The sequence below is a fragment of the Globicephala melas genome, chromosome 1 (assembly GCF_963455315.2).
Source record: "Globicephala melas chromosome 1, mGloMel1.2, whole genome shotgun sequence".
NCBI classification, from domain to species: domain Eukaryota; kingdom Metazoa; phylum Chordata; class Mammalia; order Artiodactyla; family Delphinidae; genus Globicephala; species Globicephala melas.
In genome coordinates, this window is record NC_083314.1 from 47,585,351 (window position 1) to 47,727,833 (window position 142,483).

The 142,483-nt window shown below is 46.1% G+C and overlaps 3 protein-coding genes and 1 long non-coding RNA gene across 19 annotated transcripts; 3 read left to right on the forward strand and 1 right to left on the reverse strand.

Annotated features, from left to right (window-relative positions):
- Positions 1 to 7,928: 7,928 nt before the first annotated feature.
- On the forward strand, positions 7,929 to 51,499 carry RGS8 (regulator of G protein signaling 8). Of its 13 annotated transcripts, none has more exons than XM_060295610.1 (8): positions 20,787 to 20,827; positions 21,963 to 22,035; positions 23,392 to 23,539; positions 23,956 to 24,084; positions 26,518 to 26,619; positions 27,637 to 27,701; positions 45,056 to 45,222; positions 46,391 to 51,499. In XM_060295610.1, the coding sequence occupies exons 4-8, from the start codon at positions 24,059 to 24,061 to the stop codon at positions 46,571 to 46,573; spliced, it is 543 nt and encodes a 180-aa protein (XP_060151593.1). In that variant the 5' UTR covers positions 20,787 to 20,827; positions 21,963 to 22,035; positions 23,392 to 23,539; positions 23,956 to 24,058; the 3' UTR covers positions 46,574 to 51,499. The 13 variants fall into 13 exon arrangements, with proteins under 13 accessions (XP_060151575.1, XP_060151609.1, XP_060151593.1 ...); XM_060295601.1 differs by lacking the exon at positions 20,787 to 20,827 and adding an exon at positions 21,370 to 21,817; XM_060295606.1 differs by lacking the exon at positions 20,787 to 20,827 and adding an exon at positions 21,370 to 21,781.
- Positions 51,500 to 94,434: 42,935 nt separating this feature from the next.
- Positions 94,435 to 100,131, forward strand: RGS16 (regulator of G protein signaling 16). Of its 2 annotated transcripts, none has more exons than XM_030849174.2 (5): positions 94,435 to 94,576; positions 95,464 to 95,574; positions 96,361 to 96,425; positions 96,714 to 96,880; positions 98,300 to 100,131. In XM_030849174.2, the coding sequence occupies exons 1-5, from the start codon at positions 94,533 to 94,535 to the stop codon at positions 98,525 to 98,527; spliced, it is 615 nt and encodes a 204-aa protein (XP_030705034.1). In that variant the 5' UTR covers positions 94,435 to 94,532; the 3' UTR covers positions 98,528 to 100,131. The 2 variants fall into 2 exon arrangements, with proteins under 2 accessions (XP_030705034.1, XP_030705035.1); XM_030849175.2 differs by having other exon boundaries at positions 96,364 to 96,425.
- Positions 100,132 to 106,466: 6,335 nt separating this feature from the next.
- On the forward strand, positions 106,467 to 124,427 carry RNASEL (ribonuclease L). Of its 3 annotated transcripts, XM_030849196.2 has the most exons (8): positions 106,467 to 106,595; positions 109,028 to 110,693; positions 114,935 to 115,020; positions 116,267 to 116,472; positions 117,277 to 117,409; positions 121,373 to 121,503; positions 121,587 to 121,683; positions 122,157 to 124,427. In XM_030849196.2, exons 2-8 carry the CDS (start codon positions 109,217 to 109,219, stop codon positions 122,229 to 122,231), a joined length of 2,205 nt encoding a protein of 734 aa, XP_030705056.1. In that variant the 5' UTR covers positions 106,467 to 106,595; positions 109,028 to 109,216; the 3' UTR covers positions 122,232 to 124,427. The 3 variants fall into 3 exon arrangements, with proteins under 3 accessions (XP_030705056.1, XP_030705057.1, XP_060151623.1); XM_030849197.2 differs by lacking the exon at positions 121,587 to 121,683; XM_060295640.1 differs by lacking the exons at positions 117,277 to 117,409; positions 121,587 to 121,683; positions 122,157 to 124,427.
- Positions 124,428 to 126,324: 1,897 nt separating this feature from the next.
- Positions 126,325 to 128,707, reverse strand: LOC132597060 (uncharacterized). Its single transcript, XR_009563339.1, has 3 exons — positions 128,637 to 128,707; positions 127,233 to 127,362; positions 126,325 to 126,657 (listed from the first exon to the last, which is right to left on the reverse strand). It is a non-coding gene; the product is annotated as an uncharacterized lncRNA (long non-coding RNA).
- Positions 128,708 to 142,483: the final 13,776 nt, after the last annotated feature.

Sequence of the window (142,483 nt, forward strand, 5' to 3'; positions counted from 1 at the left end):
TGTATTGTGAAGTGATCACAACAATAATAGTTTAAATCCATTACCACAAATAGTTACAGTTTTTTTTTCTTGTGAGGAGAGAACTTTTAAGACTTCCCCTCTTAGCAACTTTCAAATATACAATATAGTATCATTAACTATAGTCACCATGCTGTACATTACATCACGCGACTCATTTATTTTACAACTAGAAGTTTGTGCCTTTTGACCCCCTTCACCCATTTCACTCAACCCCTACCTCCCACCTCTGGTAACCACCAATCTGTTCTCTGTATCTATGAGACTTTGTTTGTTTAGATTCCACATACAAGTAAGATCATATGGTATTTATCTTTCTCTGTCTGATTTATTCCACGTAGCATAATGCCCTCAAGGTCCATCCATGTTGTTGCAAATGGCAAGGTTTCATTCTTTTTAATGGCTGAATAGTATTCCATTGTGTGTGTGTATACACATTTCCATTCTATTATGTGTATATATGTATATATATACCACATTTTCTTTGTCCCTCATCCATTGATGAACATTTGTTTCCATATCTTGGCTACTGGTTTTTTTTTTAAGTTTTTATTTTTTAAAAATTTTATTGAAGTATAGTTGATTTACAATGTTGTGTTAATTTCTGCTGTACAGCAAAGTGACTCAGTTATAGATATATATTCTTTTTAATATTCTTTCTATTATGGTTTATCACAGGATATTTAATATAATTCCCTGTGCTATACAGTAGGACCTTGTTGTTTATCCAACCTGTATATACTAGTTTGCATCTGCTAATCCCAAACTCCCAGTCCTTCCCTCCCCCATCCCCCATCCCCCTTGGCAACCACAAGTCTGTTCTCTATGTCTGTGCACATCTTAGCTATTATAAATAGTGCTGCAGTGAACATGGACGTTCAGATATCTTTTCAAGTTATTGTTTTATTTCTTTCAGATAAATATCCAGAAGTTGAATTGCTGGATCTCATGGTAGTTCTATTTTGAATTTTTTGACGAACCTCCATAAATGTTTCCCATAGCAGCTGCACCAATTTACATTCCTACCAACAATGCAAAGGTTCCCTTTTCTCCTCATCCTCACCAACACTTGGTATTTCTTGTCTTTTTGATAATAGCCATTCTAACAAGCATGAGGTGATATCTCACTATGGTTTTGATTTGCATTTCCCTGATGATTAGTGATGTTGAGCACTTTCATGTACCTGTTGGGCATCTGTACATCTTCTTTGGAAAAATGTCTATTCAGATCCTCTGCCCATTTTCAAATTGGACTGTTTGGTTTTCTGATACTGAGTTATATGAGTCTTTGTATAGTTTGGATATTAACCCCTTATATGATTTGCAACTATTTTCTCCCATTTGGTAGGTTGCCTTTTCACTCTGTTGATGGTTTCCTTTGCTGTCAAAAACTGTTTTCTGTGTTTGCCATGATGTGAAAATCTGGGCAGTAATACTCTAAGCCAGTAGTTGTCAGGTGTGGTCCTAGACATGCAACATCAGCATTGCTGGGAATTTGTTAGAAATGCAAATTCTCAGGACCCACCCTAGACTTACTGAATGGGAAAATCTGGGGGTGGAGCCCGTAGTTTATTTTTTCAAACCATTTTCTCAATGGTCACCAATTCAGCCTGAAATTCAAAGTCTGCCACCATCTTCATTTCAGTTATCACTCACGTTGACTTCCCCAAGGTACTTGACACCTGCTTCTCAAAAGCTCATCTTTCCTGTCTTCTATTACATTTCATTCCTCTGGTTTCCTTATCACTCACTCTGATAATATCTGATTGACTCCTCTTTCTCTCCTCCTCTTTTAAATATAGTCACTTCTCAAGGTTCTGCCCTCAGCCCCTCTCTTGAGTGATTTCATCTACTCCCATCTCTTATCTTCAAGGAGAGAGCTCCCAGCTTTCCACGCTTTTGCTAAGATCCAGCACTATATTTCCATCTCCTCTTCGTCTTCTTCCCTGGAATAGTAACAGGGCTCAAACAATCCCAAACCAAACACATTAGTTTTCCTGTTACCAGCCTACATCTGCTCTTTCTCTTGGGTCCCCTAGCTTTCAAAGCCTGTTTTCAAATGTAAGATTATAGATCCCATCTCCCTCCCATCCTTCCCCATTCTGAACTCTTCCATCCCTCACTTCAAATCAAGACCTGCTGATTCAGCCTTCACAGATCTCTGTACTTTGTTCATCCTCTCTCACCCAGGGATTTACAATAACTTTGATTGGCTTCATTTTCCTCCAATCTCTCTCTACTCAGTATCTCCTTAAAACTCAAATCTGGAGATTGGTTCAAGATGATGGAGTAGAAGGACGTGCACCCATCCCTCTTGCAACAGCACTGGAATCACAGCTAACTGCTGAACAATCGTTGACAGGAAGACACTGGAACTCACCAAAAAAGATACCCCATGTCCAAAGACAAAGGAGAAGCCGCAATGAGACGGTAGGAGGGGTGCAATCACAATAAAATCAAATCCCATAGCCGCTGGGTGGATAACTCACAAACTGCGGTAAACACTTATACCACAGAGGTCTGTCCACTGGAGTGAAGGTTCTGAGCCCCACATCAGGCTTCCCAACCTGGGAGTCCGGCAACGGGAGGAGGAATTCCCAGAGAGTCAGACTTTGAAGGCTAGTGGGATTTGATTGCAGACCTTCGACAGGACTGGAGGAAACAGAGACTCCACTCTTGAAGGACACACACATGGTAGTGTGTGCATTGGGACCCAGGGGGAAGGAGCAGTGACCATATAGGAGAATAAGCCAGGCCTGCCTGCTGGTGTTGGAGGGTCTCCTGCAGAGGCGGGGGGTGGGGGGGGCAGCTGTGGCTCACTGCGGGGACAAGGACACTGGCAGCAGAAGTTCTGGGAAGTACTCCTTGGTGTGAGCCCTCCCGGAGTCCACGATTACCCCCACCAAAGAGCCTGCAGGCTCTAGTGCTGGGTCGCCTCAGGCCAAACAACCAACAGGGAGGAAACTCAGCCCCACCCATCAGCAGACAAGTGGATTAAAGTTTTACTGAGCTCTGCCCACCAGAGCAACACCCACCTTTACCCACCACCAGTCCCTCCCATCAGGAAGCTTGCACAAGCCTCTTAGATAGTCTCATCCACCAGAAGGCAGACAGTAGAAGCAAGAAGAACTAAAGTCCTGCAGCCTGTGGAATGAAAACCACATTTCACAGATAGATAAAATGAAAAGGCAGAGGACTATGTACCAGATGAAGGAACAAGATAAAACCCCAGAAAAACAACTAAATGAAGTGGAGATAGGCAACCTTCCAAAAAAAGAATTCAGAATAATGATAGTGAAGATGATCCAGAACCTCAGAAAAAGAGTAAGACAAAGATTGAGAAGATGCAAGAAATATTTAACAAAGACCTAGAAGAATTAAAGAACAAACACCTAGAAAAATTAAAGAACAGAGGTGAACAATACAATAACTGAAATTAAAAATACACTAAAAGGAATCAATAGCAGAATAACTGAGGCAGAAGAATGGATAAGAGATCTGGAAGACAGAATGGTGTAATTCATTGCTGCAGAACAGAATAAAGAATAAAAAGAAATGAAGACAGCCTAAGAGACCTCTGGGACAACATTAAACACACCAACATTTTCATTACAGGGATCCCAGAAGGAGAAGAGAAAAAGGACCTGAGAAAATATTTGAAGAGATTATAGTTGAAAACTTCCCTAACACGGGAAAGGAAATAGCCACCCAAGTCCAGGAAGCACAGAGAGTCCCAGGCAGGATAAACCCAAGGAGGAACATGCTGAGACACATAGTAATCAAATGGATAAAAATTAAAGACAAAGAAAACTTATTAAAAGCAACAAGGGAAAAATGACAAATAACATACAAGGGAACTCCCATAAAGTTAAAAGCTGATTTCTCAGCAGAAACTCTACAGGCCAGAAGGGAGTGGCACAATATATTTAAAGTGATGAAAAGGAAGAACCTACAACCAAGATTACTCTACCTGGCAATGATCTCATTCAGATTTGACGGAGAAATCAAAAGTTTACAGACAAGCAAAACCTAAGAGAATTCAGCACCACCAAACCAGCTCTAAAACAAATGCTAAAGGAACTTCTCTAAGTGGGAAACACAAGAGAAGATAAAGACCTACAAAAACAAACCCAAGACAATTAAGAAAATGGTAATAGGAACATACATATTGATAATTACCTTAAATGTGAATGGATTAAATGCTCCAACCAAAAGACACAGGCTTGCTGAATGGATACAAAAACAAGACCCATCTATATGCTGTCTACAAGAGACCCACTTCAGACCTACAGACTGAACGTGAGGGGATGGAAAAAGATATTCCATGCAACTGGAAATCAAAAGAAAGCTGGAGTAGCAATACTCATATCAGATAAAATAGACTTTAAAATAAAGAATGTTACAAGAGACAAGGAAGGACACTACATAATGATAAAGAGATCAATCCAAGAAGAAGATATAACAATTATAAATATATATGCACACAACACAGGAGCACCTCAATACATAAGGCAAATGCTAACAGTTATAAAAAAAGGAAATCAAAAGTAACACAATAATAGTGGGGAACTTTAGTCAGACTCCCTGACTTTAGACTATACTACAAAGCTACAGTAATCAAGACAATATGGTACTGGCACAAAAACAGAAATATAGATCAAAGGAACAGGATAGAAAGCCCAGAGATAAACCCATGCACCTATGGTCAACTAATTTATGACAAAGGAGGCAAGGATATACAGTGGAGAAAAGACAACCTCTTCAATAAGTGGTGCTGGGAAAACTGGACAGCTACATGTAAAAGAATGAAATTAGAACACTCCCTAACACCATACACAAAAATAAACTCAAAATGGATTAAAGACAAATGTAAGACCAGACGCTATAAAAATCTTAGAGGAAAACATAGGAAGAACACTTTTTGACATAAATCACAGCAAGATCTTTTTTGACCCACCTCCTAGAGAAAGGGAAATAAAAACAAAAATAAACAAATGGGACCTAATGAAACTTAAAAGCTTTTTTTTGCACAGCAAAGGAAACTACAAACAAGACAAAAAGACAGCCCTCAGAATGGGAGAAAATATTTGCAAACGAATCAACAGACAAAGGATTAATCTCCAAAATGTATAAACAGCTCATGCAGCTCAATATTAAAAAAACAAACAACCCAATCCAAAAATGGGCAGAAGACCTAAATAGACATTTCTCTAAAGAAGACATACAGATGGCCAAGAGGAACATGAATAGCTGCTCAACATCACTAATTATTAGAGAAGTGAAAATCAAAACTACAATGAGGTATCACCTCACACCTGTTAGAATGGGCATCATCAGAAAATCTACAAACTACAAATGCTGGAGCAGGTGTGGAGAAAAGGGAACCCTCTTGCACTGTTGGTGGGAATGTAAATTGATACAGCCACTGTGGAGAACAGTATAGAGGTTGCTTAAAAAACTAAAAATAAAATTACCATATGACCCAGCAATCCTACTGCTGGGCATATACCCATAGAAAACCACAATTCAAAAAGACACATGCACCCTAATGTTTATTACAGCACTATTTACAATAGCCAGGTCATGGAAGCAACCTAAATGCCCATCGACAGACGAATGGATAAAGAAGATGTGGTACATATATACAATGGAATATTACTCAGCCATAAAAGGGAACGAAATTGGGTCATTTGTAGAGATGTGGATGGACCTAGATAGAGACTGTCATACAGAGTGACGTAAGTTAGAAAGAGAAAAACAAATATCGTATATTAACGCATATATGTGGACACTAGAAAAATGGTACAGATGAACCCATTTGCAAGGCGGAAGTAGAGACACAGATGCAGAGAACAAAAGTATGGACACCAAGGGGGGAAAGCGGGGTGGGGGGGTGGGATGAACTGGGAGATTGGGATTGACATATATATACTAATATGTATAAAATAGATAACTAATAAGAACCTGCTGTATAAAAGATAAATAAAATAAAATTCAAAAAACCCCCAAAACTCAGATCTGATAATGCAAATGATTTGACCAACACTCCTTTATTTAAATTTTTTTTTTTTTTTACCATCTGGTTGCAATGTACCCATTAATGTACATCCTCCACTGCGGCCTCCTATCACACTTTACTTTCTTCTCCAGCCTCCCTAGGAAGAGCACTCACTGTTCCCCAAACACCTGGGGCACCTCTAGACTCTGTGCCTTTGCCCAGGCTGTTCCTCAGCCTTGAATTCTCCTCTCACTAAACTCCGCTCGTCAAAATCCACAGGTAACCTTCACCGTGCGGGTCAGATGAGGCTTCCTGTGAGAGGACAGCTCTGCTTTCTCACGTGGACCTGGTCTCTCCTCCCCCCAGTGTTTCTATGTCACTCTTTGTGTCCTTAGTTCACTTATCTATACACTAGCATCACTTATTTAAATCTCTCTCTCCTTGGATCACCCGAGCCATGACAAGGATGTCTCAGTCATCTTTGCAACCCCACAGCACACAGTAGGCTCCAACGATTGTTTGAATTGCCCTGATTTTGTTGAATTGGGACAGTGTTTGATGCTGCAGTGAAATGGTGATCGTTACCCTTTTCAGAGGCACTGTCCTAACTGGAGCAACCATCCCCTGAGGGTCATCCGGGGCAGCGCTCATCAGGGCATCTGAAGGCAGACCTAAAGGAAAAGAACTAGCTTGTAGCGGGGAGGACGATTCTCTGGAAGTCTGTCGCAGTTCTTGGCCCCTGCATCCCGCCCCTCCCTCCGGAGAAGGCCCTCATTTGTGAGCTGTTTCCCTTCATTAGCTGTGCTTGTTGAGTCTCCGCAGCTGCACTTCCTTTGGTCTTCTCTGGCTTCACTGTTTGCTTGTTTCCCAGTCAGCCTCTTTCTCTGGCTGTGGTTGTAAATAGAGCCGATGACTGTCAGTTCAGGGACCTGTGCGGTGAACCAGCCGCATGTGGGCGGCAGGTAGAGTAGACTGGAGAATCCAATGCGAAGGGTTGTCCCTGACGCTCAGAAGCTGCTGCAGGTGCTGGCCCGAGCTGTCCAAAAGGTTTCGCTCTTCACCATCCAAATGGAACTTTACAGACAGAAGCATCCCGTGACATGCTCTCTCCATCCCCTCCTGGGCCTCCCTCTCGTTCCTGTTTTTGCCACCTCACACCCGTCACAGGTTGGGCCATGGTAAGAGGGGACACTCAGGCTTGCCTGTGGCGTGGAGTGAAAAATAACACGAAACTTGTCATGCACTGTACTCTTCTAGGCCTGATTTTTGTCTCCTCGTTGAGAAGTTTGGAATTGTGCTTGGTCTACGTTGCCCAGCCATTCTGAATTCCTAAGCCAGAGTGGCCTGGCTTGTTGGCCGTGGCAGGAGAGGGACCACCTTGAAGCCAGAGCAGGAGCAGGGCCTTTGTCTCTCGTGTCCAACCTGGTCTGTTCTTGAGCCAAAGCAGGTTCTTCTCTCTCCCTGATGCCAGTTACCCTGCTTCACCCCCTTCCTCGGTGTGCGACCCAGGGGATCTCCTCCCTCCCCAACCTCCACCCTCAGACCCCTCTGGGCTCTGCCTCTCTCTGAATTCTGCAGAGTGTCGGCCCCTCGGAGGCAGCTGCCAGTGAACAAACTGTCAGCAGGAGAGCCACAGAGGCAGTGCCACCCTGCTCGAGTCTGCGGTCCTCCCCCGACTCTGCGTGGCAGTGCGCATCATCTGTCAGAGTGCCCCCTCCCCTCCCGCCTCTTCCCCACCCCCTTCCCCTGGCGCTAGCTGCATTCCGGTTCATGAGCTGCAAAGCCAGGCAGGAGAGGAGCTGAGCTAGTGGGAGCAGCGTGTTGCAGCCGCTCTGCTAGGGGCCGAGGTGTGGTGAGCTGCCCCTCAGCCACCCTCTCCCATGTACCAGGAGGTGGCCGACTCTGTCACCCAGGGCTTCACCGAGCCATGCCCAGCTGGGGCTCACGCCAGTCACACCTTCCCAGCTGCACTGCCCACCGCCAGACAGGTAAGAGAGAGCGGCTCTTCCAGCAGGGCCTGAGTGGGGCCCTGAACACGTCGTCCTGAGCCACGAGTCTTGCTGGGAAGTGCAGAACAACCCAAGGCAGAAAAGGCGCTGTCCGCCAGTCATAATCCTCCTTCTTTCTCTAACAGAGCTCCTCAGAATGGGTTAAGTCAGTCACCCTTGCCAGGAACAAGGGTGCAGGAATATGCCCATTCTTCCCAGGTAGTGGGCGCTAAGCTGTAAATGTCCTTTTTTTGTTCTTCCTCCTCCTCGATCCCAACTCCCCAGGTCCCCTGAAACCTGCCTTCTGATCCAAAGGGATGCAGTATCTTCCCTCAGATCCCTTCGGGAACTCTGCGAATATGGTAGGTTGCTGTCTGGACCATGACGCTGTCTCTGTTAGTTTCATTCATGTTTTTTTCTGCTGTTGTTTTAAGCGGATCACCTGCACAGTAGTCTGGCTGCCCACAGGATCTCTTCTGTTTCCAGACAGCATGCAGGTCTCCCGTGTTGCTGGTGACTAACACGGGTGACACATTCCAACGCAGGAGGACTCACAATCACAATGAGTTTGAGGGAGATCAAAATATACTGGAGGTCACCAATTTCTTTTTTTTTCAGCTTTATTGAGATGTAATAACAAATAAAATTATAATAGGTTTAAAGTGCACAATGGGATGATTTGATGCATGTATACATGGTGAAAGAATTCCCACCGTCGAGTTAATTAACACATCCACTGGCAGGTCACCAATTTCTAGTTTAAAAATATTATTCCACCTTTTTATTATTATACATAATGCTGAAATAACATCATAGTTAAAATTTTGTTCACATTCTGGATTGTTTTCTTAGACATATTCTTAGAATGAGACTTGCTTGGACGATGTTTTTTTAAAATTGATACAAGTGACATATAACATTATTTTGGTTTTCAGGTATACAACATAACGATTTGATATATGTATATATTGTGAAAAGATCACCACAATTAAGTCCAGTTAACATCCATCACCACACATAGCTGCAGTTTTTTTTTTTGGCAGGTCACCAATTTCTAAGCAGTGAGTCGAGGACACAGTTACCACCTACAGGAGGTGATGAATCTTTGGCATCAGCTAACTGGGTCCTTCTCAGAGCTGTCTAGGGGGGCCATGGAGGAGGAAGGTGGCTTTTCTCTGTGTTAGAGTCACTCGGTATCCGTCTATTGTTTCACTCCATACTCAAAACCTGCTTTTCAGGTCCTCATAGTCATTATCTTGGAAAGCATTCAATCTAATGAAATAGGAAGGAAAGCCTACCCCATCCTGCAACTTGGGTCATTTTTTTTTTTTTTTTTTTTTTTGCGGTGCGCGGGCCTCTTACTGCTGTGGCCTCTCCCGTTGCGGAGCACAGGCTCCGGACGCGCAGGCTCAGCGGCCATGGCTCACGGGCCCAGCAGCTCCGCGGCATGCAGGATCTTCCCAGACCGGGGCACGAACCCGTGTCCCCTGCATCGGCAGGCGGACTCTCAACCACTGCACAACCAGGGAAGCCCCACTTGGGTCATTTTTGAATTATTTGTTCCTACAGTTTTGGAAAACTCCAGGGTTGTCTTGGAAGATGCAAGAGGTGCTGGAATGTGGGGGAGTGAGGTAACTGTTATCATGAGCACATCTAAGTGCTTGGGGAAAGTTCAAAGCTCTAAACATGCAATGTGGTATTATGCTGATGACAGCTATTATTTTTAGTTTGGGCACAATAGCTCTATGAACACTCAATCAATCTGGCAAACTAGTTTTTATTAGCCATTTGCTCTCTGCTCAATCCTTAGAGTCGGTGTCCTAGAGGAAAGTTGATGTGAGTGGGGTGAGTGGGGATTGGAGTGTGTTGGGTGACTCCTAGCCCACCATGACCGGGCAGAGATAAGCTGCTCCTGGGGACCAGGTCCTTCTGGCATTTTTTTTTTTTTTTTTTTTTTTTGCGGTACGCGGGTCTCTCAGTGCCGTGGCCTCTCCCGCCGCGGAGCACAGGCTCCGGACGCGCAGGCTCAGCGGCCATGGCTCACGGGCCCAGCCGCTCCGCGGCACGCGGGATCTTCCCAGACCGGGGCACGAACCCACGTCCCCTGCATCGGCAGGCGGACTCTCAACCACTGCGCCACCAGGGAAGCCCTGGCATTTTTAAAAAATTTTCACACAGTGCCTTACACACGAAGGAATCTGAAAACTTCCTCATATTCTTTGTCCAGTTGAATTAGACCCGCTAACGAAGCCAAGGTGTTTCCCCTATGGGTCAGTGAGCTCTGGCCTGAAGAGCATGGTTCTTCAGCCACAAAAGCCATTTCACAAATGCCAGGGACTCCCGGGGGATTGAACAAGAGTGTGGATGGACGGCACAAATCCATCGTATTTCCATTTAAAAAACCGTCCAAATGTGGGTCTCAGGGAGAGGTCAGCAGCAGCAGCATTGAAAATGATGTGACATTGTATAGAGTGGAAGAAGCCCTGGCTGTCCTGGGTTCGAGTCTCCCTAGGGTCATTAATTGAATTACCCTGTGCCCTTCACTCAGGGCTCCTGAATAGTTTTCATTTTGTAATTTGTAAAATGGGCACAAAAACAAGTGCCCAACTTACCTCGAAAGGTTTTTGTGAGGATCAACTGAAAAAAATAATGATAGCTCCCAATTATCAAGATTGCCGGGAAACTTTGCTAGGTACTTTCCTTACATGCTGCTGTTTAATCCTCCCGAATTCCCCAAACTGAGTCTCAAGGAGCTTAAGAAACCTGATCAGCTAAAGAAGTGAAAGCAGTCTGTAGGCTGTGACAGTGCCATACAACTGTAAGTTTTGTTGTGTATCATGATTTCATGGCTTAGAATACTTGTCCTGTTAATCCTATCCCAGGCTGTCTGTTTTGTGCTTTCTCATTTCCCCTTTGTCCAAATACCTACAGCTCCAGAGTCCCTAGAATTGCTCCTTGTGTCTCCTCTGTGCCTGGAGGATTAGAATATTTTTTGCTGTCCAAGAAGCATCAGCATTCTCATCAGAACATTTATCAGTGTTCTCTGCATGGAATTTCCACAAAGCTTTTGAATTCTTCAATAAAAGGTCCTAGACAGAAGAGGGTCTCAGAGAAGCTGCATGGCTTAAGGTAGATTCCCACCAGGGCCTTGTCTCTCAAGGAGAAGTGTCAGAATTCGCTCAGCATCTTTGTGCATCAGAACACACCCACACAACCCTGGTCCCTCCTCCCGCCCCCAGTGCAGGCATTAATGTGCACCCAGCACAGGCTCGAAAGCAAGGCATCTCATTTCCCAGAGAGCTCCGTGAAGGTAGTAGCAGATCCCAGCGGGAGAACTGTCCCCAGTCTCCACACCACTATTTCCTGCCGCTGTTGCGACCAGCCCCCGTCCCTAGGTCTGATGGCTCGTGGAGTTTCCTTTTTGCACGACTCTAGGTGGCTGGCTGGAATGTAGCTGGCAGGGAGGACATAAAAGCCATTGGCTGAAGTCATTAAAAATGGAGGATTAGAAAGAGCTTATTTTATATTCAGAGGAGGGGGAGAGTGCTGAAGCTGCTTTCTGTAGACCCTGATGGCAAATGGTAAAGCATTTGTTACTGCCTACGAAGGTGAAGAGATTGGTAACCAGCACCCTGGCACTGCGAGAAAGGAGGAGAGTCACATTTCACTTGTAGCAGTGCCTCGTGCGCTGACATCTCAGCCCCAGGGCTTTGAAAGCTAGGTCCTGTTGCCCTTTCCTCCGCAGCCTCCCCTCCACCCCTATTTGGTGCTGGGCCTCTGTCTTCTATGACTCGGATGCTCTCCATGTTTTCATAAGGCTGAAGAATTTACAATCCATGTTTGCTTATATATCTATTGAATTTTTGCAGTAACACAGGAAGTTGGCGTTGCCTTAGTATTCTGATTTCAGAGATGGGAAAGCAAGGTCTTAAGCCAAGATGACCCAGCCATGAAGGGGTGGAGTTGCAGTTTGAGCCCTTGTTACCGGACGCGGGAGCCCATGCTGTTTCTGTGACTCCATGCTGCCTCTTCCAGCCAGCATCATGCTCCTAACATAGTTTCGCTCACCCACCTGACGGCTGGTTCAGTGAAGTTCAACGAACATTTACCGAGCATCTTCTTGGGGCCAAGCTCTGGGCTACGTGTTGGTGATGTAGAGATGAAAAAACATTTTTTACCTGTGTAGTGTACATAGGTCATGTGATGGACCTATGCTGCCCGGTACATTGCGTGACCCACAGGAGATACCTAAATGTCAGTTGAATAAATGAATGAAAGAACGAATGAGAGGATATACTTTCCTATCCTTGGTGAACTTGAGAGAGTCTGGTTAGGAGAAGAGAGTTGCAGGCACTTCATCGTGCCAGGTGCTGAGGTTAGGGAAGTATGTCTGGGAGCACAGAGTAGGGCACTTGCGGAACCTGGCTGTACAGGGGAAGCTGCCTGGAGGAAGTGGTCCTGAAGTGCAGCTTGAAGGGTGAGTAGGCAGAGCGAATGGTAGAAACGAGGCCTAGAAACTTGGGGCCGTGGTGTGTGCTCAAGACTGTGAACAGCGTGGAGTCACCGGAGCATGAAGCAAAAGCCACGGGGGTGGTGGGTGACTCTCCAGGTAGGCAGGACCCAGCTCTCGGGGAGTTTATGTGTCAGAATCTTTTTTTTTCTTTTCTTTTTTTTTGGCTGCGTTGGGTCTTCGTTGCTGTGCGCAGGCTTTCTCTAGTTGCAGCGAGTGGGGGCTACTCTTAGTGGCGGTGCGCGGGCTTCTCCTTGCAGTAGCTTCTCTTGTTGTGGAGCACAGGCTCTAGGCACGCAGGCTTCAGTAGTTGTGGCTCGTGGGCTTCAGTAGTTGTGGCGTGCGGGCTCTAGAGCGCAGGCTCAGTAGTTGTGGCACGCGGGCTTAGTTGCTCCGTGGCATGTGGGATCTTCCCGGACCAGGGCTCGAACCCGTGTCGCCTGCATTGGCAGGCGGATTCTTAACCACTGCGCCACCAGGGAAGTCTTATGTGTCAGAATCTTTATTCAAGCTCAAACTTTATCCTTAGGCTAGCGGGGCTTATAGGTTGTAAGGGGAAGGGAACATAATCACATTTGTGATTTAAACAGGAGATTATGGCTGCAGAATGGAGTTGAATTTAAGGAGGAATCCTGGATCCCAGATCACGAGGACAAGAACTAGGGACCACGAGCCAGGACGTGAACCAGAGCAGTGGTAGTAAGGATGGAGTGGAGGCAGGTGTAAAAACTATGAAGGAGATTTAATCAGTATGATTTGGTAACTGGTTGACTATGAGAGATGACAGAAAAGGTGTCATCTCTAATTACTTCCCTATTTTTGGCTTGAGTTACTCAGTGGATGGTGGTGCCAGAAACTGAAACCAGGGCTTCCAGAGGAAGCCAAGATTTGTGTGTGTGGCAGGTAGGGTGGGGCATAAAATGGGTCAGGAAAAGAAAGGGATATGGTGTGCTCGATTTTTAGATACATTTGCATTTGTCGTACCTGGGGAATATCTGAGGGGTATGTTCAGCAACCCATGGGCTATAAGAATGTTTACACCTGGCAGGGGGCCCAGAATTAGAAGAAAGTATTTAGAGATGGTCAGTATAGCCGTGTAGTTAGGACTGTGGACAAGAATGAGATTGCTGAAGAATCATTTAAGGAGAGAAGGGCAGGGAGCCAAGGTTAGAGGGCAGGAGAGTATCAACATTTATGGGGGAGGAGGAGGCAGCAAAGGAGACCAAGGGACAGGGCAGTTAGGAGAGTGTAAGGTCGGGGAGGTGAAGAGAGTAGAGATGCTAGAAGTGAACGGTCACCACCGTGGTGAATGCAGTGAAGAGGTCCTTAAGGACAAGGGTCATTTGACCTCACAGGATGGGAGTCGCTCTTTCAAGGGAGTGGTAGGGATGGATGCCAATTGTGAAGGATTGAGGACGGGATAGGAAGCAGGGAAACGGGAGATTCTCTCAGACAGCTTTGCTGGCAAAGAGAGGAATACCCAAGAGAGAATGTTTTTTAAATGAAAGAGTATTTTTATTTGTAAGTATAATGGGAGAGAGAGAGAGAGAATAAAGATAGAGGCAAGAGTTGATAAAGCAAGGTAAGTGGGGAAGGAGGGGCTCGAAGCTAAGGAGGAAGAATTTGCCCTGAATAGACACATCTGAGAGGGGTGGATGTGTGTAAATGTGGACAGACTTGTAGGGGAGGAGATGGGGAAAGAGGCTGAGGTATTTTGTTCCTGAGGCCTGGATTATCTTGATGAAACAGGAGATGAGGCTGTGGGCGTGTGAAGGATTGTGTTACATGAGCCCTCTCTGTACTGTGGCTTCCTGCCCTTCAGCTGCCTTTACAGAAGTCAGCTGGCCACTGGGAAGCTGATTTGTAAAAACTGAGTTCGCTGTTTAAGGCTGAGGTCATAATAAGGACAGAGAAGTGTTGGGGAGGTAAGCGAACAGATCATCCTTTGCATCCTCAGCTGAGATTGACTTACTGCCCTCCTGGATTCTGGGTGTGTAGGTGAGCAGGTCAGCAGCAGGAAGAAAGGAGGTAGCTGGATTCTGCCCCAGCAGCTCTGGGCTTGAGTCCTGGCTATGACTCTAAGAAACGTGACTTTGGGCAAAGTCTTTAAAGTTTAGTTTCTGTAGGTGATAGCTAAGAGTTATACCCACTCTAACCTCGATGAATTTTGGCACCTACTTCCTAGGAGTCAAATAATAGTTTTTTTGGAAAATTGATTTATTTATGGGGAAGAAAATTTGCAATGGAAAATATACAGGAAGTCAATTCCCATTTAAATTGCACTTTTCTTCCGTATTTTGATTTCCTTGCACTAATAGTTTACACATGGTATGCTCATTTTACTACAGCACATATTGTTACTGGTCACACTACTTAAAACATTTTTTATGCATAATATCAAATATACACGAGTCAAGAAAATAGGACAATGATCCCCTCTGCACCTACCACTCAGCTTCGACCCCCTTGCAGTCCCCACCCTAGATGATTTTGAAGCAGTTCCCAGACAGCATATCATTTCAATGCTAAATATTTCCAAGTGTATTTCTAAAGAAGAAGGTTGCTTAAGGAAAAAAAGTCTCAATATCAATATCACACTAATGACAATATCTAATCAGGGCTCACATTTCCATACTTGTCTCATTATATTTTTATGGTTTTAATACGAATCAGGATGCAAATTAAATTCCATATACTACATTAGGTTGATGTGCTTCTTAAGATTTTTTTTTTTTTTTTTTACCACCGATGACCATTGTCTGAGAGATAGCCCTGTTATCCTACAATATCTCCTGATTTCATGTAATTTCCCCCAGTGTCGGTCTGCCATTTAATTTTAGATCCAAGGCACAATTGCAGTTTAGACACCAAAGCCTCCAAAGTTTCATTGTAAAGTTCCTCTAGACACACTTAGAAGGAGAAGTATAAAAATAATCAATAAAGAAAAGAGGCTAGAAAGAAGAAAAGGTGCAGGGAGCGGTAAGGAGACACATGAAGGCGCAAGAGGAACAAAAGAAAAGGAAAAAAGTAATAGAGACTTATGTAACCCACGATCCACCAAGGTTGAGAATCCTTACAGTTGTGTTTCATACACTTTTTGCTGTCACCTAGATTAGCGGGTGGCAAACGTTAATCTTTAAATAATAACATCTATTTATTTGGTGTGTTTTCCCAAACAGCTTATCAAATAGCTGAGCAGGTATCGTCGAAGTAATCCTCTTTGTAAAGTAGGGAAGCAGTAGGAATTCTAATTCCCATTTTACAGATGATGAGACAGTTGGTACGGCTAATAATAGTGGCTCACAGTCATTTGCCATTTGTCAAACATTGTGCTAAACTCGATGACATTATCTAATTTAATCCTTATAACAAGCTGATGACATTGGTATAAGGATCATTATAAGCCTTATAACAAGCCGATGACATTGGTATAAGGATCGTTACAATCCTTATAACAAGCCGATGACATGATGAAAATAACATTCAAGAGAGGGAGAGTAACTTGCCCACAGTTACAGATCTGGAAAATCAAGGAGTGGGGATGGAAACTCCGGGCTGTCAAACCCACTGTTCTTTCTTTCCAGGTCAGTCTACTAAGTCATCAATCTTGTTTTGCATACACTTGCTCACTGGCAAAATTCCATTTAAAGAGAAGCTCAGAACATCACTAAATATAATAACAGGGTACAGTGTGCTGGAATTTGCAGAGCATTTTCCTTCCCACAGACTGTCTCTTTTCTTTCTTTTAACCATCTTGAAAAATAGGGCAGGTGTGTTAATTTGTGTTTTACAGATGAGGAAATGGAAATAAATGCAAAGCTTTTGATTATGTTAGTAATCAGGCAGCTAGTAAGGGCAGTTAGTATCACGGAGCTAGTTAATGGCAGAGTTAGGACCAGAGGCCCTTTCTTCTGACTCCACAACCCGTGCTTCTCGGGTCCTCTTTGCAAATCTCATGGGCCCACACCTTTGGCTGCTACTTTTTTCCACGTCCCCTCTGATGTTCCTTGTGCGAAGTCAAGCAGGCTTATTACAAATTAAATATCTGGATGCTTGAACTGATGAACAGGAAATGAGGCTGCTAATGCTCAGAGGAATGGAATCGAGATGCATTTTTTTAGCAGAATTTTGGGCCAAGTGGCCTCTTTCTGTCCTTCCTTTCCCTGTGTCCTTCCAGTCTCCATGGAAACCCCAAATCAATGTGGCATATGTTGATTCATGTTTCTACTGTTACTAGGAAGCTACAAACTGGAAATTGCTTTTAAAAGATTTGTGGAAAAGCTTTAGCATGCTCACCAGAATTCAAATCTAATATCAAAATGACTTTTTAAAAAAGCTTTTAATGTGGTCCTATCCTAGGTGGTATGTTGATTAAATAAGCACACAGGGAGCATTTGGCAATAAACCTCCTCTTCCACTGTCGTGGCTTTTAAAAATATTATACTGCAGGCTATAATTCCCTTTATCTTCAATGTAATTACATTTCTGTGGCCTGTGTGACAATGGCAGGTGTCCTTTTGCTCTTGATTAATTCCACTCTGCCCTGACCAGGCTGTTGGGAACAATAGTTTGCAGATGCTGTAGGTACCTGTGCTGCTGCCCCTGGGTGTCATTAGCATTAGACTGACTTCCTTCTTGACCTGGAGACTGCAGAAGTCTGGTGTGTTTCTGCCATAAGGAATCCTTGGTGATTTTCCACATTTTCTCATGCACTCAAAATCAAATACAGCTGACATTTATTAAACACCTGCTCCATACAAGGCAATGAGAATTTATAGCAAGGGGAGTAAGTCAGAGAGCCTGTCTGTGCGGAGCACACAGTCATTTGGGAGCATCTGAAAACATAAATCACAAGGATAAACTACAGGCTGTGATGCAGGCTGTCAGAGAATCACACAGCACAGCGGTGGTGTTGGGATGGGGGGATTCCTCCTGATTGAGGAAGTTCTGGAAAAGCTTTGGAAAGGAGAAATTTTAGCTTGGAGGTATTGGGTTTTGAGAAGGAGCTAGGAGTTAAGAAGCAGGCCCAGGGTGGGGACATTCGGGGCAGAGAGACCAGCAGAGGAATCAGGTGTGTGCTTGCGTGCATGCGTATGTTCTCTGTGTGTGTGTGTGTGTGTGTGCACGCACACGTGTGTGTATACAATGGGATATGAGACTGGATAGGTAAATGAGACCAAATTATTGGACCATCAGGCCGGACAGAGAGCTACAACGGAGCCCATCAAAGACTATTATACTGATGACCTGCTTTATGGTATCTATTCAGTGGGCAACTCTCATGGAAGTGGAGTGTACCAGGACGTTTGTGGGGAATGGGGGTGATGAAACGGGGGCAGGAAGATCAGCTCGTGAGGAGTGGGTGGAAGGGCATGCATTGTACTGGGTGCTGATAACCTCTGACATGGCAGTGTCAATGGATGGGAGAGGATGAAACTGAGAAATATATCAGAAATACAATGACAAGGTTTAAAAACCAATTCAGGGCTTCCCTGGTGGCGCAGTGGTTGAGAGTCCGCCTGCTGATGCAGGGGACGCGGGTTCGTGCCCCAGTCTGGGAAGATCCCACATGCCGTGGAGCGGCTGGGCCCGTGAGCCATGGCCGCTGAGCCTGCGCGTCCGGAGCCTGTGCTCCGCAGCGGGAGAGGCCACAACAGTGAGAGGCCCGTGTACCGCAAAAAAAAAAAAATTCAGCAAGGGGAATGGAGGAAAAGAAACCCAAAATACCTGCACTTGTTACCCTGAGGGGCTGGAACAGAGTGACGTCATGAACACTTGGAGGGGAAGGTGGTTGTTTTGGGGGCAGTCGAGTCTGTGGGGTCTGAGAGGGGTGGGGCTGTCTAGAAGACCTCTGGAAATGCAGCATGCAGCTCAAGAGAGGCAGGACCAAAGCACTGATTCTGGAGAGAAGCCGTGGCCGGTGCCTGAGAGGACTGGGTGTCCCAGAGTAAAAGCAGAGGGGGATAAGCAACAAGGTACAGGGCAGCCCGTGATGCCAGAGCAGGGCTTATCATGACTGTTTTCCTGGGAAAAACCATGTGTCTCGAACAGCGGCAATGTTCTGCGCCCAGTCTTCAGCCAGCAACTCAGGAGCAGTAACCAGAGAAGGATCCAGAGCTCTGCATCCCTGGACCAGAGTCCAAATAGCGAGTGCCTTTCTCATTAGCCCTCCAACCTGCTTGCCTTTTCCTGCCTCTCTCCTTCAGGAAAGAAGACCATGCCAGGATGGCATGCCAGAAGACCATGCCAGGACCCCTTTGGTCCGGCTTAATTCCACGCCCCTCCCCGACCCCAGGTGTTCTTTATGTACCTGCCTCTATAGGAAGGAAGATTAAGTTAGAGTCCTCCCTTGAGAGGGGCCTGTACTAGGTCTGTACTGCTCAAACTGGGTGCTGTGTGCTTACACCTTGGTGTTTAGGAGAGTTTGGGTAAAAAAAAAAAAGTTTGGAATGCTTTTAATTTTCTTTTTACTCATGCTAGAGGCATGTCCACACACACTCTCAACCCTCTGCTCTTTATATTCCTGTTCTTTCTTTTTTTTTTTTTTTTTTTGGCGGTACGCGGGCCTCTCACTGTTGTGGCCTGTCCCATTGCGGAGCACAGGCTCCAGACGCGCAGGCTCAGCGGCCATGGCTCATGGGCCCAGCCGCTCCGCGGCATGTGGGATCTTCCCGGACCGGGGCACGAATCCAGGTCCCCTGCATTGGCAGGCGGACTCTCAACCACTGCGCCACCAGGGAAGCCCTGTTCTTTCTTTTAAAGCTTTATTCATGATGATATCTTTCCTTAAACATTTGGGTTGGCTTATGGACTTCCTGGTTAATATTAAGCAGCTTCCGCTTGAGACTTGGGCCCATCTGCAGCCCTGCTCTGTCTCCTTGGTGCCTTTAAAATCCTGGATACAGGACTGGGCAGCTTAAGACTTGGAAGAGTCCCTCATCCTATCATTTCAGTGCCGGTAGAGGTCCCACGATGATGCTGCCTTTGTGTTAAGGCGAGAGGTGGAACAGAGGCTGGAGGTATGGAGTTTGGTATCGGACACCAGCTCTACCACTTATAAATGACTTGTCTCTTTTCCCATCTGTAAAGTAGGGATGATAAAGATGCTGGCCTTGTAGGTTTGTTGTGCGAGTTAAATAAGATAATGAAGTGCGATGTTTAGCACAGTGTCTGGCACGTACTAAGTGCTCATTAAACATTGGCCCTGGGCAGGGAATCCAGGGGGGACCCACCTTATAATATAAGCTTATCTTGGATTAGCGAAGTGGTTACCAGTGGGCTTTTATTCTCCAGTTTATCTGTGTACCTCTTCCTTATGGTGCAGTACACCAGGAAAATGCCCAGAAGTGAAGGAGTCTCTTTATGCTTTAATTCTAAACCCCAGCTAACCTCAGCGTTCAAGACAGGAATTCTGAGGAATGGAAAACATTTCTTTCGCATCTCCTTTTATAACGCTAAGCTCCTTTTGCCTAACAGAGGGGCACCGTGGACATTTTCAGAGAGAGACAATGAGTGACTGTAGAGGCAGCATCAGAATTTTTATTTCCTCCTGTCTTCAGGCAATGTGTACTTGCAGCAGAATCAGCGCACTGTGAGAGTACAGGCTATGCACCAATAGGTCTGCCAGGAAAGACTGGGTCCAGGTGTGACATAGTAGGAAAAGCTCTGCTCTAAGAGTCATAAGAAAACAAATTCTGGTCCTTGAGCTGCCTCTGACGTGTTGTGTCACTTTGAAAAAGGCAGGTCACCTTTTCTACCCTCAGTTCTCTGATCTGTGACACAGGGATAATAATACTCTCTCTGACTATGGCATGGGGCTGTCCAGTGACAATACATGACAATGCTTTCTACATTGTAAAAGGTTCAACAAATGGAATCTAGTATCTTTATTAGAAAAGCATCACTTTCCATAGAGATGTCTGCTGCCTTTAGCAAATGCTGCCTTCTGGGTTTCAGAAATGATTTGCCGCAAAGTCTAGGTACATTTGGAGCTAGGTCCTGGGCGGGAGCAAGAGGCTGTGTCTTAGAGACCTACAGCGGAATGGGGAGAAGGTAGGTAAGCTTTATCGCAGGGCAGCGGTTTGTAAACTTTAGCATGCATCGGGATCACCCGGAAGGCTGAACCCATCCCCAGAGTTTCCAATTCTGTAGGTCTGGGGGTGGGGCCTGAGACTTTACATTTCTAACACATTCCCGGGTGAGGCTGACGCTGCCGGTCCAGGGACCACACTTGGAGAACCACTGTACTAGGGCAAGCAGGAAGAGAGAGTCCTCCTTCTGGAACTGAACCGGGCAGTGTGAAGATCCATGTGGGTAAGGTGATTTGGAAGAAAAAACTACAGAAGACAGAAAAATAGAGATAACGTGCAGATTGGGCAGAACAAAGGGAAAAGTCTCATTCCGTAACAAATGCAGGTAGGGGGAAGTTGCTAGGTGATGGATGAGGGAGAGAGGTGCATTTCCATTGTAGGGAAACCCAGGTGAGAGGCAGGAGCATCGATGTGGAAATACATGTGTCTGGGGAGGTGGAGATTTCTCATTAAGAAGTGAGGAGTGGTGTGGTGGGTGCTGGGGAGCAGGCCGGGCTGGGAGAGGAGTGCCACTGCAGAGTGAGAGGGACAGCTGAGATGTGGCAGAGCGGGGTAATTTCAGGGCTGTGTGGTCTGGCTCGGTAGCGCAGCACAATAGACATGGGGAGGAAGGGGGTGGAATCTGTATGTGTGACCTGCCCCGTGGCTTTCTTGCTGTCTGCATTTATCACATCACGTCACACCCAACAAGACAGCCCCCTCCTCCTGGTTCATTAGGAGATCTGATTCGGCTTGGCTTCTGCTGTCAGCAGCTGTCTGAGGCAAGATCTTTATCCTCCCTGCTCCCTGAGCAGCAGCCAGCCTTCAGCCGGCAGCAGAGCTTATGAGAAGAGGCCCCCTGGACCCTTGATGTTCAGCGTACTGGTGGCGGGAAAGAGTTAATACCTCTGGCTTCGTTGCCCCCTGGGCAGCCTCTGGGTGCAGAGGAGGGCAGCTCTGGGCTGTGGGGACTTCCCCCTGAGCTGCTGAGCTACGGCCAGAGGAGCAGGGAAGCACTTAGTGAGGCTGAAGACGAAAGTGCGGGAGGAGTGCCAGGCGAGCTCTGCTCAGGGGCACCTCCTGTATCCTGCCAATGAGGATGGGCGTGCAGACTGTGCCTGGGAGCTGAGCCGCCGCCCGCTGGGTGTAGGCTGCTTCAGTATTTACCGAATGTGACAAGCAGAGAGAAGAGCTTTCGGTGGGGCCGCTTGCTGCCCGGCTCAAGTGGTGGGAGGTGTGCTGTGCACGTATGCAATGTGAATATGTGTGTTTGTGTGCGTGTGTGTGTGCGTGTGCAAGTGTGCCTCTGTGTTCATGCACACATGCCCTTCACCCGCCAAGGATTTGATTGCTAAGAGAAAGATCTACTCTTTCCCCAGAGCTCCTTACCCGCAACCTTTCTGACTATCCCGTTGGCAAAGACCCGCAGGCCATGAGGACTGGTCAAAGACGGTGAGTGTTGCTTTGGCTTCTCTCTTTCCTCTCCGGGTGCCCGTGTGGGCTGATTGCATTATCCATATTTAATTAACCTGTCTCTCCATGCATATTGATTGCTTTCTTCCCGCTGAGGCTCTTAGTTTCTCTTCCCCTCTTTATCAATCTTTGCTCTTTGCTTTTAACCATTTTTTTCCCTTGTGTATCCTCGCTTTCCAATATGTCCCATCCTGTCTGCCCCAGAGTCACCTGTAACTTGATGCCCACTTATTAGGGCACAGGTAGCATGGTGCCAGCATGCCCTCTGCCTTCCTGGGCTCTGAGTAACCCCGAACTCTGTCCCCTAGAAGTCGAGGGCCAAATGGGATAAGAGCCCCTAGGTGCTGGGATGAATGAGAAAGGTGGGGTCAGAGTATCTTGCAGATTCTTACTTAATCGACTCTAAGTTAATATAAGGGGTGGTGGAAGGGCTGAGGGGCATTGATGGCCAGTGCTGGGTTTGGAAGAGAGAGAGGCAGACATCTCAGCAGCTCTGGGAAGCCAGCGCGGACTAGCAGTGGGATGGGAAAAGCGACAAGGCAGTGACAGGAGACCAGGTGATAACTGCCCCAGGTGACCTTGCCTGCTGTGAATGTGGGTGGTAGCCCCTGGTTCTGCTGAGCCCCAAGGTAATAGAGGAGGCTTCCCCCTCCTCTGGGGCTATATCCCACAGGTCAGAGAAAACGAGGCTAAGGTACCCCAAACAATGATTTCTAGAGACCCTTACAGCTGTAAAGGGCTTTGATTTCCCGACTTCTGGGCAAGCAGGTGTGTGCACGGTTAGGACGAAGATTGAGGAAATGTCCTCGCTGTCAGGGAACACAGCCCTGGCTCGGTCTCCCAGAGATGAGCCTTTACACGAAGTCTAACTAAATTTTTTTTCCCAGTTTTAACAAAGCAATCTTTTAATTTGATTGATTATAGTATTATTAGAGGAGGTTTTCTTCAAAAGTATTTGTGAAATGTTCTAGGTAATATCAAAATAATGTCACCTGCATAGATCATGTGGGAACCTGATCTATCTAAATTAAGTTTCTTTTAAAATAGATTCTATGTTTGGTGTCACGGTTCCCCAGGGGAACCCTTTATTGATGGGCTGCTCTCCTCATGTGTTTCTTCCTATCAGTTTCTTCTGTGGGAACAAAGGGTTTGATGCTCTGAGAATGGGACCCTCAGGAGAGACAGATTATTAGTCTATCAGGCCTCCACCTCAAGACCCCCTTTCCCCGATGCCCTTCCTGCTTCGGGTCGGGAACAGGCCAGTCTGCAGAATGTGGAAGGTCAGGCAGCCTCCATATGGGCAGGAAAGAGTGACTTGCATATTCATTTCTTCAGCCTGTGCCTGTGATCCCCGCAAAGGAGCAAACCTGAGTGGTGACAGTGCGTGACAAGCCTCCCTTGGAGTTCTTCCAACCTTCCTCCCGCTCACGCCCTCCCCAGGCACCGGCACTCCCACCTCTGGGACACGTTCCCTTGGAGGGAGGTGAGAAGCAGCCAATCAAAGGATTCTGGAGCAAGTGCTGACCACTCCGCCCCCACCCAGGGCTGGCTGGTCACTTGGGTCCCACTCGAGTAAGACACAGAGAACTGTAATTTTTGGCTTGCCACGCCTGTGCTTTCCTCCCCGGGGGCTCGTGTCCCACTTTACGCTGATGGCCAGTGGCTGGGGAAGCAGGACCTCCTGACCAACAGGCAGCAGTGTGAAGCCACCCAACAACTGGTCCTTGTTCACCCCCGGTTGGTCACCCTTGCTCAGGACCAGCAGACATTCGTGGGGAACGGGTGTGTGTGTGTGTGGGCGGGGGAGGTATTCCGTTGGCAGAAAGTCACCTGCGAGGACTTGTAGTGCAGTCAGATAAGAGAGGGGGCCCGCTCTTACAGCAGATTCTTTGATTTTAGGTGAGAGGACGTGAAAGGGTAAATCCCTGTGCCCCGCAGTCTTATCTCCCGCCCTGACGTCCCTGCACACCAGCCAGAGGGTTAACCGTAAGCGGGTGCCTGTATGGCCGCTTTACTGATGCCACGCAGGTAACTGATGCTAACCTCTCTTCTCGTCTCTGCCACTTTCCTCTTCCTCCGCCTTCCCACCTCCCCTGCTGTCTGAGCCTGCTCCAAGCCTCCTAATGCCGTGGGTGGGCCACTGGCGTCCGTCCCCCAGGCCTCCTGTGTGGACGGCGCTGTCCTTCCCCGGGTGCTCCTTGCAAAGTTGGGGCCTTGCAAGCAGCATCTGCAAGGCCCTCCCGTACTCTGCCGGGACTTATGGGGTGGGACTGTGCATGAGTGTGCATTGAGCCATTTAGGGGTCTCTGAGTTTCCGGGGTAGAGAAGAAAGATGAGGGCAAGTCTAGTCTTTTTCTTAAGTGACCTTAACCTTCGACTCTTGCTTCTGCTCCTATTATTTCAGGCCTATCTAAAAGGTTAAGTCTCAGACAAGATGGAAAATAGAACGATTTTGCCCCAAAGAATATTTTGTGGAAGATTTTTGCAAACTATTTGGGAGACTTACTGCTGTCTTGGTAACAAGTAGCACACTTTACCCGGATCCCTGCTAAACCTTGTTAAATGGCTTGCATGGATGTGCCGTGTTTTGAAATCCTCTTAGTTGATCTTTAGGGGCATCGACCTGACTCTTCAATGATTGATGTTTCTGAGGCACCAAGGGATGAACCGACTCACTCTAAGTCGGTTCTGGCCTGTGGTGCAGCCTGGGCAGGACCTGCACTTGAATTCATGGAATGTGATGACTCAAGGGCCCTTAATCAGTTGCTACAATAGCCTAGTGCTGGGGCCCCCCGTGATTTGTAACAGTGAGTGGACATGAGATGCTCACTGTCAAGGAAGGGAGAATGGCTGTAGCCAATATTTTGAAATGCCAGGAAGTCGATGGCTTCACAAAGCACCTGGCTGAGATGAGCGGTAGGGGCACAGATTGTGCAGAAGAGGAGATATTTCTGCAAACTTGAATGTTCTGGCCTTAAAAGACTCCTCAGAGATGGACTGTGGAGTCCAAGTGTCGTCCATCCCCGCCAAATGTAATACCATCCCCGTAGACATTTGTTGGATAAGATTTCTGTGAACAATTCCCAGGGTCAGGGATGAAAACCCATTTGAAGTAAAAGAAAGAGCTTGAATTGGATCTAACATCTCTGCTCAGGTCCAGGATTTGAGAAAATGAGGAAGGGAAAGCCAGGCTGGAAGAACTTCCTTTCAACAAAGAGAATGACATCTTCTAGGATAATTTCCATGGCAAACTGTTACCAGTGTGCATGTGGCAGGCCCCTGTTATCAGTCACTCTTAAGTCCTGACCATCCCAGACCCCTCCCTCTTAGCTTTACCCTCCATCCGAGGAGTTGCCATGGTTAAAGGCCAGGGGTCAGTAAACTTATTCTGTCAAGAGCCAGGGAGTAAATATTTTTGACTTCATGGGCCGTACAGTGTGTGTTGCAACCACCCAACTCTGCCCTTGTGTTCAAAAACAGCTTTAGACAATATATAAACAAATGGGGTGTTGCATTCCAATAAAACTTTATTTACACAAACATGTATCTTGCAGGGCTGTAGTTTGCCAATCTCGGTGAAAGGTAAAAGTGGCCTAATATTGAGAGTCAGAAAGAGACATTAGCATAATTTCTCATTGGATCTGCCACAACAAATAACTACTAAGTGTCTGGTCCTTAGGAAAATAAAAAATATGAGAAATTTAAGCATGCATGTTACAATTTTAAATATGTTGATCGAGATCAACCAAAATATAAGTAGGTGTATGAGAGCTTAGTTAGGTGAAGGTGCTGACAAGGGGCACCCTGGTTCTTAAGTGCTGATTGTACCCACAGCTTCTCCCCACCCGTAGGCATCAGTCCTCGCTGGTCTGTAGCCATTCCTGTATATCCTCAGGTTTGTGGGATCGGTGGGAAGGACCTGAGGTAGAACTGACCTGCCCTGAAGCCCCATACTTTGTCTGTGCTCTGAGATTCTATGACATGCATCCCTGTATCATGCAATCATCCCTCTGCTCTCCATATGGGTACCACTGGGGCTCTGTAATCAGGATTTACTGCTGCTGCTACTGCTACTTTGCCCTCCTAGTGGGAGAGCAAAATGTGGATTGTTATTATGTCATCGCTGTATTTCCTTTCCCCACAGAGAATCCTAATTTAGAAATTCTTCCAAGCTAACGACCTTCATTGACTTACCATCAACTTGCATGTCAGCTTTAAAAAGCATTAAGCCTCCAGGGGTAGGGGACCTATTACTATTCCGGTAGTCAAGATGGGGAGTGAGTACTGCCCTTGATCCTCTAGGTGTTTCTCCTCTTGTTTATGAGATCTTCAGGGGCCACCTGGGGAAGGAGGGGAGGGGGCACTGCTGGCTCCTGCCACAGCAACCCCAGGGGCGCTTTATGGGGCTGACAGTTATTATTATGACAGTTCTCCATCCTTCTGCCCCTGTGCTTGTTGCAGGAACAAAGGGATGAGGACTCGACTGGGATGCCTGTCTCACAAGTCCGACTCGTGTAGTGATTTCACAGCTATTCTTCCCGACAAACCTAACCGTGCTCTAAAGTGAGTAATACGGCCACACAGCATTCCCGGGGTGCCGACCATGGGTTGCCCACTGTGGGACTGTACAGCCTCATCTTCTCTGGTAGATGGCTGAACAGATGAGCCGAGTGACAAGAATTTCCTGCCTCTCGGCAGCTCCTTTTATATCTCTGAACATGAATGAAAAAATGTTATATTCCTTTTCGAAGGGTATGGCTTAACGATCTCAGAATAGGGACCCTCCTTTTTCTCCTAAGAAAACCATACCATGCAGCTCCCTTATAAAGCTGCAGTGTAGGATACTTCTTGGTTCTATTGAGTTGTCATTCTGAGTTTCTCAGTTTGGAAACAAATTACTCAAATCTACTCTAACATTCTGCTTAGGTTCAGAGAATCTGGATTCAGTGCCTATACTGTGTTAAATGATGTCACAGATGGTACCTCATTTAACCCTCCCGGGGCTCTGTGATGGGTGCTGTTATTCCCATTACAGATGTGAGGAAACTAAGGTGACAGTAAGAGATGGAGTCAGGAGCTCAGCCTAACTTTTTCTAAGTCCAGTTTCTTTCCATTGTTACTGTGACATGTTAATTAATTCATTAATTAACTAGAAGTATAGTTGGTTTACAGCGACATCTTTATTTTTATTTTTTTAGATTTTTATTTTTTTGGCTTGTGGGATCTTAGATCCCCGACCAGGAATTGAACCTGGGCCCTCAGCAGTGAAAGCGCAGAGTCTCAGCCACCGGATTGCCAGGGAATTCCCCATACAGTGACATCTTTAAGTGATGCACTTTCTTAGTTTTGCTTTTTAGACTGAAAGCCAACATATTAAACTTACAGAATTCCAATCCTGAGATTTTTCCATCAGCTCCTTAAGAACATATACATTTATAGCGACAGAATTGTAGGAATCCAGCTATGATCTTCATTTGCCCTCCATTGTTTTGATTTATTCTCCTGAGCAAATCTTAGTGGTGGCTGAAGGAGAGGAGGTCGTTCCAGAAATATTCAAGACAGACGTTTCTTCTTTCCTAGGAGACTATCCACGGAAGAAGCTACGAGGTGGGCAGATTCCTTTGATGTGCTTCTCTCCCATAAGTGTAAGTAGGATTCAGGTTTCATCATGTCTCGGCAAATCATTCATTTTGTAAAAGAGGCACCAAACACCTGCCATGATCCAGGTACTGTGCCTGGTGTCCAAGACAGCTCCAGTCTCTGACCTCACAGAGCCTCCTGGCTAGAGGGCCCGTAGACAAGAAAACATAATTTAAATGCAGTGGGAAGAGGGCCCTTATTTTGTTTTCTGAGCTGAAAGGATGGTCCCAAGGAGCCTTTACGTTCTCAGCAACTTTAACAAGAAAGAATCTGGCTTAGGGGGTTGCAGTGATGTGCTCGATGGGAATGACAGTCTAGATTCCATCCAAAGCTTGTTTTATAAACCGAGATGGCCTCCCCCCAAGTCGCTGGAGAGCCTCAGGTTACTCAGCAGTCAAATGAATATTCTGTGCGTTTTGTTATTGACTTGAGTTGGCAGAGTTTTGAGTTTTCTTGTCCCTCCTTATTTGGGGGGTTTACTACCCCAGCTGTACTATACCCCTCAACTTCCGACCGGGTACGAGTTTTATTGTACACACGTCGGCTATCCCTCCTCTTCCGTGTTCCCCTTTCCTCACCTTGTATGCCTTCTGTTTCCCACAAAGGCAAAAAGAGTTGTGCCTTTTGCAGCGTGGGAAGGGCATCTTGATGGCGGCCAGACTCTTCAGCTCTTGCTTTTTTCTTATCATAAGCAAGTCCGAGTTCATTGGGCTTTACATCCTAGTGGCATGAAAAACATGGGAGTGGGAGAATAGGAGTAAGGAAGTGCGTTTTGAAGAGAAAAGAAGGTTTTACACAGACATTCAGTGTTCCCCATAAATTCGTCTTGCTAATATTAGAAGTCCTGATTGATCTGGGAGCAGAAGGCCTTCTTTTAGTTTAGAGCATTGTTTCCACTTACTTGGGGGACATCGTTTTTTTTGTTTTTTTTTTTTTTGTGTGTGTATTTTTTTTTGCGGTACGCGGGCCTCTCACTGTTGTGGCCTCTCCCGTCGCGGAGCAACAGGCTCCGGACGCGCAGGCTCAGCGGCCATGGCCCACGGGCCCAGCCGCTCCGCGGCATGCGGGATCTTCCCTGACCGGGGCACGAACCCGTGTCCCCTGCATCGGCAGGCGGACTCTCAACCACTGCGCCACCAGGGAAGCCCGGGGGACATCGTTTTGATACAACAAAGTGAAGGGCATTGGCTGGTACTCACGCTTGTGTTCTCGATTTTGACCCAGCTCGGCTACCAGATAGTTGATGGCCTTGATGGAGTCCCTCAGTCTTCAGAAAATGTCTTCAGAAGTGATTTTGCTTTCATCTGGATGAGCAGTCCCCTCTTACTATGCCCCTCATCCTAGTACTAATTAACGAATGCTTTTGACTAGATTTTAAAACGAAATGCAAAATTTAAGAATAAGCACATATTGTAGCAAGTGATTTTGTGAGACAAATAGTCATTTTCGTGTTCTATGGATTACACTTAGGAAAGAAAATAAAGCAGAAGAGATACAGCACATATGACATATGGCTATACCCCCAAACAGCAAACTTCTGTGGCGAATCTGTCGAGGTAATGGAATATGTACGATAGTACTTAGGATTTGATAGTTGTTTTTTATGGGGCGATTCTGACTTATTTTCTGGAATCACATTAGGCTAAATAAGTGTCACTATCAAGTTACACCTTCTTTTCTGGCTGGATTTGATTCAAGGTCATCTTGAAGTTTGATTTCTACTTCAGCCTCATGATTGACTCAGTTTAAGTCACTGAGGCCGTTTTCTCATTCTTAAATGGGGATGGAAATACCTGTGTGCTACCTGTCACCTGGGTGTGAGAATCTTCATGAGAGGACAACTTTAGATGATTTTGGGTTCTCTATGCAAAGGTGTTTTGTAAGAATATGGTGGAATTTTTCAAAAATGTTGCTTGTATTTCTCAAATGAAAAATAACTGTGGCTTGAGAATAAAATTGCAAGTTTTGCTGCCAACGATTAACGTGAAGCCTCTATAGACAGAGTTTATGATGGTAAAATTAGTGGATGGAAGCTTACGGTATGTTTGGATTGCTGCAGTGGCAAGACCGGTGATTTAGAGGTTTAACTGTATTTGTTTGACTCAATGACTTTTAGAGCTAAAGACACTTGGTTCTGCTTCTATCAGGGGTGCTTTGGGTTTCCAGGAATGCAATCACAATTTTCTGAGCTGGGGATTCCACTAAGGGGTGTTACAAGCCAACACCAGATTGCTTTGCTTCTTTGTAAAAAAAAAAAACAGTACAGAAATAAGCTTTTTGAACTTTGAAGTTCTGTGCTCCTTCTTGGAGTCTGATGTTCGTTTTTATTTCTGTTTAGTACGGAAATAAAAAGCCAACGGAGTGAATGTCTTTGAGAAGCAAGGGGCTTTTATTCAGGGGCCTCTGGCAGTATTGCAAAGTTCCCGAGAAGCTGTGGAGGGCCAGAGCCCAGCCTACCTCCAAGAGTGTTGACAACTTTCTGCAAGTCTAATTAGTTTGGGTTAGTACTGTGACTCAGTTGGGGCTGATTGAGCTTTTCCAAAGGGATTACACGTGTGCTGGTCTCTTACGAGGGACAGCAGTATCAGAGGTGTGCAGGGCTTTCAATTAAAACAACAAAGTGTCCTAAAAGAAAGGAGAATGACTGAACGACTGGGCTATGGAAAAACGTGTTAGTCTAGAGCCCACTCGCTGGTAATTCTCCAGGCAGCTGTCCTCCCTGAGTTTTCTATTTTGGAAAATTCAGATAATTGTTCTTGTTCCCATTCTCAGTTTACAGAGCATCTCTGCCATCCTGCTCTGCCTGGATGTTTAGGGCACTTATTTACTCTAAAAAAGGTGTCCCGAGTCTTCATTACGGACAAAATCTATGCTAAGCAGCTGATGGGAGAGGGGCCCCAAGATGAACCAGACAGTCCTTCCCTGGTGGAGAATGCAGGTTTCTGAGAAAACAGACATAGATACAGATAACACAAGAAATAAGGCCACGTGCTAAGACTAGGGGGCCTCAAGATTTCAAATAGAATCCTGACATTCAGTGTTCCTCTTAAATGCCACCTTGTCGACGTTAGAAGTCCTCACCGATCCTGAGCAGAAGGGCTGCTTTTGGTTTAGAGCATTGTTCCATTTAATCAGGGAGTGTACTTCTGCAGAATTAGGAATGCTGACTGGTAGTCAGACCTCTCGATTTTGACCCAGCTCTGCTGCTAAATAGCTGGGCAGCCCTGATGGAATCCTTCAGTGTCTTGGAAAATCTGTTTCCTCATCTCTACAGTGAAGGATCTGGATCCAGGGGGCTGGATTGAGCTCTGCCCTATTGTTCTAGGATGCTATCTGTAGCAACCACCAGGATTGGCAGTCACTAGTCACCTACGGCAGGTGGTTTGAGTCCATGCTGCTTGCAGGGTTATGTAAAACTGCTTGAGAGCTGAAATGGCTTGAGCAACCAGATGAGAGGCGAAGGTACCTGTGTTATGAAGCTTTCTCCTCTCCTTGGCAGGATCCCACTGGGAAGGGATGCACCTCGCGGGTTCAAATCTCAGGGAAAAAAGAAAGCAACTTTTACTATTTTTTAGAATAAAAAAATCTGGAACGTAAATATTTGGGGAGGAATTTTATTTCCAGTTACACTTGCTTACAAGTGCAGTGCAGAGCTAAAGACGCCCCGTGGAGGTCTGGGAGATAACCACTTGCTAAGTGCTCTTTTTTTTTTTTTTAACCAACAAATGAAATTGAAAGTGCTGATGGCTTCATTAGATAGGGAGGGATTTCTAATGTGTGTTAATTTGGCATCTTTCTCCTGTTCATCCAGTGACAATTATAGACTTGCTGTCTGTGTTTGTGCACCTAGTCTGTCCCCAAGGGCATGTGTGCGTGCGCCCACCTCTGCAGTTCATACTCGGGAGAATGAAGGCTCTCAGCTTGTGGGAAATCTTTTCTGACAGGTTGCTGGAGAGCACAGAATTTTGTGTCTTCTGCTTTTATTCCTCATGAGGTTCAGGCATGTGCTTGTTATTTGTCCAGCTTTTAGTAGGACGTTCAGTCCTTAACTCTGAATCAATTCTCCCTCCTTCCCTCTGCCCCTCCTTCCTTTTTTTTTTTTTTTTGACGTAAAAGTTGAAATTCATTCCAGTTCTCAGGTGAAGGTGTAGACAGGGTCTCTTCCCTCTTTCTTTCAGCTGATCCCCCACCGGGATGACAGAGCCCTTCACCCTGGGCCCCCATGTGGTCCTTAGCTTTGTTGCATTGTTTGCAGCGCGTGGAGGGTCCAGGCTGACCTGTCCCCGCCGGGCCAAGGGAAGGCTAGGTTCATGGAATAGTGTACTTGAAAGCTGTTTTACATTTGCAGAGTTAGTATTCATCTCTGAGCAAAAGAGAGCAGTAAAGAAGCTTTTAGTTTTAAAAAAATTAGCCCCTTTGGGAAAATGATTGAGCTATAGAAAAATAGAATGAAGTGACCTGGGCACATAGCAACCAAGCAGAAAACCCCACACAAGCCAACACTAAAATTATCAGCTCATGAAATTCCTCACTTGTTCATGCAAATGGTCTTCAGCTCTAGAATGTACCGTTTAATAAACAGATTTCCACCTGTCACACAGCTCTCCTCACATCCCTCTGCAAGCCGAAAGGTTCTAGAACAGTGTTACTCAAAGTGGGATCCAAGGAAGGCAGCACCAGGAGCTGAGCAGCCGATGGGAGCCTGTGAGAAATGGAAGTTCTTGGGTCCCATCTCGTACCTACTGAATCAGAATCTCTGGGAGTGGGGACCAGCAGTCAGTTTTTGCTCAAGCCCCCCAGTAATGTTGACATGCACTGAAGCTTGAGAAACACTGCTCTAAAACACAAGTATGGGAAACTATGAACCTGGAGCCTCCTGGCGGGGCAGGTGGTCTGTGCTTTCGAAGAAACACACTCAAGACTGTACTGCCATTCTCCAAAGTTCTCAGGCAACGCATCCCTTTAATGGGACATCGTCCATATATTGCAGAGTCCACACATGTAGCAGGCGTGGTGGAGAGTGTTCACAGTAATTAAACAAATATGGCAGGTGTGCTTTCTGGATAAAGTGAGGATAAAAGTTAGAAAGAGATACTCAAATTAGAGATGGATAGAAAAGAAACTTCTCCTCCTTGCCACCCTCTCTATATTGCTGTAATTTTTATTTGCACCCAGGAACATGGATGCATTTAGCCTTTATAGAAGGAGTGACAAGAATATGTAAGGCAGCTATTAAAAGCTTGTTGAAGGGCTTCCCTGGTGGCACAGTGGTTGAGAGTCCGCCTGCCGATGCAGGGGACACGGGTTCGTGCCCCGGTTCGGGAAGATCCCACATGCCGCAGAGCGGCTGGGCCCGTGAGCCATGGACGCTGAGCCTGCATGTCCGGAGCCTGTGCTCCGCAACGGGAGAGGCCACAACAGTGAGAGGCCCGCGTACCGCAAAAAAAAAAAAAAAAAAAATGCTTGTTGAAGAAGGTTTGAATGAAAGCATTTGGACACGCATTCTCTTGCTTACCAGCTGTGACCTTTAGTAAATTATGTAAACTCTATAAACCTCACATTCCTCATCTGTAAAAAGGAATGCTTAGACTTACCTTGTAGATTTGTTGTGACGATTAAATGTGACTACGGTTGTGAAATGCTAGGCATGGTGACTGGTACATGGTGTGGGGCTCCATGAAGGATAAATATTCTTATTATTTTTATTATAACCCAACATTAAATTCATTGAGAACACATGCATTTCATGACTCCTATATACTAGAGATGGTGTCAGCTTCTTGATCCCATAGGCAGCTTGAGGTTCAACTCTGGGGGTAGGGTGGGGTTCACGTTAGCATCACCAGTGGGCTTATTCCAATTTCATAATACCTCACCCCCTTTGCCACGTGAGGTTTTGGCATCCCTTCTTCATACTGTCCCAACTTCCCCTCAATGTATGTGAGAGCATCCATCTGCGATGTAGTTTTTTGTTTTTTTTTTTTTTTTTTTTTTTTTTGCGATGTAGTTTTTAAAAGCCCAGTAGGTGAATCTGATATGTTTCCTCTTTGAGAGTCCCTGCAGTGTTGTTATATCAAACCAACCAGAAAAACATTCCTAAACACTTAATTTTTGAAATCTTTTAGGCTCTGGACTGGTGTACATGGGATTTGATAATACTTCTCTTGTTTTAAAGGAGTCATTTGTGAATGCTAAACTTTCACCCTATTTGGGGCACATCTCCTTTGTCATCCCTTTAATAAAAAATCCCTTGCCAATTTCTTATAATAGTTGCAGATACAGGCTCGACCACGTTTTTTCTGTTACTTGACTCAGTTTCTGCTTGATAAAATAAGAAGGAACATTGGACTAGGAGTTGTAAGACCCAGGCTCTCCTTCCTCTTCTGTGACCACGTCCTAGGAAGAACAAGCCATGCCACCCCAGGGCCTCACCATTTCCTTGTGTTCCATGTAGGCCTGGATCATAGGATGTCCCATGTGTTTTCTGACTCAAAGAGTCTAGCAACCAAGTCCTACTACTATCATAATCTATCATCTTGCGATATATATACTAACAAAGTAGAGATCATTGAAGAAAATTACGCGAATCACAAGACTGAAGTACAATTAGCATACTAATTGCTTGCCAGTAAATGTCAGTAACTGGAAATAGTTTGTTCTCTAAATAATCTTCCTACCTAAATCTTCTTAGCCCCAGTTATTTGCTTAAAAACCTTCATTTTATAGATAACATAAAAGAAAGCCTTTGATCCTGGTGCTATTCTCATCACAAATTTCAAATTAGTGAGCTTAGTTTCGAATCAAAGAGGTTTTGACTTCGTCATTAGTATATGTATCCTAGATTTCATGAACGTGTTTTCCTCTCCTCTCCTTCGTCTGACCTTGGATCCATTAACCAGCTTATTTTTTCCCAATTGATCAGGGACGCAACAAGAGGACTGTGGTCTTTGGGACTACACTTTCGCAAACAGAAAGCTAAAAAAATATATATATGTATATATCATTCTTGTGATCTTTTCTTTTTTTCCAAGCCTGGGAACTGAACTAGGCTCAAGCCCACCCCCAGTGCCAGCTAAATCAGGGCTCCTGGACCTTGAACTGTTACCTAAGCCACCCTCCCTGCTGCACCAGCTGCACGGCTCATTCATAGTGACCCAGTTCCTTTTCTTATGTAAGCACCCTGCATCAAAGCACTAGAGGGAGGATGCCGGCAGCAGGCAGCGTGTGCGGCCACGGGAGTGCTCTTGCAGATGCAGTGCATGCTCGGGAGGTTGCCAAAGTTCTGTCCAGTGTTCCAGGAATTCTGGACACCATCCTTTCCTTTCCTGCGACTCAATAGACACTAATCTCAAAAATGTCTGATGTCCTTAGTGTCTTGACTTAGAAGGTCACGCAGAGAAAGCCAAAGTGAAATAAAAATGAAATGAAATGAAAAAAAAAAAAGGCAGATCCTCCTGTTTCTCTCTCATTCTCCTGAACGGTTTCTCACCCATCATCTTTAAGTTACCAGGGTCGTGTTTTGGTATTAGGCAGGTTATGTTCTGTCCAATGATTCCTTAAGCCAGCAAAGTACAGGAGTAATGATCACAAACACATGTGGAGCAATCCCTGTCTTAGTGTCAGGCTCTGCATGCTGTTTACGTGTATTAACTCACCTCATCCCCACGGCCCCATGGGGGAAGTACTGTTAGCATCTGCATTTCACAGAGGAGAGAACTGAGGCACAGAGAGCTTAAGCATCTTGCTCAAGGTCACACAGAGCCAGGACACAGTCCCAGGCAGAATGGCTTCAGGGGTCAGAGAGAAATCACTCTCCAGCAGCCTGGAATCTGTGGGGGTGGTGGAGGGGGGTCTCTACTTCTCTGAGTAGTGGGGAGGGATCTGAGTCTGGGATACCCCAGGGGGGTGAGTGGGTAAGGGAGGGGTGGATGGTGCCTGGCAGGTGTGGGCAAAGGAAGCACAGCTAACAAAGCAGCTGACTCTGAGAGATGCCAGTAAATGCTCATGAGCCTTTCAGAGATGAACCGGCATCCTGCATTGTAACCAACTGCAGTTTATGGACAAGCAGAAGGGAAGGAGAGGGTCCTGGTGGACAGAAGGGGAAAAATGGAAGGAGGAGTGAAAAGGGACAGAGGACAGAAGAAAAGGGAGAAGGGGGGGGGGGGAAGATGCTGAGGAGATTAGGGAGAGGACCAGACAAAAGGCTTGCTGGGAGGAGGTGGGAGGTGATAGAAGGGGGCGGAAAAGATGTAGATGGGAAGAAGGAATCCTGCTGGAGCCTCATACAATTCCTTTGCTAGGTCACATGAGCAGGAAAGTTGGGCCAGGTTGGGGACAAGTGGTCTGTACACAGAGGCCCGCCGCGGCCATCTGCTCTGGGGCAGGGGAGGGGCTCCTGCAGCCATGGGGCGGTGGAGGGGGACTCCCACCCCATCTCACTTCCATTGTTCCGGGATGAAGTTTCTCTTTGCACAGTGACCCTCCACCCTGCGTTGCTTGCTCAGAGCCGGCCCTGGAAATATGAAAGGATGGGGGAGGGGCTGAGAGGGGAGGGCAAGCAGAGGAGGAGGGCTGTGATCCCCATGGTCTGCGCAGGCCTCCATGAGGTTTTCAGTGTGTCTTTGCTGCGATGCTGCTTCTTGGGTCCAGACCCTCCTAGGCCTTTCTCCCCTCCTTCCTCATCTCTCCTCAAGCTCTTCCCTTGAAATCCTGGTAAATTTCAAGTGCTACATTTTGCTTTGTTTGCCCTCCCACTCCCTCTGAAACCCGCCCTGGAAATGCAGGCAAACACAGTTTGGATCAAGACTGCCGGTGACCGGAGGCACCTTTACAAGGTCACTCAGCTGTGCTCTGTTAGAGTGTCCCCGGGCCAGGGTGGGGGAGTATGCCTGTCTGCTCTCTGAGGTGCCCCCTGCATCCTGGGAGGGACACGTAGGGTGGGTATCAGAGCTGCGGAAAAGAAGAGAGTTCAGACAGATTCCAGGTTGAGTGGTACCTAACGGCCTCCATTGTCGCCACAGAGGAGGTGATGGCAGGTGTCGTCCTGCCGGAGAATCTCCAGCTCTGTGAGCCCAATGGTGTGTTTGCCCTGCTGTGGCGTACTTTCAGCATACTGTCTGATTTGGGGTTATTGCCCACCCCTCCTTTAGAGGAAGCGATAACGTGGGGTCTGCCAATGGTCACCAGAGGAGAGACAGGCGGAGTGGGCTCTGAAGTCGCGTAGATGTGTGTGTAAGTCCACCTCCCACCCCTTACTGTCTAAGGGACCACAGACGTTTCACTTAAACTCTCCAAGGTGAGAAAGCCTCGGGCTTTGAGATGTTAAGGTGTTTTCCCCAGGTCACACAGGATTCAAACGCAGGCTGTCTGACTCCAGAGCCTCTGCCTTGATAATAGGGTTGGTGTAAGGGTTACGTGAGTTGATATGTAGATTGGATACCATAGAACTTGGCCTGGGGTAAGTCCTTGATGTATAATGTGAGAAAGAGGATGGAAAACCATCGTCTGAGAGCTGTGTGTGATGCAGACACATCAAGGTTGTGATGGGGGCACAGAGCAGAGCGCTGACCCTACCTGGGAGAGTTCATGAGAGCCACCACCCTCACTTTCCAGATGACGATGCTGAGACTCAGTGAGGTTGAATGTGCTAATTATGGGCAGCCTGCCTGTGATCAGAACTGGTGCTTCTGGGTGAGACAGTGGTGCTCCCATCCCAGGCGGGATGGGCAGGGTCAGTAGGCTGCCTCAACGGAGCTGCCAGACAATTGCAATCTGAGTATGAGCTCACCACACATTTTACTCCAAATCTCCATCCCCACTGAGTCAGTCTGAGCTGCTCTAATTCAGTTGGGTGCTACTGCCCATGCCCATTCTTCTCTCTATGTTGTTCTACTCTCCGATACTCCTCTGCCTCCCTCGGTGACTTTTTTCATTTCCTCCCCAACTCATCTGTCGCCCTCATTCCTGGAAATGTCGTCACTATTGTGTTGTTGCTTGAGGCCTCCTTGTCTTGTGCTGTGCAATGGCTCTCCCTCCCCTGCTCTCCAGTCATCACCGGCGCAGGCGTCCCTCAGGCCCCACCGTTGTGCAGAGCTGGAGAGTGGACCACTGTCTCACATAAGAATGCTGGCTCTAATCCCACTACTGGGCATATACCCTGAGAAAACCATAATTCAAACAGTCATGTACCAAAATGTTCATTGCAGCTCTATTTACAATAGCCTGGAGATGGAAACAACCTAAGTGTCCATCAACAGATAAATGGATAAAGAAGATGTGGCACATATATACAATGGAATATTACTCAGCCATAAAAAGAAATGAAATTGAGCTATTTGTAGTGAGGTGGATAAGACCTAGAGTCTGTCATACAGAGTGAAGTAAGTCAGAAAGAGAAAGACAAATACCGTATGCTAACACATATATATGGAATTTAAGAAAAAAAAAATGTCCTGAAGAACCTAGGGGTAAGACAGGAATAAAGACACAGACCTACTAGAGAATGGACTTGAGGATATGGGGAGGGGGAAGGGTAAGCTGTGACAAAGCGAGAGAGAGGCATGGACATATATACACTACCAAACGTAAAATAGATAGCTAGTGGGAAGCAGCCGCATAGCACAGGGAGATCAGCTCGGTGCTTTGTGACCACCTAAAAGGGTGGGATAAGGAGGGTGGGAGGGAGGAAGACGCAAGAGGGAAGAGATATGGGAATATATGTATATGTATAACTGATTCACTTTGTTATAAAGCAGAAACGAACACACCATTGTAAAGCAATTATACTCCAATAAAGATGTAAAAAAAAAAAAAGAATGCTGGCTCTGCAGCTTGGCATCCTTGCTACTTGCTAACTGTGTGACCATTGGCAAGCTATTTAACTTCTCTAAGTTTCATTTTTCTCTACTGCGAAATGGTGAAACTATCAGGACCTATGCTGTAGATTTGCCACGAGGTTCACAATGCATTTGGTGCTGCACCTGGCCCCAAGTGAGTGCTCAATACCTATTTGCAGTGGTTATTTTAAAAATGCCTTCTCTAACTTCAACTTTTCTTTACCTCCAGCTTGGCCTCTTCCTTTTTTAGTGTCCCAACTGCTGGTGCCTTCCTGCTCTCCAGGTTCCATTTGCCAGCCTGGAGCTGATGCTCCTGTCTTTTTTTTTTTTTTTTTTAATTTATTTATTTTTGGCTGTATTGGGTCTCCATTGCTGCGCATGGGCTTTCTCTAGTTGCGGTGAGCGGGGGCTACTCTTCATTGCACTGCGTGGGCTTCTCATTGCAGTGGCTTCTCTTGTTTTGGAACACAGCCTCTAGGTGCGCGGGCTTCAGTAGTTGTGGCACGCGGGCTCAGTAGTTGTGGCTCGCGGGCTCTAGAGTGCAGGCTCAATAGTTGTGGCACATGGGCTTAGTTGCTCCGCGGCATGTGGGATCTTCCTGGACCGGGGATTGAACCCGTGTCACCTGCACTGGCAGGCAGATTCTTAACCACTGTGCCAGCAGGGAAGTCCCTATGCTCCTGTCTTTGAATGACGGGCACACCCCAAAGCTAAAAGGTCTTGCTCCTTTCCTGGTGCATCGTAACACTCTCCAGGAACTGAAATCTAGGTCTTCATAATGGTTTGCCTACTTCCTACCAGGGTCCTATTCTTTTTTCCAGAGTAGCTGTTCCCAGACTCTTTTCACTCTCATAGGTGTCCCCACCACAGTACATACTACATTTGTAATTATTCAATTAATTATTTTAAATGATTGCTTAATGTCTGTTACACTAGACTAGCTTGCAAGTTCTGTGAGGTGGTGACTTTATATGATTTGATTCTACCGTATCTCCAACATCTGGCACGTGGAGGCAGACCACCTGCAGGGCCTTCATCCCAAATTAATAAAGAAGATCAAAGCTGTTCAACCATGACACATCTCAAATATGTCCCTTCCTGGACCATTTCTCTCTATTGCCATCCGCCCCCCTCTCTTTCTCTACTTTTTTTTTTTTTGGCGGTACGCGGGCCTCTCACTGCTGTGGCCTCTCCTGTTGTGGAGCACAGGCTCCGGACACGCAGGCTCAGTGGCCATGGCTCACGGGCCCAGCCGCTCCGCGGCATGTGGGATCCTCCTGGACCGGGGCACGAACCCGTGTCCCCTGCATCGGCAGGCGGACTGTCAACCACTGCACCACCGGGGAAGCCCTCTTTCTCTACTTTTGACTTTCAGGAAGTCAAGTTCATCCACTTCTTCTTGGACCCTTTCCTTCTTTAGAATCTGCCTTTAACAGATACTGTTCTTTTGCCCCTTTAATTACTCTCTTCCCTTGCTCTTTCCCTTCTGCTTGCAAACACACCTGGAAAGATCTTGCTTCAGAGTCATATGGACAGTAGGGAAACTTGGCTGTTCTTGCCAGCTGTGGACTGGAAAATTTATCTAACTTCGTAAGTTTTAGTTTCTTCCTGTGGAAAATGAGAGTGGATCATTTGTGCTATCTATGGATCAGAGTTGCTGTGAAAATAAATTGAGCTGCTGTTTGTAAAATCTCCAGCAAAAATCATGGCATATAGTAAATAAATAAAACTCCCTGCCCCAGATGCTAAAGAAAGAAATAAAAACTGTATCATTTCCCTTTCCTACCACTTTCTCCAGCTAATATCAGATGGGAACTCCTTCAACATCCTGCACCCACAGGAGAAACTTTCCTGCATCCACACGCAGCCTTTCCTCTTTTTCTCCATCACAATGCTGTTCTCAGGCCTATTTCTCCTACCTTCCTGGAGGCAACATATTATCAATGAAACTTTCTTTTCGTTAACTTCAACTCCTCCAGCTCAACAAGTCTTTTCTGGCCAGATCAACGTTTAATCATACCCAAGGCTATCTTACAAAAACCCCACGACACACACACACACACACACACACACACACACACACACCCACCCACCCACCCCAGACCATTTTCCTGACTTCTTGTTTCCCTCCAGCTGTGCTGTCTGATCTCTCTACTCTCCTTCTTGCAAGAGGCATCTGAATTCATTGTTTCAACATCTTCCCCCCTCATTCCCCACTATACTTACCACAATATGACTAGGGCTCTCATCACACCACGAAGACTGTTCTTGCCAGTGGTTGCGGAACCTTGTCGCCAAGTCTAAAGACCATCGCTTCTCAGACCGTATCTATCTTGTGACCTCTGGGTAGCGCTGGACACAGTGGCCACTTCCTACCTGAAATGTTCCCTTCCCTGGCCTTTTGGAATGCTGTGTTATCCCTCTGTCTCTGGCTCTTTCACAGGCCTCTTGGTGTATGTCTATCCTACAGGTAGGCTCAATAATTTTAGCATTATTATTATTATTATTAAACACTAGTCTTACTAAACTATTTCTGGTTACTCAAATAAACCTTTCTTAATTGTAGGCCTCCGTGCCTGTGGTTCCAGCTTTCTGCAAGTCTCTTCTTCCTCTTTCCCTTCCTTTTTCACTTAGCTTCCTTCTCCTCAGCTTCACATCTCAGCCTAGAAGCTTCTTCCTCCTATAAGACTTCCCTCTCCTCCTCAGCTCTGGCTCAGGCGCCCCACCCCGGGTACTTTCACAGCCACCTACGCTTTCCCTAGCATATCACTTATCATCTATACCATAATTACCGTAATTATGTTATCTTGGCTCAAATTGCTCTTTTACTGAAAGTTCTGTGAGCACTTAGTTGTGCCTGTCCCTTCTGCCCAGGCTCCTAGCAGAATGCCTGGGTCACATAATGGGTGAATGAATGAATGAGTGGAGATGGCCTTACTGCTGTGTTGGATTGGTAGTTAGGCTATCTTTTGGTTTTTTTTGTTTGTTTGTTTTTTGCGGTACGCGGGCCTCTCACTGCTGTGGCCTCTCCCGTTGCGGAGCACAGGCTCCGGACGCGCAGGCTCAGCGGCCATGGCTCACGGGCCCAGGCGCTCTGCGGCATGTGGGATCTTCCCGGACCAGGGCACGAACCCGTGTCCCCTGCATCGGCAGGCGGACTCTCAACCACTGCGCCACCAGGGAAGCCCTATCTTACGTTTTTAAATGCTGCATGTTATTACTTGCGTGAACTCAGCCAATCCACTTCTCTAAGCATGTTTTCCTCATCTATAAAGTGGGAAGAAGTAAAGCAACGTTCCTGAGGATACTCTGCAGGTGTTATCTCCTTTAATCCACACAAAGACCCAGCAAAGCTGAGATCTGATGCAAGGCGATAATGTCTGTACCTTGGGTAGGGTAAGGCCACACAGTTTCCCTAGCAGGGCGACCCTCAGTAATAGCATCGAGGAAGGCAGAGAGGTAATTTTCTCCATTTCAGCTTGCTCACAAGCACCCATTTTTGCCTGATGGAAAGCACAACAAAATCTAACACAAACAGCAAACGAAGTTTTCAATTCAAAGAATTTAGGCTCATCTGGTTGAAAAACAACAGACTCTTCAGAGTCCCTCTTCTGAGTCACTTTACATTTGCCCCTTTAGATAAACGCATAGTGTTTTAGGGTTCCCCCAGCCCCGCACCTTTTCCTTCCCACACCCTGACAGCAGCGGGAAGGCAGCAGGGGAGGGCCTCTGGCCCGTGTCCTCCCTGTGTCATGGATCGTGTCCCTGGCTCTTGTCACCTGTGGATTGGTCATTGCTCCGAGGCCACCTTGCGGAAGCAGCCCCGCCCATGCCCCTTGGCTCTCCCGGGCAGAGTCTCCTCAGAGGCTTCCGCAGCTGCAGGTGGTTTTCTCTCCCACCTCTGCCTGTAGCCTCTGACGGGCATGCTAGCTCTCAAACCCCTGTTCTTTTAGAGCCTGAGGAAACTTCTAGAGCTCCTCTATGAGAACTTGGAGGAGACAAGACATGGCAAAAAGAGCACCCACGAGGGATTTTATGGACAGGGATTTTATGGACAGCGATTTTATGATTTGTTTTCTGATGTATCCCAAGATTTTGAACAGTACTTTGTTCATGAGTAGTATTTTTTTAAAAAAATTGTTGAATTGAATGAATGCTTTTCAGAACATCTCTCTGCCTAATTAGTGCCACGCCACTGCTTCACACTCACTTTGATTCTTAATTTATCTTGGACTTCTGTGCCCTCCTCTCAGTGTTTTGAACCCAGTGCAGGAAGGAGGGGCAGTGGGGCACTGAGCAGACCTTTCGTATGAGTCTAAACTGTATTACTCTCCTCCTGCCTGGCACAGGGACAATTTTATTTCCAACCTGCCTGATGGGAAACAACCTTATATCATATTCTGCTTTCTCCAGACTCCTTGTCTTACTGTTAAGGTGACCATGTGTCCTGATTTTTGCCTATGGTGGTCATGGTTTATGTCTGTTGTCCCTGTGTAATTAACAGAAGTGGCCCCCTTGACTCCCAGAAATGTCCTGGCTGGGGTGATAGATTTCATGGCCACCCCTACTTTTGTTAAACACTTTAAGCTCAGGCCTCCAAACTTAGATTTCTTTGTGATTTAACGTTTAGCTTTGGGATTTTCATCAACACCCTTTTCTCTCCCAAGTTCCTGGCTCTTACAATTAAAAGTCTTGACTTTTATAACTATGGTTCTAGTGTGGGCATTACGATGTCTATTTGGACAGATAAACAATGACTTTTTAATTAGGAGAAATAAAAATGTTTCAGAAAAGTAAAAACAAACAGTTAAATATGTCAACCACATGGCACCATCAATCCATGGAATGATGGTGGACAGTGCCCGGGCCTAGCACCTATGGATGGACCTTCGATGCTCAGGGGAGTCCATCACCCAGAATTAAGAACTGTTAACATATTGTCCTTCTAGTAAATTTTAGAAAAGAAATAAAACATTATAACCAGAGTCTTTTTTTTTAATTAATTGATTTTATTTATTTATTATTTTTGGCTGCATTGGGTCTTCGTTGCCGCGCATGGGCTTCTCATTGTCGTGGCTTCTCTTGTTGCGGAGCACGGGCTCTAGGTGCGCGGGCTTCAGTAGTTGTGGCACGTGGGCTCAGTAGTTGTGGCTCGTGGGCTCTAGAGCGCAGGCTGAGTAGTTATGGTGCACCAGCTTAGTTGCTCCGCGGGTTGTGGGATCTTCCCGGACCAGGGCTCGAACCCGTATCCCCTGCATTGGCAGGTGGATTTTAAACTACTGCACCACCAGGGAAGCCCCCAGCCAGAGTCATTTTTAACCAATGCAGTCACTCCTTTATTTTAGGCTGTATCTGTCCTTCCTCTGAGGACAGTGGGTAGAAAGCTAGAGCTCTTATTTGATTTGAGGAGCATGCGTTAAAGGTTAAGATAATTTATCAAAACTATTTTAAAATAAAAACATCAGCTGAACACATAGGCTATCAATGAATGTTGTTTCCCTTTCCAAATCTATGTGATAACACTGCTCATCTTATTCCGATTGGAAGCTCTGTTTGGCAGTATGCGTGACATTGATTAAGAAAAATGCAAGGCTATGTTAATCATTAACTCATTTAGTAGAAAAATTATAATTCATCTTAATTAAAATGTATAATTTGATAGGCAAGATCTTTTAAAATAAAGCATCCACGGAATTAATCATTAAACTATGGGGCCTCAAAAGTTTTTTAAAAGAGGCTGAGAACCCCTTCCATATAACCGAATGGTTTTACAGACTGCATTTCAGTGGGTGTTTACTTTCAGACATTTTTCTGATAATAGTGAAAGATTTGCCCTGAGGCATTCACTCCCCCCCACCCCCCATCAGTTTGTCTTGTGACAGATTGTTTTTTCAGGTTGGTTGACTTGCATTGGTGCAGGGAATGGATTACGTATATTACTTTGGCCTCATTAGAAACACAGGCTCACCAGTAGACCCAGGGGACAGCCAACTCTGCATTAGGGGACAGGCAGTCACCACCGAGGGCTGATTAGAAGCGACCAGGCCTTCCCATAGTCATTATTCCTATGGCTTCCTAAACATTTCTCCAGAATATCACTATGATCCTTGAATGAGAAGCATGGCTTGCCTCTGACGGTACCTGTGTGTTTAAGAGAATGGAGTCTTCAAGAGGATGTGGAGGAGAGCAGTGAGGGCTGGACAATCAGGGACACTCCTTTGTTTTTTTTTGCGGTACGCCGGCCTCTCACTGCTGTGGCCTCTCCCGTTGCGGAGCACAGGCTCCGGACGCGCAGGCTCAGCGGCCATGGCTCACGGGCCCAGCCGCTCCGCGGCAATGTGGGGTCCTCCCAGACCGGGGCACGAACCCGTGTCCGCTGCATCGGCAGGCGGACTCTCAACCACTGCGCCACCAGGGAAGCCCAGGGCCACTCTTGTGTTATGACTACCTTTCTTTCTTCTACAGTTCTTGGACTTAAGCCTCTTCCTATTTCCCTTCCTTTCCACTTCCCTCCACGTCCACAGATGGGGTGGCTGCGTTCCGCGCCTTCCTGAAGACGGAGTTCAGTGAAGAGAACCTGGAGTTCTGGTTGGCCTGTGAGGAGTTCAAGAAGACCAGGTCAACTGCAAAACTTGTCTCCAAGGCCCATAGGATCTTTGAAGAGTTTGTGGATGTGCAGGCTCCGCGGGAGGTGTGTTGGCGGTGGGGTCTTGTCAGACCTCCATCCATTGCTCTCTCTCCTTGCTGGGGTTTGAGCCAGGTTTGATGGGGACTTTCTTCTGAAATGAACCTCACTGCTCTGATGGCTCTGGATACAAAAGGGATCCCTTTTAAGGTGCAGAGCCCAAGGATTCTATAAAAAGGAGCTCTATTGGGAGTATTTTAGCTGTCTGTCAGTTAAACATGTGTCAGCAGGAACTGTGTTTCTATAGGGATTCTGCAAGATAGACGCCAGTAAGCCCATGTTAGTTTTCCTAGTGGAACGCAGCATGACTCGATGGAGTGAGCATGTACTTTGGAATCTTGTTCCAATATCAGTTCCACTACTTACTCGTTGTGTGATCTTGGTCAAGTTACCTGGTCTTTCTGAATCACATTTTCCCCAATGTAAAAGGCTATAATATCACCTTTCAAGACCACTCTGAGTATTAGGAGTCAAACACCTATTCAATATTTGTCACTGCTTATTAATGAGTAATTATATCATTTATATTATTTTATGATCATTTATTATAATTACTTATAATAATAATATGAATTTCTATGTACTGCTATTCTGAGTTATAAAACAGAGTTTTACCTGGGAGAGTTTTATAGGAGACAAATATTTGTTGTCTATGAGTTTAGGCGCATTCTATACCTAAAACTCTTCAGTTATGCTTCGACTTGGGATGCAGGAGGTCTTTGGCCAGTGGTCAGAAAGCTGCAGGCTCCTTATACATGCGGTTGGAACAGAGATGTACATTCTGAACATAGCCTTTCTCCCTGGGGTATTTGTTTCCTTAGCAGCTGAGAAAGGACAAAAGAGCAAGCCTACTTTAGGGAACCCACATTCATGCTTGTCTCTGGTTTAACTCTGCCTGACATTGCAAAGACCCATGGATTAAGAGTTGAGTAATTTGGGGGTTTGCCTTGGCTGTTACTAACTTTCCAGAGTAAATTAGACCAGCTTTTTAGTATCCCTTTTCTTCAGTATCTTTATCTATAAATTGGGATGAAGACTATCTGGTCTTCAGACCTCACAGGGTTCTTCCTGGGATCAAAAGGGATGACCTTCAGGAAAGCAGTTTATTAATAATTATTAATATAACAACTGGCCCTTGAGGACCTGTGACCGTGCTCTCTGTTTGTGTCTCCAGGTAAACATAGACTTCCAGACCCGAGAAGCCACAAGGAAGAACATGCAGGAACCGTCCCTGACTTGCTTTGACCAAGCCCAGGGAAAAGTACACAGTCTCATGGAGAAAGACTCTTACCCCCGGTTCCTGAGGTCCAAAATGTACTTAGATTTGCTGTCCCAGAGCCAGAGGCGGCTCAGTTAGACCTCAGATGGGGACTCTTGGAGATCACCGGCTTTCCCCTCCCCTTGCTGCCAAGACCATATTCTAATGTGAAATGTCATAGGTGTTCAAAAGCAGTGGCCTTTAGGTTGGGAGCCCGGGAGTGAGGAAGGGATGAAGGGCCATTCCAAAGTATGATCCAGCCACCAGAGCTCGGACTCTATTCCATTAACCCATATTTGTGTTTTGGTTAGTGGTAGCACCTTGTCGCTGTCACCCTTCTCTGGGTCGGCAACTTGCCCTCCATAATGCCTTGGGTCATCTCCACTGAGAAGGCAGATATGCCATGCTGGGCTAATCTGTAAATAATGCAAATGCAATTTCCACCACTTCCACACCCTCCTCAGTTAGGACTCTCGACTCTCTTAACTTGTCCTATACTCTTATGAGGAAGAGCTAGAAGACTCTGGCTTACGTCTGTGATTTGCCATCACAATGTAATAGCCGGTCCCGCGTGCTGGGACCTCACGGTTTAGGAGAGAGGTCTCAGTGGAATCCCAGGTTTCTACCACTGTCACTGATAGGTGGCCTCTGAGAGAAGGGGCACACTCCATGGAGTTGGCTGTTTCTTCCATTTGCATAAGACCAGTGTCACTGTCCATCTCAGCCTAGGAGATTCACAAGACTCCCATACCCTTGCCATTCCAGAAAGGGTCTTGGGAGATGTCCTTCACCACTTCCGATGTGGAACTGCTATTGAGAAAGAGACAGCTTGCAAGTCTTCCTCAGTTCTACCAAGAAGTTTTCCCGAAGTTGAATGAGCAGGGAATGTAGCACCAGTAGATTTTTGTGCAGTGGGCCACCATATAACCTCTCTGTTGCTTAACGTATTCTCTGCCCTCACCTCCCTGTGGTATCACACATCACTGATCTCTTAGAACGATGGATGGCTTGGTAAAGGGAGGTGAATTCCCTTAGCATGGACAGCTCTCACAGTGCCTAATACTTCTCCTGTCTCTCCCTCTTCCCCCCTTCATGCAGGTCATGTAATTCCGATGGGGGAGAATGGGAACTTAGGCTGTAATTCTCTTTCCAGCTTGCTTCCTGGGAGCATGCTTTTTTAGAAAGGTTCCTCTCGTGAGGGCCATCTTGGCTGACCAACAGCTTCCTTCTTGACTTTTTGGGATTGAACGTGGAACAGGAGGTGAGGCTAAGAAGATCACTGTGAACATCTGGTTGTAGAGAACCTTCCTAAGACGTCTTCATGGTATCCCGGTGCTGCTTTTGGAAATACATCAGGAAACTTTTCCCTGGAAGATGAGCAAGACACAGGAAACTTACTCCAGCTGCCCGGGAAAAAGCTGACTTTGGCCCAAGACTGCAGTGCCGAGGAGATGAATCCTCAGCAGAGAGACCAGAATGTGGAAGAGGAGCCTGGGGGAGGCTGGTCCCTGGGTGGACTGAATCACAGAGAACGTGCTGGAGGTACTATTGGGGTAACTCACAGCCGATGGATTTGGATTCACTGCAGATCTCCAAAACTTTCAGCTTGACTAAATGAAACAGCACATGATTAGGTGTAAGCTCTGGAATGCAGGTGATTGACAATTGGGCTGAAGCAGGCTCCTCGTGCAGCGGGGATGAGCCGTTTTAGATGTGCGGGTGTTCCAGTGCTTGCATTTCTGTCCAGTAACTTTATGAATCTCTTCCTTCCTTGGCTGCAGCTAGACAAAGCCAAGAAGGCTCTTGAGTCCCGCGGGCTGTTAGGGTCCGCTGCCCCGCCGTGTATCTGTGAGTATCTGTTAGTGAGAGCTGACATGTCTGTACGAACCATCGAGGAGAGAGAGAACACAGGCCTCCTGAAGAGACCTGTGGAATTTCACGTTCAAGAACTCTGCAGCCTCGTGTGGGTGTTCCTAGTTAGATCAGATAGTATTCCCCCGCCCCCACTGGTGAAAAACCATCCTTAGTTTAAGCTGCTAGAATTATTTTAATGATCAAATTCCGGAACAGGGTATTTTCAATGTTGTTTACATATGAAATGTACGTCTGCTGCCAACTCTACTGTCCACTAGGAGGTGCCTATAAATGGGAACAGCACAGAGTTATGGAGGCCTGAAACGTCCTAAGAGGGGCCTTTTTACCACTTCCACTGTCCCCAGGAGAAAAGTCTGAACAAGAGTGTTTTGCGGTCGCCTTCTCTGGGGCCTAGAGTTCTTGCCAACTATTGGTGGAACGAAGGATGCAGATGGTGGTGTCATGGCACCTGGTGACTTCCTCCCACGATGGGGAGGTGTGAAGGATCCAGCTTGGGTATCCTGAGATTTGCCGCTAAGTGAGCGTCTGTGGGCGTATGTTCGTGTGTAGAGGAACGTGATAGTTATGTTTATGGTACTCCCGTGGAGTGTGTGTGTGTGTGTGTGTGTGTGTGTGAGACAGAAAGAATTATGAGCACTAGACTAGTACACCACAGAGATGGTCTTCCCACTGGGGGAGCTTTTCTCACACCCTTTATGTCCTGCTTCCACCAGGAGGCACAGAGCTCTCTGCTCTGATGATACTTTCAGGCACTTTGGTCATGCCAACCGAGATTTTGGTCTGTGACGAAACAAACAGATATGTTTACAACATCTAGAGCAATATCTAAGCATACCTCATCCCTGACCTTCCACATCGCCCTGCCCCGCCCTCTCCCTCAGCCTCTCCACAAGCCGTACTCCGCCTCGTTTGGTGGGCACCCACAGTGGCCGCTTCTCCACGTCTTCCTGGGTTCCTCACGCCGGGCTTGTGCTCTGGACTGCCTTCAGGGCACAAGGCTTGCTCTGTGCTTGGGACCTTTAAAGGCTCAAGGCAAGCCATGCAGTAGGCCGGGCAGAGCTGTGACTTTTAGGATTGCTCTCCATCCCTGAGTGGCCTTTCAGCCCCACATGAGTATTAACCCGTTTGGGGGCTGGTGTGAGATTTCCTGTTGCCCTTGGCAAGCCAAATAGAACACGATCAGTAAGGACCCTTCATAGCCCTGGGCACTTCTGGGGTGAGGAATGTTCCCTGAGCAGCGTTTATTATGAAAGTTGAGGATGTGCAGGGATCACCCGGAAAGCCTGTTATAAGTGCTAATTTCCAGGTTCCACACCCAGAGACGCTGATCTAATAGATCTGGGGTGGGATGCAGAAGTCTGCATTTTAAATAAGCTCCCAGGTGTGTAGTGGCCTGTGGACCAGACTTTGAAAAAAAGATGGTCTAAGACAGTGGTCTAAGACAGAGGCTCTCACCCTTGGTTGTTCAATGGAATCACCTGGGGAGTTAAAGAAACCCGAATGTCTGGGTCCCGCCCCAGAGCATCTTGGGGTTGGAACTCAAGGCATCAGTTTTTTAACTACTCCACAGGTGGGTCCAATGTATAGGTGAGGTTGGGATGCTGGGCCTGAGGAGTGAGGAACACAGCTAAGGGTAAAACACAGCTGTGTGAGCTGAGAGGGCTGGAGCACACCCAGACACAAACAAGCACAATAACCAGGAACCTGCCAGCCCTGAATTTGACTCTTAGGGTGGTTGCCTCTATGCCCTCTCTGACTTTTGAGATAAAAATGTTTCTGCCCCAGCTGAATGCGTTGTCAGGCAGTGGGTCCGCCAACAGTGGGGGCTGAAGGGGTCCTTGGGGCTTTCCTCGCCTGCCGGGTCTTGTTCACAGGGCTTCCTCCAATCTCTCCTCCTAGGCTGCTTCGCTGTTTGTTTTCATGTGCTCTCGTGCTTGGTCATTCCGTGTTAGGCCGTGCCTCTGTACCCAAGGCCACGCGACATGGTAGCTGGACTCAGGTAGTGGGTGAGGGGTGTGTAGTAGTAATAATAGCGGTAGCACAACAACTTCAAATTTCTCAAGGGACGGTGTTTTACCCTCAGAATAGCAAGCTCTTTGAGGCTTTCTTCTCCAGGGCCACCACGGGGTTTTGGGTGCTGCCCTAAGCCCTCACCATTCCCTTTGGTGTTAGGCTGGATGGGCAGCTAGAAGGTTCGAGTTGATTTTACGCTCTGGTGCTCTCCGCAGAACTGGCTGCTCTGGATTAACCAAAGCTGTGAAATGGCTCTCTGCTCAGGCTGCAGGCCCAGCCTCTGGGTGCAGGCCCTGGGCGCCTGTCCTCAGCAGGGCCGGGTGTCTGGGCGCTCCAGGCCCTGGGCTGTGAGGGAAAGGCATGAACTCACTGTGCGGAGAGCCGGGCTGGGAATGGGGAAGACTGAAGAGGAAGGAGCAGGGGGGAAAGACACGCAGCTCCCGTGGCATCTGCTTCTCCATAAACCAGAAGGGAGAGGTGATGAGTGGTGAGTTCAGAGGCAGGATCGTCTCCCATCAACAAGAGCACCCAGAGCTCTCCTGACCCTGTCAGTGCCCACTTCCAAGCAAGGCAGACGAATTACAATTTTCCATCCGAGGCTGTCCTTCAGTCTGCCAAGTGTCAGCCCTCTTCAAATCGGCATCCTCCGTTTTAGAAGCAAAGGAGGTGGCAAAGTCCCCCCTGGCGTGGGGAGCCTGTGCCACTTGGCATGAGACTGTGAAGGAAGAAGCCAAGAGCAGAGATGTCTTCCTGTCCCTGTGACCTCTTGGGATTCACAAGATGCTGTGGACCAAGATGAGAGATGGCAGGATGGGGCCACTGGCCTTCCCTGGTGTGGGGTCCTGGTCTTCTCAATAAACAGTTCTCTTCTTGATTCTTCCTCCCTTCCGCCCCTCTGCTCCCTCCCCTCTGCCAGGTACAGAGAAGGCGGCTGGGCTGATGTGCCCTCCAGGCGTGGTAGCACTCACCGAGTCACACGTGGCGGCACAGATCTGTAGCAGCTCATCTGCTGTAGAAACGCTTGGCTGATGGAGTCCTCATTGAGTTGTTTCATTACCATGCAAAGTGGAATAATGTCACTCACCTCTACTATAAACAAGGCTGTGAGGACATAATAAACAGAACCTGAACACGCTGCCCTTTGCTCTCTGCCCACATTTCTGGCCGGCTGACTCTTTATGAGGAAACACTTCCCATAACACATGGACTCCCCGGGAGGGGGCACGCGGCCTCTCCCTTGCAGAGAATGGCACGGGGCTGGCCATCAGGAAAAGCAGCAGTGTGGGTGGAAACGGGATGGGAATGACTTGGGGTGAGTTTGGGGGTGGAGGGTGACTTTGGGATGTGAGAGTGGCTTTGAAACTGTAAAGTGCTATACGAACACGAGGTGGTATTTTTATTGGTGCCCCCTACTGCGTGAAAACGCAGGGAGAGAAAAGGCTGAGGGATGGTTTATATATTTGTTCAGCTGGAGCAATCTGAAGATGGAGTGGGTTGACCTTGCTTATGCCCCTACCTCCCTTTGTACAATCAGCGTGCCCCTGAAAGGACTGCGTGAGTCATCGAATCTTCCAGAGTCTCTGGTGATGGGCCCCATGGAGGGGACCACAGGAGAATGAGCTGGAGGGCCTGCTCACAAAAGCTCAGTTTTCAGTTGTGGTGATGAGACAGAGATATACAAAATATCATTCCTCCAAAACAATTAAAATGTACCAGAGAAGGTCTCTCTTTAAAGGAAAGCTGATGTTTCTTCAAAGGTGAATGCTTTGGGTTAAATGAAGAAGGCTTTGCCATGCAAATGAACCCCCCTCCCCAATCCCGGTTTTGGGCACTGGTCATGGGAGTCGGCAGCAGGCGGCTGCAGACAGGAGGCCCGCCCCTGGGGAGGGGATGGCACTGGCTCCTCTCTTCCCAGCTTTGCCCTTCTACTCCTTCCTACCCCGATTGCCACCTGGACTTTCTGACCCCGCCCCCAGGCCTGAGAAGAGCAGGGGAGGAGGTGAGGTGAGGGCGCAAGGGGCTCAGACCTGGGGCTCATGCCTCCTGCGATAGGCCTCTGGCTCTCTGAACCTGGGAGGACTCTGGTGGGTCGTTTCCGGGCTCATGGGAGACCCTGTCTCTGGGGGATTCCTCCAGCTCTCTCAACCAGGGTGAATGCTTTCCACCTCTGGCTGGTGGCTTGCTTCTTCCTGGGAGGTGCCCCGGCGTCTCTCTGCTGCAGTCTTGTTTGTCCCTCCAGGACGCCCTCTTGGACAGCTGCTTGGATGACCCTTTGCTAGTCTCTTTCTCTCAGAGACCCATGACTGGCCCATCCATTGGAAGCACTGGGGCCTCATTTGGCCCTAGAATTACCAGGCAGCAGCTGCTCTGCCTTTTCTCTGCAGCCAGAGCCTCCAGCCAGCCCACTGCTCATCTTTTCAGTTTTCCAGGCTGGAGTCAGACCCCCAGGCATCAGGAGGCACATGTCAGGCTCTCCAAGGGACCCACCGCCCCTGCTGTCCCTGGGGGCGAGGTGAGAGGCAGGCATTCAGCCCCACTTGCGTGGGGTGGGACTCACACTCCTCTAATATCTCTCTCCAAAAACTTTCACAAATTCTCTAGGCCTGACCTTTTTCCCTTGGAGACAGGCTTTGAGTGCCGTCCCTGGTTCTCCACTCCCTCCCTGCAGTGTTTGCTTCATCTGGAACCCTTCAGATCTCCTATCCATCTCCTAGGCCTTGACGGAAGCCTCTTACACAGACTTAACACTATGAGGGGCGTCTCATTAACATGCAGTAAATGTGGAAGAAAACAAGCAAAGTCCCTTCTGGACCTATTGTTTACATCAACAAAGTGAGATCCACAGCCTGAGGGAGACAAAGCAGGGGACATTGAGATAACGACCTCCCGTGGATACACTTCTTGGTTGGCGCCGTCTGTCTTGGTCCCCTGCCCAGGAGCTGTGGGACAAAGCCCTCCTGAAGGCAGGAGGGAAAGAGTGGGGCTCCATCATGGGAGTGCTTCCCCCTGTTCAGGCCTCATTCTACAGCATAGAGGGGAGTCCAGGTCCACCAGCCCCTGGCACAGCGGCTCGTGCCCAGCCAAGGAAACAGAGTCCCAAGCTTGGGAGAACTGTCTTTGATCAGGGTTTCATCACACACTCCTCCTCATATCTGGGGCTCTGATGCAGATTCTGAGTTTGAATCCCAGCTTTCACTCTTATAAGTTGTGTGAGCCTAGGAAAGTTACTTCGCTGTGCCTCAGTTTTCTCATCTGCAAGACTAAAATAACAGAGCCAACTGCTTGGGGCTGTTGTGAACATTATATAAGTTGACATAGAAGAGTGTTTATTATGATGCCTGGCACGTAGGCGCACAGTGCGTGCTAATTGACATCTTCTCTCACACTGGGATCACCAGGACTCAAGCCAGCACCCCCTTCTTGATTGAAAAAGGAAACCACTCAAAGCAAATGATATGACAGGTTCAATGTCTCTTCCTTCCCTGCTAAACCATAAACTCCCTGAGGGCAGAGACTGTTTGCTTTGTTCCCTGCTCTAGTCCCTGAATATTTATTGAAAGAATATTGTACCTACAAATGTTTCTTGAGCACCTCTCATAAGTGAGGCACTGGGATTGTTTGGAAGTGAAGGCAAGAAATCCACAACCTGGGCCCTCAAAGAGCTTACTTCACTGTTACAGGAGCTTAACCCTTCCCAAGGCCTGGGAGACAGATCTCAGATACCAAAGAACTTAACAAATGGGTGGTAAAGGAAGTTAAGTGGCTGCATAGTCATGGTGGCAATACTTAGAGAAAACACCTCGGGGGAGCCTAGAACTTTGCAGAGCAATTTAGATGCCTCGTCTAGTTGAATCTGCACAACAATTCTATGAGGTAGTGTATTGGTTTGCTAGGGCTGCCATAACAAGGTACCACAGGCTGGGTGGTTTATAACAACAGAAATTTATTTCTCATGATTCTGGAGGCTGGAAGTCCAAGATCAAGGTGTAGTCAGGATTAATGTCTTCCAGGGCTTCTTTCCTTGGCTCTTACACCATTGGTGTCCCTTTCTCTTCTTATAAGGACACTAGTCAGCTTGGATTAGGTCCCACCCTAACAGCCTCATTTTGAGTTAATCACCCCTCTAACCACCTATCTCAAAATATAGTCACATTCCAAGGTACTAGGGGGTAAGGCTTTAACAGATGAATATTTGAGGGAGGGTATAATTCATCCCATAACAGGTAGACACTGTTACCTGTTATTATCCCCATTTACAGATGAGGAAAGAGAGCTTAAGTGACACACCAAAAGTCACACAACCTGCGGGTGGCAGAACAGGGATTTAGAGTCCTGTAAATTCAGAACCGATGCTCTTAACCTCTGCTATGCCAGCGGGCCAGAAGGGAATGTGGGGTTGGGGGCATGGGGTGGAGTGGGGACCTGAGGAGGTATGGGGGAGGGGAGGGAAGGCTGGAACGAAATGCTCATGGGCTGGGAAGGATGCATAGGCACACCAATGCAGGTGAGGTAGGGGTGAGGGTATGGGTGGAAATCTGGGCTCCTGGAGAAGCTGGAGGCCTGGTGGAAAATGATGGTGTCTGAAAGACACACCGCAGAGCCTGCTGGAAATTGGATTAGTCAATTATCTGCCTGAGCTGTCCCCTGGCCGTGGTTTGTTTTGTTGCTGCCCTGACCTTTGTACTTTCTCTCCATTCATACGGTAAGTCCGCTGCTGTCTCACAGCACCACTCGGCCATCACCCCTGAGCCCACCACTCTTCTGGGGGAGGCTGAGTCACGGCCCCGCCCACTGCCTGCAGAAAACCTTTGGCTCCGTCTCCTGCATCTGCCATGGGGTGAGCACATTTCTCCCAAGGAGGGAGAAATAGCCCCATCTTCTCAGGCACTGAGACCTACCTTGCAGGCACCGAAAGGGACAGGGGGCTCTTCCCCCAGCCACAGGGTGGGAAAGAATAAGAGATGTGGATGAACTAGCCCGAGACTGAATCCTGACACTGTTGCTTATTCTGTGTGTGTGACTCTGGGGAACTTAGCCTCTCCTAGCCTCTGTTTTCTTATTAGCAAAAGTGGGGGTAATAATGCCTACATTTCCAGGCAGGGTGGCTGTGAGGATTAGAGGTGATACGTGCAAAGCACCTGAGGCAGGAGCTGGTACAGATAGGGACTCAAACAATGGCAGCTCTAAGTATTAGAGATCCAGGCCCAAGGTTGCGGACATCCTGGTGCTAGGTCTCTAACTTTTTCTGGGGGCCAGAACTTGTCATGGAGCCGTTGGCCGTGGAAAGTCTATCGGGTCGAATATAAGTTGTACTTGCAGGAAAACAGGTTATCTGTCAGCTAGAAACAAAACAAGGTAGCTTTCGTTCAAGAGGGCGCTCTGCCCTGGCCAAGAGATTAGGACCGATCCACGGGTGCCCTGCGAGCTAAATGTAATAGGCCTCACTCGTCACACAGGCTTTTCAAAGGGCTCTCAAAAGGCAACAAACTAATTGGACTTTGAACTGGCAGAGTTAAAAAAGAACAACCCTGTGTCTTTCAAAACCAATTTAACTGATCAGGCGCCTCCAGTACACCGTTTTCTAATTAACCCCGGGACCAGAATTATACTCTTGACTTGTAGCTTTTGCAGAAACTCAGGAAAGGAAACTGATGTGGATAATCTCATTCAAGGTGCAGAGTATGTAAGTGGCTCTGGAGTAGATTAAAATGGAGCCTACCTCGACTACAGAATAGCTGTGTGGAGGTTTGCTAGGATATTAAGGGAAATCATTTCAATCATGTGCTTTAAAAGTGAAATCGTCAGGGTTTTCCAGTAAGTGCTTTATCAGGTCAGTTGTAACCAATAGCAAGGATGATGTCAATCTACAAGCCGGCAAGGCCTAGATTGGCAGCAAGTCCCAGGAAATGGCAAGGAAGGGGTGAGGAGCTAGGAAGGGGGCTTCTAGAACCTAAGACATCACAGTCACATTCAAATCACAGAAACCCTGGGTTTTCAGTAGCACGCTGGGTCGAGGCCAACTTCCTCTCCCTGCATCACGGGGAGAAAGGGAGTTGACTCCTGGGGAGATGAATAGGGGGCAATTACCCAAAAGTAATATCAGTCCTCATTGTGGCCTGGCCTTGGGGAAGACTGAACCCAGGCCAGAGGGCAAACAGATTTCCTTTCCTGACTCGGGGCGGACAAGGCAGTTGCTAAGATACGGGGACTTTGCAAGAGAAGAGGGGAGCTAGTGCTTGTGGGCAGCCAGGGGAGTCCTGGGACCCTGGCCCCTTTCACTGGCCAATGGCTCTTGGCAGGCAGCTCTGCGGAGGACTTGTCTCGGCCAGGAGGAAACATTCTCATGCAGAGGGGTGGCATCTGGGCCTGCTCTGCAGCCACAGAGACAGTCTTGCTCTGTGGAAGGAGCAGCTGTCGGCCACCTGCTCAGCAGCCTGAGTTAAGTCCTCTTTTGAGCAGGAGCGAAGGAGGCTGGCCTCTAGAATGAAGGGCGCGTTCAGTGCTGCCTGCCCCGGCCATTGGCTTCGGGAGGTGAGCCGTGAGTGGGGCACGTGGCCTATGGTTCCACCTAAGGCCCCACACAGGGCTCCCTCTGGACGCTGGCAGCTGTCCCATCTGCGGGCCTTTTTGTCTCAGTGCCACGTGCCCCTGCCCCTCTGTCCCTGTCCCAGAGGAGGTGTCTGTCCCAGAGCCAGACAGGCTGGCAGCCGGCTGGGCAGAGAGATTCGGGGGTGCCAGCCCTTCCACTAGAATAAGTGCGGCCCCAGAGCAGGGCCAACCAACCACCTATGGGGTGTCTAAGCTTATGTAGATAGGAGGTTTTAGAGGGTAGAGGAGCAGGGACATGTTCTATAAACTGTAGAAGAAAATGCCATGTGTACATATTCACCACCAATCAAGAAAGAAAGAAACAGACCCAGAGGTGAGGAAGGAACACATCCTGTAACCCTAGAGTTTGAGCAGAGAACTAGATGTAGAAATCGTCGCTCTTCACGAAGCACTTACTATATGCCTTACAAACACGGTTTAATCCTCCCGGCAGCCCTAGGAAGCAAGCATCCTCCTCCTGTTTTTTTTTTTGTTTTTTTTGTTTTGTTTTTTGCGGTACGCGGGCCTCTCACTGTTGTGGCCTCTCCCGTTGCGGAGCACAGGCTCCGGACACGCAGGCTCAGCGGCCGTGGCTCACGGGCCCAGCCGCTCCGCGGCATGTGGGATCTTCCCGGACCGGGGCACGAACCCGTGTCCCCTGCATCGGCAGGCGGACTCTCAACCACCGCGCCACCAGGGAAGCCCCATCCTCCTGTTTTATAGAGAGGGGCATGAGGCTCCGAAGGGCTGGCAGGAGGGCACTGCAGACTCTGGCCCTGTGCTCTTAGTCCTGGCCTTTCGCAACCTCCTGCGTCTGTGCTCTGCCTTCCGAGAGGCAAAACCTCTCTAGACACCTCTCCTAGGAGAGACCTAAGCCATTTATTTAACTTTTCATCTGTTGTTCATTTTCTCTCTTTTTATCCAGAATATAAGCTTTCCAAGGGCAAGAGCCAAATCTGATACTTCTTGGCAGGCAACTCCTCTGCCCAGGGCACTTGGATGCTGCACACTGAGCGCCCAGATGCTCTCTGATGATCCAAGATCACACTGGCTGTCCTTCCCGCGTGAGATGATCGCCCTGACCCTCTCTCTGTAGGGCTTCAGTGTGAGATAGTTTTCCCAGTTGGGTCCCACACTCGTTCTCCTAATCACCTTCAGCAAATTCCATTGTAAGGTGAAGGTCTGAGTGAGGACAGGTCTGCAGCCTTGGGAAAGAATGAGGCCTCGGTCCAGAGAAACAGGATCTGTGCCTGGGGGCCCTGTGAGGAGGGTTTTTTTTTTTTTTTTACATCTTTATTGGAGTATAATTGCTTTACAATGGTGTGTTAGTTTCTGCTTTACAACAAAGTGAATCAGTTATACATATACATATGTTCCCATATCTCTTCCCTCTTACGTCTCCCTCCCTCCCACCCTCCCTATCCCATCCCTCTAGGTGGTCACAAAGCACCAAGCTGATCTCCCTGTGCTATGCAGCTGCTTCCCGCTAGCTATCTATTTTACGTTTGGTAGTGTATATATGTCCATGCCACTCTCTCGCTTTGTCACAGCTTACCCTTCCCCCTCCCCATATCCTCAAGTCCATTCTCTAGAAAACCATAATTCAAAAAGAGTCACGTACCACAATGTTCATTGCAGCTCTGTTTACAATAGCCAGGAGATGGAAGCAGCCTAAGTGTCCATCACCGGATGAATGGATAAAGAAGATGTGGCACATATATACAATGGAGTATTACTCAGCCATAAAAAGAAACGAAATTGAGCTATTTGTAGTGAGGTGGATGGACCTAGAGTCTGTCATACAGAGTGAAGTAAGTCAGAAAGAGAAAGACAAATACCGTATGCTAACACATATATATGGAATTTAAGAAAAAAAAATGTCATGAAGAACCTAGGGGTAAGACAGGAATAAAGACACAGACCTACTAGAGAATGAAGAGGGGTTTTATGGGCCCTGCCATTACTTAAACATACACAGATCTGTGAATCCTGTAAGCCTGGAGCCAGCGAACAGCTGGCCTGCCGAGGGCATATTTGCCTGGTAATTCTAATTTTTATTTGAATGCCCATCTGCCCAATCGCTGACATCACAGGGCAGCTGCAGGTCTTGTTTTCCCTTCCTGTTGTCTGCGCCTGTGATGTGGCCTTGATCTGGGGATGATTAAATGGCTCTGTGGGTGGCCTCACCCCATAGTGTGTGAGCATGGGGTAGGGGTGGGAGAATACTCCTCATAACTCCTTTCCCCTACTTTTTCCTCACCTTCTGCTCTTCATAACAGTCCTGGATTCAAATCCTGGACCTGGTTATTTGCTAGTTGTGTGATCTTGAACAGTTTCCTTAAGCTCGCTAAGCCTCAGATTCCTTATCTGTAAAGTGGGCCCAGCATTTCCACCCCTAGGCATATAAATCTCAGAGACAGTCTTATCCGAGGACACCAGTGGACACAAGAGTGTTCTTAGCAGCACTGTTTGCAATAGCCAAAGGCTGGATACCACACACCAGGCCTTAGAAAGAAGAATGAATAAATTGTGGAACGGTCACACAGTGGAATACCATCTAGCTGTGACAGTGAACAGACGGCAGTGGTATTGCAGTAACCGTATGGATGAATTTAGCAAAACAACGTTGAGCTAAAAAAGAAGGTCCTTTTATTAAAATTTAAATATAACCAAAATAAACAGTGTATTCTGAGATTTCCATATATATGTAATAAAACTAAAAACGAGCAAGGGAATGATAGGCGAGGTGGTTGACTTAGGTAAGGGGAGGTCGGAGAGGAACGGGAAGGAGCACATGAGTAAATGTAATTTAGCATCAGTGTCTTAATTCTCGGCTTGGATGTGAGTTCAAGGGTGCTCATCATATCACTAAAATTAGTGATTGAAAGAATTAGAAAATAAATAAGTAGGGAACAAGCATGGATCAATAAGGATAGTATGAAATGAATCCAAAAATTGTAAAGATTAATTCAATTTTGCACACTGATTCCATTAAAAAATATGATTGCAGGATTCCATGAAATGAGATAATATTCATAACAACCACTGTCTGGCATCCAGTAGGTACTCAAGAAATTAAGTTAATCCCTCAATTCTCCCAGCCACCCAGGGATCTTATCTTGCTCCCCGTAAGTAAGGATTCTTAGTGCTTTGATCCTCTATGGCTGAATCCTACATCACTCACTAATTTTCTTCTACTTCCTTCCTCCCTCCCCCTACTCTCCTCTCCCTCCCCAGAGCAAATAAAGCTTATTTATCCTATGTCACAGGGTTATGGGGATACTATATAAGAGAAGGCTTTGAGATTGTTAAGTGTCCCCAGTAAACTGTCACTTTCCTATGTGCCCTGCATTCTATCAGTGAGAGAAAACAACAAGACAGAACTCTTGAGCTGGGCAGCTTCTGTAAGTGAAATGGACCCGTGGCCATGCAGTTGATGTTTGGGGAGGAGAGAGACTGATGTGATCTCTAATATTCTAGGGGGATGCTGCAGGAGGTGGCCAGGCGTTGTCCCTGTAATGGCATCTGTGATTGAATGGAAAGAACCCTGGACTTGGACTTGGAGCTATAAAACCTAGGTTAGAATCCTGACCTTCCCACTCATTGGCTGTAGGTAGGCGAGTTACTCAGTATCACTGAGTCCTGCTTCCCTTAGCTGTACAATGCACGTTGAATGTAAATTAAACAGACACACACACAGAATCAGTACAATGCTTGCCTGACACATAGCAGACATTCAAAAACTACTTGCTGAATCTGAATCCTATATCGTCTCCAGAGCCCAAGTTTCTTGCTGGGGCACTGGGATACTCACTTCAGCCAGAGTGAAAATGGCTTAATCCAGATCTGACAAGAAAGCATCATTTTGAGATTCAGTGCTGATGAATTGGTGGGATAGATAGGTGACATTTATCAAGGGGTTGGAAGCAGTTCCTTGATCCCCTTCCTTACTTCCTGAGCCCTAACCATTGGTGCAGGATGACTGGAAAAGATAAAACAAATCACATGTACTGGTGGCTCTTTTCTCAACTTTTCTGTCAGATGGAACCAAGGGAAGGAGACAACCAGAGGGAAAATAAGTTGCTGGATATCGATTCTGGAGAACCCTAATAGAGGTGGAAGCCGGGAGGAAGATTTAAGGGTACAGGTAATTTACATCCTATAGGCCTTTTAAAAATTGTTAAGCTTGGCCTGAGAAAGCTATCTCCTTTTTCCTCAAAAAAATGACTTAGCCCAGCCCAGCCCATGATTAGTTCTAGGTCTGTGAAATAGACCGGAAGCCTGGGGTAAACTCTGAAACTTACTTTCAAAACAGAGGTTATTGAATACCTATTATGTGCTAGCACTGTGCAAAGCTTTTTATGTACTTCAAAAAGCAATCTTTACGGTATCTAGCCAATATGTCTCTAAATCTTCATTTTCTAGACTTGAGATGACTTCTTAGATTAGATGGGGTTACCCAGAGATAAGTAGTGAAAATGTGAGGGCAGAAACCAGGCGTCAGGGTGGAGGTGGCTGCCACAGACAGGAAGAGAGGTCATCCTGTATCTTAGGTCACAGCTGCCCGTCTACCTCAGAGACAGGGGTGATGTCTGCGGATTCGGACCAGAGCACAGTTGTGAGACTTGGGAGGGAGACCCTGGGGGCCCCTAGCTTTCCAGCTGGAACTATCTCCTGGCAATACTGACCTTTCCACACAGCCCATCTTGCCACACCATGTGGAGAAAGGAGATGAGTAACATCGGCCTGTCACCCCAGCAGAATCTGCATTTAACTGGGATGAAAGACTTAGCCTGAAGGGATAGAGCTTGGTGAGATTCTGAGCATCAGTAGGAATTTGGGGGGAGGGAGGGTTTTAAAAGGACCCCTTGGGTGCCCTTCCCTTTACTCCAAAGTGCAGAATTTTGTCCTATTTGGAAATGTGGCCAGTCTCCTCACTCCCCCCACCCTCCCATAGACTTGAAACTCTAGGGTATTTGCTTGTCTTTGTGAGTAGGGGCAGGCTTTTACATTTAGGAACATTTTTGTGGGGAGATAAGGTATATGAAAGGGTTTTATAAATAGTAAAAGGTTACATAAGCGTAAGGTGATGCTTTTCCTACTGCTTCCTGTGGAGACTGATGCAAGCAGAGGTCTCTGATCTCACTCCCACTGGGAGCCTTTCTCCCTTCCTTGGAGCCCGACCCAGATTTGAAGCCCAGGAATACATCTTATGTAAGACTTGGCTAAAGTGATAGAGCCCCTCTTCCCAGTTCAAATTTCGTTAGATTTTTATCAATTAAAGTTTTTAAATTAAGCGTTTACAGTGTGCCCAGGCACTCTGCATAGCTGAAAACATTAAGAATAATATATGCATGATTCCTGTATTCAAGGAACTTATAGTTCAGGACTGGCTAAATAAAGGGGAGGGGGCATGGAATCTTATTGTTAAATGAAATTTTAATTAAAAACCTCAATACGTAACGTGAAGAGGGGCTGGGCTGCTTTGATTGAGGTGGAGATAGAGGAAGGAAGGGGTGAAAGAGGTAGAAGGTCAGAGGTCATGTTGGCCGGACCTCACCATGTCCCCTTGAGGCCCTTCTAGGGTTTTTCAGAGGCCAGTTCAAAAGGCAATAATTTCCATAAGGCTTCTAGAAGAAAACAGAACACTTTCCTGGCTTGAAGATAGACCCAAAAGCCCTAAGTATAAAAGGAAAAAATGATAAATTAGAGAATATCGAAGTTTAAAACTTCAGCTCATGAAATGACAATCGCTAAAATAAATAGGGAAACCAGAGTGGGAGACCATATTTGCAATACTTATATCGGACAGTAAATCTGTATCCAGAAAATGTGAAGAACTCCCACAACTCAATAAAAAACAAACAAAAAACAATATAAAACATTGGTCAAAAGACTTACACATACACTTCACAAATGAATAGTACATTACTGGCGGGTAAACCAAATTAAAAAACGAGTCAATCATTCGGGGAGTATAAATTGGCAGCTTGACAACAGTTTTCTTTTAAATAGCAGTGCCACCATTTGAAATGGCTTTGTGTGTGTCCTTAGCAGTTCCACGGATTCCCAAGTGCTTTTTCTTATTTCAGTTATAAAACTTTTTCTCATATCCCTTCTCTGCCTCCAAATTATTTTTATCCATAGCACTAAAGTCATGAAGATACAGCTAGATGACCCATAGATGTCAACGGTTTTGTAATCCTTCATTAATGGCCTCCGAGGCCTCTTTTCTAAGTTCAGAAATGACATATTAATATTTCTGTTTGCCAGGGAGCGATCTCCCAGTGGGCTGCAGTCACCATCCTCTGTAAACATGCAAACTCGCGTTACTACTAGTATAGCACCTTAACGATTTTCTCTTGCCCGTAAACAGCTACACTTGTGAAGTACAAGTGACACCCAAAAAGAGTGCTAAGAGACTCCTGTCCAGGGCTCTAACATGCTCTTCCAGGGACTAGGGAACACTTGGAAAAATTATGGCAAAACCCACAGTGATATACGCCCACCAGACATGTAAAATGAAAATCTTGGTCACACAAGGGTTCGCAAGGATGTGGAATAACTGGAATTCTTATAAAGTGCTGGTGTGAATGCAAAATGGTACAAGGCGCTTCAGAAAGCAGTTTGTCAGTTTCTTATAAAGCTAACATATGTAACATATATATAAGTAACTTATAACTTTCTTATAAAGCTAACCCTATGGCCCAGCTACCTTACTCAAGGAGTTTTCATATCTGAAAACATATGTCCACAAAAAGACGTGCACACATATGTACATAGCAGCTGTATTCACAATAGGCAAAAATTCGAAACAACCCAAATAAGCAGGACAATGCAGGATAAGCAAACCGTGGTGTAGTCATACATGGAAAATACTACTCAACAGTTAAAAGGAATGTACTATTGATACATGTAACAACACGGATGACTCAAAAACATACTGAGCTAAGGAAGGCAGACACACAGTACTCTATCCTGTGTGATTCTGTTTATGTGAAATTCTACAACGGGCAAACTCATCTATGGTTTTTAAAAAATCAAAAAAAATAAGAGCCCGGTTGGGGATGGATGGAGTGGGATGGTAGCAGGAAACTGGGAAGGGCCACAAGGGAACTATCTGGGGTGACGGGAATGTTCTAGATCTTAATAGCGATGTGGGTAACATAGGTGAGTGTATTTGTCAATACTCCTTGAACTAAAACAGTTAAGATCTGTGTATTGGGTTGGCCAAGAAATTTGTTCGTCCTTTTCCGTACCATCTTATGGAAAACCCAAACAAACTTTTTGGTCATCCCAAAATTTTGCTGTATGTAAATTACATCTCAATAAAAATGCGAGGCAAAGAAATCACTACTTTCCAATTTCGATAAGGCAGAGTAAAGACCTTTTTGTACCCCTCTTCTCTCAAAAACAACTCACAGCTAGGAAAACAGCAAACAGCAAAATAAACTGAGGCTCAGTGAAACTAGGTAGCATCTGGAACCCACAATAATACACAGAGAGCAGAGGGGGGAATGACAAGTGATTTAGCAGAGAGGATAGAAGCCAGATCTGAGCCCTGAGGGGTAGGGGTGAAGAGCAGGATGTTGGTTGATGGACAAGCGTCAAGTTCAGTGGCCTGCAGAAATCCAGAAAGGCTCTGGTGCTAGAGGAATCAGGAGGGGTGTGTGGAATGGGGACGCTGGAGCAGGACTGTTTGAGAGACTGGTGAGAAGTGTTTGCTACAGCCTCCCCACTACTGCCCTAGGACACCGTCGCTATGAACCCACAAACTCCTCCTTTTACTTTTCTGCAATCCTGAATCCTTCTCAAGGTTTAGGGTCTGGGAAATCCAAAGCCAGGAAGATCAACGGTCTATTTCTATTTTCTTTCTCTGTACAACCCTCCTCTGACAAAAGAAGGTACAAAGTAGCTTATTTGCTTGAAGAGAGGAAGCGAGAGAGGAAATTTTTATTTTTTTGTTTTTTGATAGGTAAGAAGTGGATTTATTTAGAGAGAAACACACTCCACAGAGTATGGGCCATCTCAGAAGGTGACAAAGGCCTTGGGAGAAACACGCTCCTCAGACAGAATGTGGGCCATCTCAGAAGGTGACAAAGGCCGAAAGAGGAAATTTTAGGTAGGGGAAGAAAACCCCAGATTAATATGGCCAAGTATCCTTTAGCTACTTATACATGCACTTGCACTCTCTGTTTTCGAGTACTATAACTTATATTGTATTTCCTCTATAAGAGAATCTGTGAGGTAGTGAAGACACTAGTATTCCCCATCTAACTGATAAGGGAAACTGAGGCACAGAAGAATTATATGAGCCATCCAAGGTCACATGACCTGTTACTGTCTACTCAGAACAACGGCCCTGGTCCCTTGGCTCCAAAATGATTATTCTCTCACTATTCAATGATGACTGTGTGCTGCTCTTCAAAAATACAGGCAAACAGGCAAAAGAAGAGAATATACTGTGATTCCCTTTATATACAATTCTAGAAAATATAAACTAATCCATACAGCCCTCAGAGAGCAGCTCAGTGGTTACCTGGGGAATGAGAGGGCAGCACAAAGTGAGAAGCAGAGATTCCAAGGAGATGAGAGAGACTTTGGGGGGCAATGGATGTGCTCACTGTTTGACTGTGATGATTGCACTGGGTTTACATATGTCAAAACATCAGATTTTACTAAATATGTACACTTTATTCTATGTTGATTACTCCTTAATAGAGCTGTTTACAAAAATATGGGCAGAAATGAATCAGTTGCTGGGAGGCCCTGCAATTACCATTTCTACTTTTCAAACCTCTATAAAACACCCACAAATATGCTAGACATATGGAATAATATACACCCTGACTTCATGGGGATAATTCTTAAAAGAAGAGGACTTCCAAAAAGGGAGTCCAGTGAATAAAGATTTACTGAGTGTCTGTTATGAACTGCGTGTTCAAGTCTCCCCCAAACTGATATGTTGAAACTCTAACCCCCAATGGGACAGTATTAGGAGGTGGGACCGTTGGGAGGTGATTAGGTAAAGATGAGGCCATGAGGGTGGAGTCCCCATGATGGGATTAGTTTCCTTAATCCCATTAAGGGATTAAGAGGGAAAGAGGCTAGAGATGGCTGCTCTCTGGGCCATGTGGGGACTTAGTGAGAAGGCGGCTGTCTACTGGGTCTGCCGGTGCCTTAAACTTGGACTTCCCAGCCTCCAGAACTGTGAGAAATACACATCTCTTGTTTAAGTCACCTAGTGTATGATATCTTTGTTATAGCAGCCCAAACTGACTAAGACAAAATCTAACATGTGATCTGTAAAAGTTTTCACTAAACCCTATGTGTTGGCTATTACCATCATATCCATCTTACTGGTGAGAAGTTCTCAACGCAGCAACAGTTGGGGTTTGGGGGACACCCCCTTTTCCCACTCGCTTTCTGAGTTCTGAACCCTTTGTCTGACTCAGGAGTCAGACACACAATGACGAAAATATCAACTTCATTACGGATAAAAGCTGGTTTGGAAGGCTTGCCTGAGAAGTGCTGCTAAATGGTTCTGTTAATAGGTTCTTCTGACCTGACCCGAACTCTCAAATTTCAGGCTTTCCCTCAGGCCCCACTCAACTTAGCAAAGAGTAGGGATTTCAGGCTTCCTGGGGACAGGCCACTTCAGAAGCTGCTGCTTCCATGGGTAGGACTGAATCAGGTTGGGGAGAGAGGCCACAAGTATAACTTTGAGGGAGTCCCTTAACATGAAAACACAAGGAATCAGAAATAAGTATTCCCCCCAACAGTCAGGTGGAATTCAGACACAGGTCCACATGCCAAAGCATTTACTACATCAGTGGGCTTCATTCTAAGAGTTGTGTGCAGAAATCATTTCTGTGCACTGAGTCCTGTGTTAAAAGGACTAAGGGAACTTCGATTTAAAGAAACCCAGGGGTAAACTTTTCATTAATTGGATAACTTTCTATATTCTTTCACTCACTTAAATACTTTCTGTGCACTTAGTCTGTAGGCCTTTGAGCCCATGACTAGGCAGGCTAAGCTAAATGTCATGGTCCCTGTCCTCAGGGAGCTCAAAGATTGACCAGCCATTCCTAAGTTATAGCTCCTGCCTCAACTTTCCTTTTCAGTATATCTCCCATTGATCGATTTTGCGCCTCCTGTTAAAAACAAACAGGATTTCTCCTTGGGGCTCCTATAGATGCACCCCATACCCTTCCCCATCTCTTGCCTTTACTTATGTTATTCCTTTGGCCTGGAATCCAATTCAATTAAGCATAAAAATTGAGCATCTGCTCTTTTAGGACTGTGGGAGCTGGAGCTACAAAGAGAGGAACACTATCTGGCTACTGGACATTGTAAAGCTTGGCCTTTAAATGTCTAAATCCTATCCACCCTTTAAGGTCCACTTCTTCTGTGAAGCCTTCCCAGGTTTCCCAACGAGCCGTGCTCTCTGATCTTTGCCTCCCTGGAAGTTTTTCAATTGTAGCTTTGAATGGTGCGTCTACCTGCCGATTGGTGACCCTTCAGCCACACTTACCTAGGGGAACACAATGGAAACACCCCATAATTGCGTGATCATCTCCATAGCAGAGTCCCCGAAAAGCTGGTATTTCATTCTCTTGTCCCCAAATGTTGCTGCCTAGCATACAATGGGCAGGAAAGGACATAGTCAGTGATGGCAAAGGCTACTACTGGTTGGCCTACCCCTGCATCTAGCGTGACCCACCTTTGCTTTGTGGCTACTGCCCCTCCTTCTTCACCTGGCTGTTGCCACGGCTGTCGGGTGTCCCTGCCTTCCCCTCACATCCTCCCACTGAAGCCTCTGCACTTCAAGTTTGAATAAACTCAGCCGCAGATGCCCTCACCTTCCTCCAGAGCCCAGGACTTCAGCCTTTTCTGTCCATCCTGAAGTCCAAGTCCTTCCCAGGAAGCCAGAGCTGCTCTGTCTTGGGCCCAGAGCCAGATTACATCTCAATGCAACCCTAGGGACTCCTTTGGGTTTTTCCAAGTTTAGACTCACCCAGTGTCTCACCAGACCAGGGAATATGATCAGATCTTCCTTTTTTTCCTGCTGTGTATACAAGAGCAAGGAAGACAGGAGGGCCGCCTCTATTACAAAAGAAATTTTGGTTGGCGACATAAATTCAACTCAAACCAGCGTGAATAAAAGGGGGACTTGGCCAGAGTATGGGGCATCCCATGGAATCTAGACGGGGATGCAGCCCAGCTGGCATCAGAAACAGTGAGCAGAGCTGTAGGGAGCCCGGAAGCCCTGTTTCTCCTCCCCTCTGTTTCTCTCTGTGCACCTGCCGCATCCTTTTCTCTTCTTGCAGACTGTTTTCCTCTGTTTCCCAGTTCACATGGCAAAAAATGGCTGGTAGCTGCCATGTTTACGTATCAGTCCTAACACCAAGACATGGAGAGGAGCCCATTCTGTCTCTCAGTCTCAGGTCAAAAAACCCCCAGACTGACTGGCCCAAATTGATTTGGATGTGCTCCCCTGGGCCAAGGAGGCAAGCTCGCTTTATCAGAACACAGCTTCTGCTGCAACTGTGTGGAAGCAGGAGGGGAAAGGGAAACTTTTAGAGAAGGGGGTACTGGGGCCACAATCCAGAAGGTGTCCCCCAGACCGTCTCATGGAGCACGTACTGACAGGTTCTCCCTCTAGGAAACTAGTCCCCTCCAATTCCGCATCCAGCCACCTGGACACTGGTGCTGGTAATATGCTTATTTATGGGTGCATCTTCTGGCCCACTCCCTACCCCCTCCTTAAGCTCCTGGAGGGCAGGGACAGGGTTAGTGGCAGCCCCCCCGCCCCACTGCCTATCCAGTGCCTGCACTTGGCAGATGTCCCTAGTGGTTGCTGAGAAAATATAATACTTACATGTACCAAGAATTGCCCTGAGCCCTGTACACATTAACTTATTTAATCCTTGAAATAACCCTACGAGGTAGGAACATTTGAGGAGACCGAGGGGGTAAGTTGCCTGTCCCAAATGACATAGTTAGTCGGTGGCTGAGTCAGGATTCAAACCCAGTTAGAGTGACGCTCAGGTTCGGGATCCTAACCAGCAGATCCTACCAACCTCTTCATGAGTGTTTGGTGAGTTTCTGCTTTGCTTCTCAGGTTTCTCAAGTGAGCCACATCTGAATACACACACTGGCAGCAGTGACCCCGGGTAAGGGGGGCAGGGGGGTAGAAGTCAGGAATTTCTTGGCCCTCCCTTCTTAGGTAGAATTGGCTACTCTCTTTTATGCCCATGTCTTACCTGTACACACGTAGCACCTGTAACTCTTTCCTGTACTGATCTGTTTATGTGTCTGTTTCACATATATGACCAGTGGGGCACATTTTTAATATTCACTTAACATACTTTTATTTTAAATAAAAATATTGCTGGGAAATGAGTTGTAAGTTATAGATGTAGAAAAAACACAATAGGGAATTCCCTGGCGGTCCAGGGGTTAGGACTCCGTGCTCTCACTGTCAAGGGCCTGGGTTCAATCCCTGGTCAGGGAACTATAGGATCCCACAAGCCATGTGACATGGCCAAAAATAAATAAATAAATACACAAATAAATAAGTAAATAGGCAAACATCATTATAAAAAAAAAAAAGAAAAAACACAATAAAAACTGTCTCTTATTCCCCTCCCCTCTGCCCCAGCCCCCTTTCCACAGAGAAAACCACTGTCAATGCAGCGTTAAGTTCTTTATCTGGTGATTTCCTGTATACTTCTAACTCACGGCACTCCCTCCTGATTCATCAATTTTAGACGTCAGTTCTAGACTTCTCATTACGGTAGTGAGGATTCTAAACTCATGTACTTTCCCCTCTTGTCTTCTTCTAGGTCTCCCCAGTTTCTGGTTAACAATGCTTTTGTTATCATGATTGTATAGATATTGTTTACTGTTAAGACAATTAATATATTTTAATTACATATCCATTACTGCACAGTTCTTCCCCCGGGGATTAATAATTGCCTCAATTTTCATCTGTTTAGTGTTCTATCAACACCTGGTTGCATCTTCCCACGTGCTCCCACAGCTGTAAAACACTGCCCAATGACACCTCCACATTGTCCAGTCTGTCAGACAATCCCCACACCCCACTTCACCACCCTAACTGTCTCTCCTGGAGTCCTCTGACCCCCTTATTAGGGATCGGTTGCTGCCTCAGTCTGCCATTTAGATGTTGTGGCCCTTTCCTTTGCTGACTTCCTGGGAATTCCTTTCACCTCTCTCGTCTCCTAATTCCCGTCTCCCAGCCCATCCTCTCTCTTCTTATTTTCTTATTTTTGTTTCAACAGATCACACTTTCCGGTAGTAGCTTTCTAAGAAAGGGTGCATGGGAGATAATTTTTGGAAACATTTTTTACTAAAAATCTCATCTCTGCTCACCTTTGATTTGAGTGGTACAGAATTCCAGGTTGAAAATTGTTTCCACTTAGAACTTTGGAGGCAGTACTCTTGTTTTCTGTTTTCAATGTTGCCGTTAAGAAGGATTATTTTGATTCCCGTGTATCATTTGTGGTCTCCTTCACCCTGGTTTCTCAACTTATAGGATCTTTTCTGTTTGTTTCAGCGTTCTGAATTTACAATGATGTGGGGCTTTTTCCATTCATGTGAGCACGCAGTAGGCCTTGACAATTTGGAGAAGACTCATGCTTCACTTTGGGGATGGTTTGCTTATGTTATTTCTTTGATGATTTCTTCCCCATTGTTTTCTCTGTTTTTTTTTCTGGCACTCCTATTAGTTAGAAATGACACTCCTTGGCTTTATCCCCTAATGGTCTTATTCACTTCTTTTTATTGTCCTTTGCTTTATCTTTTTTTCTAATTTCTGGGAGATTTCCTCAACATTGCCTTTGGACACTTCTGTTGGTTGTTTTTGTTTGTTTGTTTTGCTATTGTAGTTTTGATTGCCAAGAGCTTGTGTTTTTTTCTCTGATTAGTCCTCAGAAAGCAAAATTCTGTTCTTATTTCCTGATGCAATATTTTCTCCTACTTGTCTGAGGATATTAATGATGAGTTTTGTTTTGTTTACTTTTCTTTCCATTCCCTGCATTGTTTCTGTTTCTCCCAGGATCCATGTTCTTATTTGTTTTAGTCTCTCTCTTTCATGTTTGAGACTTTGCTCTAAGGTCTGGTGATCCTTGGTTTTTCCCTCACATTTAAGAGTGAAGCACTAAGAATGTGACTAAAAGTTCTGTGTGCGTAAGTGGGGCTTTTTCTGTGGGAAACCCCAAATGTCAGCGTCTGTAAGTCTCCTCTCTGGAGCAGTTTGACCTCTCCATTGGAAAGTGATTCCCCTGGGGCCGGGCCAGGAAGGAATAAATGGCTGCTGGGTCATCAAAGCAGAGGAGGCCTGGGACCTGTTCTCCAGGGGTGTCCCCAGGGAGGCAGCAAGACCCTGAGAGTCATGGCCGGGAGGGCAAGGGGTCCATAGACAGTACTTCCAAAGGTTGCTGTTCAGAAAGAGAAGTTACGAAGCAGCAGCTGCTGCTGGACCTGACTGTGGATGGGGATTGTGGCTGTCTGAGCAAAAACCTGAGCGGACAGAGGACCAAGGACAAGAGGGCCACTCACTCCCACTACCTGATGCCTCAGTGTTGTATGAAGGCTTATCCCCCGGTAACATTTCAGGGAGAGGTACCTCAGTAGGTCTGATTCCTTGTTTTGTTTTTGCTTCTCTAGCAGTTTGCAGAACAGGTGCTTAAACTGAGAAATTAGGTTAACCTATAGGAAATAAAGAAAATAGTAAAAAAGAAAGAAAGAAAAAGAAAATAGTAGGTTGAGGACTGGAATTCACAGCAGGTATGTGTACATTTGCAGATAAATCAACACCAAGTGTACCACATAGTGATGACATAAAATAAATTCCTAGACCCCAAATGCAGGAGTTCTGGATAGGCTTCTGTTGGCTCCCTGGCATCCCTCAGCCTCTCATTGTAAGTCTAACCTGAATCCATCATTGGAGGAAGCTAAAGAATGATTCTACCCTGTACCATCCCACTCATGTATCATCAGGGAATCACCAACCCTCCAATGGGAAAGTCAGATCAATGCAGCTGAAACTGCTGACATATTTGGAGAGAATTTCAGTCCTGTAGCTTAGGAATCACACATGTGTGTGCACACATGTACACATGCATACACATATGGACTGGGTTCCTAACTCAAGGGATCGGGGGAGAGATGAGGGAACCATGGGGCTCATTTCCAGTCCAATTCCTGCCCAGAACTCTCCAGACAGAGCCTCAGTGCCTCTGGAGATGTAATCGCAGTCCCAAACAGGTGTCAGGTGCAGCTGGGGGCCAGCCCGACTTCTTAGAACCCAAGAACTTCTTGGGTTCTTAGAGTCTGACAGTTCCAGAAAGACAGGGTGGAGAAGAGAGACGGTGGCAGGGCATGGAGGCACACAAGAGGGCGGTGGTGGGGAATGGACTGGTGAGAAACAACCCTCCCTCCCTCCCCTCCCCCACTTCCCTGAGAGCCCCAGGGCTGAGGCAACGTGTCACCATATTTTTAGTTATTCTGCTAAGTTGTGTCTCGGGGAAGTGAAAGACAAATCTCCAGAGGTTTGCGTGTTTGATTCACACCTAACACGCCGCTGTCTACTGCCAGGGGAAGTACTGCTGTGCAGATTTCTAGCAGCAGACTGAGACTGAGTCTTCAACTTTATAGCTGTTTTGCCTGTCTTATTGTGGGGCCTTGCGGAAGAGTGTTGATGATGCAATGCCAGCCCTCCTTGCTAGGGATGACTCAGCACTTTGGGAAAATAGAAACCCAGGGGAGAGCACTTAGCTAAGAGTGGCAGCAACCTGTTCATCATACCCAGAGGTGAGATGCTGCTCTCTTAGATGTATGCAGTTGCATTCGAATAATACTTCGTGAGATGCTGCTCTCTTAGATGTATGCAGTTGCATTCGAATAATACTTCGTGAGATGCTGCTCTCTTAGATGTATGCAGTTGCATTCGAATAATACTTCGTGCTCATCTCAAAGGGCCTTAACCAGAGAGCTTCATTAAAATCTCATGAGAGCCTCATGAAATATACAAAAACTCCGTGCTCTGTATTTCAAAGAGAGAAACTGAGTCCTGAATGGCCAGCTGGGTGGCCCATGAGTAACCAGCAACAAAAAGAGCAAGAAATTCATTTCATTCTCATTGCTCTCTCTTTCTCTCTCCAGATTAATTAATTTAACCAAATCACCCATTTTAAAAGTACTGATTTATTACTACACCTCTAAGTATATACATGCAATCTGATGAATAAAAACCAAGAAGAAAAAATCCAGTTCACAATACGAATGTCTTCGGGGATGATCTTTCTTATTAAAAAGCATTTTTTTTTCACTTAATAAGATGATTTCCCTTGGGAGTCCATTCATGGTGAGCTTCGCTGGTACACTTATTTCTTTATTTTTATTATTAATATTTTTTAACATCTTTATTGGACTATAATTGCTTCACAATGTTGTGTCAGTTTCTGCTGTATAACAAAGTGAATCAGCTATACATACACATATATCCCCATATCCCCTTCCTCTTGCGTCTCCCTCCCACCCTTGATATCCCACCCCTCTAGGTGTCACAAAGCACTGAGCTGATCTCCCTGGGCTATATGGCTGCTTCCCACTAGCTATTTTACACTTGGTAGTGTATATATGTCCATGCCACTCTCTCACTTCGTCCCAGCATACCATTCCCCCTCCCCGTGTCCTCAAGTCTATTCTATACGTCTGCGTCTTTATTCCTGTCCTGCCCCTAGTTTCTTCAGAACTCTTTTTTTTTTTTTTTAGGTTCCATATATATGTGTTAGCATACAGTATTTGTTTTTCTCTTTCTGAATTACTTCACTCTGTAGGACAGACTCTAGGTCCATCCACCTCACTACAAATAACTCAATTTCGTTTCTTTTTATGGCTGAGTAATATTCCATTGTATATATGTGCCACATCTTCTTTATCCGTTCATCTGTCGATGGACACTTAGGTTGCTTCCATGTTCTGGCTATTGTAAATAGAGCTGCAATGAACACTGTGGTACATGATTCTTTTTTTTTTTTTTTTTTTTTTGCGTTATGTGGGCCTCTCACTGTCGTGGCCTCTCTCGTTGCGGAGCACAGGCTCCGGACATGCTGGCTCAGCGGCCATGGCTTATGGGCCTAGCCGCTTTGCGGCATGTGGGATCTTCCTGGACCAGGGCACGAACCCGTGTCCCCTGCATCGGCAGGTGGACTCTCAACCACTGCGCCACCAGGGAAGCCCCATGATTCTTTTTGAATTACGGTTTTCTCAGGGTATATGCCCAGTAGTGGGATTGCTGGATCATATGGTAGTTCTATTTTTAGTTCTTAAGGAACCTCCATACTGTTCTCCAAGGTGGCTGTACCAATACATTCCCACCAACAGTGCAAGAGGGTACCCTTTTCTCCACACCCTCTCCAGCATTTATTGTTTGTAGACTTTTTGATGATGGCCGTTCTGACTGGTGTGAAGTGATACCTCATTGTAGGTTTTTTTGTGTGTGTGTGTGGTACATGGTCCTCTCACTGCCGTGGCCTCTCCCATCGCGGAGCACAGGCTCCGGACGCGCAGGCCCAGTGGCCATGGCTCACGGGCCCAGCCACTCTACGGCACGTGGGATCCTCCTGGACCGGGGCACGAACCCATGTCCCCTGCATCGGCAGGCAGACTCTCAACCACTGCACCACCAGGGAAGCCCCCTCATTGTAGTTTTGATTTGCATTTCTCTAATGATTGGTGTTGTTGAGCACCCCCTCATATGTTTGTTGCCAATCTGTACATATTCTTTAGAGAAATGTCTATTTAGGTCTTCTGCCCATTTTTGGATTGGGTTGTTTGTTTTTTTGGATATTGAGCTGCATGAGCTGCTTGTAAATTTTGGAGATTAATCCTTTGTCAGTTGCTTCATTTGCAAATATTTTCTCCCATTCTGAGGGTTGTCTTTTGGTCTTGTTTATGGTTTCCTTTGCTGTACAAAAGCTTTTAAGTTTCATTAGGTCCCATTTGCTTATTTTTGTTTTTATTTCCATTTTTCTAGGAGGTGGGTCAAAAAGGATCTTGCTGTGATTTATGTCATAGAGTGTTCTGCCTATATTTTTCTCTAAGAGTTTGATAGTGTCTGGCCTTACATTTAGGTCTTTAATCCATTTTGAGTTTATTTTTGTGTATGGTGTTAGGGAATGTTCTAATTTCATTCTTTTACATGTAGCTGTCCAGTTTTCCCAGCACCACTTATTGAAGAGGCTGTCTTTTCTCCATTGTATATTCTTGCCTCCTTTATCAAAGATAAGGTGACCGTATGTGCATGGGTTTACCTCTGGGCTTTCTATCCTGTTCCATTGATCTATATTTCTGTTTTTGTTCCAGTACCATATTGTCTTGATTACAGTAGCTTTGTAGTATAGTCTGAAGTCAGGGACCCTGATTCCTCCAACTCTGTTTTTCTTTTTTAAGATGCTTTGGCTCTTTAGGATCTTTTGTGTTTCCATACAAATTGTGAAATTTTTTGTTCTAGTTCTGTGAAAAATTCCAGTGGTAATTTGATAGGGATTGCATTGAATCTGTAGATTGTTTTGGGTAGTATAGTCATTTTCACAATGTTGATTCTTCCAATCCAAGAACATGGTATTTCTCTCCATCTGTTTGTATCATCTTTAATTTCTTTTGTCAGTGTCTTATAGTTTTCTGCATATGGGTCTTTTGTCTCCTTAAGTATGTTTGTTCCTCGGTATTTTATTCTTTTTGTTGCAGTGGTAAATGGGAGTGTTTCTTTAATATCTTTTTCAGATTTTTCATCATTAGTGTATAGGAATGCACGGGATTTCTGTGCATTAATTTTGTATCCTGATACTTTACCAGATTCATCGATTAACTCTAGTAGTTTTCTGGTAGCAAATTTAGGATTCTCTATGTATAGTATCATGTCATCTGCAAGTAGTGACAGTTTTACTTCTTCTTTTCCAATTTGGATTCCTTTTATTTCTTTTTCTCTGATTGCTGTGGCTAAAACTTTCAAAACTGTGTTGAATAATAGTAGTGAGAGTGGACATCCTTGTCTTTTTCCTGATCTCAGTGGAACTGGTTGCAGTTTTTCACCATTGAGAATGATGTTGGCTGTGGGTTTGTCATATATGGCCTTTATTATGTTGAGGAAAGTTCCGTGTATGCCTACTTTCTGGAGAGTTTTTATCATAAATAGGTGTTGAATTTTGTCAAAAGCTTTTTCTGCATCTATTGAGATTATCATATGGTTTTTCTCCTTCAATTTGTTAATATGGTTTATCACACTGATTGATTTGCATATATTGAAGAATCCTTGCATTCCTGGGATAAACCCCACTTGATCATGGTGTATGATTCTTTTAATGTGCTGTTGGATTCTGTTTGCTAGTATTTTCTTGAGGATTTTTGCACCTATGTTCATCAGTGATATTGGCCTGTAGATTTCTTCTTTTGTGACATCTTTGCCTGGTTTTGGTATCAGGGTGATGGTGGCCTCATAGAATGAGTTCGGGAGTGTTCTTCCCTCTGCTATATTTTGGAAGAGTTTGAGAAGGATAGGTGTTAGCTCTTCTCTAAATGTTTGATAGAATTTGCCTGTGCAGCCATCTGGTCCTGGGCGTTTGTTTGAAGATTTTTAATCACAGTTTCAACTTCAGTGCTTGTGACTGGTCTGTTTATATTTTCTATTTCTTCCTGGTTCAGTCTTGGAAGTTTGTGCTTTTCTAACAATTTGTCCCATTTCTTCCAGGTTGTCCATTTTATTGGCATATAGTTTGTAGTAATATAGCTTGTAGTAATCTCTCATGAGCGTTTGTATTTCTGCAGTGTCAGTTGTTACTTCACCTTTTTCATTTCTAATTCTGTTGATTTGAGTCTTCTCCCTTTTTTTTTCTTGATGAATCTGGGTAATGGTTTATCAATTTTGTTTATTTTCTCAAAGAACCAGCTTTTAGTTTTATTGATCTTTGTTATTGTTTCCTTCATTTCTTTTTCATTTATTTCTGATCTGATTTTTATGATTTCTTTCCTTCTACTAACTTTGGGGTTTTTTCGTTCTTCTCTCTCTAATTGCTTTAGATGTAAGGTTAGGTTATTTGAGATTTTTCTTTTTTCTTGAAGTAGGATTGTATTGCTATAAACTTTCCTCTTAGAACTGCTTTTTCTGCATCCCTTAGGTTTTGGGTCATAGTGTTTTCATTGTCATTTGTTTCTAGGTAATTTTTATTTCCCCTTTGATTTATTCAGTGATCTCTTGGTTATTTAGTAGTGTACTGTTTAACCTCCATGTGTTTGTATCTTTTACAGTTTTTTTCCTGTAATTGATACCTAGTCTCATAACGTTGTGGTCGGAAAAGATACTTGATACGATTCCAAATTTCTTAAATTTACCAAGGCTTGATTTGTGACCCAAGATATGATCTATCCTGGAAAATGTTCCATGAGCACTTGAGAAGAAAGTGTATTCTGTTATTTTTGGATGGAATGTCTTATAAATATCAATTAAGCCCATCTTGTTTAATGTGTCATTTAAAGCTTGTGTTTCCTTATTTATTTTCATTTTGGATGATCTGTCCATTGGTAAAAGTGGGGTGTTAAAGTCCCCTATGTTTATTGTGTTACTGAGGATTTCCCCTTTTATGGCTGTTAGCATTCACCTTATGTATTGAGGTGCTCCTATGTTGGGTGCATAAATATTTACAATTGTTATATCTTCTTCTTGGATTGATCCCTTGATCATTATGTAGTGTCCTTCTTTGTCTTTTGTAATAGTCTTTATTTTAAAGTCTACTTTTTCTGATATGTGTATTGCTACTCCAGCTTTCTTTTGATTTCCATTTGCATGGAATATCTTTTTCCATCCCCTCACTTTCAGTCTGTATGTGTCCCTAGGTCTGAAGTGGGTCTCTTGTAGACTGCATATATATGGGTCTCGTTTTTATATCCATTCATCCAGTCTATGTCTTTTGGTTGGAGCATTTAATCCATTTACATTTAAGGTCATTATCGATATGTTTGTTCCTATTACCATTTTCTTAATTGTTTTGGATTTGTTATTGTAGGTCTTTTCCTTGTCTTGTGTTTCCTGCCTAGAGAAGTTCCTTTAGCATTTGTTGTAAAGCTGGTTTGGTGGTGCTGAATTCTCTTAGCTTTTGCTTGTTGTAAAGCTTTTAATTTCTCCATCGAATCTGAATGAGATCCTTGCTGGGTAGAGTAATCTTGGTTGTAGATTTTTCTCTTTCAAGACTTTAAATATGTCCTGCCACTCCCTTCTGGCTTGCAGAGTTTCTGCTGAAAGATCAGCTGTTAACCTTATGGGGATTCCCTTATATGTTATATGTTGCTTTTCCCTTGCTGCTTTTAATATTTTTTCTTTGTATTTAATTTTGATAGTTCGATTAATATGTGTCTTGGCGTGTTTCTCCTTGGATTTATCCTGTATGGGACTCTCTACGCTTCCTGGACTTGATTGACTATTTCCTTTCCCATTTTAAGGAAGTTTTCAACTATAATCTCTTCAAATATTTTCTCAGTCCCTTTCTTTTTCTCTTCTTCTTCTGGGACCCCTATAGTTTGAATGTTGGTGCGTTTAATGTTGTCCCAGAGGTCTCTGAGACTGTCCTCAATTCTTTTCATTCTCTTTTCTTTATTTTGCTCTGCGGTAGTTATTTCCACTATTGTATCTTCCAGGTCACTTATCGGTTCTTTTGCCTCAGTTATTCTGCTATTGATTCCTTCTAGAGAATTTTAAATTTCATTTATTTTGTTGTTCATCGTTGTTTGTTTGCTCTTTAGTTCTTCTAGGTCCTTGTGAAACATTTCTTGTGAAACGTATTTTCTCCATTCTATTTCCAAAATTTTGGATCATCTTACTATCATTACTCTGAATTCTTTTTCAGGTAGACTGCCTATTTCCTCTTCATTTGTTTGGTCTGGTGGATTTTTACTTTGCTCCTTCATCTGCTGCGTATTTCTCTGTCTTCTCATTTTGCTAAACTTACTGTGTTTGGGGTCTCCTTTTCTCCTGCTGCATGTTTGTAGTTCCCACTGTTTTTGGTGTCTGCCCCCAGTGGGTAAGGTTAGTTCAGTAGGTTTTGTAGGCTTCCTGGTGGAGGGGACTGGTGCCTGTGGTCTGAGGTTGGATCTTGCCTTTCTGGTGGGCAGGACCATGTCCAGTGGTCTGTTTTGGGGTGTCTGTGAACTTATTATGATTTTAGGCAGCCTCTCTGCTAATGGATGGGGTTGTGTTCCTGTCTTGCTAGTTGTTTGGCATGGGGTGTCCAGCACTGGAGCTTGCTGGTCATTGAGTGGATCTGGGTCTTAGCGTTGAGATGGAGATCTCTGGGAGAGCTCTCACTGACTGATATCAGGACATTGGACCAAGAGAGACCTCCTGGGGTCAGGAGGTCCTTCTTGGTCCAATGTCCTGAACTCGGCTCTCCCACCTCAGAGGCTCAGGCCTGACACCAGGCTGGAGCACCAAGACCCTGTCAGCCACATGGCTTCTAGTGTTGGAGGGTGTACTGCAGAGGCAGGGGGTGGCTTTGGCTCACTGTGTGTATGAGGACCCCGGCAGCAGAGGTTCTGGGAAGTACTCCCCTGGTATATTTAAATGTTGGCTCATAGATCTTTGCTTGCCAAGAAAAGTATGAAGGCAGGGGGGCAATGAAACTTTAAGCTGAAATACCCAGTTGTCAGTGCGTGCTGAAGAGCAGTTGGCAATTAACAATGATTTCTGAAATGATGGTGTAAGCCAATGAGTATATAGAATCAATTCACAAAAATGCAACTCACGTGCAGCTTTGGGGTCATATGTGTTTTACGAAAGTAAGCCCTGCCCATAGCAGTGTAAACCCAGAGGTATAGAACCCCAGAGAAGATTTATGGAGGCCTGGTGGGCTAAGGCTCAGTGGGATGGGGACGTCTGCCTTGACAAAGAAGAAACCATAGATCCCTGCCAAATGGCCTCACAGAGCTTGGCTACGTGGGAGGCTGGGACAGCTGCAGTTCTGGGGTATCAAGAGGAGAGATCGGTGGTTAGCAGGTAAAAAGCCGGAGCGCCTCGGTCCTAAATCCAGATGGAGTTTACTGTCCCCTCCCTCCATGGATCATGGCTGAGATTCAGCAGCAGGGATCTCTCTTGTGCCAAAATTTTGCCTGAATTTCAACCCCCCTAGGAGACAGTGTGTGTTCCTGTTTGTATAACGGGTCTGTGTTCAAATCTGCGCTCAGCCATGTTCCAGACAAGATTCCTAATCTCTCTAAGCCTTAGATTCTGCATCCAAAAATGGAGAGAGTGAGTAGCTACCTTGCAAAGAGGTAGTAAGCCTGAGAGATGATGTCTGTAAAGGATTTGCATATAATAGGTGCTCCAAATTAGTAGCTATTATTTTTATTGGAAGAGAGGCTGAAATCCCATCAAGGGGAAAGAGAAAGGCTGCCATCAGCCAAAGTGTGTTTGGAGGGGGGCGGACTTCCATAAAGAGTGGATGGAGAGTCAGCCCTAAGCTCCGGTCTGCATACTCAACAGCAATAGGACCGGTGCCAGAAGCTGCCTGTATCTGCCCAGCACAGCTTGGAAATTTGCATCAGAAGCAGCAGGGTGCCAGTTAGGTACCCTCATCTGGGACTCTTGAGTCAGGAGCTGGTGATGCAAAGAAATGGGGTGGGGGAGACTCCACTTTGAGGTTAGTGGTGGCCGTGGCCTCTGTTTTCCAGGGGCAGCGGAGCCAGCGGGGGGGTTCTGGGGAGTTCCAGCGCTGGCTGTGGAGCAGGCTGAGACATCTAGCCTTCAGCCGTGGCCCCTTGCTGGTGCTCATCAGAGTGGTTCTGTGGAGGGATTTTTGGCCACCGAGCCTCCCTTTGTTCTTGTCTGTGTTCGGAGACTCCCCGAAAATTCTGTAGGCTACCCCAAACTCCCTTCAATAATTTTTTTCTCTTTAAGTCAGAGACAGTCCATTTCCATCCTTAGCAACAGAAACTTGACCAGGACATCTTTCCGACCACCTTACTTAAAGTACGCCCCCCTTTGCTCTCTGCTTCCTTTGTTGCTTTCGTCACTGTTCATCATTATTTTACCAACTTGATGCTTGTTCCTTATTTCTCTTCCCCTTCCGGATGGAAGCTGCCTGAGGGCTTCATCTGCCGTCCTCTGGGGTCCATCCACAGCCAGGCTCCTGGAAGCTGCTTGACATAGCATCCTGGCTATGCCCACAGACGCCGGGGCCAGCCTGCCTGGATCTGAACCGTGGCACTGCCACTGTGAGATTTCAGACCTCCATGTGTCTTGGCTTCCCTAACAGTAAAGCAGGGATAACAACAGTTCCTGTGTACAGTTGTTGTGAGGATTAAATGAGGACACATATGAGAAGAGTGCCCGGCACAGTGTTCATGGATGAACTTAGGAGAAATCCAGATAAGAAGGCAGCTGCTTTTCAGGATTTAATGATCTTCGTCCCATTGCTCTAACCTTCACTCTCAGTGGAGAACCCCTTTCCTAGGGTTAGGCTGAGTTTATCAGGTTGAAACTTGGGGTCCAGAACCAAGGGCCCAGTCTTCGACATGCTCTCATCTTTTGAGTATTTCATGCTGCCCCTGTTTTGTTACCTAAGCATCCCAAACCTGGGTGCTCAGAGCCTGGGAAGCCAAGCTTCTCTGAACCACTGAGTCATGGCCTGCCGTCTCCTTCCTCAGAGGCCTCTCACTGTCTTTCCCCAGCCTGCTGGGGCTAGTGGGACAGCCACTGCTTCTAGGAAGAGCTGCTCCTTCTGGGATCCCCAGGCCTTGGATGATACCAGAACATCAGGGCAGAGCCTTTCACCCAGACAGGCTGTGGCAGGGCAGCCAACTAAAACATCACATTCCTGGATGACTGCTTTTCTCCAGAACCAGTGCGTTACTTTTTTTTTTTTTTTCCGTGTGTTACTTTTTCCATGGTCTTGGCTCTTCCGGCACAGAGGGCTGGATGCCACGTGAGCCGTCCATTGCTCCGCGTCCCCTGCCAAAGTCCACCGATGGTGCAACCGAGCCCGGGGCTACGAGCCCAGATGTTTGCTGCTCTATTTTAAGATTCTTAGTTCTGTCTGTTTCCCAGAAGTTGTCAATTGGTCAGAGGAAAGGGAAAGCGGGGGTGGGAGAAGATGAGGGCCAAGCCACAGTGGCTCATTCCTTCCAGCTGGGTGGAAATTCCCATCCTTCAATGAACCGAAGCACCGCCCTCCAGCCCCAGACAGAGTGACTCAGAATTCTTCACTGGTCCTGGCCACGACGAAAAAGTCTTGTTCATTTTAATAATAGAAATGAGGAGAGTACCGCATTATTTGTGTAAATCTTAGACTTCTCAGAGCACAGTCACACACTTTCCCAAACAGAGGCACAGAGAGGTTGGTCATTGCCCACGGTCACACAGCTGGTTAGTCACGGAACTGGTCACAGACGCTGGATCTCCTGAGTTTTAAACTGTTTTCTGCCATTCAGTAAACAGCCATTTATTATCTTTCCCCATGCCAAGGCGCCTTCCCGGGCTTGTCAGCGTCCGTGTGACGGAGAACGTAGCCTGGGGGCTGGTCTATGGTAATTCCCAAGACTTCCTGTTCCCATGGCTTATTGCTTCTCAACGTCACAGGAGAGGACATTCATTCATGCAAATGAACAGTTATTGTGTGCCTGCTGTGTGCAACTACCGTGCTTTTGCAGGTTCACAATTTGCAGAAGAGAAAGTTGCTAAATGCAAAATTACAATAAAATGTAGTAAAGTGCTGTGTTGTTGGCAAACACAGAATGTTTAGGGAACACAATGAAAGAGGTAATTCACTTTGTTGGGGGGAATTCCCTGGCACCCCAGTGGCTAGGACTCCACGCTTTCACTGCTGAGGGCGAGGGTTTAATCCCTGTTCAGGGAACTAAGATCCCAGAAGCCGTGCAGCCAATAAACAAAAAAAACAAGCAAACACTTTGTTGGGGGCAATGAGGACAAATCATAGATGAGGTGGTTTTTCCCCCAACTTAAAAAAATTTTTTTATTGAAGTATAGTTGATTTACAATGTTGTGTTAGTTTCAGGTGTACAGCAAAGTGATTCAGTTATATATACATAAAGAATATATATACATTCTTTTCCAGATTTTTTACCATGATAGGTTATTACAAGATATTGACTATAGTTGCCTGTGCTATATAGTAGGCCCTTGTCTCCCAACTTTTAATTGTGAAAATTGTCAAGCATATAGAAGAGCTGAAAGATGATTATAACCACCACCTAGGTTCAACCATTGCTATCATTTGCCATATTATCTTTCTCTCTCTTGATATATAGACAGGTGGATATAGATACCTAGATACGCAGATATATACACACTTATGTAGGCATATAGCTGAATCATCTCGAAGTCAGTGAGGGATGTCATGACACTCGCTCCTAAACATCTCAGCAAGCGTCTTTGAAGAATAAGGACATTTGGAGAGGTGCATTTTGAGTTGGGTCTTGTCAGATGAATAGGAGTTTATCAGACAAAAGGGGAAGGTCATTTCAGGTAATGGCAATGACGACGTACGTGAAAGCAAGTGAACGGTGTGGAGCGTTTGGGGGAAAGGTTATGGAGCGTGACCAGAGCTGAAGGGGTTGGGGGGCAGGTAGAAGAGGAGTCTGCAGCAACGGGTTGGCACCAGACTGTGGAGGAACGGGAATGTCCTGCTGAGGGTTTCAGTGTGGCCCTGGGGGAGGTGGGAGACACTGGAGGCTTGAAGAGGGTAAGGACACGCTCCAATTTTTCTTTATCTGGCACCACAGTGGGTAGGATGGGTAGGATGTGAGAAGATGGCTTAGGATGCAAGAAGGTGGACAGTGGTTGTGAGGATGGAGAAGGGAGAGTCCAGAGATTGGATGAGAGTAGACAGGACTTAAAGGCTGATTGGAAACACGAGGGATGAAAGTGAGGGATCATCGATGGTGAGTGAGATTCCTCTCAAGAGCAACTGAATGGATGCTCTACCGCCATTCATCAAGGCCATTCATCGAGTCACATGATGGTATGTACACCATATTGAATGAGTTTTGGACAAGTTAAGTATGAAGACACCTAATAAGCAGGTGGAAATATGGGTCTTGAACGCTAGAAGGGGTCAGAGAGATGGGTTCGGGAAGGCAGCAGTGTATAGAGAGTGGTTGAAGCAAATACAGCTTACTCTGCTAGAGGCTGAAGTACCAGGAGAGAGGCTGGCCAGGGCACAACCTTGGACGGCACCTATATGGAAGGACAGATAGAAGACAAGAGGGGCAGCCTCGGAGGTGGGAGACCAGCTAGAGGGAGGCCCGCCCACCCGCCAGGTTCCCAGTGGGCATTAAATGAGCTCATATGAGTGAGATTCCAAACTCCAGGCTAGGACTGGGTAGGTGTTGGATAAGTGAAAATACCATTCTTTTTTTTTTTTTATGGACCATTTTTAAAGTCTTTATTGAATTTGTTACACTACTGCTTCTGTTTTATGTTTTGGTTTTTTGGCTGCAAGGCATGTGGGATCTTAGCTCTCCCACCAGGGATTGAACCCGCACCCCCTGCATTGGAAGGCAAAGTCTTGACCACTGGACGGCCAGGGAAGTCCCGAAAGTACCGTTCTTAGAGTGGATGGATGTTCTAGGTGATGAGCGCGGCTCCAGGGTCAAAAGCTGCCGGGATTGAAGGGCTGGCTCCTCCTGAACTGAGCCTTGGAAGCTGAAAGCCCTGTTCCTGTTCCCAAGAAAGGAAGCCCAGACTGAATTAAAAGAGAAGGAAGGTAAACCTTCATCTCTCGAATCCTCTTAGAGCTGCGGATGTGAGTGTTTGGAACCCAGGGCAGGAAAGAGCTTTCTGCAACTCTGGAGGGGGCGAGGAGGGGGCTGTCTACACAGTGAGTGGCTCACTGCGTGGGTGCTGGCGTCAGACGACCCGGTATCAAACCAGGGCTCTGGCCTCTTGTCCCTTCTTCAATTAGCCTCTCTATGCCTCGGTTTCCCCATCTGTAAAACCACAATAGTAGGCATACCTTCCGCAGAGGTTAGCGTGAGGATGAGATGAGATGAGAAGAACCATAAATTTGGAGCACAGAGAATGCTCGCTTCACGTAGCAATTGTCCTCCCCATTGCTGCCGCCCGGGGGTTCGGGAAGCCTGGGGATTTGGATCCAACAGGTTCTCCTGTAGCCCACACCGGAGCAGCACAGCCACGTGGAGAGGGAGTGGCTCGCCGGGGCTCAGCCACACAGCCCAGCGCGTGTCTCCCCTGCGCAGATGTCCGGGGCCCATTAGGCAGAGCTCATTTCTTTCTCGGCCAAACATCACGCAGCCTCCCGCTGCGCTCTTCCCCCTGTCCACCTGGGCCTGTTTCTAGGACATCTGCTATGTCAGGAGCTGATGGCCGGGGAGCTTGTGAAAGGATCACCTGTTCCCATGGCTCCCCCCCGCCCCCTTCCCTCCCACCCCACCTCTGCCGGCCCCAGCCTCCCGTGGCTCAGACAGCTGGCCACGTTCCTCCCTTCGCTCGGGGAGCTGCGGGCACAGTGTAAGGAGGCACGTTTCCTCCCAACTTGTTACGGAGGGACAGCTAGCGTTGATGCTTTGTCAAGCCTCCTGCTTTCCTACAAGATTGCTTTTCCTCTGTGCCCCTCCTTCAACCCTCCCCACCGGCCCCTATTCTCTCCCTATTGAAATGGGGGTTCATGCACTGTGACTCAAAAGAGGGCAGGTCCCAAACTCCCAGGAGATGGCAAACCACTCCTGTAGCTCCGGCCTGACATCTCTGCACGTGTGTGAGACATTCACATGCCGGGGCTTGCTGTGTGAGCAGTCCTCGTGTGTCATCTGTGGCCTGTGTAAGCACCTACATATCCCTCTCTAGGGCAGCGTGGAGAAATGGCCTGAAGTAGCAGCCAGGGGCCAGGGGGGATGCTGCTCAGAGGCAAGAGGACGGGGCAATGGGTAGCCCTGCGTCCGGATCTGCTGGACAGAACTGGGTTTCAATCCTGGCACCTCTGTTCACTGGGTGGGTCACTGTGGGTAGATTACTTACCCACGCTGTTGGTTTCTCCATCTGGAAGGCACTGAGCTCAGTGTTGGCTCATGGGGGCCCTGCAAATGGCATGTCCCTTCCTCCAAGACAAGGTCTAGAACAGGGCCAGGTGTTAGCCAGCTGCAAGCAGCTGAAATCTGTTCTTACTACCAAACACAGCATCTCCCTAGCACCTGCCTCTCTGGAATACCTAGGAGAGAGGGAAAGGTGGCGAGGTGTGCCAGGAGCTCTCCTCACTGAAGACCTTCAGAGAGACGGGACGAAGTGGTACAGCTCCATGTGTGTCTGGTGCCCTGTTTCCAACTCGAGCTGGGCTCTGGAAGGACGGATGCGTGTCAGACTTTCCCTGGCTTTGTGCCGGTTTGCCTGCATTGGGGGACTCCACCAGCCCCAGTGGGGGCCATGTGAGGGAAGTGCATGATAATAAATTTCATTGCGTAAGGCAGACTGTCTGCGACCCAATTCCAGAAAGTCATCAGCTTGGAGTTCAGCCAGGAGTGTCTGCGACCCCAAGGAGCCTGGAGAGGCCGAGCTGACGATGGCTCTCCAATGACATCCACCGTGTCCAGTGGGACGCACTCCTTCCTTCCTCAGCCAATATCTCATGACTGAGCTGACAATGGCTCTCCAATGACACCCACCGTGTCCAGCAGGACGCGCTCCTTCCTTCCTCAGCCAATATCTCATGACTATCTATACTATGCCCGACACTGAGCTGGGTACAGATTCCAGGTTCCAGGCCACCCTGAGGCCATTTCAGACCCGCCCAGGTGAGCACCTACATCTCAAAGGCAGCTTTCCAGCCGAGGAGAGCACACCAAGTGTCTCTAGGACCAGGGATGGACTGGTGTGCTGAGCTCCCCTAAGGAATGAAGGGGGGTGGGCTGGGACTTAAACTGCTGCTTGCAGAGGTTTCCATCTCTGAGGGTCTTTCAGTCCCCCGTCCGCCACCCCCCCTCCCCCCCATGTGGTTTGAGAGTAAAACAATGTTTCAGGTAGGCCATTTGCTTCCCAGAGAGCAGGGGGCCTTCTCCTTGCCCAGAGCATCGCCTATCAGTGTTGGTGGCTGCCCCGGCCGGTGAATATGGTAGAGGGAGTGAGTCGGTCAGAAGCCCCCTCTCCTCCCCAACCGGGGGTGGCATCTGTTAGATTCCCCCGGTGCTTGTTTCCTGCCTGGAGTGAGACACAAGCCGGCAGGCGATACCTGCCTCACGTCCCAGGTCTGGAATCCCAAAGTCCTCACTCCTCAGTCCAGGAAAGAACAGGGAATTGGACATGTAAATTTCACCTTGCAGTCATTTGCAAATCCCAGGCCTCACTTTTTTGCCCCCTCTAATCTGTCATTCTACGTGGCTTCCCAGGGCCTTGGAAGATTTTGAAATGAGAACAATCTAGATTTTTATAAACTTTGTTTCCAAGACTCAGTGAGTAGAAATGAGATGCTCTCAGAAAAATGACATTCGTGACAAAAGTGAAAAAGGAGATGGGGAGGGAGGGTGAAAAGGAGGAAGACAGAAACCCAGGGCGCTTAGGTGACCCTCCTCTTTTGGAATTGGCAGTATTAGGGTGAGGGGGGGCCTCATTTATTGCCACTGATTTCGTTGATACTCTAGGGAATGAATCAATATGCGAGCACACGCATGTGAAAGCTGAGGCAGCGCGCTGCAGGGGGACCCCAGACGCCGGGAGAATTCACGATTCAAGGCAGGCAGACAGTCTGGTTGGGCTGTGGGGTAAAGCAGACCATCACAGCCAGACAGGCGAGCCCACCTGCATGGGGGAGACCACAAAACACCAAGCACGGGGCCTGTGAAGGGCCACGGCCCGCATGCAGCGGAGAAAGCATTAACCCCAGAGGCTCCATCTACCAGAAGAGGATGAACAAAGGTTTCCAGGGCCCACACATCCCAAAGGCTTTGGGAACTGGAGCTCTGCCTCCCTTGAAAGCTGCCCCTGGGCTCTTTCCAAGGTGGGAGCCAGGATCCTCTATGAGCAAAGAGGGCTTGGGAAGCACAGCTGGGAAAGGAGGCGTGGCAAAGCAGCTGAATTGAGTTTTCCTGAAAAGATAATAAAAGCCCAGATGTTAACCAAGGGATTTTAGCAGAGGAAGGAGCTCTCGGCAGCCACGTGTGGGAATTGCATACGCAAGAGACAAAAGAAGCAGACAGGTCCAGAGCCAGTGATGACACACAGCTGAAGGCAAAGACAGAAAGTGGGAAACATGAATGGCTGCAGAGGGATGGGGTGAGCAAAGAAGAGGGGTCGGGGTCGGGGGGATACAGGAAAGAAAACTACAGAAAACAGAGGATGAGGTGTAACGTCCTTCCCAAGCTTATGCTTCGTTCTTCTCATAGTGAGCAAACTCTGAGTTCTAGAAAACACCATACAGCAGACTGGCATGGTGTATGTTAGCAACACAGGCTCTGGAATTGGACTGAGATCAAAACCCAGCTTGACCACCCACTAGCTGTGTGATCACAGGCAAGTTACTTAACCAGCCTCTGCCAGAGTTCACTCAAATGTAAAATGAAGACAAGATAGAACCCGGCTTATGGGGTGATTGTGAGAACCGAAATATAATTCAGCAGAAGCAGCATACAGAACAGAGCCTGGCACACAGTTAGAGTTCATAGCTATTAAGATTTGTGTTGAAACAAAAGCCAGCCTGCCAGCCAACATTTACAGAATACACACCAAACTGGGCACGGTGCTAGGGGCTGAAGATAAAAAGAGGACCAAGGTTTGGGCTTCCCTGGTGGCGCAGCGGTTGAGAGTCCGCCTGCCGATGCAGGGGACACGGGTTCGTGCCCCGGTCCGGGAAGATCCCACATGCCGCGGAGCGGCTGGGCCCGTGAGCCATGGCCGCTGAGCCTGCGCATCCGGAGCCTGTGCTCTGCAACGGGAGAGGCCACAACAGTGAGAGGCCCACGTACCGCAAAAAAAAAAAAAAAAAAAAAAGAGGACCAAGGCAATGGTTCCCTGCCCTGCAGGAGCTCACAGAGCAAACAGATTGGGAATCAATTCTGAGTTCAGGGTAACATAGGCAGGAACAAGTTCCAGGGATGAGAGAGCACTTGCGCCAGGCCTCAAAAATATGTAGAAAACAAACTCAGGATTCAATGTGAGTCCTATGGTTCTAGGACTCAGACTAGTGGTTGCCTCTGATGGGGGTGGTGGGGGAGGCTGGCTGGAAGGAGCATGAAGTTTTCTAGGGTGAGAGAAGTATTCCGTAGCTTGATTGGCTCTTGATTAAAATGCCACCCAGCAAGCTGGCACGGTGTATGCCATGGTTACGTGGATGTCTACATTTGTCAAAACTCATCGAGCTGTATACTTAAGATCTGTGCATTCATTATATGTAAACTATATCTCAATATATATAGTTTATTGAAAATATCTTTTAAAATGAGTAGCACTGGGATTGGAGGGTCCTTCAGGCCTAGAGAACCTCATGCTCAGGGCTTGTTGGTACAGGCAGCACGGTGCCTGGGGTAACCTGCAGCTGCTGAGGCTGGCTGGGTGTTAGGGTGTGAGGTGAAGGATGCGAGATCAGTTGATTAGAGCCTTAGGTGCCATGTAGAGGAGACTAGACGTGATCCTACTAGCCATAGGTGCTGCTGAAGAGTTTCAGCCTCTCCCAAGTGGCTGGGACTGCCCTCCTTGCAGGCTAGGGGTCCATTGGTCCAGTTGGGTAGAGAGAAGCAGGCCTCCCATCCCCTCAAAACTCTGCTCAGAGGGAAGGAGGGGAGGGAAGAGGAGAAATCAGAGCTGAGTAGTACAGCCATCAAAGTGAGCTACACCCAATGCCCTAAAGGATGATCAGGGGAAAGCAGTCATTTCTTGCACCCAGGCTGAACTCTGTCAACTTCCCCTGCCCAGGAAGGGAGAATACCCACAGTTCTTGTCATGATGCAGCAGGGACCTGACCCCCAGAGACTATTTCACGTCTGCTGGAGGTGATCTCTCCCTTCTCATGCAGACGTCTTAGGATATGTGCTGCCCCTGCTGTTTTTGTGCTTCTAAACCTAAAAGTGGCATCCAAGTGTGCACACTGCCAGCTTAAGCTCCTCTGCCTGTATGTAAGGAATTCCTAGATCTTTGTGCATCTTTGCTGTACCCCCAAACTACAACAGGCATTTCCTAGTTGTTTGTCCCACCGAGGCATGCTTCCTCCCACATGCCCTGCATATTCTGACCTTCCATGGTGCTCAAACCTCTCTCACTCCTGTTTTTTTTTTTAAACACTGCCAACGCTCTCTGATCTCTCCCTTTCCTGGACACTTGTTGCAACACCAGGCAATCATTTCCTATCACCTCTCCCTCTCCCCTCTGGTAGTTCTGTTTCCTCAGCTGGAAGGAAATATAAGGCCATTACAGTCAGAGAGGAGCCTTAAAAGCTGTTGTTTCCCCATCAACTTGGGAACATAGTACATTCTTTTTTTCTTTTTTAATTCTCTTTTTTGGGGTCATGTTTCTTTTATTTATTTATTTATTTATGTTTGCGTTGCTGCACGTGGGCTTTCTCTAGTTGCGACGAGAGGGGGGCTACTCTTGGTTGTGGTGCGCGGGCTTCTTAGTGCGGTAGTTTCTCTTGTTGCGGAGCACGGGCTCTAGGCGTGCAGGCTTCAGTAGTTGTGGCACGCGGGCTTCAGTAGTTGTGGCCCGCGGGCTCCAGAGCGCAGGCTCAGTAGCTGTGGCGTATGGGCTTACTTGCTCCGTGGCATGTGGGATCTTCCCGGGCCAGAGATCGAACCTGTGTCCCCTGCATTGGCAGGTGGATTCTTAACCACTGCACCACCAGGGAAGCCCCATAGTAAATTCTTAATAAATATTCATTAGTAGATTGATGACTGACTTTGGAAGGTCCAGACCGCTGTGGGGATCGTCTGTGCCAAAGTCGAGTAAGTATTTTCATTTCCTCTAACTGTTTTCAGCAGACAAAGGTCCGTCTAGACCTCAGTCTCTGTGGAAAGAGTGGTCCTGGGGGGTCAGAGGGGCGGAAGGAGATGGTAGGCAATGCGGCTGGGATATTGTGGGATGTTGAATCCTGACCCCAGATGACCCAGGCTGCAGAGCTGTGTCCCCATACTCTCCACTAAAGAGAGCACAGCTGCACTGGGAGCGCTGGGCAAAAATGAGGTCAGGTTCTGTCAAAGCCAGTATGATTCACAGGCGAGCTCAGCTTGCTGGATTGACAGCAACTGTTGAGTCATTACTGCAATTGTAGACATGAACCGCTTTACCTGCTGGGAAGAGAATTTAGGATAAACCGTGAACTTCAAAAAGTTTCTGCCTGGAAACTGAAGAGGTAACCATGGCAACCGGGAGGCAGGCTGAACTTGGAGAGGGCTCTTCGTCTTGAGCAGGGAGCTTTGTGCTCTTGGCTTTGCCCATCTGTGCACCATGCATCAATTCCTTTGTCTCTTTCGCTTTCTTTGTCGAATGAAAAAGTACTAGCTCGGGAATCTGGAGATTCGGCCCAGGGTTCAGCTGTTTTCAGCTCCATTGCATTTAACTAAGGGCCTTTAGCACTGCCGTTTTGTTGGCTGCAGAATGGAAATTTAAAAGCTCCTCTGGTCTATTCACAGGGAATGCAGAAAGGACAGGAAGGTTTGAGGAGGTTTTCTGCCTAATCACTATTATTGTTGTCATGTGGCCACGTCCAGGCTGATTCCAACGTGGTACTACCGAGGGTAAGACCGGGGGTTCGATCCGTCCATAAACTTGCTCTTATTGCTTGGAGAAAAGCTGTCTCAGACACCACCCACGTCCCCATTCGGCAGCTGCATAATAAAAGCATATGCACTGGGGCAGAAGCAGCAGCAGGTGACAAAACAGCCCTCATCCCAGCTGACGAACTCCTCCAGGAGAAGGGCCTGCTAATGCTGCCGGCTAGGCTGCGTCATCGTGTGGACCAAGGGCTGTGCGGAGAAGCAAACGTTCAAAAAGGCATCCTTCCGTTGCCCCCCTCCCAACTCTTGCCCATCGCCCTGCCCCACACCAATCCAGCCCTGGACTTGTGAGAAAAGTAGAACAAGAGCCCAGGCGGGCCAGACGGGGTGCAGGTGGGAAGCGGCATCTAAGATGGTGCTACCAATGCATGAGCTGCTGCCTCGCCTGTCCCTGTGTTCCACTAACCACCGGGAGGCTGGGGAGGGTTCAGCTCTGGCTTCAGAGAGCATTAGGTTTTGACTAACTGGATCATCTTCCGCAGGCCCTGGCTTAACAAGGGAATCTGCTCTGACAAAAGACCCTCCATATTGTTCTGATTGGGGCCTCTTTTCCTATAGCGGTGCCTCAGTGGCTCTCTCACAGGCCTTCCTCCCCTCTTCCCCTCTGTGGTTTTCCCCTTTCCTTCCCTGACCAGCTTTTCTGGGACTTCTCACTGAGCTCTGTCAGGTGGAACCTCTTCACCTCTGGTTTCCGACCCTTACTTCCAGCCGCCGCTGAGGAATAGCAACTCTTAAACGCCCCTCATGAAATAAACACCTAAACTCCGAGAGTCACAAAAAGACTTGCTACTTTTTCTTGTTGTCTAGCAACCCCTGTAACCCTACTAAGTAAACCTGAGAGCCAAGGTTGACTGAGCGCTGACTACGAGCTGAGCTCTGTCCCAAGCACCTTCCAGGTGTGGCTACAGGTGCTGTGGTGTGTCTCCCAGATCTGCGTTTGGGACCAGGCCCTTATTCCCCAGGGTGCTGGCTGCTGTAGGCTCACAGCCGTCTCTCCCCTAACAGAGGGAATTGCCTCGTTTAAAATTAGGCCGTCCAATGAACTGTTGATAAGGGATACAAAGGCCCGGCCCCTTGCTTCACTGCGGGTCTGCTCAGAAGAGTCATCCCACTCCAGAGCACCCCCTGGGACCAGCTTCCGGCATTCGGCATTCGTTTCCTCCCTCTGCCCAAGCCTGCTTCCCTCACACCCTCTTAGTTCCCAGAACTCTCCCCAGCAAGTCTCTGCCTCCGAGCAACTAAGTTTCCCGTCTCCTGGGGAATTCAAACTAAGAATTAAATTTCTTTAGTCCTCACGACAACTTTATGAAATAAGCGCATCATGTTTTCTGTTTTAGAGACAAGGAAACGGAGGCGTGGAAAGGTTGAGAAACTCGCCTAAAGTCTCCCATCAGTAAATGGTGGAGCCCAGATTTGAAACTGAGAAATCTATCCCTAGATGGTACACTCTTAACTTCAAGTGCAGCCTCTTAACAGCAATCCCAAAGGGAAGTGAGGGGCAATGGGGAGGCTGTGATGCCTTTATGGGAAAGTGAGGAGAGAGGCAGAGCATTTATTACCTTTATCTCAGAGATGAGGACGCCGAACTAGCTGGCAACTGCTTAAAGGCAGGATCATTCACTAGTTCCGGAGGTGGTGGGATTCTAATCTGCGGAGGGGCAGTGAAAAAGCATGGTAAATTCATATTTGACTTCTGGCAAAACACTTACTGTGTGACTTTGAGCAAGTTATTTAACCCGAGTCTTAGTAAAAAAAGTACACAGTAGGGCTTCCCTGGTGGCGCAGTGGTTGAGAGTCCACCTGCCGATGCAGGGGACACGGGTTCGTGCCCCGGTCCGGGAAGATCCCACATGCCGCGGAGCGGCTGGGCCCGTGAGCCATAGCCGCTGAGCCTGCGCGTCCGGAGCCTGTGCTCCGCAACGGGAGAGGCCACAACAGTGAGAGGCCCACGTACTGCAAAAAAAAAAAAAAAAAAGTACATAGTAGATGCTCAATAAAGCCAGCCACCAACCCCAACCCTTGTCTGCTATTTCTAACTCTGATCTTGGGCAAGTCTCTCTAACGTTCTGACTCAGTTTCTTCATCTATAAAATGGAGGTGAGGATGACAAAGGGCTTACTTAGTTGACCCGTGGCCATTTGGGTAGGAGCACAGTAAATGGAAGTTATCAGTATAACCATGATGCTCTCTTGCCTGGCTTGCTTCCTGTGCTCCGGTCCTGCAGGACCCAACAGACTCAGGCTCAGGCTGTGCTCGACACCGTGCGTGCCTCCCCGAGGAGGCACCTCAACACCAATCCTCCTGGCACCGCTGAGTTGGTTTCCTGCTTTTACTAGCGGCAGAAGGTGGTTTTTTTTTTTTTTTCCCCTCTACTAAACTGGGTGTGCGCTTCTCTTCTCCGTGTGAGTTCTCTGCCGCTTCTCCCTCCCCACGCTGGTGTCCGCCAAGAGGAGGGGATTAGCCCCGTGAGCACCCCCGCGGTGTGAAGGTTGCACGAGGGTAGCGGCGCATCCCGGGCAGCGAGCCCCACCCCGTCGAGCTGCAGGCCCCTCCTGCGCCTTCGCCCGCGCTCAGTACCGCTCTCCAATTGGTCGGCGGCGCGCACCCCGCCCCGCCCCCTCCAAGGCAATAAAAACCGCTGGCTCGGCGCAAGCAGTTGAATAAACCCAATCTGCGCAGAGAGGCGCTGCCCGCTGCTGCTCTGCCTCCTCGCGCCCTGCGTTGCCCGCTGGAGCCCGTCACCATCCTCCACACGACGTGCTGCCCTGCACCCGCAGCCATGTGCCGGACCTTGGCCGCCTTCCCCACCAACTGCCTGGAGAGGTAAGAGCAGCTTGTCCAGCTGCCTGGAGGAAGAAGAACAAGTCCCACCAACCTTAGGGAGTGCAGTGGCAGCAGGCTTGCAGACCTGGGTGGGCTGGAGAATGGGACGCAAGTGACGAGAGGCGGAGGTCAACTTGGTTCCACGTTCTCAGATGCCTCCTTAGAGTCTTAGAGAAGGATGGGCGACGAGAACGGAGAAGGCAAAGCAAAGGGAAGCAGAGGGACCACTGCTTACTGCCATTCCCCACCCTCTGACAAGTGGCGCTTCTGCTCAGGTGACCCAGCTTCAGGAAAACCACGGTGGCATCACCAGGCAGAACCGAGTCTTCCCCGGTTTCTTAAGCACTTGGTTTTCATTCTAAGTCATAGGTCTAGGGGCCCTCTGGCCCTGGAAAGGCAGGCAGGTGTTTTTCAGCAGCTGCCCCTGTGAGGGATGTGCCCGCTTCCCAGGGAGCTACTCACCCACTCCAATCCTTGCTGGAGCTGGGAAGGAAAAAGTAAAGAGGAAGGCAGAAATCAGCTTCCACACAGCTCCAGAGATACTTGTGACAAGTCTAAGAGACTGCTGAACTGCCTTCTGCTAATCAACAGGCACAGAGATGGATCAGTGGGACTTAAGTGGGCAAAAGCCCACGTGTGCTGTACTGTAGACCCAGAAAGTATAAGACCTACCGAGGCACAGCCTAAATACTGCTTTCATTGTTTCTGGGTTCATGATACCGCTGAGAGAGGCAACGTTTAGGCCCTGGGAACAGTTAACGGGTTCCCAGGAGCCCCAAGGCTGGAATTTGGGTGACACTAACCTGAGCTCTTCTGGGACCTCGTAAATCTCTCTGCCCTGGCTGAGCGAGTGGAGAATCCTCACAAGCTCGTGCTTTGTCTTCCAGAGCCAAAGAGTTCAAGACACGGCTGGGGGTCTTTCTTCACAAGTCAGAACTGGGCTCCGGTACTGGGAGTGTTGGCAAGTTCGAGTGGGACAGTAAACACAGCAAAGAGGGGTAAGTCCTGCTGAAAGCCTAGGGCCCCTGGAGGGAGGGAGCCAGATTCAGGAAAGGAGTCCTGAGAAGGAAAATACCGGGAGAAATTAGGACATGCCAGCGTGGATGTTGGTGACCTTTTCCTAGAGATTGTAATGGAGCTGGTCATAGCCGGTCTGCTATGGATGCCTGGCTCATGGGTGACTGCGTGGATGGCTCCAGGCTTCTAATGCCACCAACAAATGAAGATACCCAGGGCCTGAATGTCTAGTTACCAGACTCTCGCACCTGGAGATGTCATTGCACATGCAACCAGGGCAAGGGCAGGGTCCAAGGCCACTGGAGGGTTTTAAATTAGTGACTACTTCCACTGACATGCACTTTACCTGGAAGCCCTTTTATACTGACCAGCAACTGTGCCAGGTGCTGCGTTAGGCTCTGGGGTTATGGGTAGACATAATCTCTATTCATAAGACCCTTATTTCCTTAAGAAAGTATACAAAACAAGCTCTGAGAGTCAGGGGGATAGAAAGAATTTTGGACAGTGAAGAAGACAGTCTTAGATACTTAATGAGGGCCAGAAGTTCCCTGCTTTGGTTTCTGGTTACTGAGCTGTCCTCTAGAAAACACAACTATTTCCCTGAACCCCAACTAAGAGTTTGAGGCATCAGCTCCAATAATTATCCAATTATACAATTGTGTGAATTATACAACTTCCATCAGCGTTCTGGCTAGGATTTGTGCTGTGCAGTAGTTTGTTGATTTTTTTTTTTTTTTAATTAAAATCCTGCCTTTTTTTTTTTTTAGCAGAAACTTCTCAGAAGACGTGTTGGGGTGGAGAGAGTCATTTGACTTGCTGCTGAGCAGTAAAAGTGAGTGGGGCCCTGTTGTGTCTGTCTGTGGATGGCACATGTGTGCCCATGTGCCGTGGAGGCAGCCTGAGGATGCTAAAAGTGTGGGCAAAATAGTAGTAGTAGTAATAATAATAATGATCCCCTAGTGTGCCAGCCTCTATTCAGAATACAAAGGCAGGTCCTTGTTGGAGAAAATTACATCCTAAAAATAGACCATTAACTACAATTGCTGTCTTTTCTTCTTCTATTCCCGGCTGGCTGTCCCCGCTGTCTGACCTGTCTCTTCCTCTCTCCCTGCAACCCCAGATGGAGTGGCCGCCTTCCACGCCTTCCTGAAGACAGAGTTCAGCGAGGAGAACCTGGAGTTCTGGCTGGCCTGTGAGGAGTTCAGGAAGCTCCGGTCAGCTACCAAGCTGGCCTCCCGGGCTCACAGGATCTTTGAGGAATTCATCTGCAGTGAAGCCCCCAAAGAGGTCAGAGCCGTGACATATGCCAGGGATCCTGCAGACCCTGCCTGCTCCTTCCCCACTGAGAATCGGGGATGGTGGGGGGCCAGCAAGGAAAGGGCCAAGTTTAGAAATACAGTGGCCTCATTTGTCACAGGAGGCTGGAGACTATAAAGCCAGGCTCCGGGCCACCCCTGCCTCCTTTTACCCTCATACTCACCAGTGGGACCGGAGGGGTTGGCAGGGGTTTTTTGGCTTCTGTCCATATGCACTTCTGTAAACGAAGCCCTTTTTAGAGCTCAAAACACTTACACAACTGGGGAGACAGGTCATCATAGGATAACCTGGCTCAGTCCCCTTGTTGACCTGCCTCAGGTCTGTGGTCTGTGGACCTTTTAACCTTCCCCCAGGCCTCCACTGTGTTTGATAGAGAATATGGCGCCACCTTGTGGAGAGAGAGTAGTAATGCCTTGCTTTTGTATCTGTACAATATATTTTCTGAGCACTTTTATTTATTCCATAAAGATTTGTTGAGCATCAGTTACATGCAAGGCAGTATTATAGACATTGAGGATATGGCAGTGAACAAAAAGTCTCTACCCCGGTGGGAGAAGGTGACAATAACCAATTAAGTAAATATTGTCAGGGAATGATCTCTGCTCTGATAAAAACAAAGCAGGATATGGAAGGGAATACCAGAGTACGGGGTGGGAGGATGTGAGGTCTTTCCGATTTATAAAGGGAAGTGAGGGGTGGGCTGTTTGATAAGGTGACATGCGAACAGAGACCTGAAAAGGAGGAAGGAACATTCTAACACAGGAAACGGAAAGTGCAAAGACCAGAGAGTGCCTGTTGTGACCACAGACCAGCAAGTGGGCCCATGTGGAATGGAGCATGAGGGAGAGAGAGTGGGAGATGATGTCACACAGGTGGCAGATGGCCAGGTGCCGGCCCAGGTGGCCGTGTGGGCTCATTGCACACTTGGGTTTTTCCTCTGAGTGACGGGAGACAACAGAGCTGCTAGCAAACTGACTTGGGTTTTAAAAGGCTCGCTCTGCTGGGTGGAGAATAGAGCCCGGGGTTAAGGGGAGAAGAGAGAGACACCAGGTAGCAGGCGCTGGCACTAGTCTAGGACAGAGGTGATGGTGACTTGAACCCGGGTTGTTACAGTGGAATGGGTGAAAAGAGGTTGAATTTGTACCCATTCTCAACATATCCTGGGTCGTTCTGAGAGACTGGAGGACAGACACTGGATCAAAGGTGGGGACAGGCCCAGAGTTGAAAAGCCCGTTGATGGTCAACTCTGGAGATCCCCGGTTCCGTGTTCGGAATCCAGTGCGCCTTCACTGCCCCACGTGCCAGTCCTCCCGTGCCTGCTGGCCTCCTGCCTCTGCCACCCCGTGCCCTGACGCCCACGCACTCACGTGCTTGCCCTCCATCCCACAGGTGAACATAGACCACGAGACCAGGGAGCTGACCAGGACGAACCTGCAGACGCCCACGGCCATGTGCTTCGACGTGGCTCAGGGGAAGACGCGCACCCTGATGGAGAAGGACTCGTACCCGCGCTTCCTGAAGTCCCCAGCTTATCGGGACCTAGCTGCCGAAGCCGCGGCCGCCGCCGCCTCTGCCGCCTCCGCCTCTGCCTCCCCATCCGAGCCCTCGCATACCTGAGCCTCCAGGCTGGGAGGGGGCCGGCCAGGCAGAGAGGTTGGGTCGCCCGTAGCCGTAGCCGAGGCGCCGCCCCCGTGTGGGGGGGCGGGTTCTGCAAAGCCAGAGAGGACAGCGAAGGGAAACGCCCACCCGGTGACACCCTCTCCTCTAGACCCTGCGGGACTGAATTCCGTGCGTGAGAGGGTTCCCCCACTTCTAGGACCTGCGCCCAAGGGCTGAAGAGGAGGGTTGTGTGTGGCTCTCTGGGGGAAAAGAAGGATGGTGCAAGAGTCAGCATCGGCTCTGGCCCTTCTCAGCGGGGCAAGGGATATTCCAGGGTGCTTTGGGAAACTTGTGGATAAAAGGAAACTTGAAAATGAGTGAGGGAAAGACAAGCAGGTTAGCCGTTCTGCCTGTCCGTCGGTGGACACATCCTGGTTTCCTGGTTCCCAGACTGTCCTGGGCACACAGGGAACCGTGGATGTGGAGCCTTGCCATCCCGTCCTCTTCACCTGCCTCTGGGCTGCCCGGCGGGTTCCTTAGCTTGCATTTCTCAACACTCCTGTGTCCAGCCTGGCAGTCTTGTCAAGGCCAGAGAACCAATGTGATGCTTGCCCCAGATGAGATTTTTACCTCAAACACTGGCCTTCAAGCCCCTTTCCAGATCAATAGAGAGCCCTGAAAAGAGGCCATCTTGCTTATGTGAAATGAACCTTGGTGCTCCTGGTGGCCTCTTGCGGGTGCCCCGACCCTGTGTGTGCATCAGGGTCCACCTGTGAGCAGGGCCCGCTGAGAACCTCTTGCTGGGATGTGCCCTGTCTTAGCTCCGTGCTGCTGTTGAATGTGGGGCCCATCAGGAGAAGGGCATGGGGCCTCTTGGTGAGCGGCTAGTCCAGCTCTTTTGCCGGGCAGGGTGGAAGGAGGGAGAAAAGGATCCTGAGAAACAAATCTCTTGGCAGTTCCAGAGAATCCTCTTTAAATCAAGCTCATCTTTTATTTTTGTGGGTATGAGAACAGCGAAAAAGAGATTCCCCAGGATGGAAGGGGAGCCTCGTGTTTCTTTCCTGTGGATGTGAGGTAACGCTCTCTGGGGTGTTGGGAGAAATGAGGCAGGGACCTCAATGAACTTGGATGGACCGTAGAAGCTGGGAGTGAGGCTGGGAAGAGCAGGACTGGGGGCAATCAGAACCCGCTGGTCACCTCATGGCATCACTGAGCACACGTTCCGTGGTGGGACTTCTGCCCGGGCCCAGGCTGGGGAGGTGAATTAACCGGGCAGCTCCCCTGTGCCCCAGGAAAATCCACACTGTTCTCTCTGCGCTATGAGCTCCTCCAGGAGACAATTATTTAAGTCTAACATATTGTTGGTTTTGTGACAGTGGTCATGGCACATTATTTTCACTGCTGTTGTCGTGTTGTTGTATTGTTATTTATTGTCATTTGAGTTTGCCTCTACTGGAGAATCTCAACAGGAGCTGGCGGCCTGACTGTCTCCCTCTCCACTGGACTCTACCTCTTGAACATGCTGGGAACCTCTTAGCGCCTGTCAGGAACTCCTCCCTGTTTAAATATTTATTTATTGTTGACAGCTGGAACTGGTTTTCTGATGTGAATGATGTACTCGATCCCCATTTTCCTGCTTCAGCATGTTATTTTATTGTGAAATAAAATAAAACCCAAGTATGAGATCCTGTCTCCAAGGGCTGTGTGGTCAGGGGAAGAGGGAAAGGGAAGTACGGGCGGGAGTCTTGTGGGAGAGCTGGCGTCCGGAGATGCCACAGGATGCATGGGGAGCTTTCGAGGTACGGGCAGAGGTGACTGTTCTAACGGTGGCCACCAGGATGGGTAACTTCATTCAGCTGGTGACAGCCCAACTTGTGTCAAGCCATTGTGTCGTGTTGATTGGACCTGGCTCAGCTGTCATTTCAGAGCCCATCTCCTCTCTCCACCCGGCCCAGCACAAGCCATTCCCAGTTCTTCTTCGAACAGAGCAAGGGGTGGTTGCCCCGGCCAAGTAGCCACACATTATCAGTTGCGGGGGGACTTTTGTGCCATTTTCACCTTTGCCCATTTTCAATTTGCATTAGTATCCTTTTAAGATGTCATATAAATTCAGGGAGTTAGTATTCCTTATAATTTCATAGACGTCTCTGAGATGAGCTTTGGGAAGCCACTTGGTACATGGGACTGTTCCATTCCCGGGGCAGAGGGAATGAGAGGTTAGCGCTGGGCTGGAAAGAACTTTGGGGTAGGCTTGCAAGGATCCAATCTGCTCTCCCTCTGCCGATCACCTACTCGTTCTCCCTAAATTCTTCTCTATGTTGAATTATCTGTTTATATAAAGATAACTGAGTAAAGTGACCAGACTTCAGGTACATCGAGTAGAAAACCCCATGGAATCACATTCGAAGCCCAGATCTAAGAGGCGATTCTATGCGTGATGCCAGGAGGGATTCTGAGGTTAAGGGCCTGGAAAGGAAGATGGGAACACACACCGTGGCAGGCCCTGATCTCATTGAGTCCTTACCACAGCTCTGTGAGGTAGGTATGATAACCCTACAATACAGATGAGGAAACTGAAGCTCCTGGGGGCATGGGGGTGGGTGAGTGAGAGGGGAACATGCCCAGGGCAGCTGGCTCGAGAGAGTGGCAGAGATGAGATTGGAACCCAGTGACACCGTGTCGGGGCTGGGGGGGTGAGTCCAGTCTGTGAGGGATGGTCGAGGGATACGATGGATGAGGGAAGAAGAAAGATGGTACCCAGAGAGGTGGGGAGGTAGGAACCTTGTCCTCTTCTCATTACTTTCCTTCCATCTTTTTGCCTTTTTTACATGCATTTATTGCATCTAGTGCATTCTATGTGCCTGGCAGAAGACCAAACTAGTAGCCGTACCATCAGCTGCAGGTAGCCTCACTTTATGGTGGGTGGGGATTCTGGGTAACTTTAGACAAGGGCACAAATGTGTATTTTCTGAAGCAGTATGGGTGCCCGTAGGAAAACGTGGGTGTAATCGGCTAGTAATGGAGAAATGAATGGGGGTGACGGACATCCAGTGACTGGGGTGGGTGCTGGCAGGCTCCCCAGTCCAGCAAGACCATCCTCAAGGCTTGTTCCCCTCTCCTAGCCCTTCTTCTCACATACAGGGTGGTCTTGGAGCCCATGGCGTGGCCTGAAGGTGGTAGATACTCATTAGAGATAAAGAAGAACGACTCTTGGCTGACCTATACGTCTCCCAGGTGTCAGGCTCAAACCAACACAGGACCTCTACTGTATTGGTTCTCAGAGTGTTTAAGGGATTTCCTGAAAATCACTCAGCCAGCAAGAGGTCTCCAAGATCTTCAAACTCACTGGCTCTGGTCCTCCCCCAGTGCACTTCAGGCTTTGGCTTAGCAGGCAAAGCACTTCCTGCTTCCAGGCAAAGCGGCCTGCTTATGCCTTTCCGGCCTCTGCTCCCAATCGCTCACCTGCCCCTTGAAAACAAACCTTTCACGGTTCCCAGATTCACCCTACTGTTCAAGCCTCCTTGCTTTTGCCTCCTGGACCCCCTCCCTGCTGTGTCCCCTACTCCCATCACTCCTTCATCAGCCTGGGGACGCATCTTTCAAAAGCCGGCTCAAGGGTCTTTCTGCGGCGCCTTCCCTGAGCCTTTGGGTCTGATCCCTGAAGCCTGTGCTTCATGTGCCCCCACTGCTGCGAACCCTCATCGGAGCACTTACATCCCTCCTTTCTGTCTCCCTTTACCAGACGGCAAACTCCTGGGGTTTAGGCATGTCCCCCTCTCCAATTTTCTACACCCAGGGCCTAGCATATACATGTTTAGCAGACGGCTCTTACGCTAATGATTAATTTTAAATCCAGCAGGAGAAACGTTTAGATGACCATTTCCAACTTCCTACCAGACTCCTCTCCCTGGACGTCCCACAGGCTCATCGTATGTAGCACATTCAAAGCCAAGGTCATCATCATCCCCCTCAGATATCCACAGCCTCCTGGTCCTGTAACTCCGATAGGGAGAGACGCTGCTTCTCCTCCCGGCTCACCGAGACGTCTTTATAGTTTTTTTTTTTTTAAATAAATTTATTTATTTATTTATATTTTTGGCTGTGTTGGGTCTTTGTTGCTGGACACGGGCTTTCTCTAGCTGCAGCGAGCGGGGCCTACTCTTCATTACGGTGCGTGGGCTTCTCATTGTGGTGGCTTCTCTTGTTGTGGAGCATGGGCTCTAGGCACGTGGGCTTCAGTAGTTGTGGCTCACGGGCTTAGTTGCTCCATGGCATGTGGGATCTTCCCGGACAAGGGCTCAAACCTGTGTCCCCTGCATTGGTAGGTGGATCCTTAACCACCGCGCCACCAGGGAAACCCTCACTGAGATTTCTTAGAGGAACCTTTCATCCTCTTCAACCTAGGCTATAAAAACGACTTCCCACCTGGTGCCCCTCCCCAGTGCTCTCCCCCTCCAGTTCATTTTCCATGCCATGTCAGTCTTTATCCATAAAGCATGGATCTGAGCACGCCATGGATGCATTTATGCCCTTCAGTGGCTCCCCTTTGAGTATGAGAGAAAGTCCAGCTCTTACAATGACATACGAGGTTCGTGCTGACCTGACCCAAGTCCCTCTCCTGACTTCGTCCCTGCCCAGATGGCCCTTACACACATGCTGTTCTCTCTGCTTGTAATGCCCTCTTTGTCTTTCTTTTAATTAGGGGTTGGGGGCTGAGGAGGAGAATGCCCTCCTCAAAAGGCCTCCTGAAAATCTAGCAAAAACATCACCTCCTCAAGTGAAGCCTTCCTTCCCAGACATCCACTGCCCAGAGTTCATCTCTGCCACTTCCATGATTCTAGGACACCCTGTCCTAACCTTGATCGCCTCATGTGTGACATGGCACTGTCACTTGCCTCTTCACAGCTCTTTTTCTTTCACTAAACCACTCTCTTCAAGATGGGGAGCCACATTATTTGATAAGATGGGGCAGAACAGACCACGGCTGAGTGATACACAGCTCAGCTCGTGGGGTTGGAATGTCGGGGCTGGAACTGGCCCCTTCGCTGTATGACCTTGGGAAGCTACTAAGCCTCTCCAAGGCTTACTTCACTCATCTGTAAACGAGTGCAGTAAGAGTGCACCCCTCAGAGGGAACACGGAATGAAAGAAAAGTGGCACAGTGCTGATATCCCACGAGTATTAACTATTATTATTATCTGATTCCAGGTACTCAGCACAGTACCTTGTACACAGTCAATAACTATTTATTGACTTTTTGAAAAGAATGGAAGAGTCACAATTCAAAGCCAGGATTCCAAGTCTACTTTCCCAAGTGTAGTACAGCTGTTTCCATACTGTATTTTATCTGATATGAAGAGCATTCCAGAATTCCAGATGAGGAAATCAAGGACTGAGCCATTAAATCCAGACAATACTCACTCAACCCAGGCTCGTGTATTTCCGCATCAGTGCTGTTGCTTCCGTGTTGGCTGTGGAGGGCTCTGGCCTATCCCTCACCCTCTGCTGCCTCCCTGTGGCCATGTCAGGTCAGGCTATACAAACTTTTCCCTTGGAACTGCTTAACTTTGCTTGGAGTTGGCTCCTTCCTTTGGAATTGTATCCAAGAGGTATAACTTTTAGTTTTGTTTATTAATGCAGTTTAATAAAGATGTGAAATTTCAATAGAACTGAAAATTATTAGCATAATTGCTAAGGTACCCCAGGGGGTACAGGGGTTAAAATTAGATTTCTTTAGCCAACAGGGCTGAAATCACCTTTAAAAACTGAAGCTCTTGGCGTGGATGTAGAGAGAAGGGAGAACTTGTGCGCAGTTCGTGGGATTGTAAGTTGGTGCAGCCAGGATGGAAAACAGTATGGAGCTTCCTCAAAAAATTAAAAATAGAACTGCCACAGGATCCAGCAATTCTACTTCTTTTTTTTTTTTTGTAGCTATATGAGATAACGGATGTTAACTAAACCTATTGTGGTAATCATTTCAGAGTGTATGTGAATCAAGCCATCATACTATATAACTTAAACTTCTAGAGTGATGTATGTCAATTATTTCTCAATAAACCTAGAGGGAATTCCCTGGCGGTCCAGCAGTTAAGACTCTGAGCTCCCAATGCTGGGGACGCAGGTTCGATCCCTGGTCAGGGAACTAGATCTCGCATGCCGCAACTAAAGGAGCCCACATGGGGCAACAAAGATCCTGCATGCTGCAACTAAGACCTGGCACAGCTAAATAAATAAATAAATATTTAAAAAAACCAGTACCTACCTGATAAAGATTAGATTATACGATTTTATATATATATATATATATATATATAAAGGGCTCAAAACAGTTCCTAGAGCATACTAAAGAGCTACATAAATGCTTGCTACCATCATCATTCTTCTTCTTCTTAACATTATTATTAGTTCAGGTAGCAAAAGTGGCATGTGCAGAGACATGGTGGTGGGAAACAGTGTGATGTGATGGGGAACTGGATGGTAGTAGTGGTGATGCCCATGAGGAATCAGGACAGTCAGGGACCATACCAGGACCTGAAATCATGTTACATATTGCATTTCTCCATTATTTATGATCTATTTCTGCCTACTAAGATGCAAGCTCCAGGAAGACCCCCACGAGGCACTTGTGTGATAAATCACTGTATCCCGAGCATTTAGAATAGTCACTGGCAACACTGTCAGTGCTCAATAAATATTAATTGAGCGAATGATGGGTTAAGGATTTTGAACTTTGTCCTGCACACTATGGCAAGTCAGTGAAGCAGGTAATACTAGATGAGAGGCTGAGAAGCAAATCATCAGTTTCTTCCAGTAAGCGATAGGAAGGGCTGAGGTAGTCATCCCCTTGCAGATGAAAGTAGGAGACTTGGGATTGGAATGAGAATGGGGAGTGGCATTCAGGGGCTGGTACCATTCATGGGGATGGAGAAAAAGGAAAGGAGCAGGTTTAGGGAGAGATGAGAATCTCTGTTTGGGACATGTTCTAGATTTGTGGGTCTGAAGTTCAGCAGAGAGGCTGGGGCTAGAGAGAGAGGCTTGGGAGTCACTGGGGTATAAGGGGCAACAGAGGTCGAGAGTCTGGATGGCGTGCCGCTGGTGACCAACATGTCACCACACCTTGCTCGCTGTTCATGACCCTCTAGGAAGTTTGTCTCCCGGCAAGACTGGATGTTCTTTGAGGACAGGAATACTTCCCATGGTAGCCTTCAGTATACAGCGTGCATCTCCATGCTAGGAAAATGGTCAGGAGCGGAACTTCTAGAGCAGAAAGGAATCTTAAAAACCATATTAACATGAGAGAATGAGGCCCAACATTGTTCAACCACTTGCCTGTGGTCACTCAGCAAAACAGCCACAGCTCTGGCTGCAGGACCAGGTCTTAAGACTGCCAGCCTTGTGCCCTTTCCAGGAGGCCACATTGCCTCAGGGTGGTGAAATTGACAGCACCCAGGTGAGTGAAGGAGCTTGGGCTTTGGGCTGATCTAGCTTCCTGCAGCCTCCGTTTCATCATCATCAGGATTGTTAGGGGTTGATCGGGTCCGAGTCTCTTGTGATGCAATGAACATAGTGCCAGGACCCTGTCGGTGCCCAATACATGTTTATTTACCATTCATTTCCCTCAAGAAGATAGGGGGTTTGGAACAACGTGGTCAGGTTGGAGCTGTGACCTGAAAGGCTGAAGGCTGAGCAGCACGATCTTGGACATCAAATCAGCCCTCAGCAATCAGTTAAGAGCCACCGAATAAATACATGTATATGTATAACTGAATCCCTTTGCTGTACACCTGAAATTAACATATTGTTAATCCACTATACTCCAATAGAAAATAAAAGGTTAGAAAACAAAAGAGCCACTGCTTTCCTCTAGGAGGTTTAAAGGTGCTACTAGCTCAGGCCACCTCTGCTGAGTGTAGGCGTGGTCAGTGTCCCCTCCCTCCTCCTTTCACTCTCCTTTCTAGGCTCCGCCCCGCTGGCTCGCTTCTCGACGCTCCAGCCCCAGAAAGAACTGTTTCCTTGCTGGCTACAGTGTTTGAGGGTTAGGTGCTGCCAGAGAAATAACCAAGGAGGAGGCGTCTGTGTTTAGAAGGTAAGGTGGGCAGAAGGAGGAGAGCTGGGAAAGCTTGAGAAGTTGTTTTCTTTGAAGGATTCCTTGGGCTTTGGGGACTGGAGATGACAGTGGGTGTAGAACTGGAGGAGAGGAGAGAGCTCACAGAGCCAGCTGGTCAGCCCCAGGGGGCCCTTTGGGCCTGAGCCCACCTGAGATTCCCAGGGTTCTGTCACAATCCACACATTATTTATGCAAGTCATCTCAGTTTATCAGGCACATCTTGTCATGTGGAGAAAATGAAACTGAAAGCAGGACTCTTCCCTTGCAGTGTTTTTGATGGGTTATTTTCATTTTCTACTCTGGTATTTCACTTGGGGGTTCTTTTATTATTATTATTATCGTCATTTTTATTTGCATTTCCTCAAAAGGAGTCCAAGATGTGGTATTCTTAAACGATTGTATTACACTGAAGTTAGCAGTTGGAGGTGGGCTGGAATAAATAAAAGACCGGAGGAGGAAAGAAGTTCGAAGAAACCCTGAGTCTTCCAGGTTTCTTCGAGATTCTTTCCTTCTCTGGTCCTTTATTCCAGCCCACGTCACACTCACTGTCACCGGAAGTGTTTACACAAACATTGGGTCCAGAGAGTTCATTACCGGGTGATTGTGCTTCCGCTGCACATTTGATTAGACCTCTGAGGTAAGGGCTTTGACACTGTCGGAGGGGGTGAGATTGCTGAAAAATGGTTGCTCTGTGAATTTTGCAGCAGACGTAGTTATGTAAATATTCAGGTAACAGTTTGCTGCCATCTGCTGTTTGAATTGGGTCTAAATTGCTCAGAGCTGATCAAGGGCAGTTGGATTAAACTGACACCCCAGGTTCCCTATTTGTGTAGTATGTATATGCACATGGGTGGGGAGACTGGGATTTGTTAACTTTTGTTTTCATAAACGGACGTAATTAGCTCTACCATTTATTGAAGGCTTAATATTTCCCCCTCTCCCTACTTCAATGCACTTTATACGGGGGACTGTATTTATTGTTGCCCCCATTTGAGGGAACAGAAAATCGAGACTTAATAATCTAAGGTTACACGATTAGGAAGTAAGAGTCTAGAATTACACGGCCAGGGGCTCAAACTTCGATCTTGCTGAGTTGGGAGTCCGAGTTCTTAACCATACTCTACACTAGTTTGAATAGGACTGCACACATGCAAAGAACCAGGAATGTGCTGAGCGTGTTCAACCAGAAACACAAACTGATGAAAAACACATATTTTCTTATTAAATGAGGGTTCTGTTTTTTTTAAAAGGCCATCTATTCCTAGTAAGAGTATGTTTATATGGCATTGGGAAAAAATGTATTAATATAGGTTGAGAATCCTAAAAACAATCATAGCCTTTGACTCGGCATTCAGTTCTTTGAAATCTATCATAAGAAATCTATTATAAGATCTATCATAAGAAAACAAGCTAAAGTAAGCTAAATTTGCTCTAACATTATTTCGAATTGTGAAAAAAATAATCATTTTGAAACTCTGTTTTAAAAGTTATTTTAAAAATTTGCTCCATAGTAGAGAACTGAAAAACCTCTCTGATGGCATATTCCATAGCTATCAAAATGTTTTAAAACACTTGTAGGGCTTCCCTGGTGGCGCAGTGGTTGAGAGTCCGCCTGCCGATGCAGGGGACACGGGTTTGTGCCCTGGTCTGGGAAGATCCCACATGCCGCGGAGCGGCTGGGCCCGTGAGCCATGGCCGCTGAGCCTGCGCGTCCGGAGCCTGTGCTCCGCAACGGGAGAGGCCACAACAGTGAGAGGCCCACGTACTGCAAAAAAAACCAAAAAAAATCCCACTTGTAATAACATAGGACATTATTTATAATAAGGCATTAAATGAAAGGAGGCAGGATACAAAGTTACTTACAGAGCATGAGCCCAACTATTTTTTTAAAAATCTATAGAAATATACTAAAATATTAACAATACCTGTTCCTGGGCAATGGGAGAATAAAGTAATAATTTTCTTGTTTAAAATTTATATATATTTATAATATTCTATAATAAAAATTTCTATAATAGATGTATTTTGAAAAAGTTGCTAGTAAAATTAATTTCTCAAATTCAAATGTTTTCGTTTTTTTATAAATTTATTTATTTTTGGCTGCATTGGGTCTTCGTTGCTGCATTCAGGCTTTCTCTAGTTGCTGCGAGCGGGGGCTACTCTTCGTTGTGGTGCACAGGCTCCTCATTGCGGTGGCTTCTCTTGTTGTGGAGCATGGGCTCTAGGCGCGTGGGCTTCAGTAGTTGTGGCTCACGAGCTTAGTTGCTCCACGGCATGTGGTATCTTCCCGGACCAGGGCTTGAACCCGTGTCCCCTGCATTGGCAGGCAGATTCTTAACCACTGCACCACCAGGGAAGTCTAAATATTTTCTCACTATTATAAAATTATGAAGTTCCTCTCTCATCTCCAGGTGGAAAGTCAGAAGACTTCAAGAGTATTGTCCTTCCTGATACTGGTGGTCTGTAGCCAGATAATTCTGATTTACCCTGACAGGATTTTCTAAGAGTTCCACGTCTCTTTGATCAAATCCCAAGGAGATAAGTTTTTCATTTTCTTGAAAAAAAAGGCAAAAAATTTGTAACCAGTGGTATTTACCATCATGGAGACCAAGAGCCCTAACAATCCTCAGGAAAGACCCACACCCTCTACTAATGGGAGGGTTTCAGAGGAAGACAATCATTTGTTGATTAAAGCTACTAAAGAAGATGACATTGAGCTGGTCCAGCAATTGCTAAAAAAAGGGGCTGATGTCAATTTCCAGGACGAAGAATGGGGCTGGTCACCTTTGCATAATGCAGTACAAAGTGGCAACGAGGACATTGTGGATCTTCTGCTTAACTATGGTGCTGAGCCTTGTCTGCGGAAGAGGAATGGGGCCACTCCCTTCATAGTTGCTGGCATCACTGGAAATGTGAAGGTGCTCAAACTTTTACTTCCGAAAGTAGCAGATGTCAACGAGTGCGATGTTCATGGCTTCACAGCTTTCATGGAAGCCTCTGCGTATGGTAGAGTGGAAGCCTTAAGGTTCCTGTATAACAATGGAGCCAAGGTGAATTTGCATCGAAAGACAAAGCAGGATCAAGAGAAGATTAGGAAAGGAGGGGCCACTGCTCTCATGGATGCTGCTGAAGAAGGGCATGTAGATGTCGTGAGGATCCTCCTTCACGAGATGGGGGCAGATGTCAATGCCCGAGACAATATGGGTAGAAATGCTTTGACCTATGCTCTTCTGCACTCTGACAATGAGAAGGTGAAGGCCATTACTCGCCTTCTGCTGGACTGTAAGGTTGATGTCAGTGTGAGGGGGGAAGGAAAGAAGACGCCCCTGATCCTGGCAGTGGAAAAGAAGAACCTGGGTTTGGTACAGATGCTTCTGGAACAAAAACATATAGAGATCAATGACACAGACAATGAGGGCAAAACAGCACTGCATCTTGCTGTTGAACTCAAGCTGAAGGAAATTGCCCAGTTGCTGTGCCACAAAGGAGCCAGAACAGATTGTGGAGACCTTCTTGCCATAGCAAGGCGCAATTATGACCATGACCTTGCAAAGTTTCTTCGCCAGCATGGAGCCGTAGAAGATTTTCACGCTCCTGCTCAAGACTGGAAGCCACAGAGCTCACGCTGGGGGGAAGCCCTGAAACATCTCCACGGGATATACCGCCCTATGATTGGCAAACTTAAGATCTTTATTGATGAAGAATATAAAATTGCTGACACTTCTGAAGGGGGCATCTACCTGGGGTTCTATGAAGACCAAGAGGTAGCTGTGAAGCTATTCTATGAAGGGAGCACACATGGACAAAATGAAGTCTCCTCGTTGCAGAGCAACCGAATCAACAGTAATGTGGTGACATTCTATGGCAGTGAGAACTACAAGGGCTCTCTGTATGTGTGCCTCGCCCTGTGTGAACACACACTGGAGGAGCACTTGGCCAACCACAGAGGGGAGGCTGTGCGAAATAAGGAAGATGAGTTTGCTCGAAATGTCCTCTCATCTCTATTTAAGGCTGTTGAGGAACTACACCTGTCTGGATACACTCACCAGGATCTGCAGCCACAAAACATGTTAATAGGTAAGTCCCCAGTGTTCTCTTAGAAACGTAGGGCCTTTTGTTACGAGGGGAAAGGATTTTCATGGCAGAACAGGGAAGAACTAGAGTCAGTGTGGATTGTTCAGTTTGAGGATTAATGTAACAAATCGATGGTGACAGTGCAACCTCTCCTGCTACCAGGTATAACCCGTATTCCACGTGGAGGTCGAGGATGCCAATGGAATAGCAGGCTAACCTTATATTGCCCTTGGCAAATACAGATTTGTAGGTCTTGGATGGAGCCAGCTCCAGAAGTTTGAATTCTTAGAGTAGTCTGCAAGTCAGGAAACCTAGAAAGTGTGTTCCTTCAGAGAAGGTGGCAGTTACAGTGAAACTTAATGGCAAAGCTGAGGTTAAAATTGGGATCCAGGTTAAGATGTGACACGGTGAAACATACTGCAAGCAGACCGAACAAGTCAGTGTCCACTGCTGCAAACCCAAACCAAAATAAACTAAAGCAACATTCAAGAATACAAGCAGAGCTGAGGGCTTTGCTGGTGGCGCAGTGGTTAAGAATCCGCCTGCCAGTGCAGGGGACATGGGTTCGAGCCCTGGTCCGGGAAGATCCCACATGCCGCAGAACAACTAATCCTGTGCGCCACAGCTACTGAGCCTGCGAGCCACAACTACTGAGCCCGTGAGCCACAACTACGCACCTAGAGCCCATGCTCCACAACAAGAGAAGCCACCACAATGAGAAGCCTGCACATGGCAACGAAGAGTAGCCCCTGCTCGCCGCAACTAGAGAAAACCTGCACAGCAACGAAGACCCAACACAGCCAAAGAAACAAACAAACAAAAAAACGAAGCAGAGTAGGGAACAAACGTATGGACCCCAAGGGGGGGAAAGTGGGGGGGTGTCAGTGGGATGAATTGGGAGACTGGGATTGACATATATACACTAATTTGTATAAAATAGATAACTAATAAGAACCTGCTGTATGAAAAATAAATAAATAAAATAAAATTCAAAACTTCCCCCCCCCGCCAAAAAAAAAACCAAGCAGAGCTGAGTGTAAAGTCCCAGGGGGCAAGGTGGGACAGTAAAAAGAGCCTTGGCTTCAGCCATATTTAAGGAGCCTTGCAGCCTTGTCCCACCACTTTGTAGCTTTGTAACCTCAAGCAAGTCGCTTAATTCTGTGAGCATTGGTTTCCTCACTTGAGACTGATAATACCTCCCTCATAAGGTTGTTATGAGGTCTAAGTGCAGTATGTCAAATGGACAAGTCATCTGTACATTGTAAGTGCCCAACAAAGGCCAGGTGCTTGTCTAGAGGGCTAAGCAGAAGCAGATACCTAACCTACAGACATGCACTGACATTTAAGCTTGGTGTAAGGGACCAGGGCAAAAAGAAGATGTGGGTACTGAGAGTCAGAGAACGGTACTTAAGGTCCTGGAAGAGAGAAATAGGTAGACGTAAGATCTGGTTTTAGTGTGAGGACAGGTGTTTGTGACACTCCTTCCTGGTTTTAAGCAACTTCGCTGGGGAGACTGACAAGGGCCAGAAATATATGCAACTCTACCCAGTAAGGAAGTCTTTGAGGTTCAGCCAAAGGTGAGGTCCTTCCCAAGTTTACCTGCTGATCTTGATGCAAAAGGATCACATATCACGTTCTAAAGAAAAATAAGTTGTGACTACCTATCCTTTGACATTTCTAGCACCACTTCTTCCATTCTTAAGCTTGAACAGTAAAGAACTGATTATATTTCTGCCTCAAGGTGGCGAACCTAGCACATACTGCAGACTCTTCCCTGTATTAAATCCCTCCAATGATGGGAAAAGATTTTTAAATGAATTCATAACTGAGATCAACATTAAAAAAAGAATTCCTAGAGGACAAAATCCTTGAAGAATCATAGAGAGACTAAACATAGATAGGATGGGATTGAAGAATAATACAGGAGTCCAGGACAAATGCAGGAAGCCACAGATAAACATTACTTATGAACGTAGGAACAGTGTAGAAAAGTGCCACTCCAAAGTGATGGAAGCCAGAAGCAGGAGAGGACCAAGGACCAGCTAGCAGGCAGATTGCTGCGACAGTCGACACTAGGAAGATCAAACCCTGGGCTTCCCCTCTTCCCCAGGGACCAAGCATCTATGACAGACCTTTCTTCTACAGACAGGGGGACTGCTTGAGACACTGGGTCATTGGTGATATCAAGAGAAACAAAGAGCAGTTAAACATGCAAGATTTCTGCCAAAGCAGCTACTAAGTGGCATGTCCTGCTTACCCCCGAGCTTCACTGAATAAAATGCAAAGCAGAAGCTCTGACGACTGCCTCCATTCCTCCACTCTGTTGGGTGGCATTAACAGAAACAACTCACAGGACATCAGAGAGTCTCGACTGCAAAGTAAGGCTTACAGTCGAAAATCACTTAGGATATGCAAGAGGTGCCAATACCATGAAAGAGAGGCATGAAACAGAAGAATTTACACCCAAAGAAACATAGCTAACCAAATGTGTACGTTTCCATGACTGTTAAAAGAAATTGTCACAAATCTGGTGGCTTAAAACAACAGGAATTTAATCTCCCACAGTTCTGGAGGCCAGAAGTATGAAACCAGTTCCACTGGCACCAAATCAGGTGCCAGCAGGGCCAAATTCCCTCTCTACACTGTAGTGCAGAAACTGGGCATAAGCATTAAAACTTTTTATAGCACTTTAACAATATCTGTTGAAACTGAAAATAAAAAATTGGGGCGTGTAAAAAACAAATCAAATGTTAGAAGAGATGTGAGGTATGTGTATTCCATTAGGTACTTTCAAATGTCAGTAGCAGAAAACTCGACTCCAAGTGGCTTAAATAAGTGAAGGGAATTTATCACTTCAAATAATCGAAAGTGGTCTGTGGTTTATGATCTGCACCCCATCTGCCCCTTCACCCTCATCACAAGCAACTTTCTGACTCTGTCCCTCCTCCCCAAGTGCACACTTGGGCCTTCCTTCTGCCAGAGTGGACTTCTCCACGCATTCCTAGCTGGAATCCTCTCTTCCCTCTGTTCCCCATTCCACTCACCTACCCAAATTCTACTTTCTGATCTTTTCTGTCTAGGCGTCTCTTGCATTTTTTTTTTTTTTTTTTTTTTGGCCGCACCATGCAGCATGTGAGATCTTATTTCCTCAACTAGATTGATCCCATGCCCCCTGCAGTGGAAGTTTGGAGTCCTAACCACTGAACCAGCAGGGGATTCCCTAGGTGTCTCTTCCTTAAAGAAAACTTCTCCACCCTCCCCGCACCCCCACCCCAGCCATGTAGCTCTTCTCGTGATCCACTTTTAGGGCATCCTGCACTTTTGGCTAGCATTTTCAAAATGGCAATTCATTTAATGTTTATCCTCCTTTAGTATCGGTCCCCTTGCCCAGAGACTCTAAACTCTGTAGGGCCAGGACTGTGTTCTCCTTCCTCGCCATCATTTTTTTCCCCTCACTAAACACTTGTTGAATGATTTAGTGGGTTCCTTTTTGTTAGGCTCTGAGTTTCCTCACAACTGTGATGTCTAAGTTCATAATGAAAGGAGTTTGAGAAGCACACAGTTGTACTGGCCATCATCCTGTGTGGGGTTACCCAGCCTTCCTCTCAGACTCTTTGAAGCCACCTCTTCGAGGACAAATTACTGCCTCACCCACCTTTCATTTTGTTCCTGACCTCTCTCATCCATGCATCCCTCTTTCTGAGGACTTAGTGGCTTCCTTTAAGGGAGGAAGATTCTGAAGGGGGCAAGGAGGCAGTGACTCATTACCAGCACATGGTTTATTCGTGGTAACAGATTACAACGTCTTAGTGGGCAGTGACCAGTGGGCTTGATTTGGTGGAATGCTATGCTTAAGGTGGTCTTGGATTCGGATCCTTATTGTTTAGTTGTTCTTTAGCTATAGGATGAAACCTTAACTCCGGCCAGCAGCTTCTTTACAGATCTGTGCTCTTTGACCCCAGGAGTTGCATGACTGGGGAGCTGGTTATACTTATCCTCATGCTTCCCCACCCCTTGTCTTGGAACAAATAAAATGTAAGTCCTGCTCTTGGCAGATACCTGAGAGATCAAACGACACAGTGCACGTGACAGTGTTTTGAGAAGCAAACAGCAAAGCAGATGTGAGCTTATCATTGTCTTCCTCAGAGATGATAGGTTGTACATTGTGTTACAGACTTATTTAAATTAATTACAGCATGTGGTGAATGAGGATTTTCAATGCATCTCTACAAACCATCCCTTAGATTACAAGAATGGCGCTTACCTGGCAGATTTCGATAAAAGCATCAAGTGGACCGGAGATCCACAGGAAATCAAGAGAGATCTAAAGGTAATTTCTACAAACAATTTACTTTTCTATCTTTCTGCTTCCTTCTTTGTTCATTACTTTACTCCCTGTGGCCAGTTAGAGGATGTTCCTATTTCAACCAGAAGGAAAGACATTTCACGGCATTTCCCTGGTACTCACTGCCTTCACTCCCTTGCAGACAGCCAAGTGGGTGTGGGGTTGACCATCGCCGTGGCCCCTTTCTCTATGTCTTTAGATCTCTCTCTGACCCCACAGGCTGAATAGTAAATACACTGAACACGCCACAGTTCTTCCAGAATTACCGCCAGGAGATTTTCTCCAAAATAATTCCACAATTCCTGTAGGAGGTATTTTCTGCCTAAAGACAAAGTAAATGAGATTTCTTTTCCCACTCTATTCAAACACGTGTGCCAAACTCCTAGGAGGGCCAGCGACTAAGGCCCTCTCAAGCACAGCGGAGGGATGGGATCGATCCGCACCTCAAAAGAGACTAAACTTGGCCCCAAAGATTAAGATCCTGAAAGAACTGTTTCTCCAGAGAGGAGACAGAACAGAGACGTAGCCTCTGCAGACCACGGCTCCCAGATAGATTCTGAGCTTGTCAGCGCAGCTCTCGCCTGGAGTTTTCCAGGGCGCTGAACTTCCAACCCAATAGACGAGAACTCTCCATCCATGCCTGGCCTTTCTGGTTCAGCGGCTCCAGATTTTAGCTCCTTCACTGACTGGTGTCCTTCCCAGTGCAGTTTCTATGCTGGCCTCCTTCCTGGTCCTTCCTCCCTTGCTGTGCCCTGACTCCTGGGGCCTTCCCTCTATTCTGCGGGACCTGGTCTGGCTCCTTTATCTGTGGCCTGACATAGGCCCGACCCAAAGTCCCAGTTCCCACCTAGACTCTGAGCATCCCCCTTGTTTAAAACCTTCTCCCTTTCCCCTGTTTATCTAAATTCTATCTGTACTTGGAGGTCTAGCTCAAATTCCTCTTCCTCTAAGCAGTCTGCCCTGACAACTCTGGCCTGGGATTATCTTTTGTTCCTTATAAACCTAAACCTATAAACTATACTACCTTGAAGGGGTAGTATCCTAGACTATACTACCTTGAAGAGTTCTCTGTGCACAAGCCCATGCCTTCTCTCCCTGACCAGGCTGTGGAATCCCCTCGAGATTCTACGCATTTTCCATTTGCTCATAGCCTGTGCCACACCCTCCAAAGTTCCCCAAATAGAGCGAAAATTCATAAGCGCTTTTGGCTTGATTTATGGCTTTTGTGTAGGCCCTGGGACTGCTGGTCCTGTACGTGGTAAACCAGGGAGACATTTCTTTTGAGAGCCTGAAGGATCTAAGACATGGAGAGTTGATTCAACTTTCTCCAGATGAGGAAACTCGGGACCTCATTCATCACCTGTTCTCCCCTGGGGACAATGTGAAGGACCATCTGAGTGGCCTGCTGGGTCATCCCTTCTTTTGGAGTTGGGCGAGGTAAGGAAAACTGAGTGTATATTACAGGCCTCCAGGACAGAGACAGTGAGTGTATTAGTCAGGGCTCTTTATATATGTACAAAATAAGGAAATGCCTCATGCAATATTGGGGCTGAGAAGTTCCACTATTTGCCATCTTCAAGCTGGTGACCCAGGAAAGCCAATGGTGTAATTTAATCTGAATCCAAAGGTCTGGGAACCAGGGGAGCTGAAGATGGAGATTCCAGTAAGGGTCTGAAAGCCTGAGAACTGGGACAGCTGAGGGCAAGAGAAGAGCCATGTCCCAGCTGAAGCAACCAGGCAGAGAGGGGCGAATTTCCCCTTTCGTTCTAGGCAGGCCCTCCATAGATTCGATGATGCCCACTCACATTGGGGAGGGCCATCTGCTTTACTGAGTCCACTGGTTCAAATGCTAATCTCCTCGGAAACATCCTCACAGACACACCCAGAATAATATTTAACCTGGGCCCTGTGTGGTCAGTGACATTAACACATAAAATTAACCATCATGGTGAGGTGGGCAGGAGTCAGGCTGGGAGTCAGCAGACCCAGGCTTTTCTCTCAGCTTGGCATTTCCTGGCTGGGTGTCATTGGAGCAGTGACTGAACTTCTCTGGATCTGGTTTTCTCCATTGAAGAATAGAAAAAGGATGAGGGAAAACAGAGAGAGAGAGAGAGAGCTCTCCCCTTATGCGGATTTTAGAGACATGCTTTTACTACTCCTATCAAAAGCCAAAATCTAATAGTTCTGTAAAGATTAGATGGAATTAGGATGGAACAACCGTGATGATTCTGTCATTCTCAGCCGCTACAGGACCCTTAGGGATGTGGGAAATGAATCTGACATCAAAACGAGAAATGCTAAGGGCAAGATCCTCCAGCTTCTGCAACCTGGAACATCTGAACTTTCCACAAGTTTTGCCCAGTGGACAACTAAGGTGCGAACAACTCCTATGGTCTGGGAGTTATTCCAGGAATAAGAATCTGTGTCATGTGTTATGTTGGTTTTCCTAACTGTTTTATACTACGGGCCTGGCCCAACCAAGTGGTGAGAAAGGGGATTTTCCTCTCCCTCCTCCCATCCCAGGTCCCCTCTGCCCTTTTGAGTCTCTGCTCCAGGCCAGGCCCTCCTGAGAGACTCATCCAGGCTCCTCTTTAGGATGGCCTTGTCACAGCCCAAGAGCCTTTTTCTTTTCTGTGACTCTTTCTCTCAAGCCTTGTTTTCTGAGCGAGGTCTGACTAATAATTCTATTTCCACTGTGACAAGAGCAGCTGATGAAATAGAGTTTAGCCCAAAGGAGGGACTCCCCCATGGGGCATTTCCATCCAGGGAGACTGGCTCCCTCTGCTGTCAGCGAACAGCCCTGCCTGAGCATCCGTGTACATAGACACACCTATTTTCTGTATGAGAGAACAGAAAATGAAAAAAAAAAAAAAGAAAAGAAAAAAAGATGATCTTTCAAATTCCTCCTCTTCCAGAGAAGGTCCACTCAATATAGTGGAACATAAAAATTAATCACCATTTCAGTCTAGTCAGTACTACCAGAACTTTCGTGATTATTAATGAGCAGACATCTATCAAGTACCAGTATGTGTTAGGCCCATGCAAGGTCAGAGATATACAAAACAGAGTACAGCATCCATGTGGGGCGGAGAGACCCACAGAATGATGGCTGTGGGATACATGCTGGGTACCCCAGAGACATGGGCAAAGCATTATGGGAAAATCCATAGCTCTCAAGTCTTTGAGTGAGACCAGCAGCTTCTGTATCTTAAGAGTTGAAGAGTTCTTTCAAACATCTTCATTTCTCCGTCTCATTTTTCTTTCCTTCCCTTGCTTGCCTCTAGACCACATATCACACTCATAATTGCTGGCTTAACGTCTCTCTTTCTTGCTACACAGTAAGTTCCACGAGGGCAGAGACCATCCGCTGTCTTGTCTGTCATTGTATTCTTGGCATGGAGTAGGTGTGCCATGACTCTTTGCTAAATGAATGTCTATAAAAGTTCAGCTAAAAATTAAACTTGTAGAAACAAAGACATTTGAAACCAGAGCAGATGATAGTAATAGCTAACGATCACGTAGTGCTAACTACATGGCAGCTGTAGTTCTCAGGACTTTCCATGAGTGACCACAGTTAATCTTTACAACAGCCTCTGAGGCAATTAGCTCCATCTTGCAGGTGGGTAAGCTGAGGCACAGACAAGTGATTTGTTTCAAAGGCACAGAATCAGTAAAGGGTGCAGCAGGATTTGAAGCTGGGCACTCTGGCTTAAAGGCCATGTGCTAACCTGTAGCTGATAGAGATTGTCATTTTCTTTTTCTTTTTAATGTCTGAGACAGAGAAACAGTACTACAGGCAATAGAAAGAAGAAATCCAACCTCAAGACTGAAGTGCTAGTAAAAGTGGTTGCAAAAGTAGAAATAAGAGAAGTATAGAGCACAAAGCACAGAAGAAGCAGGTGATGAAAGCTATTGTTTCCCTTCTTTTCTCACTCTCCACTCAGTGTTAAATGGAGCATTATTTTCAGACCATATAGGAAAGTCATTCTCTTGAAGGTTAATTATCTGGCCTTTACTTTCTGTTTGAAAGCAGAAGCAAGGTTTGAGAAAATGCAGTGGTGTTGGGTAAATTGTCAATCAAAGCCCAAAGGTCCAGAGGCACAAGAAGGAAGGACAGAATTGAAATGAAGAGGAAAGTACAAATAAGGTGCTAAATATCACTAGAGAGATAAAGGTTATGGAGGTAATGGAACGTTATCAGTCATCAGATGTGATGATACAGGTGGGTTCTAAGGTGCAAAAATGTAATTTTAAAAAGTGTGTCCAGGGGCTTCCCTGGTGGCGCAGTGGTTGAGAGTCCGCCTGCCGATGCAGGGGACACGAGTTCGTGCCCCGGTCCGGGAAGATCCCACATGCCGCGGAGCGGCTGGGCCCGTGAGCCATGGCCGCTGAGCCTGCGCGTCCGGAGCCTGTGCTCCGCAACAGGAGAGGCCACAACAGTGAGAGGCCCGTGTACCACAAAAAAAAATAAATAATTAAAAAAAAAAAAGTGTTTCCAGAGAACAAGATACAACAACGAGGAACCTGGGAGACAAGGGGGTTGGAGAAAATGGGGCTGAACCCAAAGACGCAAGACTCTATCATCCAGAGAAAGGAGCCTCAGTTCTATTTATAAACATGAAAAATTATGGTAGAACTACTTTTTTATCCTCAGATAATTTACATAAGATTTTATTCTGATTGTACTACAAATGACAAAAGGATACCCAATCTACTGTAATAGAAGATACAGAATTGAAAAGCGAATAGGAAAATAGAGATACACAAAAAATGATAATACAAATGAGACCAAATATTAAATGTGCCAATTCCCCTAGAGAAACATTTAAAACTGACTAAAAATAAAAATATAAAAACGTATTTAATCAACAAGGTCCTACTGCATAGCACAGGGAACTATATTCAATACCCTCTAATAAACCATAATGGAAAAGAATGTGAAAAAGAATGTGTATATATATGTATAACTGAATCACTTTGCTGTACCAGAAATTACAACATTGTAAATCAACTACATTTCAATAAAAAAATGGGAAATAAAAAAGAAAAGGCCACGCGCTAAAGCGGCTCACTGCACAATGTTATGATGCCATCAAGTCCACCAAATCATTTAATTGCCAAGGAAGTTGAGGCTCAGAGGTGGAACCCCAAATACTCAGGGCTGGAAAGCCAGAGGTTGGCAGAGCTGGAAAGAGAATTCTGTTCTTTTGTCTCCCAGTTCATTGGTTCTTTCCCTTAAATTTCATTGACATATGTTGAATTTTGATTGACTTCAAGTCTTATCTTTTCATTTTCAGCTTTGTTGTCCTGTTGATTTTGGTGACTTGCCCATTTTCCTGGGCGTGCAACCAGTTTTCCAGTGTGGACTCCACCTTCTTCACATGGCTGCCTCTTCTCGTACACATACATGCTCAGCATTTCTCACATGTGCTCCACACATAGTACCCCCAGGCAGGCTTCTAGTCACCAGTTACTCTTCCTAAGGGACCCTCTGGCTTCATGGTTGTTGCATCTTATTCTCTTACTCCAGACTCTTTCTACCTATCAGAGCCATCTACAAGAGGAAGGCATTATTATTATTATTATTATTATTTTATTTTTTTGCGGTATGCGGGCCTCTCACTGTTGTGGCCTCTCCCATTGCGGAGCACAGGCTCCGGATGCGCAGGCTCAGTGGCCATGGCTCACGGGTCCAGCCGCTCCGCGGCATGTGGGATCCTCTCGGACCGGGGCACAAACCCGTGTCCCCTGCACCGGCAGGCGGACTCTCAACCACTGCGCCACCAGGGAAGCCCAGGAAGGCATTATTAATATGACAGCAGCTGCCCTGGGACACCTAGGGACAAGGAGAAACATGTAACCTTTGGAAACATAATTACAAACAAAACAAAACAAAGAACAACCACACTCACTATGGCAATGGCTGCAACGCCTGGTTTCAGTCAGGACAACCCTCTTGAAGGAGGAGATGTAATCAAGTATGAAATTGGAAGGGTGGCCACAAGGACAGTGCTACTGTAGAGTATAGTGAGCAAATTTCCTCGTATAGTAGCCAACGATTTCCTAAACCATGTTTTAATGTAGTTAATTTCTATGAAAACAATTCTCTTGGAAAATAGATACACGAATTTAAAGTTATTTATAATTCCACATCCAAACACAACTACAGTTAGCGTTGTGGTGTACGGTGCTTACGTCCATTCTTTTCTTTGTATTAATTTGCTTTATCAATTAGTAGAAATTTTGACATATATTCAGATTTGTACTCTGCCTTTTTGTACTAACATTCAGGATTTATTTTGTGTTGCCACCACATTCTTGTGTAATGTTTTTTTAGATTGACAAATTTGTGATGGAAAAAATGAATGAGTTTTATAAAAAAGGCAACGTTTATCAGGACACCGTGGGTGACCTGCTGAAGTTCATCCGGAATTTGGGAGAGCACATCAATGAAAAAAAGAATCGAGAGTAAGTCATGTATGAGAAGTCATGTTTGAGATGAGAATAATTGAAAAATTCCAGTTCTAAATTTATATCTGCTAATTTGATAGAAAGAAGAATATTTATTTTGATGAAAGTCATTCCTCCTTCTGTGTGGAAAAGGGCCATCACAAGGGTCTTACAGTCAACAGTGGACATGCCCTGCAGGTTCTCCTCTTCCTTTTCATTTTTTGCTGAGCCCCCTTTAACAGTAGGCTAGCGATTCTTGTGTGAAGAAACACAGGGGACTGCGTGGCTGGGTAAAGCGAATGTAGCATTGGAAGAGTAGCCCCGTGTTAATCCAATTAGCTTTCGCTACCAAAATTCTTAGCTGTAAACTCACAAAAAACTTGCAGTTTTGAGGGCTTTTTTGGATTTCAGCATTGTAGATAAGGGATTGTGGGATAGTATTATGTTCATTTTATGGATAATAAAACTGAGGTTCATAAAACTTAAGTTGCCAAAGTTTAGTCCATTAGTTGAAGAGTCAGGAGATGAATCTTGCTCTGTCAGATTCCAAAGTCCTCATTTATTCTGCTATAGAAACCAGGGGAGCAAAAAAGGTTTCCAGGGCCATATGCTATAAAGGGGGGATGCAGAGTTTGGGGCAAGCATATCAAAATATTTATGTTTCATTTCAGGATGAAGTCAAAAATTGGAGCACCTTCCCAGTATTTTCAGGAGAAATTTCCCGATCTGGTCATGTATGTCTATAGGAAACTACAGAACACAGAATACACAAAGCATTTTCCAAAAACTCACAGCTAAATAAGCCTAGGTGTGATGGAGGTGGTGGTGGTGAGCAGGCTGGCCAGCCCTAGTGCCTTTTGAATTCAGGGAAGTATTCTTTTGCTGTGTAATCCTGGGCGAGTCACAACTCTCTGGGCCTCTTGACATTTTTTTTTTTTTTTTGGCCGCACCACGTGGCATGTGGGATCTTAGTTCCCCCACCAGGGACTGAAGCCATGCCCCCTGTAGTGGAAGCACGGAGTCCTAACCACTGGACCACCAGGGAATTCCCTGAGCCTTTTGACTAACCTGGTTGCTTGTGAGCAATGAATTGGATAGCTGATGTGTCAGTTCCTGGTGCCGTGCTCAGCATTCTCCACGTTTATAACAAAAAAAAGCATATGCTCAAACTACTCTAGTCCTTTTTAAGGGTAAAGCTTAGTGGCAGGAGCTGGGAGAGCATCCTGCTAAGATTCCTCTTGTCAACTGCACCAAAGGAGTGAGTTCCTAAACCTCTAATGTTTTATGTTTTACATCAATTATCTCATGTAATTCTCCCAACAACCTTGCAAGATAAGATTAATATCCCCTTTTAGGAACTGAAGAGCCTGAGAGACTCAGGGAAATTGAACTACTTGCCCCAGATTATACAACTTGCACAGAGCGCAGTATAAATGGACGTGGTGTTATTGTTACCTCTCACTCGGCACCTTAGAACTTAATTACTAGCTCAGAGCTCTTCTACATGAGACCCAAAAGGTCAAATGGGCTCTGGGTGGCTCATTCATTCATTCAATATTTGTTGAGCACTAACTAGTATAAGTCTAAGCACCAACTGTATGAAATGCATTCCTTCTAGAATCACCTGTGTTGGTTTTCTATTATGTCAAGGCTGTATTTCTCAACTGTAGGCAATCTTGCCCTTCAGGGGCCATTGGGCAGTTAAAATGTCTGTCAAAGCTGAGGGTGGGGGGTTGTACTGGCATCTAGTAGATAGAGGTCAAGGATGCTGCTGAACATTCTATGATATGCACAGGATAGCACCCCCGAAACACAGAATTATCCGGAAGAACAGAATTATCAGTGACACTGAGGTTGAGAACTTCTGCCTTAGCGGGCTGTGCTACCTTTGAACTGGCTGGGAGCCCAGGACTGTGGACTGTGTGGCTCACCTCACAGAGGACTGACTTGAGTGTGATGTCTTGCTTTTCGATCTGCAGTGAGACAGTTCCAGTGTCACCCCCTCAGGAAGTCCTCTGAATGCCCTCACTTTCCACACCCCTGTCTGAGTGTCCTCTCTGGCTTCCTAGCACCCATGGCCACACAAGAGCATGTTTCTCTCCACCCAGAGCATGATTCTTCCCCACTGGAATGATATATATATCACTGGCTCCTTAGGGCCCATGATAGATATATTTTTTGATGTGTATCGTACAGCCTAGCAAAATGTCTGCCACATGGTAATGACCAATAAATATTCATTGAAAAATGAATGATCCCTCTTCATACGTGAGTAATAATGCTAGGACATATTTTGATGGTGTTTTATAAGTTATAAATTACACCTGCATATTTTACTTCTTTTCGTTTTCAAAATAATCCTGTAAGATAAGTGTTGTGATCCTCATTTTGCAGATGAGGAAACTCAGGTTAGAGACGTGTTGATTTACTCTAATGCATAGGAAGTGTCACTGTCTGAATTTGAAAAGATTTTCTGGCATGAAGTCTGATATTCTTTCCATTTATCCTCACTGTGGTGGTGAAGATGAAGCTTTGTAATGAGAGGAGCTGTGAGAAAAAACAGTGTCTTAGGTTCTTTCTGAAAAGGAGATGGTCTTGACTTCCCTGGTGGTCCCGTGGTTAAGGCTCTGCACTTCCAGCGCAGGGGGTGCGGGTTCGATCCCTGGTTGGGGACTAAGATACCATATGCCACAGGGCATGGCCAAAAATAAATAAATAAATAGAATTTAAAAAGGAGGTGGTCTAAGAAGGGTGCCACTGCATGAAATTAACAAGTACTGGAAGAAAAAAACTTAAGACTTCTCTTTAAGGTTTTAGGAGCAGCAAGGTTGCTTTAAGTTTTAAAAGTAAGATTTGTTTTTCTGACTTGTAGTGAGTACTTGGATATGACAATCAAATGCCCATTTGTAAAGCATATTCAATAAAACTTTGAATTACCTGAATGTCTGATTTTCTCTGAGTGACATTTCTACTTTAGAGAGTAGTGATATCTACAATAGAAAATGCTCAGTGATTAATTCCTGGGTAAGTTTTAAGAAAGGCATCCTGCTCTTTAAAAATGGGAAAAGGAGCCTGATTTCAGCCCTCCATTAATTCGGGAACAATACACACCTTGGGGGTCCTTGTAGAAAAAGAAGGGTCTGATCATTGTACTCTCTAATCCTCTAAGCGTTTCTGTGGACATACTGCAAATATTTCTTATTCAGTTGCCATTATCACAAACATTTAATTGAGCTTGTAGTTCATGTTAGGTACTGTGTTAGGCAAAGTGATTCTGTGCTTGGGCTTGTCAAGCAGAAGCGCCGGTTACACAGAGACGAGGGGAGCTTGCCTGCCTAGAATGCACTGAACAAGCAACACAGGAGAGGAAAATTATGGTAAGAATAATAGTTACCACCTCTTGAGCACCTACCGCTTTCCAGAGCCTAATGCTTTTATATGTGACATCCCATAACATGACAGTGCCATAAGATGTAATTATTTCCATTTTACAGAAGAGGCAACTAACGCTCAGAAAGGATTGCTAAGTCGCCCAAGTTCGTATGGGTAGTAAGTGGAAGAGCCAGGGTGCAAACCCAGGTCTGCAAGTCCAAAGGGTGTGGCTTTTCTGGAGCGCCAAAGATGGGGAGTTCAGGTAGGCTGGATGGTCTTTGTGAGAATGTGTATCGGGGCTTTCATCCATTCCTTCCTATTAAAGCCTAGGAGGTCAAGGTTACCCATGGCCTTCATAGCAACCAAATCCAATGGTCCTTCGCTGTCTTCATCAACCTCACACCACAGTTGATTCAGCTGACTACCCTTTGGCTCTTGCACCTGTCTTCTTTAGCACCTGCAGCACCACACTTACTGCTTCTCCTCCCCAGTGGTTGCTCCTCCACAGTGTCCTTTGCCAGCTGCTTCTCTGCTCAACCCCTAAACCTTGAGTGCCCCCGAGTTAATCCTCAAGCAATTCACTTTTCCTCTTTTCTCCGTGGATGAACTTTTCAAGTGCCGTGACAAGTATCGTCATAAATAGACAGATGATATCCATGTTCTGAAATTTATCCACATAATTGCCTACGAATTATCAGTCTTGTTTGCTTCTTTTTTTCCCATACGCCCTACATCCAATCTATTAATAAGTCCAGTTGGTTCTCTCACCAAAATAAATTCTAAATCTGTTCACAACCTTCTGTGTCTGCTGCGCTCAAGCTACTGTCATTTCTCATTTGGACTGAAGCAGGAGCCTTGAGCTTTCATCCTCATGCCCCATCTTTTCTCCACAAAGTGATCTTGAAAAAATAGTCCATGGTGAGAAACTGAAATGAGCTCTTCCCCCGGTCCCTCTTTCAGCCTTGCACATGGCCAGACCCCCACTAGCTCAGTGTGAGTGAGGAAAGATGGTGACCAGTGAGATGAGTTGGGCCCTGATTATGCGGTGCTTTTGAAGCTAGGCACCAGACCCTCTAGGGACATTCATCAAGTGACATGGGATGGACACAGAAGTATGTGTACAATCCACAGATCAAAGTTACCCTCCATCGAAGGCCCCTTGCCTTCTATGGTCCCTAGCTGACAGCGATGTTCCCAATACATATCAATGTATTGAAGGAGGGAGGTGAGTACAATGGGCGATTTGTTACAACATTTTACTCAGTGGGATCTCCGGAATCTTAACGTTCCCTGGTTTCCTTTCTCCTTTGGCTAGTTGAGCTGAGAATCAAGTTGTCAAATCAACCCTAGATGGAAATCTTATTCATTCATTCTTTCAACAAATATTTATTATGTGCCTACTAAGTGCCGAGTACCATCTAGGTGTTTGGGATACATCCACAAACAGAACAAAAATCCCCGCCCTCAAGGAGCTTATACTCTAGCAGAGGAGAGAGACAATATACAATAAGCATAATAAATACATCCTCTAGTGAGAATGAAAGTTATAAGCATTACAGGAAAAAAGGAAAGGAGGACGTAGGGAGAGCTAAGACAGGGGTGGATGAGTGGGCATTGGGCCATCAGGGTAGCCTTCAATGAGGAGGTCAGAACTGCCCAGAGACTTGAGGTGAACGGAGGTCCATGTGAATACATGGATGAGGAGCCTTCCATGTATTCAGCAGCGTGAACAGCCAGTGCAAAGCCTTGAACTGGGAATGTGTCCACTATGTCTGAGGAACTGCAGGGAGGCCAATCTGGCTGCAATGAGGGAGCAAGAGAGAAGCAGAAGATGAGGTCAGAAAGGCAATGGCGCCAGGTCTCTAGGACCTGGAAAGGCATTTTAGGGGCGCTGGATTTCACACTGAGATGGGAGCCATTGGTGGTGGTGGTGGGGAGGGTCAGCGAGCAGAGGAGTGACATGAACTAACGGATGTTTTAAAAAGCTCACCCTGGCTGCTGGGAGCAGAGAACAAGAGCAGCAGTGAGGAGACTGATTCAGAGATGATTTCAATAGCCAGGCGAGAAATGATGGTGGCTTAGGCCAGGTGATAACAGTGAAGGTGGTGCTACCTTTGATTCTGAACATATTGTGGGCAATGTGGCCGTCATTAACTCTCCCATGTCTGGCTGCAGTGAGACAAACAGCCCCGCCCATCAGACTCCTGCTTGTTGCTCTTGGTTCCGATTTTTCAGCCTAAGATTTCGCTGCAACACAGCCTGAGCCAACCGTACATCTAAGGCTATAAAGGCAGCCTTACTGTAGGACTGACAGGCACGGGAAGCTGTGCAACCTAGCTGCCCAGGTTTCTCCCCACACACACCCGCCGGCTTACCTCCTTCTGGGGACTGAACGAAACTGATGAACTCCTGACAGAGAATGTAATGGAAACACAAGTTGGTTTTACAGAAGAAAGGTAACCGGTATTTTTCCAACCAGGTCAATAATCCTTTGTACTTTGCAATCTAGAGTCCAAACAAACAAGGAACAGAAAAGAGAAATGGAACTGAATCGCTAAGAAATGCAGCTTAGCAAGGGCAATAAATAACCTCATGCTTGTAGTATTTGGCCCAGAGGAGAGGTGTGTTGATTAAAAATAGTATCTAAGGGAAGCGGAGACTGGGGTTGAGGTTCTCAAAGGACTGATTGGTAGGAAAGGAAAGGCTTGTTTTCTCATCAGAAAAATCTTTCTTATTCCTGGGTGAGGTTGTTTAAGAAAAGGTCAAAGTAAAGAAAAAAAATCTAAGTTTTGCTTGAGAGAAGAGAAGCAGGAGAGATTTTGGTCTGTTGTGTCAAGTCATAACTCTACTCAACTTGCTTCTTTGTAAGCACACTTACAATTTCTCACAAGCTCTCAACCCATATCACCAGCACAACGTGTACAAAAACACACAAACACACATAACATCATTTAGAATACGGGACGGATCCCTGAAGGATCTAACTACCAGAGAAAGGAAATAAAATTTTAAGTCTTGGGGCTCTCGTAAGAAAACCAAATATAAGAATCAAGTGGAGTGTCTTTCTCAGCTCTCCAGATCCCAGAGAAAAATAAAACCTTGTTGTGAGCATGGCTGAGTGAGCTTTCTGATGCCACATGTCACAGGTAGGGCATGAGGAAGCCATTGGTGAGTCCAAGGTCTACAGAGTGGAAAAGGAGAACAGGAAGGGGGGAAAAGGAGACGAGAGAGACAGTGAACAAGGACAAGGAAAAAACATATAAAGAGAAAAAAAGATTGGGAGAAAGATAGGTCTCATGGTCAAGCAGTCACTAGGAACTGTCGAGTGTCATCTTGACTTGAGCTACACCTTACAATGCAAATAATTGCTGTGTGGCCCATGGGCTGCACTGCCTATCTCACACCCATGGCAAGCATTGCCAATCAATTCTCAGACTCCTTCTGGCTTAGGTGTGGCCTCTGAGTTCTTCTCAACACAGTACTCCAAGCATCTCCTACCCAACGACCATAGTGGACATGAGAGTTTAATCACTTTTGCTAACCATGGACTACAATATAGAGGAAAGAACTCACCAGCAGTTGCTTGCCCAAGTGGTAAAAATGCAAAAAGCAGAAATGTCTACCTGGCTTGATGCTGTTTGTCCTACTTACCTGCTTTATAGTTTCTTCCACAGTCACCCTCAGGAGATCCTATCCCTCTCCCTGTCCGAATCCACACATCAAATTCAGCTGCCTCTTCCCCCATCCCAAACCATACACCATTCAAGAATCATACTCACCAAGTCATGGGGTATTTCTGGCCACAAGCTCCACTATGAATTTTCAAGAGTGTAAAATGGTGTCTGACCAAAGACCTGCAAAAGAAACCTAAGAAACAGCCAAAGGGGTCTAGAGTTTCTCTTCATGAAAATGTCACAGTCCATCTGCAGCCACAGGCAAAGAGAGGTTCCATTGCTTTCCTATATCAAGGGACATTAATTCCTAACTTCATTGCACTGAATCAACTTGCTTTGTGCAAAACAACCAAGAAAGATTAAACTGCAAGATTCATTTATCTTTTGGCTCCATCCTGCCCCGACCTGGGAGTTATCTTACCTGTGTGCAAAGGCCAAAGCTCATGACATTAAAAGGTATTTATTTTGTGTATTGCATTATTCATTTCTACAGGACTTAGAGAGAGCAAAGGCTTATAGCCTTTTCATAAAGTGAAATACCTTTGGATTTGCCTAAATTCTTTAACTGGAGAAAGTAGAGAGAACAGAGGATGTGAGGATTAAAGGTACAAACTACTTAGGGGAGCATTAAGAGTGTCCAAAATTGATAGAAAATTCTAGGCTACTGTCCTCTTTTGTCAAGGAGAAGGGTCTGTGACCTAGGCAGTTTTTTTTTTTTTTTTTTTACCTAGGCAGTTTTGAGACTAATGTGAAAGGGCTTCTATGTTTACAGGTAGCTATGCTTAGCAGTCTCACTGTAGGCATCAAAATATCTCAAAGTGCCCCCAAAGTATTTGTGATAAACCAGAGGGGCTAAAGTGAACTCTCAGCACATCACGTCATTCTGACCATCTCCCCGAGACCGGCAGCCCCAAACTTTTGTCAGTCTGCGGCCCCCTCCTTCTCTTCCCTTTGTCCTTGGCTGTATCGATGGAAGGTGATGGTGTTGCCTGCACTTCACAAATATCGGTCTATGAAGGAGACTCAATCCTGAGTGACCCCTCCCTGCTCTGCACTCAGTGTTGGACAAGACACGCCCTGCCTGGCGTGTGAAGTTACCTTTATGGGATGTGCGGTGGGACTGTGAGATCGTGAGATTTTGTGGGAGTAGTGCGTGGGAGCATTTTCACCATGTGACATTTGTGCCATTCAGGGCCGGAGGCTGATGTGGAAAACACGCCAGGCCTGGAGCCACAGGACCTGGTCACTCTAGGACTGCCCCAGATTTGCCAAGTGACCTTAGGCAAGTCATTTAACTTCTGAGACCCATCTGTAAGGAGGGAGTGATGTTGACCTGACAGGGTGATTATGGACATTAAATGGTAGAAATCTGTAAATTGACAGCAGCACTCAACATGAAATACCACTTTCTTCCTAAATAGACCACAGCGACCTAAATGGCCAGGACATTCTCAGGATTCTACTTCCCACATTACGTTCGCCATTTCTATAACATTATTGCGGGCTGCATAATTAAGTTGACAAACTGATTAGCTAAAATGCCTTAAGGTTACTTCTGAAACCTTTCATTAAGACAGTGGCAGATGCTAGAGTATGAGTGCGGATCACCCCCAAACACCTGCTCTTCGAGGCCTTTTCCTCCTTCCCTTTTTTACCATGTCGCTGGTACCACCATCCACCCAGGCACCCACGCCTGCTACCCTGATCCCTCTCTTCTTGTTACCACTTCTCTCTGACATTCAGAGTGATAGGTCCTGCGTTTCGCTTTGTGAAAAATCTCTCCTATTTATCCATCCTCTTCATCATTTTGCCTTTAGACTCTCATCACCTCTCACCTAGACTCTTGAAACAATCTCCTGACTAGTTTCCCTGTCTCCACTGTGGCCCCCTGACAGCGCTATCCATGGCCAGACTTCTGCAGAAATAATTTTCCTAGATGAAAGTCTGATCATGTCACTCCTTTACCTAAACCTCTGATGATGTTTTGTTTTTGTTTTTGTTTTTTTTGTGGTATGCGGGCCTCTCACTGTTCTGGCCTCTCCCGTTGCGGAGCACAGGCTCCAGACACGCAGGCTCAGCGGCCATGGCTCACCGGCCCAGCCGCTCCACGACATGTGGGATCCTCCCAGACCAGGGCACGAACCCATGTCCCCTGCATCGGCAGGCAGACTCTCAACCACTGCGCCACCAGGGAAGCCCTCTGATGATGTTTTATTGCCCTCAGAATGATGTCCAAACTCCTAAGCTCGGCCTACGTACTCTCGGAGGCCTGGCTGTGCAGCCTCATCTCTTGCTATGTCTGCCTCTCACAACTTTTTCATCAGCCTTAGAGGTTCCCCCAAGGTGCCACAGGACTGTATTCCGTGGTGCCTTTACTTACTCTGTCCTGTCCCTAAGGCCTCTGCTTCTCTTGATACTCAACCCCCCAGTCTTTTCCTCTTGCTTCTTTATCCACCCTTCCCTCCCCATATTCGTCCCCAGACAATTGTCAGATAACTAGTCTTTCCAGGCTTGGCTTGTGTGACCTCTTCACTGGCACCTTTCTGACTCTTCCAGGTAGGAGTGGCCTCTTCCTCCAATGTACCCCACTGCCTCCTAGAGACTTCAGTCATGTCACTCACAACCCTTTGCGCACTGACCTTAAACACTGGTCTCTCACGTTAGACTGGAATTCCTTGAAGACACAGATGGTATCATTAATATCTGTGTCCCCAGGACTAAGCTCAGCGTCTAAAACAAAGTGGCCACCTAATAGGTGTTTGTGGAATAATAGTGTTCTTTCCTAGTTTTGTGAAATTTCACCTTTTAACAGGCAGCATCCATGGAAAAAGGTGCACTGAGATGAGCAACTATTTATAAGGCACCAGCGCTCAGATGTAACCAAATATTTAAACCAAAAAAGAAGCAGGATTAGTGTAGGTTTGGTTTGAAGAATATTTTGATATTTGAGGTTTGTTTTAGTTGCATAGATTGAGAAGATATATAAATTTGGTTTCAGTTAACAACTCAGCAATTGCTATCTGCCAAACACTGGGTGAAGGGAGTAGAGCAGAATGAATAATCCATTGTCCTTCTGGAGGAATTCACAACTTCACAATCCAGTGGGGCAGATACACACATATAACACATGAAAGTTGCAAAGTGCCAAGGGGCACAGAGGCAGGGAGAAATAAGTTCCTATTGGGAGGACCTAGGAACTCCTTAAGCAGAGCAGGATTTAACTAGAGATCTGAAAAATGGTTAAGAGTTTGGTGAGTGAAACTATGGAAACTAAGAACACAGTCAAGGAGAAGCATACAGGTGGGAGAATGACAGGTGTGCTTTGCAAGGGTAGAGCGGCCATCACTGCAGCACTGGGGACCAGCAAAGGGTGTGATGAAAGATAACTGTGTACAGGCAAAGGCGATCAAGGAGGCTGGGGATTTAGGATTTCATTATATCAGTAACTGGAACTCCTGGAGATTTTAGAGGATTTTCTACTTCATATTTATTTGCTCAAATTGAAATAGTTTTGATTTGGTAAGAAGTTTATTTTTTAAAAAATGCTGGAGAGGGTGTGGAGAAAAGGGAACCCTCTTGCACTGTTGGTTGGAATGTAAATTGATATAGCCATTATGAGGAACAGTATGGAGGTTCCTTAAAAAACTAAAAATAGAATTACCATATAACACAGCAATCCCACTACTGGGCATATACTCAGAGGGAACCATAATTCAAAAAGACACATGTACCCCATGTTCATTGTAGCACTATTTACAATAGCCAGGTCATGGAAGCAACCTAAATGCCCATTGACAGACAAATGCATAAAATAGATGTGGTACATATATACAATGGAATATTACTCAGCCATAAAAAGGAATGCAATTTTGGGTCATTTGTAGAGACGTGGATGAATCTAGAGACTGTCATACAGAGTGAAGTAAGTCAGAAATAGAAAAAAAAAATATCATATAGTAACGCATATATATGGAACCTAGAAAAATGGTACAGATGAACCTGTTTGCAGGGCAGAAATAGAGACACAGATGTAGAGAACAAACGTATAGACACCAAGGGGGAAAAGTTGGCTGGGGGTGGTGGTGGTGGTGGTGGGATGAATTGGGAGATTGGGATTGACATATATAGACTGATGTGTATAAAATGGAAAACTAATAATAACCTGCTGTATAAAAAATAAATAAAATTTTAAAAAAAGGCACTTAGCTCAGTAAGAGTCACTATTCAGCTGTTGATGAAACATTTGGATTTAAGTCTGAGAATGCTTACTGGGAGAGAAAGAAATGTGTTGAAAAAATCAGCAAAGGTTTCATCCTCTAGCAGAATTATAAGACTTGTAGAACCAATTATCTCTATATGGGCAGAAAAAAAACCTCTCATAAGCAGGATTGCATTTAGGATGGGAATATTAAGCAACAGAATAGATCATTTTACAAGGGTTAATCTCAGCATGACAATGGCTTTTAGGGTCATCTAACTCAATTTCTCCCCTCTCCAGGACCCTCGTCTGCCACATCGCTCTGCTTAAACACTCCCAGCTGTGGGGAGCTCCCCGCCTCACAGGACTGCCCATTCCATTTATGCAGAGAGAAAATAGTTTCATAAGATCTTTCCTACCGTGAACTGCCTTCCTTTACCTTCTTTCTGTTTGTTGAAACTCTGCCCTCTGAAGCTTGATTGAATTCATCTAAGTCCTCTTTTAATGGACAGAGATCCCATATTTACAAAGTCATTACAACCTTCTGCCTACCTCCACCCCCTCTGGCTAGTCACTAAGCATTTCTTCAGTAATTCATCACATGGCCTCCTTTCTGTCTGGTTCCCTTCTCATTGCCTGAAGGGGCACCCACAACTCAATCATTCCACATCCTTCCCAGGGAGGAGCATAAGACAACTATTACCCATGTTCTATGTTATATTAGCATGGCCGGAAATGGGGTTAGCTTTCACCATCTTTAATTTGTGCAGTCACTTTTCAGAAACCAAGTCAAATTTCAACTTGTCGGTTTGGGCCCAACATTAAAGCCCCAGAAAGAGGTTTTTTGAATATATCGGTAATGGAACATATTTATTATTTCTCTCAAGCTTGATCATTGTGCTGCCCAAGTTAATCTCAGGAAATAAGTGTTGACTGCCTCAAAACCAAGCATAGAGACCACAGGTGGACTAGGTGGCCTCTCTAGGTTCATTCTAATTCACTGCCCCTGCTTTTTAGTGTATAATGTCAACTCTTGAATAGTAATTTAATTGTTCTATCAAGGGCCCAGCATTTTCCCATCATACCTAAAGTGTATAATGAAAGACTTACAGGGCTTCCATGGTGGCACAGTGGTTAAGAATCTGCCTGTCAATGCAGGGGACATGGGTTTGAGCCCTGGTCCGGGAAGATGCCACATGCCGTGGAACAACTAAGCCTGTGCACCACAACTGCTGAGCCTGTGCTCTAGAGCCTGTGAGCCACAACTACTGAGCCTGCGTGCCACAACTACTGAAGCCCGTGCACCTGGAGCCTGTGCTCTGCAACAAGACAAACCACTGTATTGAGAAGCCCACACACTGCAACAAAGAGTAGCCCGTGCTCGCCACAACTAGAGAAAGCCTGCACAGCAACAAAGACCCAACACAGCCCAAAATAAATAAATAAATTTATTTAAAAAAACCCAAAACACTTATAAAATGAGAAACCTAAATATTATACACTAGTCCTATCTCTCAGTCCAGCTAAATGTCTGGTGAGAAGAGTATGTGCCACTCCTCTAGGGTGAAGTTGTAATAACAAAAGAAAACTAAACAATCCCTTTCATTATTTTTCCTAATGACACTTTGGTGGTTATTGTCTTCTTATAATAGAAACAGAAATAGAAACCCAGACAATCAAACACTATTACAACAGAACCGATGCCAGTTCCTGCCCTCTGCTCCATAGATGTCTTTTTTTTTCGGTACCTAGTGTTGTAAACATTTATGTGTTTTTTTCTGTCTTCCTCCTCAGCCTTCTGCTCATCTTTTTATGAGAATTCCCTGATTCTTTTTTTTAACATCTTTATTGGAGTATAGTTGCTTTACAATGATGTGTCAGTTTCTGCTTCATAACAAAGCGAATCAGTTATACATGTACATATGTCCCCATATCTCTTTCCTCTTGCATCTCCCTCCCTCCCACCCTCCCTATTCCACCCTTCTAGGTGGTCACAAAACACCAAGCTGATCTCCCTGTGCTATGCGGCTGCTTCCCGCTAGCTATCTATTTTACATTTGGTAGTGTATATATGTCCATGCCACTTTGTCCCAGCTTACCCTTCCCCCTGCCCATATCCTCAAGTCTGTTCTCTAGTAGGTCTGCATCTTTATTCCCGTCTTGCCCCTAGGTTCTTCATGACCATATTTTTTCCTTTTTTTTTTTAGATTCTATATATATGTGTTAGCATATGGTATTTGTTTTTCTCTTTCTTACTGACTTCGCTCTGTATGACAGTCTCTAGATCCAACCACGTCTCAACAAATGACCCAGTTTCATTTCTTTTCATCGCTGAGTAATATTCCATTGTGTATATGTACCAAAACTTCTTTATCCATTTGTCTGTCAATGGGCATTTAGGTTGCTTTCATGACCTGGCTATTGTAAATAGTGCTGCAATGAATATTGGGGTGCATGTGTCTTTTTGAGTTATGGTTTTCTCTGGGTATATACCCAGTAGTGGGATTGCTGGATCATATGGTAATTCTATTTTTAGTTTTTTAAGGAACCTCCATACTGTTCTCCATAGTGGCTGTATCAATTTACATTCCCACCAACAGTGCAAGAGGGTTCTGTTTTCTTAACAGCCTCTCCAGCATTTATTGTTTGTAGATTTTTTGATGATGGCCATTCTGACTGGTGTGAGATGATATCTCATTGTAGTTTTCATTTGCATTTCTCTAATGATTAATGATGTTGAGCATTCTTTCATGTGCTTGTTGGCAATCTTTATATCTTCTTTGGAGAAATGTCTATTTAGGTTTTCTGCCCATTTTTGGATTGGTTTGTTTGCTTTTTTGATATTGAGCTGCATGAGCTGCTTGTAAATTTTGGAGATTAATTCTTTGTCAGTTGCTTCATTTGCAAATATTTTCTCCCATTCTGAGGGTTGTCTTTTCATCTTGTATATGGTTTCCTTTGTTGTGCAAAAGATTTCAAGTTTCATTAGGTCCCATTTGTTTGTTTTTGTTTTTATTTCCATTTCTCTAGGAGGTGGGTCAAAAAGCATCTTGCTGTGATTTATGTCACAGAGTGTTTTGCCTATGTTTTCCTCTAAGAGTTTGATAGTGTCTGGCCTTACATTTAGGTCTTTAATCCATTTTGAGTTTATTTTTGTATATGGTGTTAGGGAGTGCTCCAATTTCATTCTTTTACATGCAGCTATCCAGCTTCCCCAGCACCACTTATTGAACAGGCTGTCTTTTCTCCGCTGTATACTCTTGCCTCCTTTATCAAAGATAAGGTGACCATATGTGCGTGGGTTTATCTCTGGGCTTTCTATCCTGTTCCATCGAACTATATTTCTGTTTTTGTGCCAGTACCATACTGTCTTGATTATTGTAGCTTTGTAGTATAGTCTGAGATCAGGGAGCCTGATTCCTCCAGCTCCGTTTTTCGTTCTCAAGATTGCTTTGGCTATTTGGAGTCTTTTGCGTTTCCATACAAATTGTGAAATTTTTTGTTCTAGTTTTGTGAAAAATGCCAGTGGTAGTTTGACAGGGATTGCATTGAATCTGTAGATTGTTTTGGGTAGTCATTTTCACAATGTTGATTCTTCCAGTCCAAGAACATGGTATATCTCTGCATCTATTTGTATCATCTTTAATTTTCTGCATACAGGTCTTTTGTCTCCTTAGGTAGGTTTATTCCTAGATATTTTATTCTTTTTGTTGCAATGGTAAATGGGAGTGTTTTCTTAATTTCACTTTCAGATTTTTCATCGTTAGTGTATAGGAATGTAAGAGATTTCTGTGCATTAATTTTGTATTCTGCTACTTTACCAAATTCATTGATTAGCTCTAGTAGTTTTCTGGTATCAGCTTTAGGATTCTCTATGTATAGTATCATGTCATCTGCAAGCAGTGACAGCTTTACTTCTTTTCCGATTTGGATTCCTTTTATTTCTTTTTCTTCACTGATTGCTGTGGTTAAAACCTCCAAAACTATGTTGAATAATAGTGGCGAGAATGGGCAAGCTTGTCTTGTTCCTGATCTTAGTGGGAATGGTTTCAATTTTTCACCATTGAGGACGATGTTGGCTATTGGTTTGTCATATATGGCCTTTATTATGTTGAGGAAGGTTCCCTTTATGCCACTTTCTGGAGGGTTTTTATCATAAATGGGTGTTGAATTTTGTCAAAAGCTTTCTCTGCATCTTTTGAGATGATCATATGGCTTTTCTCCTTCAATTTGTTAATATGGCTTATCACATTGATTGATCTGCATATATTGAAGAATCCTTGCATTCCTGTAATAAACCCCACTTGGTCATGGTGTATGATCCTTTTAAAGTGCCATTGGATTCTGTTTCCTAGTATTTTGTTGAGGATTTTTGCATCTATGTTCATCAGTGATATTGGCCTGTAGTTTTCTTTCTTAGTGACATCTTTGTCTGGTTTTGGTATCAGGGTGATGGTGGCCTCATAGAATGAGTTCGGGAGTGTTCTTCCCTCTGCTATATTTTGGAAGAGTTTGAGAAGGATAGGTGTTAGCTCTTCTCTAAATGTTTGATAGAATTCGCCTGTGAAGGCATCTGGTCCTGGGCTTTTGTTTGTTGGAAGATTTTTAATCACAGTTTCAATTTCAGTGCCTGTGATTGGTCTGTTCATATTTTCTATTGCTTCTTGGTTCAGTCTCGGAAGGTTGTGCGTTTCTAAGAATTTGTCCATTTCTTCCAGGTAGTCCATATTATTGGCATATAGTTGCTTGTAGTCATCTCTCATGATCCTTTGTTATTTCTGCAGTGTCAGTTGTTACTTCTCCTTTTTCATTTCTAATTCTATTGATTTGAGTCTTCTCCCTTTTATTCTAGATGAGTCTGGCTAATGGTTTATCAATTTCGTTTATCTTTGCAAAGTACCAGCTTTTAGTTTTATTGATCTTTGCTGTGTTTCCTTCATTTATTTTTCATTTATTTCAGATCTGATCTTTATGATTTCTTTCCTTCTGCTAACTGTGGGGTATTTCTGTTTTTCTTTCTCTAATTGCTTTAGCTGTAAGTTTAGGTGGAAATAAAAACAAAAATAAACAAATGGGACCTAATGAAACTTAAAAGCTTTTGCACAGCAAAGGAAACCATAAACAAGATAAAAAGACAACCCTTTGAATAGGAGAAAATATTTGCAAATGAAGCATCTGACAAAGGGTTAATTTCCAAAATTTACAAGCTGCTCATGAAGCTCAATATCAAAAAAATAAACAAACCACTCCAAAAATGGGCAGAAGACCTAAATAGACATTTCTCCAAAGAAGATATACAGACTGCCAACAAACAGATGAAAGGATGCTCAACATCACTAATCATTAGAGAAATGCAAATCAAAACTACCTGTCAGAATGGCCATCAACAAAAATCTACAAACAATAAATGCTGGAGAGGCTGTGGAGAAAAGGAAACCCTCTTGCACTGTTGGTGGGAATGTAAATTGATATAGCCACTATGGAGAACAGTATGGAGGTTCCTTAAGAAACTAAAAATAGAACTACCAGATGACCCAGCAATCCCACTACTGGGCATATACCCTGAGAAAACCATATTTCAAAAAGATTCAGGTATCACAATGTTCATTGCAGCTCTATTTACAATACCCAGGGCATGGAAGCAACCTAAGTGTCCATCAACAGATGAATGGATAAAGAAGATGTGGCACATATATACAATGGAATATTACTCAGCCATAAAAAGAAACGAAATTGAGTTATTTGTAGTGAGGTGGATGGACCTAGAGTCAGTCCTACAGAGTAAAGTAAGTCAGAAAGAGAAAAACAAATACCATATGCTAACATATATATATATATATATGGAACCTAAGGGGGAAAAAAAAGGTTCTGAAGAACCTAGGGGCAGGACAGGAATAAAGATGCAGATGTAGAGAATGGACTTGAGGACTCGAGAAGGGGGAAGGGTAAGCTGGGACGAAGTAAGAGAATGGCATGGGCATATACACAGTACCAAATGTAAAATAGCTAGTTAGTGGGAAGCAGCCACATAGCACAGGGAGATCAGCTCAGTGCTTTGTGACCACCAAGAGGGGTGGGATAGGGAGGGTGGGAGGGAGATAAAAGAGGGAGGAGGTATGGGGATATATGTATATGTATAACTGATTCACTTTGTTATAAAGCAGAAACTAACACACCATTGTAAAGCAATTATACTCCAATAAAGATGTTAAAAAAATAAAAATAAAAGCATAGTGTCTTAAGGAATGTGGGTATATATCAGTGCTGTATAGACCACTCTTCTAGGAAGAGAACTAAAAGAATTTCCTTTGCTCAATTTATGATCTCTATTTTCCAAAGAAAGTGATAATCTAAGGAATAAAAGGTGATTATTAAACTATTCAGAGCTTCACCCTGCATTGTCTTAAGATGTGTGCATGTGTGTGTGTTACCCTGATTAATGAATGAGGTAATTGATGATTGAAGAAGCATGGTAGGCTACAAACTCATCTTGGAACACATGAAACATCAAGACACACATGCAAGTATATTGTACTTTTAAAAAAATGTGTGCTATTTTGTGTATGTTGTTTTTTGTACAGTAAAATGCTTAAATTTTGTTTTGCATTTTAAAATCTGACATTAAATTTACAAGAGCCTTTTTAAGTTCTTAGGAGAAACTTCTTTGTTAGGTTTGTAAATCTGCCTTGTTAGGTATGTAAAGTATTTTTTAAAATCATATTTTCAGCCCATAATATGAAATGCCTAAGGAATTTTAGTTAACAAAATATAGAAGTGGTATCTTTTTAGGAAAATTTGATTTATCAAATGTATGATTTTATTGAAAAATAAGGAAAAAGTGAAAGCAATTTAAAATAAAATTACATTTAAAAGTAATTCTATATGCCAAGTTTAAAAGCTTAACAATTAGTTTATATATATGTACCATAATATATTGAATATTGATTATAACACAGCAATTGCCAGTATTTTGTGGTTGGCACCTTGCTCCATTGGAAGAGCCCATTAATAATCTTCTACCTTTCACCTGAAATGCAAATTAACGAACTTTCCATAAAACAATTTGTGTGGTTTTTCCTTAGCCACCCTTCCTAGGGGGCAGGAACTCAAGAGTTTTCTCTGGTACCATCGAGCCATGAAATTCCATCACTGGAACTGCAGTGCTGGGCTTATGAGTACAGGAATGTATGACCTCAGAATGCCTGCCCTGAAATCCTCTAACAAACTCCTGTGTATCCCTCAAAACCCAGATCAGAATTAAATTGACATTTCATCCATGTTACACCTGTACTAGATGCTTTATTTACTCATTCACCAACTATTTATTGTATGCGTATGGGATGAGCTAAATGAACATTTTGATGATTTTTATAGAGTTGCTAAAAAACAGCCATTTTAACTCAAGCGTTTTGACACTGCTGTGTTTTTGAGACACACAAACATATATATCTATATATTTATGTATATACAGCTATCTGTATCTATATATCTATCTATATATCCATCTTTGTATCTGTGTATGTAGATCTGTACATATATACTCTATATCAATTGAATTTTATGCTTATTCATGTCCACACATCTAAGTTTAATAGGAAACAAACAGACCTTCATTATGCTTACTAGATGCTTGGAAAACACTGGCTTATGTATTTTTCTACCTTCCTCTTCATCCTTCCCTCATTTCTTTTAAAATTGATACCTCAGCACAAATGGAGAGCAAGGGCCCTTTCCTAGCTCATGCAAAGATGGTGCCCTCTGGTGGATGGTGGTAAAAATTACACCATTCTCTCCAGAATTCTGTTTGGGTTTTTTATTTTTCCTTTTTTCCCAGATTTATCTTCAGTTGATTTTACATTCCAGCGTCATTAGGATTACTGTCAGAGTGCTCATACCTACTGTGATATGAGGAATGCAGAAAGTTCCTTATCACCCAAACAGCAGCCCTGCCCATTCCACCATTATATCAGGCCTCAGTAATGATCCTTTGTGGCTTTGAAGGTCCCTGCTACTATTTATTATTTTACCTCAAAGGTACACATTGTGAGACATAATAATATTTTGAGGCATTAATTTACTACAAGAGATGAGCTCATCAGTATCTGATCTCAAAAGTACTCAGAAGCAAGACAGATCTGTCAAAAAGTGGCTGAGGTATCTCTTCTACCTTTGTAGAGAGAAAATACCTTAAAATAGTAATATTTTGTCTGTTCGTTTCTGCCCTTGTATATAACTTTTCTCCCATTAGTGAAAGGAATTGCCTCAAGATGAGGTCAGATTGTAATACCAAAAAATAAAGTCAATTTTTAGGTTAAAAAAATCGAAAATATGCTTTTAATATGAAGAAGAGGAGGCCTGCATGAAGTAGAAAACAGAGTTTTGTCAAATCACTAGGAACGAATATAGAGGAAAACCAGACTCCCTGCCACCCCAAACTCAAGGCACTAGAGGAGTTCGAACGAGGCCACAGGAAGGAGGAGCTGCAAGGCTGGGCAAGGCCTGAAAAGGTACCCAAGGTTGCGGGTAAGAAACAAGGTGATGGGACCCAGAGGTGACAACCAGAAACAGAGAAGAACCTCCAGGGGAAAGTGCAGAGCTCCACAGTCACCAGGAGCAAGGAGAAGCACAGAAGCTGAACTACTGTCTGGGGAATATTTTATTTCCACCCCGGGGACCATGGCTCATCTCCTGTGGACAGCATCATTACCTGATCATCCCACTGGTGCAAGGTGTAAGCCTCCCGTGGAGAGCTGCCCGCTGCTCACACACTGGACGTTCGGCACATGCATGCCAGCCTGCATCCTGAGACACTGCTGAGCCCCCTGTAAATAACACTGGGTAGTACCTCCCTCCTTTGCAATCGTCAGAATGCTCACAGATCCCCAAAACCAGAGAGTAGAGGCTATTAACCGCCAGACAACAATTTACCCCTGCTACATCTTAACTTTTGAACCAGAAAATTAACACGGAAGAATAACGCCAGAACCAAAGGAAAAGGGTTACATCTTGTTTTCCTAGAAACTAGAAGTAAGGGGGAAACTAGAAGGATAATGGCTCTCTAGAATCCTTGTCCCAGCCTCACTCTGTTCGAAGCATAAATATTTTAGCCGTGACCACAAGTAGGGAAGCTTAGATTCTCCACATCCTGGGGACAGCAAGGAGAAAGGCAGAACGGGTGGCATAAAAACATTCTTTTGCAAGATCCCAATACTTGAACTCTACCCGCACAGAATTCCATTTCCTTTGACTCGCAGCTATAGCATTATGTGACATGGCTAAATGTCTACCTACATTAAGCCACTTTGTTACAACTTTGGAGTTTTAGGTTATCATCTATAAGTCTACTTCATAGAATAGTAGTGAGGATTAAAAAGAAAAATATGCAGGGCTTCCCTGGTGGCGCAGTGGTTGAGAGTCTGCCTGCCGATGCAGGGGACGCGGGTTCGTGCCCCGGTCCGGGAGGATCCCACGTGCCGCGGAGCGGCTGGGCCCATGAGCCATGGCCGCTGAGCCTGTGTGTCCGGAGCCTGTGCTCCGCAACGGGAGAGGCCACAACAGTGAGAGGCCTGCGTACCGCAAAAAAAAAAAAAAAAAAAAAAAAAAAAGAAAAATATGCAGAATAAACAAGCCATTGGATTTTGTATTGGAGTATAATTGCTTTATAATGTTGTGTTAGTTTCTGCTGTACAATGAACTATATCAGCCACATATATATATATATATCCCTTCCCTTTTGGACCTCCCTCCCCTCCCA

Coding starts and splice junctions, on each gene's coding strand:
- RGS8 (XM_060295592.1), top strand. CDS start 7,944: ATGCCCAGCTGGGGCTCACGCCAGTCACACCTTCCCAGCTGCACTGCC. Junction 26,620..27,636: donor AAACCTAACCGTGCTCTAAA/GTGAGTAATACG, acceptor CTTCTTTCCTAG/GAGACTATCCACGGAAGAAG. Junction 27,702..45,055: donor TGTGCTTCTCTCCCATAAGT/GTAAGTAGGATT, acceptor CCACGTCCACAG/ATGGGGTGGCTGCGTTCCGC.
- RGS16 (XM_030849174.2), top strand. CDS start 94,533: ATGTGCCGGACCTTGGCCGCCTTCCCCACCAACTGCCTGGAGAG. Junction 96,426..96,713: donor CTTGCTGCTGAGCAGTAAAA/GTGAGTGGGGCC, acceptor CTGCAACCCCAG/ATGGAGTGGCCGCCTTCCAC. Junction 96,881..98,299: donor GCAGTGAAGCCCCCAAAGAG/GTCAGAGCCGTG, acceptor TCCATCCCACAG/GTGAACATAGACCACGAGAC.
- RNASEL (XM_030849196.2), top strand. CDS start 109,217: ATGGAGACCAAGAGCCCTAACAATCCTCAGGAAAGACCCACACCCTCT. Junction 110,694..114,934: donor GCCACAAAACATGTTAATAG/GTAAGTCCCCAG, acceptor ACCATCCCTTAG/ATTACAAGAATGGCGCTTAC. Junction 121,684..122,156: donor ACAGTGGACATGCCCTGCAG/GTTCTCCTCTTC, acceptor GTTTCATTTCAG/GATGAAGTCAAAAATTGGAG.